The sequence below is a fragment of the Thalia democratica genome, chromosome 5 (assembly GCF_965202585.1).
Source record: "Thalia democratica chromosome 5, ktThaDemo2.hap1.1, whole genome shotgun sequence".
In the NCBI taxonomy this organism is placed as follows: Eukaryota; Metazoa; Chordata; class Thaliacea; order Salpida; family Salpidae; genus Thalia; species Thalia democratica.
The window spans coordinates 55313108-55453774 of record NC_139169.1 but is presented as its reverse complement, the minus strand read 5'-3'; the positions used below and the strand labels follow the sequence as shown (position 1 = coordinate 55453774).

Sequence of the window (140667 nt, the reverse complement as noted above, 5' to 3'; positions counted from 1 at the left end):
TGTTTAAATTGTACAAATCAAACTTATTTTATGTACTGAGTAATTTTATGTACAATATATTTAGTTATCTTAAATAAATTTTTGATTACTAGCTCACCTCTCTATGTCTTAAGACTTTGTAAAGTTATGTGTTTTATCGATGGATACGCATTTCATTGAGCCTTAGGGTTACATAAAGTTTTGTAGTTAACAAGAATTTTAATTAACATTCTAAAAGAAGCATATCCTTAACTTAGCAATAACAAAATTTGCAACACAAATACATGATCCATTACTATGTATGAATAATCATCTAAAGAAACAGTTGAAAATAATTTTTCTAGCAAATTTGGCAGTAATATTAAATAAAAACATACATACACAATACCGGGGTTAGCTCTTGGGGAGGAACGCTGGAGCTGTAACTCCACCTAAAAAATTGAAAAACTATGCTAAATTTTTATTTTATTTTAAAGTTTAAGTCTTTAAACACGCTGCTTTAAATAGGCCCTGCTTCAGCTTTACAACCCAAAACTACGTCAAAGTAATTTTATTTTAAAGCTGAGGAAATGAGCTTTAAAATGATATAAAAAAAATTATATTAGCCTAAAAAATAAAAAAGTTATGTTATCCTGAAGTTGTTCAAAAAATACAGCCAAATGTGTACATGAACGTTGTTAATTTCTCTGCTAAAATATTTTATTTTTATATTTGATGTTCAAAATGTTGGTAAAATTAGAGCTGCAAGCTCAATCTGTGTCAGCTGCATCTTAAATGTTTACAAGTTTTCAATACAAAAATGTTGAATAGTTTAATTCTGGAGCTGCATGAACTTTCAGCACCATGTGAATTATATCATGATCGTTGTTGAAAATTTACTACAACGCCAGAACAATAAGACAAGTTGAACTCGAGCAGGGAAATCTGAGCAGAGGCAACTCGAGCAGGGGCAACCTCATTTTTTTAAGTTACTTGCATGTTTTTTGTTACTAATTAGACAATTCATAAAATTAAGTTAGTAAATTTATAATTGTGCAAATACAGAAACTTACATGGACATAAATAAAAATAAAAGTAGCTATAGTTCTTAAGAAAGGATGATGATATACAAAGGTATGAGATATGTGCTTTGTTTTTATATTATTTTTTATAATTTATGTATTATTTAACTAAACAAATATGTTAAACTTTTGTTCGGAAAAATTTGCTATTTCATTCATATTATCTTAATGATTTTAATCTAAATGTTTTAAACTAGGGAATTTTTTAATTTGACAATGTTAGCTAAACATATCGTTAATTCTGATTTGACGTTTTTTTTGTTTTTATTGTTCTTTTCTAGGTCTTGCTAGCAAAAGTTGAAATTTTTGGCATATGGCCTACAACATCAAAAACTTCTAAAAGTGTAAACAAATTCTTAAATCAATATTTAAGTTTACACTTTTTTGTTTAATTACAGTTTGCACTTTTTTGTTTACACTTTTTTGTTTGATTTCAGTTTACACTTTTTTGTTTGATTTTTAGTTTGATTACAGTTTACATTTTTTTGTTTACACTTTTTTGTTTTTAGTGGAAAATTTTTAGAAAAAAAACAAGAAAGTCATTCTTTTTTGCGTTCTCTTGTTTTATTCTGTAAAAAGTATATTTTCAAGGCTACAGTGTTATTGTAAAACTCATGTCTAAATATGATTTGATATATAAAATTTGTAAAAAACTGTGGCCACCTTGCTTTTTAAATAAAAACTTAAGATACCACAAATATTTAAAACTTTTAAAGTGGATATTTACTAAGCATCAAGTTTTAAAAATGTTTTTAAATATATTATGAATATTTACTTTATCCAAAGTTAAATTAACCTAATATAATGTTGTTCTTAGCATTTCTTGGCTTCACTTTTGCAAGCTACTGAGCTGCTGCGCCTCGTCAAGGCCAGATATAAGTACAGGTTACTTTTTTAAGGAAAAAGGTTTCACTTATATAAAACATAAGTCTTAAAGTAATCAGTATATAATTATACAATAAAAATATGATTATTATCGTGTAAAGATTATGTACAATTACATAAAATTTAATCACAATTTAATATTACAAGGTATAACTTATTATTTAAAATATAAAACAACAAACTAAATACAAATTTCACAATTAAAATATTTCCTTTTTTTACTTTAGCACATGAAAGATGTACACATCTTCAACAAATACTACACTGTGTCTGAAACTAGTTTTATATAAAGTTTGGTACAACTAAATCAAATAAAGTCAATAAATAAAATACTAACCCATTTAATTTCTAAATTCTCTTCATCCACTTTGTCTTTGCTTCACCACATATGACGCAGTGTGAAGATTAGATGTTTTGGACCAGTAAGCAATTATTATTTTTAAATAGCTATTAAAAACACACAAAAGTACTCCCACAACCTCCTAGTTGTAATATCTTCTCTGCCATCTTTTTCTTAAATACATCTATTTAAAGCTGTGATTCTTCTACTCCAAATAAAGAATTAGTGTACTGAAATAAAATCATTTTATAATCTTTAAAATATAAATTCAACTAAAAACTTACTAGAACAATTTTTATCTTTTCTTGCATGGCTCTCAGGTTTTTATGTATTAATTTTACATTTTTAGATAGCTCATACATTTTTTTAAACTTATTAGCAATGACTTCACTGATTTCATAATATTCTTGTTTTCCATAGAACATTGCTAATGATTTCTGCTTGTTAAGGAATTGTAAACAAATGGCTGAATAAATTCTGATTCATATAAGTCTAACTTTTGTTACACTTATATGTAACACTAACCAGTACAACAACACTTCCTTTAAAGCTCCATAGGCATATAAATTTGTTCTCCTTACTTATAGTTTTATTGATTTCTTTTTGCCCTTATGGTGCAATTTTGGATTTCATAATGTTTGTGGCATCTAATATTTGAACATATAAATTTCATCATTATGTTTCTTTATAATTAAGAATACCATAGTGTCCTATTTAATTTCATAGAAATTTGACTGTAAGGTAGAACATTCAGTCTTAGGTGAAGATTTATTAACTGGCTTGATATTGTCATTCCCCTTTTTAACGTCTGGTACGCTTCATGTATAATATTATAGTGAAAGCTATTTCTTCTATCGATCAATCCAATAAGCACATTTGTCAGATTGATTCTCATTAAATGTTTGACTTATGAATAAAAATATGTGTGAATAACTGTTAAAATGTATATTATTTTTAATATCATTACCAACTTGTTCTTCTATAAATTTAGCATTATACATCCAAGTTATTTTGCTATTTTGTACTTGGTTGAAGTTGCAATTTACATTTTGAGCCTTCTGATAGTTGAATTTGTTGTCCCCTGGTTTTATCTTTCTAGCTGTAGTTGCCCACAAATGTCTTCTATTTTGGTCTCTTTTTTGCTTTTTCTCTTAGTGGCAATGTTAAACCGTGGTTTATCATGTAGTAGTCTTGGGTTCAAATATGTTAATAAATTTTTTATACTTCACTGTCTACCTGTAGATATCTTTTATCTTTTTAAAATAAATGTGGTACGACTATCTTGATTTTCCATCATAATCATATAAGTCTTCAGTGTCCTCTCTTCTGTTCTGTTTTTGTCCTTATTTCTGTGCTTAAATGTTCCAAACCAGCTCTCTATGCTCTTAATTTTTTTTTGAAAGCTTTAAAAAATTTTGGTTTATAATAAATCTAAACGCACTTGGTTAATAAAGACAACTTTATTTCCTATTAAGAACTTTAGGATGGTTGTCCACAGGGGCAGGATTGCAGCCCAACTTCAATCAAAATAGCCACAGAATCCTAGGCAAACTAATTTATTTTCTTTGTGCAATGGCTGATCTTGACCCATTTGATTCTTTCGCACCTCATCTGATATAATCTATGAAAAAAAACTTAACACCATATAGGAGGTAAAATACTTTTTGTACTGGTTTAAACATAGAAATCTTTGACAAACAGTGACCCTTTAAAATACTCTTACGCACCAGCTATATCTTTTGAAGAACACAGCTGTGCGTTGAAATCTATTTTCTTTATCAACATTAGTTTTAATCCCTCGAATTCAAACGCTTCTTCTTTCTACCTAAAATCTTCCTCAACAGCTTCATGATGAAGTTTTAGGCATGTTTGTGGATTCATTATTATTGTAAGCCGCTTCAAAGCTGTCTAAAATACTTTCAGAATATTTAGAAGTTGTTTTGTCATCCTTTGAATCAAACAAGGTACAATGTTCAATTCCTAACAATGTTTATGGCAAAAATATTTTGTAATTACCTAGGATGATGTTGCACCAGTATCAAGTTGAAATTATATTATGTTTGATGTCATTTTTAACAATAAGTTTAGGCTAAAAATTTATATTTTTTTAAATACATAAAAAAAATTAAACTTATTCATCATAAACTAATAAAACTTAAATATGTAATCACTTTTATTTTAAGATATAAAGCAATTATATTAATTCAATAACTTATATAAACTAATTGTTAAACTTTTATTGCGTTACGCCGTTTCCCTGCAGAGCAGTTCATCAGACGCTAAAAAAAGCTGAAAACAAAAGTATACAGGGCAATGAATTGGAAAATAAAAATACACACATAAATGAAAATAATATTTACATTTGAAATATGAGTTTTAAATAATATGTGGTTTACAAAAGTTAAATTTTAAAGTTAAGTTAAATTAAAATGAAATATAGTTAAGTTTAGTTTAAATAATTTATTAACTATAGATTTTATATATTTAGAAAATTTATTTATTTACTAAGCATTTAATATATTAGGATTTTGAAAAAATGTAAATACTAAGATTTGTAGGGGATTTTTAGAAAACAGAAATGGTCTTTTTACGGGAATGTTGTAACTTTAAAACAAAATCTTTACACAATACAAACATAAATACAATGTAACAATATAATTAAATAGAATGAAATAAACTAAATAAACTAAGTTAATGCGATAAAAAATAAACTAAAAGTATTCCTTAGGGTAATGAGGGCATTGCGTGACTAGTTCATTTCTTTTATTAAGGATTTTTCTCTGGTTAGCATTTGCTATAAACAGTCTTTCAAGGTTACATATCGAGCACATGAAGTTTGGTTTAAATCTGCTTTTTGTCTGTCGGAGAATTTTCCATTCAATAGTGGGTTTCTCGCCTTTTTCATATAATTTCCACATGTAGTTGGCGAGTTGTGTACAGTTGGCGGGTTTCTTCTTGTTGGGTTTTGGAAATGATACTCTATGTTCGTACAATCTGTTTTTGAATGCTCTTCGGGTGGATCCAATATATGACATTCTCTTATTTTTCTCAGATGAGACGGTTGCTTCGTATATTACATTTTCTAATTTACATTTATTCATTACTGGACATTGCTCTCTGTTTCTGCAGTTGCATAGCTTCGGTTCTATTTGTGGTTTTTCTAGCAGTTTCTTATTATGTCCACTTATTAGTGCTTTAATGTTTGGGGAACAGCAGTATGATATCTTGGTGGAACTTCTATTGAAGATTTTGTGTAATTCTGTTGATTGTGGGAAGTGCTTGTCAAGCAGTTTTAAAAAGAGGTTTCCGAATTTGGTTTTCACTGATTCACAGAAAGGTGGGTTGTAAAATATACATTTTCTTTTTCTGTTTTTTGCTTTGTTGTTATTAATTGTTGGGTTATATTCGAGCTTATGATGGAAGTTGCTTTTGCTTAAAGCGTTTTGGTAGATTTGTTTCGCGTTATCAAATGATTCTTTGCTTTGTTGGACATTTATGTGAAATTATACTTATTTCACTTCAATTGTCCATATGTCGATGCATGCATTAGAATAAATTTTAAAACTTTTTTAATTAAAAATTCCTTTCAAAAGATAAGTTTCAAATAAATAATAACAACAGTTCTCTAATTTATATTTTAAATTCTACTCGATATTTTTTGATTGACAAAGGCAAAATAAATACAATTTTGTATTCATTAATTGCCGTGTGCAAGACAGGTGAGTATGTAAGCTGGCTATTAAAACCGTGCTGAGACACCTGCAGATTCCAACATGCACATTCCAACATGCCGAAACACTTGCAGCTTCCAACATGCAACAAGACACCTGCAATTGTCAACATGTCAAGCCACCTGCAACTGTCAACAAGTCAAGACATCTGCAACTGTCAACATGTCAAGCCACCTGCAAAAGAGAGAGTAAAAATGTATATAAACGATGAAGCACATCTACAAAATAGGTTATTATACCTCAACTACCCTACGGAGCGGACCTAGGCCGCTTCAACGGGGCGACTCTTCCTTCGTGGAAGTAGTTGCAGCTTTTCACGTGAGACTTCGAGGCCGGAGACGTGAATGGCAGTACGATACAAAATAGTTGGCTTGGGACTGCGCGGCCGCAGAGGTTAACTATAGAACGATATAAAACAGCTTACGTGAGACTTCGAGGCCGAAGACGTAAGCTGTGGTACGATATGAAACAATCTTGATAGGATTTCTACGTTCATAAATATTGTATTTTCAACTTTTATCGACATTGAAGTTCGTATAAGATTAATGTGTAGAAAACTTAAGCGTCGCGCACCATTTTGAATCGTTCGTTTGTGAAAGTAATAAATTGTACATAGTTTTTGTTGTTTATTTTATAACTAAAATAAGTTGCTATACCTATTTATACCCGATAAAGATAGAGATATTTTAATATCCCTTTATTTTACATATAAATAAATATGGTATACAATAATGGCGTCCTCGGTCGTGCTCTTAAAACTAACCTTTCGAAGACAAGACAAACATAAGTAAAGATTTAATTAAAACCGATCAGAAAATAATTTATTTTACTAAGTTATTTTTTAAAAATTCATTCATTTATTAGACTTACAACTCGGAATAATTTCTACAATGCTTTTCTACGTGTAAAACTGAACTTAATTATAGTTTGCGATGATCGCTTATTTGATTTTAGTAAGGATGGTAGTGTAAATCACCGGTCTTTGTGACAGTGAGTGTAAAATTAAAGGTAAAAGCGTGTGGTAAAAGTCTACTATGTTTTATTAAAATGATAGTGTTTATTTCTCGAGTGGTTTAATTGCGAGCAAAAAAAAATTTTTGCAAAGAATTGCTTAATTTCCTTATGTATGTGCAGTTTTTTTGTCATCTATATTTTTATTTTGTGCTAAATGTGTACAACATTTTAACGCAAAGCTTTTATTATTAAAAAGTCGCTAATCGCATATAAGCCGTCAATGAGCGCATGTAAGCCGCAAAGAAAGCACTTTTAACTCCCATTGCACTTGTTTTTGTCGTAAAAAATTAAATCGCTTTTTATCAGCCGCACAGACATAAAGGCATTTAATTTGCAGCAATGAAAATCACTCTTGATTTAAGTGCTCCAGTACTAGAAATAAAACAGTTAAAAAGAGTGCTTATGTATGCGTACTTATTCCACCCGGAAGGTAAAAACTCGATTTAGCAACAAAACAATATATGTATGTGAAGAAAAGCGATTGTTGTTCAAACACTTCATTAAATAATCTATGACAGCTATATATCTTGAAGAGAAGTAAAAGCACTTATAAAATGAAGTCGACCAAGTCATTTATTAATAGTCTGCAAATCAACCAAAGTCAAGCATTAACATCTACAGTAAGACAAAGCAAAGTTTAAAATTTGTAAATAACTTTTAAAACTATATATCTTTATATGTGTATATTTGTGTAAATATTGTTTAACATAAAAAACTAAAAAAAAAACCGTTTGTTGTATAAAGTTAAAATTTGCATATGATACAAAGTTCTCTCAACTATAGAAATATCCTTGTAAAAATATTTATTCTTTATTTTGCTTTAGACATTTTATATGACTTAAGTATATTTATTGAATTTACAAATTAAGTTGTTAGTTTTTAATTTTTACTGCATGAGTTAAGTATTTTAAGAGTAAATGTTTCAAAATAAAAACTTATTTAACAATTTCAAGTTCATAAGCCTATTGTATCAACACTTAAATAACAAGTTGTTTACAATAAGATAAAAATTACTATGTGGTTTGTTTAAACAAAATGTACGTTATTTTTTGCGTCAATGCCTCAGCGTTTTTAGTCCTAAATAATTGTATCGATGATTCTCGTTTTTGGTTTTTTTAGTGATTGCTTGTAAATATTGCAGACAAAAATAATATTTTGGAGTTTAAAATTATTTTGGTGTTTTCATTATTTAATTGTCAATGGCAACAAAACTCTATTACAACGTGTAAATTTTTTTTTTTTTTTTTTGCAAAATAAAAAAAAAAACAATTTTTTTTTAGAATAGTGTCGATGTTGGACATTTATGTGAAATTATACTTATTTCACTTCAATTGTCCATATGTCGATGCATGCATTAGAATAAATTTTAAAACTTTTTTAATTAAAAATTCCTTTCAAAAGATAAGTTTCAAATAAATAATAACAACAGTTCTCTAATTTATATTTTAAATTCTACTCGATATTTTTTGATTGACAAAGGCAAAATAAATACAATTTTGTATTCATTAATTGCCGTGTGCAAGACAGGTGAGTATGTAAGCTGGCTATTAAAACCGTGCTGAGACACCTGCAGATTCCAACATGCACATTCCAACATGCCGAAACACTTGCAGCTTCCAACATGCAACAAGACACCTGCAATTGTCAACATGTCAAGCCACCTGCAACTGTCAACAAGTCAAGACATCTGCAACTGTCAACATGTCAAGCCACCTGCAAAAGAGAGAGTAAAAATGTATATAAACGATGAAGCACATCTACAAAATAGGTTATTATACCTCAACTACCCTACGGAGCGGACCTAGGCCGCTTCAACGGGGCGACTCTTCCTTCGTGGAAGTAGTTGCAGCTTTTCACGTGAGACTTCGAGGCCGGAGACGTGAATGGCAGTACGATACAAAATAGTTGGCTTGGGACTGCGCGGCCGCAGAGGTTAACTATAGAACGATATAAAACAGCTTACGTGAGACTTCGAGGCCGAAGACGTAAGCTGTGGTACGATATGAAACAATCTTGATAGGATTTCTACGTTCATAAATATTGTATTTTCAACTTTTATCGACATTGAAGTTCGTATAAGATTAATGTGTAGAAAACTTAAGCGTCGCGCACCATTTTGAATCGTTCGTTTGTGAAAGTAATAAATTGTACATAGTTTTTGTTGTTTATTTTATAACTAAAATAAGTTGCTATACCTATTTATACCCGATAAAGATAGAGATATTTTAATATCCCTTTATTTTACATATAAATAAATATGGTATACAATAGCTTTTTGTTAGTTTTGAAATTCTATTTTCGATCATTTTTGGTATATTTTTCTTAATTGTTCTAGGATGGTTAGAATCTTTGTCAATATAGATGGTCTTTGCGTTTGGCTTTCAATAACTTTAACGTTTGGCTTTCAATAAAAAATTCAATAACTTATATCAACTAAAATATTGTAAAGTAATTTGTTTAAATATTTTAGTTTAAAACTATAAAACTAAATTCTTACTATTTATATAGCTTGTTTGAAACAAAGTGTATTTTTAGATTAAACATATTAGGCTTAAAACATATATTGTTAAAAGAGACATCAAACATTATATAATTTCAGTTCGATATTGGTGCAATATCATGCTAGGTAATTACCAAAATTTTATTTAAACCTAATGAATCCCTTAATCTTTCTCAAATACCATGCAAGACAATTTTAATCTTGTTTGGGCAAGGAACAAGTTAAAAAATATACTTTGTATACACATAACCAATTTTTATTAAAAAACTTTTCTTATATAATACTTCATCATTGTCTTAAGGAATAAAGCCATTATATCACCAAAATGCTTACATCTGTACAACTTGAATGAAAACTAGTTAAGTAAACAACTGGTTAAAAGTAGGAAATTCCTCAAAATGTTTAAAATCAAATGCACTATCTGAAAACAGCCAATATAGAAGTTATATTTGTTACCTTTATTTTTATTGTTTTATTTTTATTTATATTTGTTACCTTATTAACAGCGCACTTTTGATGAGGACGTAATGTACGTAGATTCGCGAAAAGTTACTATACATTTACAAAATATTTGATAGAGTTTCTTCAAAAATTATAATAATTTAAATAATTGACTTAAATACTGTTAAAATATGAACTTAAAGTTTCTTAGTGAGTTTTTGTTTAATTTCAAAGAGACTATTTTAGTAAACATTCTTAGTGTATTTCTTTTGTGTTTGTGTACGTGGTTTAATTTATTTCTATTAGATCTTCAAGTATATAGATAAATACTTACATATCACATTAGAAATAGTGATTTACCGGACTCACTATCCGGGTCCAGATCCGGCCGGATATCGCCATTTTTGTCTGATATCCTTATCCGGCCGGATCTTGATATGAAAAAAAAGTCCGGATCCGGTTCCGGCCGAATTCTAATTTGAAAAAAAGTCCGGATCCGCTTCCGGCCGGATCCTAATTTGAAAAAAAAGTCCGGTTCTGGCCGGATTCTAACAGAGATCCGGCCGATTCGGATCTAGTTAGTAAAAAAGAGCATACAAAAAAGTATTTTTTCAAAAACAAACCCTTTGTAAATTAAACACCTACCGTGATTGGCTCATTTTGAACACGTGACTAATTTACATTTGTTTGCATCAAATTATGAAATAAACATTTCAGAAATGCAACTCTTTATCTATGTTGTAAAATTAAAAGCTTTAATACCAAATTGTTAGGCTAGTTTTAAGATTTTTTGAAAAACTCAGGCTAGTTTTCTTTTAGATTTTGAACAAGTTTAAGCTGATCCAGTTTTCAATATTTTGTGATTTTCTAGTTAATTTTGTTCAAGAACTTGATTTTAATTGAATTTAGATTGGTAAGGCTGTAGGGGGGGTCCTCCTTGATTTTTACAAGTTGATCTTATTTAATAGATTTTAATCTTAGCTACCAGATATTGTTTCTGTGATGTACTTTATCTTTCTATCAATTTTTCTTATACTAAATTAAAAGTTATTCATAGTTTTTTTTAGCTTTTATAGAAATGAAATTTTGAAACTACAAATGTAAGCTCTACTTTTTATGTGAAAACTAGTGATGTACCGGACTCACTATCCGGGTCCGGATCCGGCTGGATATTGCTATTTTTGTCTGATATCCGGATCAAGCCGGATCTTTAATTTGAAAAAAAAGTCCGGTACATCACTAATTAAAAACAACTTGGCAATGTGATGTTCTTTATTTAACTTATACATGTTTCTCTGTAATAAAATTAGTACAGTTCCAAGAAGTTTTGTAAACAAAATAATAATTAAAAAAATAATAGGAGATAAAAAAGATGAATATTTGTAATTATTTCTCAAAATATTCACATAGAAGCATATGTCACTGAAATAAAGAAAAGTACTGAGCAAAATTGTGTTGTTGCTGTATAATCCAACGAACTTGTTATAAATCTTAACTATTTAAATAATTTGTAACAAGTCAACAAAGCAAAATTCATTGTTCAAAAATGAAATTTATTCTACCACATAAATACCATTTATCTCTTTATTTTAAGTTAATTTGTCTTAAACGTCATATTGTTTTTTTTTTCAATATGAGTTTTCATAAGTAACTTATAAGTTTTTAGCATTAAATAATATGCCTTTTATGTTTTACAGTACAAAATAGATGTAGCTAATTTACCGAAAGGTTTTTCTACACACCAGGTCCTTTGACCAAAACTTTTAAGTATAGATTTCTTTATCGTGTTTAATAAACAAAAAATATAACAAATATTTTACATAACTCAAAAAATTATAATTTAAAACTATACTATAGTTTTTTTTTTGGTTTGATATTACAGAAACTGAAGTATTTAATATTACTAACAGCTTTGATCCAAGAAAGCCAGTGGTGAGGATAGTATTTTTGTAAAAATCCTTAAGAAAATTAACAATTTTATATACCAAGTACTAAATGAATTAATTAACGAAGAACTTTATGAAGGTGAATATCCATTCCATGTAGCCTAAAACTTGGAAAAGTAATACTAATTTTTAATTCAGGTTTGAAAACATTACCAAAAAATTATATACCCATTTCACTTTTATCTAACTTAAATGAAATAATTAAAAAATAGAAAAATTAATTCATCTAACAAAATAAAAAATAATCTTCAATTGCCTGTATAGTTTTTTTTTTAACAATGTTTCAAACAACCCTTAGCTTAGTTTTAGAGAGGGTCATTCCACCATTTTGAGTATTTAGACATATCAGAATTTGTTGAAGGAGTGCTGTCTAATTTTGATAAGGAAAACGCACTTTGTGCAGTCTTCTTGGATTTAAATAGATACTTGATAGTATAGATAGAAATATCTCGCTAAGGAAATTGGAACTTTATGGTGTAAGAGGCAATATGCATCTACTAATTAGTTCAAACCTAAATAGAAGGAAACAGTTTGTTTGCTTTGGAGAATATGAGTCAACCTATGAAAAAAGTGAAGTTGGGTTACACAAGGGTCGGTGTTAGGACCGCTGTTATTCCTAGTACATATAAATGACTTCCAGAACAATACTAGTCTTAGCGTCTTCAATTATGCAAATGATACAATGCTATACGAAACATTCACAAAAAACACATACTAAAATGAAAGTAAAAGTTTAATACAGAACTACAAAAGGTATCAGGTTGGCTTATGGTAAATAAACTCAAACTAAATCTTGATAAAACCAGATGTATGCTTCTACATCATCTACAATCGAAAAATAATTTTGGAAAAACAGAGATCTTAATTTAAAAACAGGTAAATCAGTTTAAAAAAAATAGTTATAAATATTTGCGAATAATTATAGACAGAATTTTAGTGATCTACCGAATCCTAGTTTTATTAAAAGATCCAGTTAGTTTGGAAAAACTTTGTTTTCCGCGATCAGCTTCTTTCTGTTTGATATAACTTAATTATTGTCTTTTGAATATTTTATATATATAATTAGTCAAGCAAAACAGACTGATTAATTAAAAGATTAATTAATCTAACCATTTGTAGTAAAAATAAAGGTAAATACGTCCATTAGAGTAAAAACTTTTTTTTAATAAAAGTATAATGTAAAGCTTATCAAAAAAGAAAGTTCCTTATTTTCCATTGTAACATTTAATTTCTTTTTCTTTTACGTCATACAAGGTTCAAAATTCAAGTTTAGTTGTATATGAAGCTAGAAATTTAACATTTAAACTGAGATTTCGTCTAGGTAGATTTTTTTTTACAACTTTCTTTTTCCTAGTGTTCAAATAAAATATTTACACAATAACATTGTGGTTTTTTTAAACAAAATATTTGTAATAGACAACTTTTAATTATTAATGATATTATAATAATTAAGTTTTATAAGTTTGTTTTCTATTGAAACTACATAGAACTTAAAACATTTAGAATCCTAAATAGTGGATCCGGTAGATCACTACAGAAACTTTAAATGGTCAGAACACATAAAAACTATAAAACAAAACTAGAAAAAATATTGTGTTTTTATTAATAAAACAAGACATTTCTTAAATTAAAAATCATTATATTTTATCTTTAATTATCTGTTTATGATCAATGTTAGACATGGATTGTTGTGGTGGGGATGAGCAAATAAAAAAGGTATCGATGATATCCATGTTCTAATAAACATACCACTTATATGCATATATTATAATAAGTATGTGACAGTTTAAGAAAACTAAAAACTAGATATAAACATGTTGAAAGTATGAATAAGGTAGGTCCTTTAACGTTAAAATTTAACAAAAACTTGTTGCTAGCTAACTTTAATGATTACTATAAAAGTGTAAAAAATGTCCATAGTTTTCATAGGAGGTGTTCAAAAATTTTTTTTCTTTACCTAGATTCAACAACAACAGTGAACACAAATCGCTAGCTTACGTAGGCTTACGAATGTAGTAAATTATGGACTTTGCTACCGTTGTGTTTAAAAAATCTAAGTCTTTTTGGAAATTTCCAGCATAAACCTAAAGTTTTTTATTAAACAGTGATAATCAAGGTCATAAGTTATCAATGCTACTTGTTTATTTAATTATGTTTAAGGAGTTTATAATAATTGTTAATTTATACCTAAAATTTTTGGTTAAAAAGTTGGTTTGTTTGGTTACAATAAGGTCGTTCAGTCTGGGAAGCTTAAGTTTCGCAGATATTCAAAATCAGATATTCGCATTTTTGAACACTTATTCGCTATTAATTAATGGAGCTTACAATTCTTATTTAATTTAGACAAAACACATCTTAAACGATTTGTCTTGCTTTTTAGATATTACATTATTGGTTAAGATTGAATAAAATTATCAAAAAATATATTTTTTTGACCTCAAATTTCAACTAATATTTTTCATTTTTATTCTATATAAAACAACTAAATTTAGTAAAATATTAATGGAGCTTACAATTTTTATTCAATATAGACAAAAAATATCTTAAACGATTCGTCTTGCTTTGCAGTTATTACACTTTTGGTTTAGCTTGAAGAATTATTAAAAAAAAAAAATCTTTGACCTCAAAGTTCAACTAATATTTTTCTTGTTCTTTCTATATAAAACAACTAAGTTTTCGTAAAAAATTAATGGAGCTTACAATTTTTGTTCAACATAGACAAAAAACATCTTAAACGATTTATCTTGCTTTGTAGTTATTATAATTTTGGTTTAGATTGAATAAATTCATAAAAAAAGTTTTTTTTTGACCTCAAAGTTCAACTAATGTATTTTTTTGTTTTTTCTATATAAAACAACCAAGTTTGGTAAAAAATTAATGGAGCTTATAATTCTTATTCAATTTAGACAAAAAGCATCTTGAATGATTTATCTTGCTTTGTAGTTATTACGCTTTTAGTTTAGATTGAATAAAATCATTAAAAAAGATTTTTTTTTTGACCTCAAAGTTCAACTAATTTTTTGCTTGTTTATTCTATATAAAACAACTAAGTTTCGTAAAAATTTAATGGAGCTTACAATTTTTATTCAATATAGACAAAAAACATCTTAAACGGTTCGTATTGCTTTTTAGATATTGAATTTTTGGTTTACATTGAATAAAATCATAAAAAAATATTTTCTTTGACCTCAAAGTTCAACTTATATTTTTCTTGTTCTTTCTATATAAAACAACTAAGTTTTCGTAAAAAATTAATGGAGCTTACAATTTTTATTCAATATAGACAAAAACATCTTAAACGATTTATCTTGCTTTGTAGTTATTATAATTTTGGTTTAGATTGAATAAATTCATAAAAAAAGTTTTTTTTTTAACTCAAAGTTCAACTATTTTTTTTTTTTTTTTTCTATATAAAACAACTAAGTTTGGTAAAAAATTAATGGAGCTTATAATTCTTATTCAATTTAGACAAAAAGCATCTTGAATGATTTATCTTGCTTTGTAGTTATTACACTTTTGGTTTAGATTGAATAAAATCATAAAAAATATTTTTAGACCTCAAAGTTCAACTAATTTTTTGATTGTTTATTCTATGTAAAACAACTAAGTTTCGTAAAAAATTAATGGAGCTTATAATTTTTATTCAATTTAGACAAAAAGCATCTTGAATGATTTATCTTGCTTTGTAGTTATTACACTTTTGGTTTAGATTGAATAAAATCATAAAAAAATATTTTTAGACCTCAAAGTTCAACTAATTTTTTGCTTGTTTATTCTATATAAAACAACTAAGTTTCGTAAAAAAATAATGGAGCTTATAATTCTTATTAAACTTAGATAAAAAACATCTTAAACGGTTCGTCTTGCTTTGTAGATATTACATTTTTGGTTTAGATTGAAAAAATTTATTAAAAAATTTTTTTTTTTTGACCTCAAAATTCAACTAATATTTTTCTAGTTTATTCTATGTAAATCAATTAAAAAGAAAATTAATTTTTATGAATTTATTCAATTTAAATAAAAAATGTAACAACTGCAAAGCAAGACGAATCGTTTAAGATGTTTTTTGTCTATATTGAATAAAAATTGTAAGCTCCATTATTTTTTTACGAAAACTTAGTTGTTTTATATAGAATAAACAAGAAAAATATTAGTTGAACTTTGAGGTCAAAGAAAATATTTTTTTTTTTGATAATTTTATTGAATGTAAACCAAAAGTGTAATAACTAAAAAGCAAGACGAATTGTTTAAGATGTTTTTTGTCTAATTTTAACAAGAATTGTAACCTCCATTAATTTTTTATGAAAACTTGTTTATAGCGAATAAGTGTTCAAAAATGCGAGTATCTGATTTTGAATATCTGCGAAACTTCAGCTTACTGTTCAGTATAAGTTGCAGGATTTTCATCTGGCTTTTATTTTAGATTATTTATCAAGATTACTATTTTGAATTAACTTCGGATTGTTAAAAAAAAATTTTTTCTAGTATGCCCGCGTAAAAATTCAGTTAGAGGTGTATTTATTTCAAAAGAGAGTTAAGTGTATAAATGGTAAGCTGAGATTACTATTTTAAGTAAACTTAGAATAAATTAATCATTTTTGTTGATGAAACCTAAAATGTTTATTTAATTTCATTTTGCAAATGTTGTTTGCTTTTTTGTAGCTACGTTCTTAGGCTCATAAAAGTATTCAATATATAAAAAAGATTATCTTAAAATAGAAATCAAGTTTGTTCTTGTTATTGTTATAATTAGTAGTGCTTATTGTGTAAATTCTCCAGTACTGAACTTTATAATTTTATATATATAAATTAAGTTGACTTTATGGTTGAATTAACTTCTTTAAAAAGTAATAAAAAACTATATAATTATATAACTTTTTGTCTGTTCAAATAAAAATTTCTTAAATTGTTTTCATGAAACTGTTAAATAAAAGATAAATAGTTAAACTTTTATCATAAAATACTTATAAAATTTATCTAAAAGTAGTTAAGTTTATCACATTTTTACTTTTTTTAAAGAATTTGTAACATATCTTTCAAGTATTTTCATGTTTGTTGTATCTTTTAAGTATTTTCATGTATTTTTAAGTATTGTTTATTTTGGTTTATAAACTAAGTTAAAATTATTTTTTTGGTTCAAAATGTTCTCTACTTTTTTTAAGCTTTAGGCCTAGACTGTGTTTTCTATTTTATGTTATTACACAAGTTTTTGTGTATATTAAGAATTTTTTTTTTAAATAAACATATAACTTAGTTAGTTTTCGTATCGTTTTCTTTTCAACTCGATAACCGAAAGGTTTTTCCAGACACCAGGTACTTAGACTAGACTTTTCGGGCGTCTTTTTATCGTTCAATAAACAATATATATGTAGTCAAGTGGTTTATGTTAATAAAATAAAAACGATAATAGTTTTATAATGATGATATTTTTAATTAGATTTTTTTTAATTATCATCTAATCTTCTTGTACTAACAAATGAATATAGGTATTAAATTTTCAACCACTATTAGCGACATATAAAAAATATTAATAACTGTATACTTTAAACTTTAGTTAAACTTTTTTACTAATAGACAAATGTATGTTGTATCTTTTAAACAATTTTGTTTACATATCCAATAGTATTCTATTTTTAATTACTATTTGTCCGTCAATTGTTCTTCAAACATTTTTTTTCAAAAAGTGTTGATTTTTAATGTTTTAAAACCTCTTAGTACTACAAAAAAACAAAATTAGTAAGTTTAATTAGCCACTGCATAAAATAATTATTTTAAAAAGTATTATGTGTTTCTATTACTTCTTATGCAATGATACAACATTGTTAATTAGTTCTGAAATACATTTTTAAATACTTATTAACATTTAATTTATCTACATGCAAACTAGTTAAATTTCAATGGTTAACTAAGTAAGTTTCGGAGCACTCCGTCTATATTAAAAAAAAAGAAAAAAGTTAACTTTAACTACATATAAATTAAACGGAATTACTCAACTGTAAAAAAGAAAGTTAAATGTTAAGCTACTAAGCCATTAATGTTTTAACTTAATTTGATATTAGCTTCCTGAACAAGACCTTAAAAGGTATCCAAATGGTGTGCGACTCGATAACCGAAAAGTTATTTGTGCACCAGGTCCTAGGACCAAACATTTTGAGTGTTTATTTTTGTCGTTCAATAAACTAGTAATTTAATTTAGATTACAAATATAAAACAAACAATAAACATAAAATAGCAATCGATAAATACCTAAAGCACAAAAATTTATATAGTACAACAATTTGATAAATAAATAAATAGACAACGGGAAATCTATAAATTGATAAAAAAGAAAATAATTGTGACTACCAATAGTAATCAAATTATTAATAGTTCACGGAAAACTATAAAAAAATAGTGCTAACACAATAGATCATTATTTCAAGTATTTCAAAGTTCTTGTTAGTTAAACTGCAATAAAGCTAAATAATGATAAAAAACTAAACTTATTAATATAGTATCAATTTAATTTTAACCGTTTCTTTAAAACAAGACGTTCGTTATATGCATTTTTTAGTATCCCAAAGTATTTGTAGCTTATTGGATACAAAAAACCTATAATTTTAAAACACTGTAAAGCGAATTTGAACGCTTGTATTATTGTTAATGAGTTTAATGTGGAAAATTTACGTTCTTTATGTATATTGAACTATGTTTGTTGAATTTATGAACAACGTCGTTAGGGCGTACAACTCGATTTGAGGTGTTAACGTGCCATAAAGCTTGTATTTTACAAGCATCGGGGCGCATAACTCGATTTGAATTTTTAGCGTGCCATATTCATAAGTCTACGCATACTGTAGCATTCAATCTGTTTTCTAGCAACAACTTCCAGTTTGGGTCAATTTGAACATTGAACTCCACGAATTCAGTGGCATAAACTTATTACTTTTATCTTTTAATTCTTTATTTAAACATAATAACTTTTTATCTCGCGCGCTCTACATCCGGTGTCAACGTTCTGAACCAGTAAACTCTACGAGCAACTATTTGTTACAGTACAACTAGAATCGTGAACTGCAAGAAGCCTTCTAAAGTAGTAAACGTTTTGTATCCATTCTTGTTGTCTTTTATTTAATTGTATAATAAAGCATATAGATCAGCGATTCTTAATCTGGGGTAAATTCTCTTATTTTACTTGGTAAATTTTGTTTACTACAAGTTATGTAAATTAATGTTTATTAGTTGTCTTTTTAATATACAAACTAGTATTTTAACTGTAATTTTTTAAAGTTAAATAAATCCTTAAATTTTACGATTTCTAATATTTAATAATTTGAAAGTTAAAAATATATAGTTTTTTTTCATATAAATTAAAAATTATTTTTTATATTTGGAGTAAACTTGGTAAACACCTTCTAAAAGGGGTAAATTTGGTTATAACATTCCAAAAAGGGGTAAAACATGAAAAAAAGGTTACGAACCGCTGGTATAGATACTTTTTAATCTATATTTCAAATTTTAAACTAGTATTATAAGATATATTGTCCTAGACATGACTTTAAACTGTATCCTGGTGTATGACTCGATAACCGAAAGGGTTTTCGTACACCAGATTCTTGGACCAAATTTTTAAGCAATTTTTTTCGTTTAATAAACAATATACAAGTAAAATGAACAGGGTATTAGCTCTTAAACCCTCTCGCACTCGGTCGCAGACCAAGTTATCAACTAAAAATCTAGATGCTTCGAAGCTACTGCTAATCTGGCTCCTGTCGAAACTGCCGAACCTGTTACAGAGGTGGTTTTACACAAAGCTAGAGACCCAAGTAACCCGGAGTACATCAATTAAATTTAAAGCAAGGCTATGTGTTGCTAAATGGGCAGAAATTGTTGTTAACTATAAACATTTTTTTTTTCATATTTTGACTTATATTTGTACTTTCTTTACTAGCTACGTTAAAAACAGTCACTCCAGCCGTTTATCCGCGCTTGGCTACATTTCCTACTTTTTGACAAATATCTGCACGTAAAACTAATGTTACATTGAAAAATTGATACTGGAAATAGTTTATCGATAACAAAACTATCCAGAGTTTTTTAAATTGTTGTTTTTAACTGAAAAGAAGCTCAAACTTTAGTAAAAATAAAGAAATAGACACTTAGCTCCATAATACAATTGACTGAGAGTGTAAACTTTGTCTAAAAATATAAAGCCAGCCATATTAATATATTATAATTCTTGAGAATGAAAAACTTGATAAATAAAATTAAAAAAAAACTAATTCAACGCTTTAATCCGTATCAAAAAAGTTAAGAAGAGCTTGCCATTTTTAGTTACATCCTGAAATATTCTTATTTTAACTTAGAATAACTTAGCAAAAGTTTTGCCAGTTTCTGACTAAATCTATTTCGCGATTAATGATACGTTTAAGAAAATTTAATTAAAGAGACACGTATAATGATTTAACAGTTTTTTTCAAATCATCACTGAAAGTATTTTTGGTCTTGAATTAAAGCTTTTTTATTGATAGTTATTATACTTTTTATCCTAAATACTTATTAGATAAATTTGGTTATCACTTTTTTGTTAAAAAAAAAAAAGACATCAGAAGTGCATAGTCATGTTATTTTATCTTGACTATAAAGTTTATATTTTTTACTACAAATACTTGAGTAAAAAATTTATGCTCTACCCAGGGTTGCAAAAGTTTTTTTTGTAAATTTCTTCCAGTTTTTAAAAAACAGGTTTTTTGGTCCATTTTTAGTAGAAATTGAAACTTAAGTGCAAAAAACTGTCTTGAACAGTAAAACAACATTAAAGAAATACTATAAAACTACATTAAATATACCTTTTATCAAAAGTTTTTGAATGATATTTTTTTTCTTTATGATAAATTTTATGTATCTAATCGAAATTTGGTTACGCAAATGTAAACATGGTTTAAAGTTCCAGTATTTTCCGAGTTTTTTTGTTCAAAATTTCTCAAATTCCAAGTTTTTTGGCAACCCTGTCTACAGGCAACCTGCCTAATAACAAACAATTTTTAGTTACTAGTACCGTATTATATTAGTCTTACCATATTTTTACTGGAAATTTCTTCTTTAAATTGCTAAAAGTATTTTTCATGATACCTTCCGTGTCTTTCTATCCTGTGCGTTATTAGTGTTATTAGCTTTTTTCAGCTTTACTCACAAACGGTCGCTTCAGTACTTAAGACCGCTTGTTAAGATCTCAACAGAGGTTTCTCGCGACTATACTCTTGTGATCTAACCAAGCGGGCTGAAGTGAATAAGCACTGAAACGACCGTTTTCGGTTAAATTGACGCAGCAAAGTCGGTCACAGCTCAACGATTTATCGCGACTATGTCTGCCTGAAGAGTCCTACTAAGGACGAAACCGATTGTAAGTTGTCTAGGATGCTGATGGTCGTGTGGTTAATTTCATTATTTATTAAAGGTGATACTTTTTTGAGTAACTGTCAAATGTGCACAAAATTGCATGAAGGGTCAACTTTTGCACGAGCAGACAATTTTGCACGGGTTGAGTTTTTATTTTTTAAATAATTTTATTAATATAGTTTTTTTTACTATCAATGTTACCTCTAACCCTTACCCTCGGTCGGTAGCGTTTTTGTTTTAAATAACTTTTTGTTTTATTGATTTATCTTATTATTATATTATTTTTTATAATAACTTTTATTAGTTATTTTTACTTTCACTGTTACCCCTAACCCTGGGTAAGCAACTTTTTTTCTTTATTTTTTTTATTAATTTATTTGTTTTTACTCTCGTACAAAATTGACTTCATGCAATTTTGACCCGTTCCCTTTTTTTTAAGCATCAGGTGGCGACTCTATACACTAGTATAAAGCTTTCAATGGATAACTTATAAATAATCGCTGAAACTCAATGAAAAAACCTTCAACTATTGTTTTCTTTAGCAACTAATTTATTGAGATTTTTTTATTCCTCAGAGATTTGTTGGACACATATTTTAGTACTAGGAAAAAGAAGAAATCATATAGGAAATTATCTTACCGATTTATAGGACTGTTGAATAATAACTAACTTTTATAATAAGTGTTCAAAACAAATATTTCATAAGTTGAACTTTTTTTTAATGATTTTAAAGATATCAAGGGCATAGGGGGTTATTTTTTATTACATAAGTTAATATCGGCTCTTATATGAAAGCTATAATATAAACTACAAGCCACTTTTCCTAGAACTTGAAAATTTTATTTAATTTTGAGATATTGTAATCTTTTTAAAAGTTTATGATACAAAAGTATAGACCAAAAACTTTTTTTTGACAATTTTCTCGGAAATTAATCTCTGTCTTCTCCTTAATTTTCTAAAAAAGAGACCTTAAATTTTCAGAAAACATTTTTTATATAGTTTAAAAGATTTTGAATGTAGAAACTTTCAAATTTTAAAATTAAAAAAAAAAACAAGTGTTTTAAATTTTATTTATCTTTAGAGATGAAAAATTTCCTGCATTGGAAAGATTTAAATATTAGAAATGGACCAATGTGAAAATTTGAAGAATATTGGTTGATACATGAAGAAGATAGATTTATGGTAAAATTGCCTTTTTATAGTTTGCACCTTCCATAAACATCTGTTAAACTCAATAACTTTAATCGCTTAAAACTTAAAATTTACTTAGAATTTTGTTAAGCGGTTAAAAATTTCTCATAGTTTAGGTAAAATTCTACAAAATAAGATCAACTTGTAAAAAACAAGGTGAACCCCTCTGTAAGTAAAACTAGAAAAACAATTGGTTTAAAAAATGTAAATTAAATAACTTTAAAAAACATATTTTATTTTTCTAACAGTTTCAAACTAGAAAATTAAAAACAAAGAACGAAATCTAACTGTTATTGTTTTTGTTAGTAGACACGGCCATTTAAAAAAAATATAATTTACTAAGCATGATTAAGAAACCTTTATAACTAGACTGGCCTGCTTATATAAACTATGTACAATTTTCGCCATACTACAATTTTTACGCTAATGAAAAAAAACCTGAGCAGAAAGATTCAGAGCCTTTCATTGGCAACACTCGAATTTGCAGACCATTTTGCAGCAAAATACAGTTTTACTGACTTTACGAAGTGACAACCATGTGAAAGTGGTTTAACATACCTATAAATACTTAAAAAAAATCATCTAGTTTAATAGAAATTGTTTTTCTATAATTTATATTGGTAGTTAGCCAAAAAAAAACATTAACTTACTAAATTAGTTCAAATATTTATTCCCGATAGCTTACTACAGAGCAAAAGAAGGTGATATTTGCTACTAAAATTTAAAACAAAATGATAATGGAAGCTATTTAAAAAATTAATCCTAATTCGAGTTAGCATAGTATTTGGCTTTATTGTGGGGGCGGGGGCGGGCCTCTCATTCTTGCAGGGCCCCTCATCGGTGGTCCGCCCATCGGAGGAGGGGGTCCTCTCATCCTCTGATTGAACATTTGGTTGGGAGGAGGGGGAGGTCCTCTCCAGTTTCCTTGCATCGGCGGAGGAGGTCTCATCGGCGGCGGCGGTCCGCGGTACATTTGGTTTTGCGGCGGTCCTCGCGGCGGGGGTGGTCCGTCTAAGAAGTGAAATTGAATTTTTTTAATGGTAGAAGTCTTAGATAGCATTAGAAAACATGCCAAAAAAATTATTATTTTATTACAAAATAATTATTAATAACCAAATTTAAGGTGATTTCAAATAAAAGAACTCAATTAAACAAAACTAACTGTTCATCATAGGAGGAGGTGGGGGTCCGCCTCTGTTCATCATGGGCGGTGGAGGAGGACCTCCCATGTTGGGCGGGGGCGGTCCCCTCCATTCTCCCATGGGCGGAGGAGGCATTTCTCCTCCGTTCTTTTGCTGCATGGGTGGAGGCACCGGGGGTCGGCTGGGCGGGAGCGGAGGCATGCCGCCCATGTGAGGTGGCGGCGGCCCTCCCATCATGTGCGGAGGAGGTCCCATAGGGGGCATTCCCGGCATCGGAAGCGGTGGCATGTCTGTGTTGACATAATTAGTTAATATTAATATTTCTATGTGATATAAGACAAATATTACATATGTAACAATATAACACATATAACATTAATTGGTAAAAATATATTAAGCTTTTTTTTTATGTCAACAATAAGTAAGAACCTAAAACTCTTTAATTTTTTTATACAGCATTTATTACCATTAGTATTATCTAAAAACTAATGATACTTAAATAATTACAAACAAATATTGTTTGATAAACAATGTTGGTTGCTAGTTTTATTTCAAAGTATTTCAAAAATAGTACTAACACACAACTTTTAGAAACTAGTAGTATCATTTAAAATAAAAATATTATACTTTTCTAAGTAACTACTTTCGAAATTACCTAGTATATTACGAATTAAAATTTCATAAATATTAATAAAAAACAATTAAGAACTAACTGATTAAAAATTTAAGTAATGCAAAATCAACAATGTAGATATTAACAACAAGACTTAAAAAAAAACCGACTGATACATTTGAAAATTTATAAAATACATATACTTACCGCTTGGTGGGCCATTGTTCATATGCATGGGTGGGCCGGGCATTCCGACGGGTGGGGGACCGGGCATGTTGCCAAGGTTATTGCCCATCATGGTAGGTGGCATCGGGGGAGGTATGACGTCACTAGGGGCGTCGGCAAACATGGTGTGGGGCCTGTCGGCTTGCGAGAGGGGATTTTGTTTTGCCAACACTCTTTCTGTGAATTATCTTTTCATTATTTTTAGTTGAGTTTAAAGTAGAAAGCATGAGGCTAAAAATACTTTGATGGGTTTTATTGGTTAAAATATTTTTTTAAATAAGTTAATAGATTTCTTACATATAGTGGACAGAAAAAAAAAACTTGAAATATTTATTTACGATACTTATTTGTTCACTTACTGATGTATAAACAACTTATTGATTATCATATATAATGGGTCATAAATTAGTTTTAAAATACTGATCGTGTTTTAAATAAAATTTATAATTATCCGTTAAATTTTTTTTAAGTTTAACTTCACATTATTTACAAACTAGACATTTTCTTAATTAAATGAAATAAAAGATGTGGATTTAAAAACAACTTTGTTGTAACTTAGAAAAAATACAAAGAACTATTATTAACAATATAATATTATACAACTATTAAAAAAAAAAGATAACAATTTGCCACGTTTAAAATAATTTGATTTTCTTAAACTGTTTAAACAGTACCTAAACTAACTTATAATATTTTGTTTAAATCGATTCAATTAAAACTAATATAATTTTATAACTTTAATTTAAAATATAGGTTTTTTAAACCTTTTTACTTTATAAATCATTAAAAACATTGAAACTTATTCCGCTTATATAATTTACTCCTATGATAAGTCATACTTAAAGTTTGAAAATAATCTTATTACTTCAACAAAAACAACTTCATTTTTCTTTAAAAGTATTTAACCATTTTAAGTTGAATTTACAATTCTTTAAATATAAAAGCTTGAGTATCTGATCTAAATTTAGATGTTTAGTTACTTGTATAAGTTTATAAGTGTATAATTAAACCTACGTCCTACATTTTACCATATTTTCATAACACAACATACTATTAATATGTATAAAAATGTAAGACACAGTTATCAAAAAAAGAAGTTATTGTTAAAACTATACAAATTATGTAGAAGTATATTTAAATACAAAGCTAGAGCAAATTAAACAAATACTAATTTGAAATAAAACAGTAAACTGTACTATCAAAGCGAAGAAAGCTAATAAACTTATTTTTAAACACAAAAATGAAGTAATATGTTGAAAAGTTGTTCTAAGCATTATAGAAATAACTAAAAACTTACAATTAAAAATATTTTAAATTCTTTAGTAAATAATTGTTTTTTAGAACAAAAAAAAAGAATATCTTAAGCGACTACAAACCTACCTCAATGAGTATATTTTTTTAAGTATAAATCATTTATATAAGTAGTGGTAACAACAAGGTTGAGAGTTGAACTAGTAATTAAGCTTTTATATAATGAAGTAAATACAAGCTAAACATTAGAAACAAATAAAAATAAGTTTAAAACACAATTGGAGCCATAAACCAGCTCAGTTTTGAAAAAAAGCTTGTTAAAAAATCTTAAAACTAGTCTAAGCGACATTTTTGCTACAGCAGGGTGGCCAAAGGTTATTTTGATTTTTTTCTAGGTTTTTTAAGTTTATTTCAGATTTTTGAAAGGACATCTTTTTGAACATATTTAGCACAAATATAATTTAAGTTAAACAACTGCCTTAAATAGTATAAACATATTGAAAAGGTACTGAAATGAATCTTTAAATGTGTTTTAAAATAAATAAAATTCTAAATGATACCAAAAAAAAATTACTGTATAAGATAGATTTTTGTACCCAATCAAGGTTTTATCGTTTAACATATAAGATTTATAAAAGTTGCAGGATTTTCCACGTTTTTAGAGATTTTTGACCGAACTCCGGGCTTTTTTGTTTTGCCTAAATTTTCAAATTCAAGGCTTTTCAAAGATTCCAAATTTTTGAAATCCTGCTAAAAACAAGATAAAACCACCACAAACCGGCCGCTCCGCCGTGCCTTTCTCCCTTAGCGTCTTTCTTGAAAGCGTAGGAAATGGTGATGGGTCGGTTGCACAGATGCTGGCCATTCATCGCCTCCATGGCCGCATCCGATGCGTCGAATGAGGCGAAATTAATAAAAGCGAACCCCTTGCTGTTGCCCGTGTCGGGATCTCGCATGATCTTTATAAAAAAAGCTAATTATATGATCTTTAAAGTTAATTACTGCTTGATACTTTAAAATGATATAGTAAAAGCTTATGAGCTAATGCGAATAGTTATCATTATGAGACTACAAGTTTATTTATTCACTAACTTATTTATAAAAAAAAAATCAGTCAATTAATAAGAATAATGAGATCCTCAGTTACAATAGATTTCTGAAAAAAAAAAAAAACATATACGGAAAGGTTAATGCTAATTTAAGTTTACAGACTACATTTAAACACGTAAAAAAACTAATAAAAACTACTAAATAGTATAATATTTTGTAATTTTATCCTTGAATTCAAGTTAAAACTTTGATTGTTTCCCTTGAAATAAATTACTTAAAATAAAATAAACTAAAAGTGTATAATTATGCTACAACTAAAAAAAACTATCATAATGCTGTTATATATTTATACGTATAAAACAAAGATTCTTCTGTGGGTAGGTGGCAGAAAAGCATGGTGTCTCTTTCGCACAGCGTCATTTTAGCACAGAGTTACACTTTAGCACGGAGTGAAATTTTGGCACATGGTCACTTTAGCACGGAGTGACATTTTAGGTCATTTAAAACGTTCATTTATTACTTAACAATTATCAATTTAACAAATAAATAAATGCAAAAATTAGTTTTATTGCTTTTGAAAGTATCGTCTTAAAAAAAAGTTCTTACTAGTAGTTCTTTTAAATTAAGTTGTTTTTGAAGTTTCAAAAACAATAAAATTAACAAAAAAACTTAACAGGAAGAAAAATTGTCGAATTAAGTTTATTTACTCTTGTAGTAAACTATGTTAATTTTTATAATATAAATAACACAAAATATGAAACTAAAGGTATCAAAATATTTTCGTTAAAAATTATGTAGTAAAATAAGTTAACAAAGTTTGTAAATGTATCTTTATTTTAGTTTAAATTAAAGCTTAAACTTGTAACACAATTAAAGCTTATTAACTTTTATTTGCATGTTGCATAGTTCTTTTAAGTTTTTTAAACATAACAGTACAAATGATATTTTAGCATAGAAATAAAATTGCAAATAAAATTCGCGCTAAAGTGTAACTCTGTGCCACAGTGACGCCGAGCTTTTCTTACCCGTTCCCGTTTTCTGTAAAGACATTACTAGTCAACATTTTAAAACAGAGTCTAGTACAGTGCTAATTCACTTATCCGGACTCTCACTTGTCCGGACAGTCTTAGCCGAGAAGAAAATTCAATATTAAACACAAACATTTTTGTGTGATACAAATTTTAAGTTTTCATGATGTAAAAAAAACCTTATAATATTTTTTAATTCTGCATTATATAACTATTTATTTCATTATCACATAATAGACTAAAAATTTGAAGTTAGGGCAAAAGAAATTACAAACGATCAATTTTACTTGCTTGACCCTCAAAATATGTATATCGTTGCAAAGGGTTAGAATAGAAGTCTGATGTTTTTCTACCTTAGGAAAAGTAACTAAATAAACTAACCTTAAATTTAGCTTTGTAATTTATAATTTTATTATCTTTTACATACTATCTGCTACTACATACATAATTACTATCTGTTTTCACTATAAAGATTTTATTATTTATTATGCATTGCATAGTATACAGCAGTTATATTATTTTATGAAAAAAAATTTTTGTACTTATCTGGAAAAATGCTTATCCGGACAAGTTTACAAAAAATCTTGCCCAACATGTCCGGATAAGTGAATAAGCACTGTACTGTATTTATAGTGAGACATAAAGTAGAACTTTTTGTATGTTTCTTGAAAGTAGCTAATGATTTAAATCAGTTTTAATCATAATTATATAATATTGTAACACAGATTTATAAAATATCAGTACAGTTTTAAATATTTATTGATTTTGAAAACTCTTCTGCAAACTTGATGAACATCAATATGTTCAAAAATTAGTTTAAATATTTTAAAATTGCTAGCTTACAATGTCACAAACACAAGACAATCAATTATACAGCTCTTATAGCAAATAAATACTTAATGACTTGGTAAAAAAAAGTAACTTAGTTTAGTAATCAAAAGTAAAAGTTATAAGAACCACCGTGGATGTTCAAATAACACTTAAACGTTTTTATGACCACATATATTGAATTAAGACCTTTGAGGGGTTATTTTTATAAAATAAAATTGACCCTTATTTAAGAGCTTCTAGTAAAAAAAAATACATAATATAGTTTTAATATTAAAATAAATAATTAATTAGTATTGAATTAGTTTCGTTAATAGATCTTGATACGAGCGTAACATAAGATAATTTTTATGGTCAATCTACTAGGAATAAAAAATAAATACCGAAAATCGATCTTCTTGAAGGGAATCTATCTTTGAAAAACCGTGATTTAAGCAATTAATAATAGATAACTAGAAACACAATTTGCAATATTTACTTTTTTTTGAATTAAATTTCTAGTCAAGACAGTTTATTAAATTTCTCAGATTAGAAAGTTTGAAAACTTTTGATAGAAAGTCTGAAATCTTTTGATAGAAAGTTTGAAAATTTTTGATTAAAAGTTTTAGAAGGAAACATACTTTTAGTAAAATAATACTTTTATTAATTTAGCTTAGTCTTTCATAAGGAACTAATCAAATTCTGAAAGTTTGATTTTTATACCTCAAAAACCACTATATTTTTGAAAAGTTAGTATAAAGCAACTGGTGAATTATTAAGGTAAAAACAACTCTACTTTTGCTTGGAGTGAGTTTTAAGGCCAAAGGTTGAAGTCTAATTATACTTAGTAATTTTATTAATACTCATTCAAAAGCTTAAATTAACTACTATAAAATATTTTTTATATAGCACAAACATTTTAACTAAATTTTAAGATTTAGTCAGTTTATTAAAAAGTTTCCGATAGAAACCTTTAGAAAATAAACTTTTAATTGCCGATTTTAGGAATTTTAATAAAAACATATTTTATCTTTTATTTTATGAGCAACCAACCTCAACCTCCCTGGACGTGATCATTGTATAAAAAAATGCATTGTAACAATTTAAAAAAAGTATTTTATGATCAGAAGTACAAAATAATAATAATAATTTTCATTTTTTATAAGAAAAATATATTTTTACTTGAATATATTTTTAATGCAACAACAGGATTGCTTACTATTAAGTTAACATTGACTTATAAGATAGCAAATAGCTGCTTTAAAACTTTAGAAGAAGATAAATGTATAACAAATTGTATTTTATCGCTTTTTTAATATGTTCATTCCATAAAAACAATTCGAGTTTGTACTTTTAAATCTTCAAGATTAATTTTACTTATAAAAAAGGTAAAAAGTAACTTCTAGCTTAGTTCTAGATCTCTAAAACAGGATCAAGTTGTAAAAAAATATTTACTCCCTATAACTTTAATCTAGTAAAAAATTAGCTTAGTAGTTAAACAAAACTAAATAGAAATCAAACTATTTAAAAAATATTCTAGTAACGATATTCTAAAAAGGAGCTAAGCATAAATAAAAAATAAACTTAAATAACTGTATCTTATTATGAACCTTTGGAGTTTGTAAGATAACGCCGAAAGCACTGAACGTGTCATAAAGTAGTTTTTCATCTATTTCAGGATCTAAGTTACCTATAAACAAATTGGCTCCAACGTCTAGGTTTTTTTGATGCGCTGAAGCCTGTTAAAAAATGTTAAAAGTTTATTATATATCTTCAAATACTTAACGTATTATAGTTGGGTTTAAATCAAGTAATACAAAACTTTTTTTTATTTATGTTCTTAAATTGTAGTTTTCAACTTTCTAGCTTTTTGATAGTTGTGAATGTTAACTCTTGTGTACACACAATGTAATTTAGTAAAATTTTTGTTAAAGAATAACTACTAGTAATAACTTTGTTGCAAATACATATAATTTGTAGTACACAACACATTTAGACTAAACAAGAAATATATAAACAACTGCTATAAAAAATGAAAACTCATACAGTAAATAACTTAATCATTAAATATTTTTGAACCAACTTATAAGAAATATTCAAAAATTTAAGTTTAATCGTTTGTTATTAAAGATTCTAGCGAAGCAAGTTCAATAGAACATATAGTAAAGACAACCTTTTTATAATTTATTTAATTATATTTTTTTAAATTAACAAAGAAAAAGTAATGAGAATACTTGTTCAAACTAATTATATGTACTTATAATACACTGTTCTAGTTTATAACAAAAATATTTAGAAACTAAGCTGCCATCTTTAAGTTTTTTTATATTTGGCTGTTTTAAAGCTAAAATTATTTTAAGCGGTTTTTCTAAAAAGCAAAAGAAAAAAGTTATACACTTCAAAAATAAATGAGTAATTTTTAAATGAAAAATTTCGGGAGCCGATCATTTCTAACTCGCTATCATTTCTAACCCGATCTATTCTAACCAGATCATTTCACACCCGATAACTTCTAACCCAATCACTTCTAACCCGATCACTTCTAACCCGATTATTTCTAACCCGATCACTTCTAACCCGATCACTTCTAACCCGATCACTACTAATTCGATCATTCTAACCCGATTTAACCCAATCATTTCTAACCCGTTCATATCTAACCCGATCACTTCTAACCCTATTATTTCTAGCCTGATTCATCTAACCCATTTTACTAGTTTATTTTATTTTAATCTTTTTATCTGGATTTTTTGCAAAAACAAATTTATCTTAACAAAGTTATTAAAATAATATATCAATTTTTAATTTTTAGTTACTATACAACATAAGGATTTTTATGTGTTACGTAAAAAATATTTTTAGTAAAAACTTTAATTTTAGTATCAACATAACATAATTTTAATTTGTTTTTATTACATCATTTTTTGATTTTTTATCCTACACATAATTTCAATTTAATTTAATTATTTCATAATTTTTGTTTTTTTAGACTACTTTAACAGACGTTTTTTGTTAATCAGATACAATTTACTTAATCGCTTACTTTACAATACTTTGAACTCTTCGTTGTAGAATTTTAAAGTAAGCAGTTATATATAAGTTAGATCTTATTGTAGTTCAGGTAATTACAACAACTTTAACATAAGCAGATTTTCAAAAACAAACCTCTACAACTATAATATTCAGATACAAAAACTTTTATATTACGGTCTAAAAACTACATTGTAAGTCTCACGTAAATGTTGTACTATTTATGACTAATGTTTTAATGTTTTATAGAAGGTTGGATTCAAGTTTTATCACAATAACTTATACAAATTGTTTTACAACTTGCATAGGCCTATTAAGATAATAAAATTCAAGCAAGATATTAAATACTTTTGTTTTATTAAGTCGAAAAACATGATTTTTAGATATATCCTAGGTATTAAAAGAGTTATATCGTATAACAAAACGCAAAAGTATGTTACGTCGATTGACCGTCTTGATTTTACACCGTTAATAAGTTCCTACTTAGTCCTAGAGCAAAAAGTAGTCACTTATAATTAAACAGACATGCTTATTTGTATAACAAGTCGGAGGGTAATTAAATCTCGCCTAGGTAATCTTCTTCAAAACTTTCAGTTTAACTTAAATATTCTACGAAATGTTTCAATTACGACTTAAACTAGTACTTTACTTGACAAATATTTCTTTAAAATTTACTTTATTATGAAGAGTTGAAATAACGTAAGTAAAAGCAAAATAAAAACTAAAAAAAAAACATTTTGAAACAAAATAACAAATTAATTAAATTAAGTAGAACAAGAAGCAAAAGCTTATAAAAACTCTTTTAAGTTCTTTGTTTCTTTTAATAAACTATTTTTTTTCAGACGATTGTTACAGGCAACATGTTTACTTTTTATTCATTACAGTAAAGCTAGCTTAAAGTCTAATGACTTTATTCTCGGTGTTTTTTGTTCAACTCTAAATTTCTATAAATGTCTTGAGTTTTTTCTTCATTAGAAATTTAAACCTATATAATAGGTTTCACAATGTAAACAATTTTTATTATTCTAATTTAAGTTTCAAGTTATATAAACTAATCTAATAACTTATAATTATAACTCATATTTAATGATCGCTAAATAATCTCAAGTTTTTGTGTTTTTGGAAACCTGTGAAATAATAACTTTTAAAATAATGCATGTAATCAAAATTATCTTTCAGTTTGAATGTAGAGTTAGCATTCAAACTAAACTAATCTTTGCAAAAAAAAATAAACAACATTGATTTAAGTATACTTGATTAACTTAAGAAACTATTAGTAATTTACCAATTTTCAAACTTATAAACCATTGATTTATTATTTAGGATTCTATAGTTCATTCTATAGTTTGATTATATTAGCAGCGCCTTTCTTCTTAAAATACTAAACCATTTTTAAATGTTTTCGATAGATATTTATTTGACCTGTACTCTTGATGGGCTTTGGACTTTAGGTTTTAAATTTAGTGGTTAGTCAATAAACTTAAATTTTTGATTTCTTTTTTACAACTGTCTGTACCTTAATTCCAAAAATGTTTATTTTAATTGTATCGATTATGCTTTGGCAAAGCTACAAAAACAATTGATAGAAAAACAATGAAGTACAAAACGGTTGCACAAATGTGCAGAACCTAACTCTAAAAGTCAGGATGTGTATATCCGGTTGATGTTTGTACAAGAAGAAAATTTATTCATGAATTTTTGTAGTTTGTTTGAATTCTGACTTTCTGGTATGTTCTAAATAAATTTATTAAAAGAAACCTTAAACTTTATTCAGACTATTTTGCTGACTGTTGCACTAAAGTTATTGAAATAATTTACTAAATTGTCTCAAAATGTGTTGCTGAATTTTGCAGAGAAGGTTTTTTGTTGAAAATAATTAAAAAGTTAATTCTATAATTAAAGATTGTGCAGCTATGTTTGGTTTTGTTGAAACTGACTGATTGTTGAAAGAGTTGACTTTAAAGTTGCTAATTATGAATTTAAAACCAAATTAAAAAAAAAACCTTTTACTTTAAATCATAAATAAGTTAATTATTACTACACTAAAGCGTTGAATTTTTTTTATGTTAATCTATAAAAATTAAATAAAACTGTAGTTTTTGAATTTAAAGTTTATAAATTTTTGTCTCTTTGTTATGTGTCATTCAGTTTAAGTGGCCCAGATTCTGATGCCTGGATCTAGAGAACAACAAACTTACAAAAGCAATAATTATCGAAAACTAAAATTTAATTAAAGCTATCTGAACATTAAGTTTTATTTTAAACAAAATAAACTAAATTTCAATAAAAAAACAACTTTCTTGAGATTAATTTGTTTTTAAAAAAATCATTAAAAAAAAGCATATTAATACAGATCGAGTTGTCGGGTTAGGTGGGATTAGAAACAATCGGGTTTGAAATGATCGGGTTAGAAGTTATCTGGTTAGAAATGATAGTATACCAAAAATTTCTAGTAGACAGGATACTTACAAGATTAATGTTTGAATACATATAATTTGAAAAGTTATTTCACAAAATATATATAAATTTAGTAATCTAGTTTGTTGTTTATACTTATAAAAAATGTTGAAACATTGAAAGCGCTGTATAACTAAAACTGCTTGTTTTAAAACAGGGGTCGGCAAACTGCGGCCCGCGGGCTGCATAAATTTTTTTTAATAGTTTAATTTATTAATATTCTCAAACAACAAAAATCAAGTTTTAGTGTTATCTTTAAAGAATAATCTATCGCCTAATTTTTTTTGTTCAAAAAAATTATCTTTAAATATGTTTTTTTAAAGCACATAAAAACGTTACTTTTTTGACCTGCCGACCCCTGTTTTAAAATCAGATAGACTATATATGTCAGACTTTTAGGCCATTCGAGGGTAGATCACTTTTTCTACAGCTAAATTTTGTTATGTTTTAACTAAGCGACAAGTTACTTATCACATATTTTTAATATTTAAAGTAATTTTTGAGATTGAGCTAGTTAGAGTGAGAGAGTACAAATGGTTTCTTAATTAAAGAAGAAAACTTAAACGGTGAGCAAATAAAAATCCTTAAAATAACTTCTTCTTCTCCTTCGTTTTTTAAATAAAATTATCATATTTTTTGGGATAAATACCTCATATTTAAGAAATGTTTCTTGCAAAATTTATATAAAAATATTTCGCAAGCAATTGAAGGGTTGCCACAGATCAAGCTGAGAAAAGTTTCCTGACTTTTTACTAAAATTTTCCTGAGTTTTCTAAATCCAACTCTTAACTTAAACTTATTCCAATTTTCTAATTTATTTAGGTGCATTACGAGTTCACTTCCATATATGGTCATTGTTGTCTTGCTCTACATATTCAGAGTTCAAAACAAATGAAACAACAAGTAAAATGCAGTATACTCATTACAAGTTAATAACATAATCTGCTTTTACTTATTTTTCAAATTTGAACATTTTTGAAAACATTGTCCTGGACATGACGTTTAAGGTATCCGTGGTGTGCCACTCGATAACCGAAAGGTTCTTTGTGCACCAGGTCCTAGGACCAAATATTTTGAGCGTTTTTTTATTTGTTGTTATTCAAGAAAATATAATTATAAAGAGGTAAAGTATACACCTAAACTGGTTATATAAAATACTAAACTTTGTGCTTAGTTATATAGAAACAAAAAACGTATTACTGAAACAAAAAACACTTTGATTCAAAATCTCTGGAAGTGTCCTTGCCACAGATCATCAATATTAAAAAGCATACAAATACTGCTTGTTCAATATGTAATAGGACAATTTTGCACTTTTATGATATTTTATTAAGTTTTTCCAGATGAAGGCATTAAAATTTAAATCATTTTGTAAATTTTAAGGAAAACTTTGTAATTTTAGTCTAACTTTAAAGGATTTTTAATTATGTTATTACCATTTGAAGGCTTTGGAAAACAATATATTCGTAAATTTGAATTGTCAATTTGACGTTTTTTCAAATTTTTTCAAATTGCTAGACTTTCCTGACTTTTGTCATTTTTTTAGTTTTTCCTGGCTTTTTCTGATTTTCCTGAACTATTTTCTAAAACAAACAAAAATTATAGATTTCCTAAAAATATGAAGTATTTGTCTTGTTTAATGTAAGAGGAGATACAATATCAAATATTTTCAACTAATCATCGTTTAGCTTTCTCCTCCAAAAAGGAACCTAATTTACTCTCCAACTTAACTGGCTATATCTAAAAAACTAGCCTAAATATTTAAAATTTAAAAATAAAATAAGGTGTAAAAAAATATTAACCCTAAACCCCTAATGTTCTTAATGTTTTCAGATAAGTTTTTAAACTCGTTCTCTTAACATTGTTTACTTTTATAATTTTTCTATTTTAAAATATGTATAATTTCATATAAAATATACATAATTATATCAACATTTATTAAAAAAAACTTATCTTGTGGCCTATTAGAAGGAAAAATTAAACTAAACTATTGTTACTTAATACATTAAAAATATCTATAAAAACTATCAAATTTGAATAAACATTGAAAATATTTTGCTTCTTAAATAAAAATCTAAAAAGCAAAATAATTATCATTTTAAAACATTCACTATATTTGTATATCACTTTATTTGTGTATAAAACTATTAATAAATTAAGTTGTTACCTTGTTAACCCGTATAGGTTTCCCAAACAGCTTGATCATGTTTAGAACTTTTATTGTGTAATCCGCATCTTCTTCGCTAAGAAATTCAACAAATCCATACCCTTGATGACTACCTGAAATTCTATCCTGTGAAAATATATTTAAACGTTTATAAGAAAATATTCAATACTTGGTATTGAAAAAATAAGATAACTTAAACAAACTGTTCACAAATTAAAAAAGCTAGTTCTGTTTTTTTTTAGTAACAAAAAACTTTAACAACAATGATTTGTTTTTAGAGATCCAAACATACTTTGAATTGAAATTATTACTACAACTACTTAAATTAATTAAAAAACAAACACAAAAAACATAAATAACTGTCAGCTATTGTGCGATTTAACAACAGTACCTTCAAAGTTAACTTTGATAATTTTTATTAAAATATTACTAATTACTATTATTAAAATATTTGACTAGTTACATAAAGGCTACTTTCGTACTAATTTTATTAAAAAACACAAAATTAAAACACACAACTAGTATTAAATACCTAGCAACAAAATGTTACAAGTTTTCAAGTATTTTAGTAACAAAATTAAAACACTAGTTGTTTTGTTGTCCAGCAGAAAAATTGTAACTGTTTAAATAGGGAGCGGGTCAGATTAGCACAGCGTCACTTTTGCAGGGTGGGTCACTTTTGCACGGAGTCAGTTTATCACCGATTGTCATTTTCTTCTCTTCTATTTTTGCTTGAAGCATCTTTTTATAATATATTTTGTTTGGGCTGAGCCTTATGTTGCACAAACCAAACCTTGAAACCTTCATTTGGAAATTTATCGATACTATATATTTAACTATAAAAATTTCGAGTTCTGTAATATATAAAACACGTGTTTAAAAACTAAATTGAATAATTTAAGTAAACACGCATTAGATTTGTAAAAAACTCAAACTTTATTTACTACTTTGTTTTGAAAGTATTTTGATATTTTTTTAAATGTAGTAATAAGTGTTATTGACCACGGTGTTAAAGTATATATAACAAAAGTTAATAATCAAATATAACTAAAAAGATTAAGATTACTTAATTTTTTTTTCGAATATGTAACTAGTTTTACTGGTATAAGTATTAAAATAATTTATTGTTAATTCTAGTTATTGTTCAGTTTTTTAAAGTAAATATGTTACAAACTTAAAACTAAGTTAAATTTATTTCTGTTATTAAATTTCTCATAATATTATTTCAAATTTTGATATTAATTATTAAAACAAAAAAAAACTTATTTCAATGTTTTAAAATTATAATTGCTTAACTCACTAGTTTTAAAAACTAAAATATTCAAGTTCATGGTTCAAGTTTTACACAACATTCATACAGAAAAAAAGAAATTTTAAGTTCCTTTTTTTTTTAACGTTTCATGGTTTTAAAAGCAAGACATTTATTTTTATTATGACTTCATAAACCTTATTGAATAGGTTTTTAATTTATAAAAAGTAAGAATAATTATTGTGCAAAATTTCTAAAAATCAAGAAATTTTTTTATAAAGTTACTTAAAAATATAAGTTTAAAGATTTATTTTCACTTTGAAAAACACAGACTACATCTAATCCTAAACAAGTTTATGTTGTATGAAATTAATTTAAATACTTTAAAAAAACATAGTTGTTCCAAAAAATATAAACAAAAATTTTATAGTTTTTTAATCAATTCAATTAAATTTATAAGGTCTACTTAACTAAATAGGGTTAATGCTTAAAGGCTTTTCTTAGTTTTACTAAACTTTCTAGCCTAAAAAATGAAAATCAAAACTTTAGAATTTTTAAAATATTGTATTACCATATAGTATAAAGAATTAAAAAACATTATACATCAGTTACAAATTCAGTAATTAAATATACACTAAAAGTCTCTAAATACAGACTTTAACTTGTTTTTAAACAACTTTGCTACTTTGTATTGCTAAGTTTTTTACAAACAAATATTTGAAAATTCTCAGTTTATTTTTATTTTTTTAAGTATATTATCGTATTAATTAGTTTTCATCTTTACTATCTTATCGTATTATTTATTAAGTTTAAAATGTATTCGATTATTAAGTAACAAATTTTAACACTTTAGGTTTGATATTTAGTAGCGTTAAAGAATTTACTACTACAACTACAAAGTACTGAAAAATAAAAAAATAAGTTTTTGTTGCAAAAATTAAAGACTAACAAAAAACAAAATACTTTAAGCATAAATTCCTACAAATTTAGAGGGTTAACATTTATTATTTATTAGTTGAATACAAATTTTCATAAATCCTGCTAAAGCTTATACTTGTGCAAAAACAATGTTCCATGCAAAATAACCCGCCGTGCTAAAATGACACTCTATTCTAAAGTGACACCGTGCAAAAGTGAACCACTGAGCTAATAATGTGTCGTGCAAAAGTGACCCATCCTGCTGAATTTACAACCTGTACTAAAACGTCCCCCCTAAGCTATTCTGACACCCACCAGTGTAAAAATGTTTATACAAAATATTTCTAAAATAGTGGTCTTCTTTTAACAGGTTTGTGCAGCATGATGCAATTAATTTACAGGACCTTTGAATTCTACATTATAGAATAGTAAAATATATAGCCAACTATTTTTCATACGCACATAGTATAAATTTAAACCTTTTTTGTAAGCTAAATGAAATTTTAAATACAAAGTAAAGTAAGTATAAGGTTAATTATAGTCTACAATAAATGTATAAAAGAATGATCTTTTCAAAGTTGTTTTATTTCTATAAAAAAAATTATTGAAGTTTAAAAAGAATTTAATTACATAATTTTTATTAAAGAGTTTTATTTTTGTAGTATTTGAAATGCAGTTTTTACCTTTTGTTTAGTTTAAACTTTAAGAGTAGAACAAAAATATGAAAACAAAATTACTTTATGTTATAATAACTTTTATACTGTAAATTTTTTTATTTCATTTATGTATTAGTTCAAAGTGATTTTTTTTTACTAATAAACAATTTGTTAATAATTTATTTAAAAATACAACATGTTTAAAATCTTACTTTTGGCATATGAGTACTGACTACAACTCCTGTTTGCAAAAAAAGCTCCCATAGTAGAGGTTCTGTTACTTTCTCATCTAGACCTCCAACATACACCGTAGCATCTTAAAAAATAATTATTACATTTAGAATTACAAATGCATTTTAGTAACACTTATTATTTGTATTATAAATATTAATAAAATTTGAAAGTATGAAATACTAAACTAGTTTGTTTAAGCTTTAAAATAAAATATTTTGCTTTTATTTTTGTTTTCACTTTTTAGTATTATAACACCTGATAAATTTGGCAAAACTTGCTTAACTGTTTAAATGCTTTTTTTATTACAAAAGAGTTTGTTAGGAAATGTAAGCTGACCTAAATCATCTTGAGAATTAAAATACTATCTTATTATTGAAAACAATATAAAATACTAGTATTTTTAGAAACAAACAAAGTTATCATTAAGCCCATTTATCATCATGAGACTGCCTTAAGTAAAATAAACTCTTATAAGAAAAAACATAATAATTTTTAACATTAATGTTAAGGGCATAGGGGGGGGTAAACACCCTTTTTTGGTTTTTGATCTTATTTTATATAGTTTTTACTAAGCTACAAGATGCTTTTTACAGATTTAAAAAATTCAAAATAATTTTTGAGATATAGCCGGTCAAAGTCGGAGGCAACAATAGGATCCTTATGGGAGGCGCAAACTAAAACAGCAAATAACTAGAAATCACTAAAAATCTATCTCCTCCTACGTTTTTTGAGATAACTACCTCAAATTTTCAGGAAATGTTCCTTGCAGTATTTAGAAAATTCTGTCGGAACAGAATTTTAAAAAATTAAAAAATAAAAATTTTATAACAAAAAAACAAAAAAAAAACTGTTTTTTTTGTTTATTTTTTATATAAAATTTTTATTTTTTAATTTTTTCAAAATTCCTTCCGACAGAATTTTCTAAATATATCTAGGAACATTTCCTGAAAGTTTGAGGTAGTTATCTCGAAAAACGTAGGAGAAGATAGATTTTTAGTAAAATAGTCTATTTTTGCCGTTTTAGTTTGCGCCTCCCATAAGGAACCTATTGTCGGCTCCGACTTTGACCGGCTATATCTCAAAAATTATTTTGAATTTTTAAAATCTGTAAAAAGCATCTTGTAGCTTAGTAAAAACTATATAAGATAAGATCAAAAACCGAAAAAAGGGTGTTTACCCCCCCCTATGCCCTTAAAATATTCTTTAGCATTTATATCTTTTAAACCACAGGGTGGTCAACCTTGATTTTTACAAGTTGATCTTATTTTGTATAGTATGATCTGAGCTATCAGATATTTTTAATTGCTTAAGTTTATTCAAAGTAACTTTTGAAGAAAACGTTTATAAAGTTGGTGATCTTAATAAGTTCCTTATAGAAGGAATAGACCAAAAACAAATAAAAACGCTTTTTTTACTAAAATTTTATCTTCTCCTTTATTTTTCAACCAGTTTTCTTGAAATAATCTTCAGAATAAAATTACATTAAAAAGATTGTGGTCCATGTGTTTGTATTTGAATCTTTTTACAAAAACATCTATATCTCAAAAACATATCTAATTTTTATACTCAATAAAAACTTGTGTTAAGTTTATATTTCAAGTTTTCATATTTAAGAACCTATATAAGGGCATAGGGGGGTTCATACTGATTTTTACAAACTGATACAGTAAATAACTTTATCATCAAATATTTTTGACCCAACCCAAGAAATATTCAAAAATTTAAGCTAATCCTTTGTTATTAAGGGCATAGGGAGTCCACCTTGATTTTTACAAGTTGATCTTATTTTATTGAGTTTTATCTGAACTATCAGACATTTCTAACCGCTTGAAAAAATTCAAAGTATGATTTGAGATACGAGCAATCAAAGTTGATGACCTCAATAGATTCCTAATGGAAGGCGCAAACTAAACTTGCAAAAATAGACTGTTTCACTAAAAATCTATCTACTCCTTCATTTTTTAATATTCTTCAAATTTTTATAAAAAAAAAACATTTATTTTTAGTTTTTATTTTTTTTTTTTAAATTCCAACATTTAAAATCTTTTTAACTATAAAAGGAGCGTTTTATGAAAGGATGAAAATTTAAGCTTAAGAAATGAAGGAGAAAATAAATTTGTAATCAATTTCCAAGAAAATTGAGCTTGAAAAATTTGCGGTCAAAAGTTAAATCAGACTTTTTTATTTTATAAAAACTGGCTTGTAGTTTGTACTTCAAGCTTTCATAAAAAATCTAATGTTTTTTTTAGTAAAAAAAAATATAGGACGTCCTATATCTCATGTGGCCTTAATAATTTTTTTTTTTTTCAAAAAGAGTTATTTAAAAAAAAAAAAGCTTTTTAAGTGATAAATTTATTTTTATTAACTTGAAAATTTAAACTTTTTTTTGAAGTTTTAAGGAATGATGCCTAAAATTTTAAAATCTCTAGCTCAAAAAAAAAAATTAGAAGCAAAATATAGACTAACTAAGTTAAAATTAAACTTTTTACCGTCTATAAAAGAAGTATCTTATACTGTATACTTTATTTTAAGTTTTTATAAAAGAACTAATGTAATATTTTTAAATGTCCTTGTATTAATAAACAGGGTTGCCACTCTTTGAGTCAAGAAACTGTCATGAGTGACCTTAAAAACTGAAAATATTTCAATTTTTTATAGTAATATATTTTTCAGTATCACTCAAAATTTAGATAAAAACTGGACTAAAATTTTAATAAATCTTAAAAATAGCCTTAGTTATTAGAAAAAAACTTAACTGGCCTGAGTCATCCTAAGACTTTAATTAGTTTCAAAATATCATTAGTTATCTTAAGCATTTTGAGTGTGAGGCAACCCTGAATAGATTTTGTCAGCTTTTATAATCTTAGTAGAAAAAAGATGTAAAATAATTAAGATTGAAATTAATTTAGTTTTACCGAAAAATCAATATGTTATAACAAACTTTGTTGTATTTTGCTAAACTAATAAAAAATACCAATTCAAACTAAAGTTACCTTGGTTTCTTTCAGCTATTGGACCAGCAGCCATTATCAAGTGTCTAAGTTATTACTTGATAATACTATTTGCCTGAAATTAATTTTCAATGAAAAAACATTTATATACATACATATATAAAAGTTCTAATCAACTGATTTGTTTTTATTTATACGTTGTACAGCCTCCGCTCATAACTAATTCAAGAAATATTTTTAGATTTTAATATTATAGCTGCTTGCATTATTGCTTTATACTAGTTTAGTATTACTAATACTTAAGTCAGGTTCAAAAACAGTTCCAGGAAATTACAGACCAATTTCAATTTTGTGAAATATTAATAAGATTATTGAAAAGGTTATATAAAGTTTTTTTTTGGTAAATTTAATATACCTAATAGCTCCTAGTTTGGATTTCAGGGAAGGACATTCTACTTCTAACCCCACTAACTTTATCAGAGTTATGGAGAGTACACTACCTTCTTTTGATAAAAGTAATGCTGTTTGTGCAGTTTTGTTAGATAAGTAAGGCATTTGACTAAAACAGACTTAAACTAAATTGAAAATAAAACAAGAAAGATACATGCACTTCCACTCTTGCAAAATAGATATTTGGAAAAACACAAATTTAAATAAAAATTGGTGATTCAACTATATCAAAGGTAGATAATTATAAATATTTGGGTGTCACAATTGACAGTATTCTTAATTGGTCTAACCATTTTGAAACATTAAAAACAAAATTATTAGAGGCAATAGGCATTTTAAACAAAAACATATAACTATTTAAGGGCATAGGGGGGGGGGGGGGGGGGTAAACACCCTTTTTTGGTTTTTGATCTTATTTTATATAGTTTTTACTAAGCTACAAGATGCTTTTTACAGATTTAAAAAAATCAAAATAATTTTTGAGATATAGCCTTATGAGAGGCGCAAACTAAAACGGCAAAAATAGACTATTTAACTAAAAATCTATCTCCTCCTACATTTTTTGAGATAACTACCTCAAATTTTCAGGAAATGTTCCTTGCAATATTTAAAAAATTCTCTTGCAAGGAATTTTAAAAAAATTAAAAAATTAAAAATTATATAAAAAATAAACAAAAAAAACAATTTTTTTTAGTTTTTTTATTATAAAATTTTTATTATCCAGTTTTTTTAAATTCTGTTCCAACAGAATTTTTTAAATATTGCAAGGAACATTTCCTGAAATTTGAGGAAGTTATCTCAAAAAACGTAGGAGGATATAGATTTTTAGTGATTTCTAGTTATTTGCTGTTTTAGTTTGCGCCTCCCATAAGGATCCTATTGTTGCCTCCGACTTTAACCGGTTATATCTCAAAAATTATTTTGAATCTTTTATTCTATAAAAAGCATCTTGTAGCTTAGCAAAACTTATATAAAATAAGATCAAAAACCAAAAAAGGGTGTTTACCCCCTATTCCCTTAAATTAAAACTCTTTGTTTTATTTTTAATTCACTTATGATGAGACATGTTATATATGGATTACTTTGTTGGGGTAGGGCACGTAGAACTAAAATTGCTGAGATTAATAAACTTATAAATAGAGCAATAAAGTGCATGCATTTTAAAAGTTGGAATGGAAATGTTAGCAGTATAAAACTTTCAAAATAAAGAGATGTTGAAAACATGTTTCAGTATGAGTTAGAAGTCTTTATGTACATATTCAAAAAAGGTATATTGCCAGTTAATTTCAAGCCTTACTTTACAAGTATATACAAAATTCACAATCATTTAACAAGATTTTCAGTGCCAAATTACTATTTTCTTAGAGTAAACAGTCTTTAGGGTTCTAAATTCTTATCTTATAAGGATGTAAATTAGTGAGAAAATTCAAAAAAGCTGAAACAAAGAAAAATATCTTATGGCATTTCAATCTGCTCTAAAATGTATTACTTAAAAAAGTATCAGACATATGTCAAATTTTATTTTTTGTTTTATATAATATCACATAAAAAGATTTTTTGGTTAATTATATTTTCAATCTCTATTATTTTAAGACTAATCAATGGCAGTTGTGTTAGCTTGGTGTGAGCAGAGATGGTTTGGTCTTAGTTACAGTTTTTGAACATGCAGTTTTTGTTTACTAACTTATTTATTTATTTTTTTATGCAAGTTTTATAATTAAGTATGATTATTAATTTTATACTTTCTAAATAATTGTTAAGTTTATTTTATAAGTAATAAAAGTTTTAAACAAGTATAGTTGGAATTTATTTTTACTTTTAACTGAGATTTATTTATTTAAGTAGTTGTATACTTTTGGTAATTAAGTAGGATGATGTTGCACCAATATCAAACTGAAATTATATTCATATTCATTCAATCAGACTTGCCACTTGGTTTTTTCAAAACTTTTAAAGGTTTTCTAAATTTCTTCCAGATTTTTAAAAGTACACATTTTTTGGTCTACTTTTAGTTTTAAGTTAATTTTAAGGTAATAAACTGTGTTAAGTAGTATAAAAAAATTGAAAAGATACTTTTAATCTACTTTAAATGTGCTTTTTTTTTAAAAAATTTTTGAAGATGACAAAAAAAATTTATCTATATGATAGATGTTTTGAGTCAAATTGATATTTTTACTACTGAACATGTAAAAATTATTAAAATTCCACATTTTTCCAATTTTTATTTTTAATTTTCAAATTCCAGATATTTTGCTTAAACTGTCAAATTTCAGGTATTTCCAGGTTTTTCAAGGTAAAGTGGCAACCCTGTTTAATTTAGGCTCTAACAAATTAACTTTATAATGTGCTTTTTAAAAAACAATTATATCAAAAATAACGCACTTTAAGAAGTAAGCATCCATGTAAAATACTTTTTTTTAATCAACAAAATTGGTGAAAGTCTGCAGAACAAGTCCGGACTTTCGTTTGCTAAATTTGTTAAATTTGAGCTTATCTCACGGCAAACAAAAGTCCGGACTTGTTCTGCAGACTTTCGCTGATTTTGTTGATTGTACTTAAACGAGCGTACCAGATGTCTTGCCTAGTGGACAATGTTTTAAATGTTGCTTGGCAAAGACAATGCTGACGTCACTTATCATTGCCAGCAAATGGTTGCTAAAGCATGATAAACCGTTTGTAGATTGACGACTACAAGTTTTTTGGTTGTGACTGACTGATGAGTCCTAATAAGGACCAAACCGGTCTCAGTCTACCGAAACTTGTGGTCTGATGATCGAATTGGCATGATCAACCCTTTTGTTAAATTTGAACTTTTTTTTTAATATCACATTCTTTTATATATAAATGCTCTCTTTAAGAAGTACACACCTACGTAAGGTATGGAATAATTTCATCTAAAACAAGGTTCAAAATAATGCAGGCACTTTCAACTTTTAAACTTAGTGGTGTTTTTAGGAATTTTTAAAAATACTAAATAATTTTAACTATTTACAGATCAAGATAAAGACAAGTTTTTTTGAGCAAAATTAGAAATTTGTAACTTCTGGTGACCTTTTGACTATGCTTGATATTTTATCTACGGGCAAAACTTTATCCTGAAATAAATAAAAAATTCTCACTATAAAAGTTTGAACAAATTTGTAACTTTGAAAACATAAACAACTTATATCTTATTATTTACATTAAATTTACTAAAACTTAAGCATATAAACTAAAACATACATATTTTCTTTAAAAAATGTTTTATTAATGAATAAAAAGATCACAAAATAATATCAATAACTTTTTATATTAAGATTAAGCTTTTTTAATATTTGTACAAAATTTAATAAAAACATGGACTAATGATTTTTAAATTTCTACCTATTTAATTCTAAAAAGAAATAATGTGAAAACAAGTAATTAAAATGAGAAAACTTGTTTAGTTTAGTTGTTTAAGTTTATTTTTAGTCTAAGATAATTAAATTTTATGTAAGTAATAAGATATATGTTGTTTCAGTTGTTAAAATTACAAATTTGTTCTTTATGATTTAAATTTAGTTTAAAATAAATACAAACTTTCATAGTGAGAACTTTTTATTTATGTCATGATATATTTTTTCATGTAGATAAAATGTCAAACGTAGTCAAAAGGTCACCAGAAGTTACAGTATACTATTTTCGCTCTAAAGAGCTTGTGTTTATCTTGATCTGTACATAGTTTTTATTTCTATTTAGAAGATAAGTGTGCCTGCATTATTTTGAAAATTTTGTTGTAAATAAAAAAATATTGCATGCACTTTACTCCGCGGTGTGTACTTCTTAAAGAGAACATGTAATTATGTTAGATATGTGTGTTATCAAAAATTAGTGCGCACCTTTTGCAGGTGTGTGGGTGATGCACACCTTACACAAGCACTTACTTCTTAAACTGCTGAATATATCAAAAATTCATTTTTTTAAAAGCACAACCTATTATGGTTTAGCTAGAGCCTGAAATAAGGGCATATGGGGATTAATACTTATTTCACAACTTGATCTTATTTTATATATTTTTTACAAAGCTACACGATGCTTTTTACAAATTTTATCATTCAAAATAACTTTAGAGATACAGCCGGTCAAATTCAGAGGCAACAATAAGTTTCCTATGGGAGGTGTAAACTAAAATGGTGGATAACTAGAAATCACTAAAAATCTATCTTCTTCTACGTTTTTTGAGATAACTACCTCATATTTTTAGGAAGTGTTTGTTGCAATATTTTAAAAATTCTGTTGTAACAAATTAAAAATAAATAAATAAATTAAAATTTCATAGCAAAATAACAAATAAAAAATGTTTTTTTGTTTTATTTTTATACAAAAGTTTATTTTTTATTTTTTAATTCTTCTTGACAGAATTTTTCAAATATTGCGTAGAAGAAGATAGATTTCTATTGAAATAGTCTATTTTAGCCGTTTTACTTTGAGCTTCCCATAAGAAACCTATTGTTGTCTTCAACTTTTACTGGATATATCTCTAAAATTATTTTGAAATTTCAAAATCTGTAAAATGCATCTTGTAGCTTAGTAAAAACCAAACAAAATAAGATCAAGTTGTAAATTAAAGAGTTTTAGCCCCCAATGTCTAAGTATGAGTTAGGGAGTTTTTATGCACAAGTTTAAAAGAGATACTTTGCCAATTAACTGTAAGCCTTAATTTACAAACGTTAATAAGATGCATAATCATCTAACAAGATTTTCAGAAACAAACTACTTTTTTCCTTGAGTAAATAGTATTTATGGCCTTGAGACATTATCCTACCTTGGTTGTAAACTATGGCAGGGTTCGCACACAAAATTTTTTTCATTTAGCCTGACTGAGACCAATTTAGCCTGCCATATTGGGGGGTCTTAATTAGTACTATTGTAGTGTTCAACCAGCTTTATCTCAAAATATTTTGAGCTTTAAAATTCTGCAAAAAGCAACTCATAGCTTAGTTACAACTCAATAAAATAAGACTAAATTGTAAAAAAGGTGATTGACCCTCCCATGCCCTTAACATAAAATATTTAGTGATAAGTTTTAAAATAAAAGTTATATCTAATCTATTACTATTGTAAAAATTTAATGTATATTAATAAACACAATTGTTTAATTTAAACACTAAGTTAAAACATTATAACCAGAAGATTTATAATAAAACAACATGCATTGTCGTGTTTTATTAAAATTTATATGAAAGCTTACACAAGTATTAAAATAAGTAAAAAAAATTATTTTAGTAATTTGACTAATACTTGAAATTGAACATAATTATAAATCCTAAACTCTAAATAAGTACAGTGATTGTTGATATCATATCAGATTAAAAAAGCTTACACTTAAATTAAAAAAACCTTTAATATTTTGTTCTTGTAAAGAAAAATGAACTGTACCTGAAATTTATACTCCCACATAATTTAGTAATAATATTTTAAAGCTTAGTTTTAGTTTTGTGAACATCTCTAATAACTTTAAACAAACAGTAAAATACATGGATAAACAGCTATGAATTTAATCTAAAAAGTATTTGGTATAAAGATTTTAAATTAGAAATTAAAACAGTTCAACCAACTAAGCTCTGAAAAACATAGCTGATGTCAACAAATTCAAACAAATAATTAAATTGTTGAACTAAACTGTAATGTTTAAACTGTTGTTTTTTTTATGAATTTTCATAATTATGACGTATATAATCTACTTAAAACAAAATGATAAAGATTCTTAAACTTTTTAAGAGATTCAACAAAAGGTTTTAAGTTATTAGAATTAATGTCTTTAATTCTGTCTTAAATAACTTTTGTCTTTAATAACTTCTAGAAATAAATTCACATCTCAATTTGATCTTAAAAAGATTTCTCAGCTTTTTTTTATCAATTATTTTCAACCATTTGAACTGAGAAATACTGAGATTCTCAAATTTTTAAATAAAAAAACTGATTTAGCCTGACTTAGCTGAGACGCACACTATCTCTGCTATGGGAAGAATTGCCTAGAAACTTAAAAGATCAGAACTATCTTGGAGCACTTCAATATGGAATAAAAGATTATTTACTTGAAAGACAATCAGAAAAATATAAAGCTCAATGCTTGCATACAATTAGTTAAACTTATATCTTTGTATTTGTGTTTGTACTTTTTTTGGGCTGATTGCTGATGGTCTCATAAACTGGGTGTAAGTAGAGCTGGATTGGTATAAGTTGGTTTTATTATCATTATTTTAATTTGTTTATTGTATATAAAACTTAATTGTGTTGTTTCACCCTCATTTACGGAGTGATTAAACAAGTGGGAGTTTTTTTTTTGTTTTTGATGTTTTTTGTTTACTAAATAATAAGTGTTTATCTGTTTTGTTAAGATTGAGATTCTTAATTTAGGTGTATAAACTTCAAACTTTTTATATATTCTGCTTATTTAATTTCATTTGTTAAATTTAGTTTTAGGGTGACAAACAGTTTATTTAATTCACTTACAATACTTTTAATATTACATTATTTTTTCAGAAATTTTTTGTGTTTTATTATTTTATTTTTTAAGTTTAGCTGTTCAGTATTAGGAGTGATTTTATTTTGAGTAATTTAGACAAATTCAATCAATTAATAAGGCTAGTTTTTATTGATTAAAACTAAATTGTTTACAAATCTATAAAACAGTTACACAAATTTTTGATAGCTCTAAATTTTTACCTGTGGAATCCATGGTAGACTATAGTTTCCATGGTCAATATTGGCAGTAATGGGTTATTAAAGGGTACAATATTTTTAAACAAAAATAAAAAGAAAAATGCAAATTTTTAATGTGTATATAATGACTTTTTAAGTTTTTTGTTTTTCAGTATTGTTTTAAAGTTAGCTCAAAGTATTAGTTATGAGTAAATGGTGGTTTAAAAAAATTTTAATAATTTTTGAAATATAGCTGGTCAAATTTGGAGGCAACGATAGGTTCCTTTTGGTAGGCACAAACTAAAACAGCAAATATCTAGAAATCATGAAAAAGAAGTTACTACGAAATTCGAAATTCAAAATTTCGAAATTTCAGTGCACTGGTCTTCTAACATTTTAACATACTAAACCTTTACTTAGTACATTAAAACTTTTTATTTGTGTACTACTAGGTCTTGTCCACAATAGGTGTCAATAAAATTGGTCATTTGACCATTTTCGTAGAAATGGTTAAGTACCCGAAAATTACTATAAAATTTAACGTCTAACCAAAACATAACACTGGTCTTCTAACATTTTAACATACTAAACCTTAACTTAGAACGTTAAAACTTTTTATTTGTGTACTACTAGGCCTTGTCCCCAATAGTTGTTAATAAAATTGGTCATTTGACCATTTTCGTACAAATGGCTAAGTACCCGAATATTACTATAAAATTTAACGTCTAACCAAAACATAACACCTTTTAACATACTAAACACTGGTCTTCTAATATTTTAACATACTAAACCTTTAAACCTTTAAAAAACTATCATAAAACTAAACAAACAAAAATTTAAAAATTTAATGTCAAAGAGTTATATATTAAATATGCTTTGGTTTAGGTAAAATAATAGTATATGTAATAGGTGTAATGATAGTATAGGTCAAAAGAACAGTATTACGTTTTGGTTAGAAGTTAAATTTTATAGTAATTTTCGGGTAGTTAGCCATTTGTACGAAAATGGTCTAATGACCAATTTTATTGATACCTACTGGGGACAAGACCTAATAGTACACAAATAAAAAGTTTCAACATTCTAAGTAAAGGTTTAGTATGTTAAAATATTAGAAGACCAGTGTTTAGTATGTTAAAAGGTGCTATGTTTTGGTTAGACGTTAAATTTTATAGTAATTTTCGGGTACTTAACCATTTGTACGAAAATGGTCAAATGACCAATTTTATTGACACCTATTTAGGACAAGACCTAATAGTACACAAATAAAAAGTTTCAACGTTCTAAATAAAGGTTTAGTATGTTAAAATATTAGAAGACCAGTGTTTAGTATGTTAAAAGGTGTTATGTTTTAATTAGACGTTAAATTTTATAGTAATTTTCGGGTACTTAGCCATTTGTACGAAAGTGGTCAAATGACCAATTTTATTGACACCTATGGGGACAAGACCTTGTAGTACACAAATAAAAAGTTTTAATGTTATAAGTAAAGGTTTAGTATGTTAAAATATTAGAAGACCAGTGCACTAAAATTTCGAAATTTTGAATTTCGAATTTCGTAGTAACTTCTTGTTTATCTAGAAATCACTCAAAATCTATCTCCTCCTACGCTTTTTGAGATAACTACCTCAATTTTTTAGGAAACGTTCCTTGCAATATATTAAAAATTCTGCCGTAACAAAAATTTTAATAAAATTAAAAAATAATAATTTTATAACAAAAAAATAAGAAAAAATGTTTTTTTGTTTATTTCTTATATAAAATTTCGGTTTTACACACGAATCGGGGCACACGCTTTTCAACATTATTTCCAGGAACTTTTTTCTATTTTATATGATATTTAATATATATTTACTAACAGGTGATTAAAAAAAGTAAAGACGTCGTAAGGTAAGAACTTTGAGAGGTACGCACCCGCGTAAAGTACGCACTATTAAAAAAAAATAACTATTTGTAATTAGTTTGAGATACTTATTTAAAACTAAATAACAAGAACTTTTTACAGGTATTATCAGAGACGAAGACAAGCTCTTTAAAGCAAAGATAGAAAACTGTAACTACTAATGACATTTCAACTACGTTTGGCATTTTTACTATATCAAAACTTTATCGTCGAACAAAAGAAAGTTTTAATTTTTATGAAACATGTATTTGTCTAAAACCAAATAAATTTAAATAAAAAGTTTAGTAGTATATTTAGTTAAACCAAAGTATAGTCAAACAAAGGTACGCACTGTTAAAAAAAAAACTATTTGTAATTGGTTTGGGATACTTATTTAAAACTAAATATTAAAAAACTTTTTACAGGTATTATCATAGACGAAGACAAGCTCTTATTAGCAAAGATAGACAACTGTAACTACTAGTGACATTTCAACTACGTTTGACATTTTAACTATATCAAAACTTATCGTCGAACAAATGAAAGTTTTAATTTTTATGAAACATGTATTTGACTAAAACCAAATAAATTAAAAAAACAAGTTAAGTAATATATTTAGTTAAACCAAAGTATAGTCAAACTTCTACTAGAACTGTTTTAAATAGAAAATTAATTATTGTTATCAGCAGATAAAAATAAGAATGCAACTATTTAAAAGAAAAGAAACTCTAAAATTCATCAAACTTTTTAGGTTTAAACTAACTAAGTTTAAATAGCTTTTTAAGTTTAAACTACAAATCATTTTTTAAATAATTATAAAAGCAACTTGAATTTAATTTTCAAAACTAATTAAGTATAACAAATATGATATAGTTTTATAGTAAAGATTCTACTCAAAGTTTTTGTTTAATATTGTTTCTTTTTTCGTCTGCTTTGTTTGCTAATATTTAAATAAAAAAATATTACTAGATCGTTTTTATACAATTAATTTTTTTATAAGTATCAAAATAGTTTCAAGTCTAATTAGTTCTAAAATATTTGAACATTTGTCAAATGCTAAACCTGGAAATTTCATAATTATTTTCTTATATATGTTTATTTACCTAAAGCTTAGCTATAAAAAGCCGTTTCATGGCAATTAAGAGGCGACTGCTATGCTCTTTTTATTTTTTTTATTATATAAGAAACAAAAGCAAAACATTGATGCTAACAATAATAGAAACGTGTACTAAAAATTTATTAACTTGTTTTATTTTCTCTAAAAGTTTATGCACGCGTAAAATTTCTTTTTTATTTAAACTAAAATTCATTAAATTGTTTTATTATATTAAAAAACTTTTGCACACACTACGTATGTGCTTGATAAAACAATAAAACTTTCAATAAATTTTTATTTTTTTAATAAGTATCTGCACAATATGTAATTTTTTCTTTATTCAACAATAAAAATTTGTTAAAAGTGTTTTATTTAAACTATAAATTGTTGCACGCATAACTATAACGATGCAAGCTTTAGTTAAAGTCATAAAAATATTAAATGAAAGCGTTGAAGATAACATTAAGTTATTAATCAGGTAAGCATTTTAAAAGAAAGCAAAGTTTGAAGTTATTTAATATAAAAATAAAAGTAAAACTTCGTTAGCTTCAGTGAAAAGCAGTTTAACCTAGGAATATTGGAAAAACAAAACAATAAAAAAAAAATAATATTAATAAAATAGATGTTACGTTATTTAATTAAATTATTTTTCTTCTTGTTTTTGTTAATTTATGATTTTTATATTTTAGAATTTAGTCTTAAATTTGATTAACATGACCAAAATAATGTTTTAAAATCATGCCAAATTCACGCGACTCGCGGCAAAGGGTTGAAAATAAAACAAAATATTTTTAGATACTTATTTTGAAAAAGAACAAAATAAACAACAAGTTTCATTATTTGTTACTTGAGTACGAAAAATCATTTCCGTACAAAGAAGAATAAGACTAATTTTTCAGATAACTAAAAGTTATATGTTTGTAGTACTTAAAAGGTTTTTGTTTATTATTCGTTTTTTAGTTACATTGCTAGTTGAGTAAGGGATGTCACTCCTGTACGAATAGAATGATGTTTTTAGTATTCAATTTAAATTAATTAGTTAAAAGTATAAGATGTAACGTTAAAAGGCGTTAAATCCTGGAGATCCTGATAAGCCAAGCTTATCGAAATATATACCACATATGTTTTTGTGTTAAAACTTTATTCCGACTAACGGCGTTTCACCTCTTTCAAATAAATTTAAGTACAGATCTACGGAGTCTATAAAATATTAACACACATTAGAAAAAAAAACATGTATAACTATGTATAGTCTTTATATGGAATAAAAACAGAAAATTATAAAATTGTCTACAAAAAATACAAATTTAATAAAAGCAAACACTTACCTCAAAAAGCTCTAAGAATAGGCAAGTTTTAAAAAATGAAAATTAAATTGAGTTGTGCAGAAGTGTTACGACATAATAAATTTAACAAATTGATCAATAATTTATGCAGCTTAAAAACATGAAGTATTAAATTTGCAAGTGTTTGTGATTATAAATGTGAATGTTGTGTAATAAATAAGTGCATAAGTAGACAGGTTTTAGTTTGGTTTTAGTCAAATACATGTTTCATAAAAATTAAAACTTTCTTTTGTTCGACGATAAAGTTTAGATATAGTTAAAATGTCAAACGTAGTTGAAATGTCACTAGTAGTTAAAGTTTTCTATCTTTGCTTTAAAGAGCTTGTCTTCGTCTCTGATAATACCTGTAAAAAGTTTTTTAATATTTAGTTTTAAATAAGTATCTCAAACCAATTACAAATAGTTTTTTTTTTTAAATAGTGCGTACCTTACGCGGGTGCGTACCTCTCAAAGTTCTTACCTTACGACGTCTTTACTTTTTAAAAAGCACCTGTTAGTAAATATATATTGAATATCATATAAAATAGAAAAAAGTTCCTGGAAATAATGTTGAAAAGCGTGTGCCCCGACCCGATTCGTGTGTAAAACCAAAAAAAGCTTTAGTGTTATCTTCATAGGGTAATCTATCACCTAACTTTTTTTGTTCAAAAATTTTTTTCTTTAATTATGTTTTTAAAGCACATAAAAAACATTCCTTTTTAGACCTGCCACCCCTAATTTAATGTTATGGTGGGTGCAAAGTTTTTTGGCTTAAATGAAAATTCAAGTAGATTCTAAGTTAATCAGAGTTTAAGATATTTGAAATCTAAGGGTGTCTTGCCAGACATGAACTTTTTTGCTTAAAATATGCATAATTTTTTATGTTTTACTAATTACAAAATAATAATACTTCAGAATTGTACACATGCTTTGCCAAATACGTACACTATTTCTGCAATTATGTGCAGTTTTAAGTGGTTTACTGGGGTAGGTTAAAATTTCCACTACTGTTTTTGAATCACTTGAAAATCGTGCAACTAATTTGCATATTTGCTGAGTCAGCAAATTTTTCTTTTTTAAATTAAATTTTTTTTTTTCAAATGTTTGGGTTAGGGCTAAGGGTAAAATATTAAAATAGGTTTTAAAAATATTTTGCTGACTCAGCAAATATGGAAATTAGTTGCATGATTTTCAACAGTAGTAGAATTTTGAAGCTACCCGGTTTATTGAGCATGAAAAAAGCAGTAAAATTGCTTACTTTCAAAGTTCAATTCAAACTAATTAAAGACGATATGTAAACTAACAAATAAATGGAGCAACAAAAAAAAAGTCAATATAATAAAAAATCGTTAAATTTCAAACTTACTAAGGTATATAAGCAAATAATTAAATAATCAACCAAGTTATAAAAGTAATGTATACAAATTATCTTATTTTGAGTATATTAACGTTATATTTAATTTAATTTTGTCGAAAATTTTAAAATAAAAAAATATATAAGTCTCTTTCGTTATACTTAATGCACTAAAATAACAAACTACTTTTTTATAAGTTACTTTATCTATGGAAGGAGGTACTGTAAATCATAAAATAAATTTGTTTATATTCAACCTTCTCACTTAAAACTTAGTAATATAATTAAACACTTTAGTTTTTGTCGTTAAAAACTAAAACTACTTATACATACTCATGTCAGGACTTAATTATAATATTATCATTTACTAGACAAGAATTACCTTTTTTTAATGCTTACTTAGATTACTGAAAATAAACCAAATAAAAGAATAAAGAAGAGAATAAAAAAAATGTTATTTAAATTTTCATAACAATTTTTTTCAAGTTTGATCAAATTCTTAAGTAAATCGTCGAAATAATACTCATAATAAAACAAAATAAACTTTTATTTACTTTAAAATACTTAAATAAAAAAAATATTAAATTATACACTTTATTTTAATAACTCAAATAAAGAAACTCATATACATGAATGTTTTAAATTAAAAGTAGTTTAAGTTTTTAAAAGGGCTAGATATAGATAATCGGACCACAGTTCATCTGTTTTACGTATTTACGTTAAACAAAACCGATTGTATAATAGAAAAACATAACTAAAAATTTTTATTAAATAATTTGAAAATTGTACAGTAAACTAGTTTAACACTTAAAAATTAAAAAAAAAATTTATATATTCTTTATCAAAAATTATAATTAAAAAAATACTAGTTTTTAATTTTTTTACAACTGTTTCAATGCTTTACGCATATCTTTCAGAAATTTTCCAAAAATTTAGTATTTGCTACTTTTGTTCTAAAGATATGAGTAAAACAAAACAGTTGTAAACAATTTCAAGACTAAATGTTTTTTACTAGAGTAGATATCTCTGCGCTTCAAATAAGAACTTTGACTTTTGTCATTAAAAATAAAAACAATTCGAAATACTTAATCTAATATATATAATAAGTATGTAAACAATCTAATAGTTAGTTAAAATTTTTAAATATAATTTATTCGATAATTGTCAATTCAAGCTTACGCCGTTTCACCTAGGAGGTTCTTCAGAGCTTTTTTAAACCGACAATGCTATTTTTTAATATATGTAGTTGTAACGAACCATTCATCAAATTTTATGATTCGTTTTGTTTATCATTTCAGAGTTAAAGTTAAAGAATTTCGGGTAGGACTTTTTATTGGTAGTTTTAAATATTGGGTACTTTTAATTGCAGCAATTTTGCAAAAAAAAGTGCCCAATATTTTGATGATGTCATTAAGTTTACTTTAGGTACTTATGAAGCTTAAACTTTCTTAAACAAACAAAACTGCTGTCTAAGCCTATGATAAATTTACTTTGTTTATTTTTCTAAATATGAAAATAACTATATCTGAAATAAAACAATAGAAAGTAACTAAACATTTCCCTATGTTAACAAAATTATAGAAATATAATTTTCAACCTTGATATTTTTTATGTAAGTTACAATTTTAAATTCAAACACAAATTAAGCTATTAACTTTTTAAATTTTCTTTTATAGTTTATTGATGACTTTAAGTAATCATATTTTATCAAAAATTCATTATTTTACATGTAGAAGTAGTTTAAAAATTAAAGATATTTAGGTGATTTTTGTTTTAAATACCAGATTTTTTCAATTTTTTTAATTTCATAAGTTCAAGGTTTTTCCAGTTTTTGTTTAAACTGTCAAGTTTCTGGATTCCAGGTGTGTTGGCAACCCTGCTCAAATTTTAAGGAATTATCCCTTTTAATATTTTTTAATAAAAAGAAAAAAAGTAAAAAAGATGACAATTAAAACCTACAGTACTCGCCTATTTTAATGTTACATATCAAAAGTTAGTTTTGGTATAAAAAAATCTATATAAAGCTATTTGTAGTTTAGATTAAAATTTATAAAGTGACATCAACTTGTAATAAAGGTGATCTACACTCTTCCTGTACCAAAGGTGACTCCTAAATTTTTTTGAAATTTTATTAAATTTTTCTAAATTTAAATTCAAATGCAAGTCTTAATTACTTTTCTAAAAAAACAAGTGATCAGAACTTCAAGTCATTCTAGGATTTTGTACAACATTCCAAGATTTCCATAAGCATCTAGGTTTGATGGCCCTGTTAGCTTTATTTCAAATTAAAAAAAGGTAGCTTTTATAGAAGTACATAACTTATGTACAACTAGTTCAAATTTTTCTATGACTGAAATTCATGAATAAACTATAAAAGAAAAATTTTAAAAATCAATAGCTTAATCTGTGTTTGAATTTAAAATTGTAACTTACACAAAAAATATCAAGGTTGAAATTTATATTTCTATAATTTTGTTAACATAGGGAAATGTTTAGTTACAATCTGTTGTTTTATTTCAGATATAATTATTTTCATATTTAGAAAAATAAACAAAGTGAATTTTTTATAGGCCTAGACAGCAGTTTTGTTTTTGAAGAAAGTTTAAGCTTCAAAAGTACCCAAAGTATAGTTTTATGACATCATTTTATTGCAAAATTGCTGCAATTAAAAGTACCGGGTAGGTCTTTTTATGGGTAGTATTTTATGGGCACTATTTTATGGGTAGAATTGCTGCAATCAATTATGCCCATAATTTGATGTGATGTCATGAAAAATATGGGTAGTATTTAGATGTTGCTGCAATTAAGTTGCTGCAATTAAATGAAAAATAAAATACTGTCTAGGCCTTATATAAATATTATGGATAGTTTTTTTTATTTATTTATTATTATTATATTGTTTATTGTGCAACGTTGGACTCAGGCATCAAAACCTGAGCCACTTAAACAGGACACACAAAAAGAGAAAAAGAAAATAAACTTATATTCAAAACTTTAAGACAAATCATATATACATATACAAACATAATTTAAATGAAAACACAAAGTTAAACACAATATGATAAACAAATGAACTAAATTGAAAATTCAGTTCAAAAAATTCAAATTTATATATTACTTAGTACACACAGTAAAGAAGTTTGTCTAAAATCATGGCTTATAAAACAAAATTCATAACTACAAAATATATAAGTAAACTAATAGTTTGTAGGGGGGAGGCGTAGGGAAACGAATATTTTTTCTTTTGTTACAGTGGAAAATTAGTGAATTTTACTGGTATTTATCGTATTTAAATCAAATCTTTTTAGCTTTAAACGAAATTGTTCTACCCTCTCACAAGATACTATATCCTGAGGTAGTCTGTTCCACATAGCTTTTGCTCTGTGAAAAAATGCGCCTTGCCACTGACTGTTTTGAAAATCATGTTTACATTTTATTTTCAAATTATTTCCTCTTAGTTGATATTTATTTTGGGAAAAATTAAAAAACTGGTTAAAAAAACTTTTATATTTGCCATTGATAATTTTGTAAAGAATTAATAAATCAAATTCCCATCTTCTATATTCCAGTGATTTCAAGCCAAATTTAATCATTCTATCATTATATGACGTGTAAGATATGTTGCAACGACTACAAATATGACGGGTAAAACTTCTTTGCACAGATTCAATTTTGTTAATATCCTTTTTTAAATGGGGTGACCAAATTTGGGTACTAAACTCAAGTTTAGGGCGAACGTATGTTTTAAATAGTTTTGTCAGAATTGAAGCAGAATTAGTTTTAAAACTTTTCAATATTTGATAACATGTAGTTTTTGCAATCTTATATAAATAGTTGATATGTTCATTCCATTTCAAATCTTTGGAAATATAAATTCCTAAATCTTTAAAAACTTTAATTTCTGGTAACGTGATGTTATTGATTAAGAGGTCAGTTGGAGAAGATTCTTTTTTGTTAATGGTTAGAATTTTACATTTGCTAGGATTTAAGTTTAGTTTTCTTGCTTTTAACCATATGTAAATATTATCTAAAGATAGTTGTAATGAAGTATTTGACTGACTAAAGATTTTGGCATCATCTGCAAATAAGCTTAACTCATTTTTAATATCAATGTTTGAACAAATATCATTAATATAAATTAAAAAGAGAAGGGGACCAACTACACCACCTTGTGGTACTCCACTGTAGATTGTTAAAGAGTCAGAAAGCGTATTATTGATGAGTACTCTTTGTGATCTATTATTTAAAATTCATAAACAAACAAATAAAAAATAACTTGAATACACATAAACCAATAGTTTAATTTATTTGTATATTTATTTAAATTATGTTTTGTAAACTAACAGAAGTAGTGGCTAGACTTATTGAAAGGTTATGGATATTTTTTTACGTAATATTTAATAAAGAAAAAAAAACTTGTATACACTTAAACCAATTGTTTGATTCAAAAGTATATTTATGTAATTTATATTTTTTATACTAACAGAAATAATGGCTAGGCATATTATAAATATTTTGTAATACAAAAAAAAAAAATTAAAATTGAACACACATAAACCAATTGTTTGATTTACAGTTGTATATATGTAATTTATATTTAGTAAACTTATAGAAGTAGTGGCTTGACTTTATGTGTACTATTTTGTGGGCACTATTTTATGTGTAGAATTGCTTCAATCAATTATGCCCATAATTTGGTGTGATTTCATTTAAATTATGGGTAGTATTTAGATGTTGCTGCAATTAAGTTGCTGCAATTAAATGAAAATCAAAATACTGTCGAGGCCTTATTTAAATATTATGGATAGTTTTTTTTTTATAAACAAAGAAATAAAAAATAACTTGTTAACATAGACCAATGGTTTTATTTATTTGTAAATTTATTTAAATTATATTTCGTAAACTAACAGAAGTATTGGCTAGAACAAATTATGGGCATAATTGATTGAAGCAATTCTACACATAAAATAGTGTCCATTAAATAGTACACATAAGACCAAATCACTACTTCTATAAGTTTACTAAATATAAATTACATATATACAACTATATATCAAACAATTGGTTTCTGTGTGTTCAATTTTAATTTTTTTATTTTATTTAAAAAATCTTAAATATAAAAAATATCCAAAATATTTATAATATGCCAAGCCATTACTTGTTAGTATAAAAAATATAAATTACATAAATATACTTTTAAACCAAACAATTGGTTTAAGTGTATTAAATTTTTTTTTTTAATATTACAAAAAAAGAATATCCATAACCTTTCAATAAGTCTAGCCACTACTTTTGTTAGTTTACAAAATATATTTTAAATAATTTTACAAGTAAATTAATCTATTAGTTTATGTGTATTCAAGTTATTTTTTATTTCTTTGTTTATAAATTTAAAACTATCCATAATATTTATACAAAGTCTAGACAGTAATTTATATTTCATTGAATTGCAGCAACTTAATTGCAGCAACATCTAAACACTACCCATAATTTTCATGACATCACAACAAATTATGGGCATAATTGATTGCAACAGTTCTTCACAAAAATAGTGCCCATAAAATACTACCTATAAAAAATCCTACCGAAAAGTACCCAATATTTAAAACTACCTATAAAAAGTCCTACCGAAGAATTTCAATGTTTTAGGTGACGTCACGATTCGTATTAAGAATAGAAAATGAGAAAAAGAAGCGTGAAGTGAATTTGAGAGAACGAGTTTAAAACTTGGCTTGCAGACGCGAGTCGGCGGATTACTGCCGGGGGAGAGAACGCACACAACGACGTGTTGACGATAGGATTGCGAATCGTATGATGATCAATTAAGAAGGGTTTTGTTGATGGAATGTGGATAAAAAACTTGATCGTTCAGTATATTTTCTGTCAATTTCAACAAAATGTTTAGTAGTTAGTATATGTGCCTACTGGGCTCTTGCCAGAAGTCATTTGTTATAATTTCTTTTATTTCATTTATTTCTCAATGTGTTTATTAATGTTCTATATAAAATCACGTGCACTAATAACTAGTTTTTTAGCATCATTTTTATAGTGAGTAGTGAGTACTAGTATATTAAATCAAGCCGGCGTTCCATCTGAACGTCTGCAATACTTTAAATAACCGTTTTAGTAATCTCACTTAAGAGCAGCTTTATTAGTAACAAAACCCAATCTAACAATATTGTAATTGAGGACGGTTACATAGTTAATTAAAACAAACTTTACTTATTTTTTAAATATTATAACACATATTTTATAAAAAAAAAAAATCAGTTAAGCTTAAAGATATCAGGATTTCCTTGCCACTCTAAGTCAAAAAACTGTCCTGAGTCATCATGAGCATTTTAAATTCCTGAGCTCTTTAACAAAATTGGTTATAAAACAACATAAAATGCAATTTAATTAACTAGCTCTCATTCATAATCTATAAAAAGAAGTTCTGAAACCTTTAAAAACATTAAAACTATCCTGTTTTTTTTTTATAAAAAAACAAAGCTATCCTAAGTCAGCCTGAGTATTCTGAGAAAAATATTAAATTATTAAAAATATTCTAAATTATCCTGGCTCTACTGAGTCATACTAAGATTTTCAAAAACTTCATAAAATCCTGAGTGTGTGGAAAAAGTTTACTGAAAGTTCTTGATACAAAACAAAATGATACATTTTTAAAGATAAATTTTTTCTAAGTTTTTAAAAAGTTACAAAAAATATAACTTTTTCTTTTTCTTAAAACCAGTTTATCTAAGATCTTTAGAAGAAAGAATTTGTTAAATGTTACAAACAATTTGAAGAAAAGCAGATTTAAAAAAATACCATTTTTAAATGTAATTTAAGATTAAATAAATTTTTAATTAATCAATTTTGTCTTTTAGATTGAAAATTATTATGGACTAGATTAATTAGTTCATTAACTTTAAACTTTTTGTACATTAGTAAAGATGCTAAGATAAAATTAAAAAAAAATTATTCCTTCAAGACTTTATTTGCAAACTAAGTTTCGGTTAAATACCTCATCAGTGCTTAATAAAAAATCTAAAAAGATTTTTGATAGTCATGGAAAATAATATTTAAACAAATAAATAAAAACAAACTATTACTTCAAAACAAATTAAATTTCAATATTTATAAGTATGCAAAATAAAGTCTTGATATATTAAATTTAATTATTTTTTTTTAAATTAAAACTTTAAGTAAATTTTTTAGTAAGAAAAGTAAAAAAAGTATCTAAGAGTTAAGTATTCAGTAAATTGATTTAGTTATTAGTTTATTAATCGATTATTTTTAAAACTAGTTTAATAATTAAAAATAAATAAATTTATTACATAAAAAATAAAGTTACTTTATTTGCTGTTAGTGAATTTGTTCCGGTTTTTATTTTATTAAACCTTTATTTAAAGTCTAATAAAACTGTTTAAATCTTTACTTCCTAATTCTATAGTTTATTCCCTGTTTTTACCATTAAAAACTATCGTTTTATTTGGTGAGCTTTGATGTATAATAACTATACAAACCATTGGTTAGAATCCTTTCCTAACCGAGTGGTGTAAGTCGTCACACTTTTTATTTATCAATCGAGATATTTAAGATCGAAACCATCCATGAGCACTTTTTTATTTGTAATAATAATTGAACTATTTATTTTAGTTTTTTATTAAATAAGGTATTTATATTCATAAAATTAGAAATTAAATATCAACAAAATCATTGTAAAAAATACAATAATTTTGTTGTTTCTAAATTATTATTGTTTACTGTCTGAACAAATGAGTTCTCACTGTCTTAAACACTGGAAATAAAAAACGATTTAAAATTTATCAATTTATATACCACTAATTTATGTTAATTTTAATTTTCCATATTAGAATAAAAGAAAATTTGTTTAGTATTATCCAAAATAGTGTTTTAACTTTACATTATTAGGTCATAATCACTTCTAACTTTGAAATAAATATTTATAAACTTATGTCGTATATAATGTTTGTATTTCTTTTACAACAGTCGGGGCAGTTAAATTTAGAATTTGTACTTTGAAGAGAATTTTATACAAGTCATAAAAAACTGGCTTCAACTCGAACTTAGTTTAAAGTATTTTAATAAGCTCCTATAACATTGAACTAATCGTTATAAATTGTACTATATCAATTAAATTAACTTTATTATTATATTATATTTAATATGAAATCCCTCATAAAAGACATATGAGGGGTTTTATGTTCAATAAATGAAAATTTTAGTAAAACGTACATAGAGTCATGTCTTAAATAAAAACAGTTTAGATAAAAAAACGTGGACCATTTAAAATAGTCATAATTAAGCGTATTAAAATATATTTAAAAAAATTGCTACAGTGACCGTTAGAATATTGAAGGTTTTTGAAATTTACAACCGGGCATATTTGTATATATTAATAAAACAATAAAAACTAGGAAAGAAAAAACAACGACTCTTGAGAATTTTTTTTTTCTGAGGGGGCCCCAATCAAAAGTTCAAACCCCAATCCAATGGATTTTAAAAAAATTAAAGGCAAAAAAACTTTCTCAATACTAAAAAAATCTTAGTTAGCTTTAAGCTAAGGAAATATGGAAATAATTGCATCTTAAGTTTGGACGTTTTTTAAAAATTGCAAAAAATGCTAATCAAGCTAAGTTAACGCTTGTTAAATGCTTAAACATTAAAAAAAAAAATAACAGGTAGCTGAGTAAAAACAAAAAAGAATAATATTAACTTGTAAAAAACAGCCCCATTTAACCTTAAAGCATGTGTGTTAATACTTTAATGTATTTTATTAAATTTTTTTAAACTGTTACGTCAAAGATCTTCAACTTAGCTAACAGTTAATTTTTTTTTTGTTTACAGGGTTGCCACACATTCAGGATATTTTTATAACTTTTGAAACCTTAGGAAGATTTATGACAGCTAAGCTATTTTTATTTTTTTAATCAGGGACGAGGCTGAAGTTATTCAAACAAATTTATATTAAAGAAATCCGACACTTTCTCATTTTTTTACTAATTGACGTTGATTATTGTTTAAGCATTTGAAATCGCCTTAGTTAAATTAAAGCAATTTAACTTTGACAAGTCGTTTGTTATGCATTTAACTACTGACAATAAAAGATTCAACGGTCAACCTAAAAATCAAAATAGTTACAGTGCTTATAAAATAATATATATATATGAATATATATATAATTTATTCAAATGGCGATTTTAAAAATTCTGGAACATATGTTTCACAAAGCTTTAATTTTTCATAAAGCTTTGATCATCAGCCAGTTAAATTCAAAATAAAAAGCACTGTACTAAACAAAGATACAAAAGTTATGCAAAAAAACAAAAAACAGTATGACGTAATATTGTACATTACAAATATTCAGTACAAAAATCGATCTACCTTCTAACTTTTGTATCTTTGTTTAGTACAGTGCTTTTTATTTTGAATTTAACTGGCTGATGATCAAAGCTTTATGAAAAATTAAAGCTTTGTGAAACATATGTTCCAGAATTTTTAAAATCGCCATTTGAATAAATTATTTAAAAGCCCTTCAAGTGGGCTCAGTTGAAAGTGTTTAAGTTTAAACATTAACCTTATTTTACAAATATATATATATATATATATATAAGCAGAATGTCTAGTTTTTGGAGGTATCAACTACATTCATTACTGTTTAAGCGTTTGAAATCCCCCGTATCATATTAAAACTATAAAACTTTGACAATGTGTTTTTTATGCGTAGAAGTACTGATTCTGAAAGTTCAATGTATAACTTAAAAATAAATAAAATGTTTTGCTTTACTTTTTATTGATACGAAGTTTCAAATGTTTCTATGCACAATAAAATTTTATGCATTGTGATAAAACATCTATTATAATACTTAGTTATAAACTACACATTTATAAAAACCTAAATTATGAAAATATGATATTTTAATTAAATATTGTGCATCTCTTTTGGACACAATGGAAAACATTTATATCTTGTTAATTTTTTTAGTTTTACAAAATAAGCTTACTGAACTCAAGTACTACCGTAAATTTTTGTTTTGGTTCATTTGTTGCTATTGTAAAAAGGAGGTCATTTTCTAAAAGAAGAAAAAACACTGCTAGAAAGCCAATCTGTCTTTTATAGTTTTAAGTCTAAATAGTAAATTTTTTAAAATATACCCAGGGACTTAAAAAAAAATTAATTAATTTAAAGCAATTTTACCAAAAAATAACAACTTAATTTGAATTGATTGGCGGGACAAATTTACATGCTCGCGGGCCGCAGGTTTTTCTTTCGCGGTCCACATTCCATTCAGAAAACAAACATGCTCGCGGGCCGCAGATTTGTCCTTTGCAGGCTGCAGTTGGCACGCAGTTTGCCGACCCCTGTTGTGGTCGTTTATTAACTGGACAAAATAAAACTGAACAGATGAATTTTTATTTTTAAGTAAAAGTCAACCGGTCATAAAATTTAAAATATAATAAATAGAACAATAAAAATAATATTTAAACTAGACTGTATATTTAACAACATGTGTGCGAAATTTGAACAGTTTTTTGTAATGAATTTTTTGTGTGTAATGGTAATGGCTTGTACTGAAAAAGTATAGCTTTGTAAACTATAGCATCAAATATGTTTTTTAAAGTTAAATAAGCTTCTAAAGTGTTCTTTAAAGAACTAATTTAAATTTATAGCAACCGGTAAATAAATTTGAATTAGTACTTCCTTAATTTCATGTAAGTAGCTTATATTATGATTTATTATTTTATTGCGTATTTTAGTTTACTTTACTTAAATTAGACTTAATAATTAAAATAAATAAAAACAAATTATACAGTAATCTTCCTTTATTCTACCAACATATGTTTCTGTGTGTCAACGAATCACACAACGATTCGTTGACACACAGAAACATATGTTGGTAGAATAAAGGAAGATTACTGTATAATTTGTTTTTATTTATACTCAAGTGAAGTTACTTCACTAGGATCTTTTGTTAGCAAAAAATTAAGCCTATATTTTGAACAGTTAGACTTAATAATTACAAATATTATATAGTTTTATAACAGTCGGATTTAACATTAAGTATTTCACATATAATTATTCATTAACCTCTAAAAATCTGTAGAAAATATTTTTATTCTAATGAACACATGTGTACACCTACGTTAGCTTCTATTCTTTTTCTTTATAGTATTTATTTTTTTTACAGAACCCAGTTGAAGTATGTTAATCCGTTAACACACAGAAACATATGTCGGTACAATAAAAGAAGGATACTGTATAATTTGTTTTCATTATATATTCCAGTGAACTTGTTTCACTAGGATCTTTAATTAACCAACACTTAATTTTATATTTTAAATAACAACAATAATTAACAATGGTATAAATTTTTATCTTAATAATAATGATAATAATAATAATGATAAGAATGATAATAATAATAAGAATAATAATAATGATAATAATAATAAGAATAATAGCAATAAAAATAAAGAAATTGAGCCTGGTTTTAAAACCAAGTACAATGAAAGTAAAAATTTATTTGTCGTAAGTCGGATAAAGTAAATTGTCCGTTACAAGGTAAATGCTTAATTAAAAATGTCATGTGTAAGCTGTGTGTTAAATGTAATTTTAGTGATGATAACAATGAAAACAATAATGATAAAAATAAACTTTACGTTTTTCGCCAGGCGGTCATTTTAAATATGTGTACACCAGACATAAGTATACTTTTAAGCATGTAATTAATAAGAACAGTAAAAACTTTTGTAAAAGGGGGAGCCACTTGCAATAGATATTCTAGAGTTGATAATAAAGAAAAAAAAAAACAGAAAAAAAAGTTTTAGATGTTTTTTGAGAAATCTTGTTGGATGGTGGAAAAAGTTTGGAAAACCTTGCATTAGATATAAGAAAAAGTTTGAAAATTTACAAAATATTTGCACATTCGGGTGCACATAATTTTAACTTTGTATTTAAGGGTGCACATATTTTGATTACCTTGAAGACCACTGGTGTACACAACCGACGGTTCTTCTTCAAATTATATATTTGCGCTTTCTTACCTTTCACTTTTCTTTCACCTGAACACACACACTGATTTCATATATATTAATATAATTGCCACAGATGTTTTTGTGTTAAAATTTTATTCCACTAACGACGTTTCACTGCTGTAAATTAATTTAAGAAAATATCTACGGAGACTATAAAACATTAACACACATTAGAAAAAAGCATGTATAATTATGTATATATTTATGTGAGATAAACGAACTTTAAAAGTTTGGAGTAAAAACATAAAAATATAAAATTGTCTACAAAAACTGCAAATTTAATAAAAGTTTATACTAACCTCAAAAAAGCTCTAAGAACAGGCAAGTTTAAAAAAATTAAATTAAGTTGTGCAGAAATGTTACGTCATAATAAATTTAACAAATTAATCAATTTTTACTGCTAAAAAACATGTAGTATTTAACTTGTAAGTGTTTGTGATTGTATATGGAAATGTTGTGAAATAAATAAGTGCATAAGTAGACAGAGTTATTTAAAGTAGAATCGTCGGTTGTGGGGACAAATTTTCGATAAATCTTGCCGCTTCTTCTAAAGTAGGTTGCAGAAGTAGGTCAGCAGAAGATAAAGACCTACTTCTGAACAAGCGGCAAGATTTATCGATTTTTTTGTTTTTGTTTAATAAAAATTAGTTCCTGAAAAATATTTGATATTTTTAAAATTCTTTAATTAATTGTTGAAAAGATATACTGTGTTTAGAGCTAATAATTCGGTCTTTATCTAAGTGTTCGAAGTGTTAATAATCTTGTATTTTTTGAAAATATTCAAAAACTTTTAAAAACTGTTTTACTAAAAAACAAAGCGGGTAGTTTTTGTAGTATATTTATAGGACGTTTTATACCTTCAATTAAGGTTTCTTCATGTTGTGAATCTTATGTTTGCGAACAAAGCCAATTCTATTTACAGAGAAATAAAATTAACGACGCTTTAAATTTCATTACACTATGGTATAACAAACAATAAATTTCACTTATCTTGTCTACAATAAACCTCACATTAACAAGCTTACCGTTTTTGATTTAAGATAATTCTCACATGCATTAAATTAAGTTATTAACGCAGGTCTCGCAGTTGTTATACTAAAATTAATCAGTAGCGAACGTAAGAATATTACTTCATAAATATTATTCAATTTGATTTAATTAAATTAAATCTAAGCTTTTACCTTAACATTGACGAAGTTTTATAAAAAAAACTGATTAAGTTTAACTCAGATTAAAGCTCATTCTATGAAAAAGTAATCGAAAACAAGTTAATTTTATACTTTGTTTATTCATATACAAAGAATACAGCAAGTAAAAGAAAAAACTATTTATAAATTCAATTGAAACGAAGTTTAAGTTGAAGCAGAATCAAAAATTGAGTTTAAATGTTTTAAAATAATAAGACAATAAAAAACAAAAATTAATATCTATAGTACGTAAAGAGTGTACAATCAAAAACTTTCTAAAGTACCTTATAATAATTTTTCAATATATAAACGGAAGAAGATAATATTCATCACACAGAATCAGGCATGCTTAGAATATCGCTTTCGTAATCCGAGCGTTTCGTATTTGTGTAAAACATGATATATAACTCACCGCTGTCATGAAAACAAGGCTCATCTTCTTCAATCCACTCATCATCGTCGAACTTGTACCAAATTCCATTTGACACGTTCTTGCACTTGGCAGTGAAATGATTTATCCCTATATCCAGTCGCATGAAGTTGCAGACACCGTACAAATCGTACTTGTCTACTTCATCATGTCCTTCGTAATAATCGTTCATATCGAGGCCGTTCACGGGGAACTTAATTTTTTCTTTGTCAAATTCGTTATTCCGATGAACAAAAAAAATTATAACTGGTGGCAGTCGTGAAATCGCCTTCTGGTTACTTTCTTGATCACCATATTTTAGTGCTAAGATATGTTCTAGGTCAAAAAATTTATCTGTTTTTCTCGTTTCATCAAGCTGAAGAAGCACACACATGTTTGAATTTTTAACATCACCAGGACAAGGTTTGTTTGTTACAAGTTGAAAAATTCTTTGGATTTCAGATGTAATATTTTCACCACGGCCATCAAATTCGGTATTTAGATGATTGTGAAAACCGTCATTTAAAAAATATTCACAGAATTCTTTAGCACATTGCGGATCACCGTTCATTAGGTTTCCTCCTACAGATAATTCTTTAAAGCAATTTCTGAAGTCTATTGGTTCTAGGTAGCTATATTGACCGCTCCAAAATCCTTTCAACAAAACGGCAAAGCAATGTGCAAGTCTACCATTTGTATTACTTTTTCGGTTCAAGTTTTTTTTGTAATCATTGGAAATAAAATACTTTGCCAGTTCAACCGTTTTAAACATGCATTGGAGTACACAGTTCATAAAGCATGAGTTGTGAAAGTTTATCAAGCCACAAACACCCTTTTCTAAATGTAGACCGATTCTGTTTTGATTTGTTACATTTTCTACGCTATCAGAAATATTTTTAGTACCAGTTTCCACTTCTTGTTTATCGTTTTCGCCGGTTTTAATCGTTTCATGACTTTTTTTTTCCGATTCTTTCGTGATCCCTCTTTTCAAATCTACAAAGTTGCTTTTCAACTCAACTGTACCATTTTTTATTCTCCTATCAAGTACTTGTTGTTTTTTGATGGTACCCAACGTATTTTCGTATAGAACAGCATCAGGTTGCATGACCAGCTCTTCCATCACGCTGATGACGTCATCGAACGGGCTTTCGTCGACGTACTTGCACAGTCTGTAAATCGATTTTTGTAAATTCAGAACGTTTTCATTTCTTTCTATTCTCACTAGCATTTCATGAGTTGTATTTACATTTAAAAATTCGTATCTACGTTTCAAACGTTTACCCACTTTAAGCAGTTCATTTAATGCAGAAGCGAGGCCACAATGTTTTTCATAAAACGTTTGAAACCTTATAATAACTTGTACTGGTGCATAGCCGAAATTCAAAATGTCGTTAGGTTTTCGGCTGATTTTGTTGCACAAGTTCAATAATTCAGCAATGTCGACATTACCGTTTCGTTGAGGATCTACACAATATTCATGAATTTCACTTGATTCAGCTATATCAAGATTTCTTACATAGTCTGTTGATGGTTTGTGATTACAAACTACGTCATAATCAATGATTGGATTGTGTTTTACCAAGTTTAAAAGACTCCTGTAAAAGTTAGCTTTTATTAATTTGTTTAGCTGTTAATTAAAAACTACAAGCTCTCATTTTCTAACGGCTAGTAATCTAACTAATAACTTATTTTAGTTCTTTCGTTTTATGTTCAAATTAACTTTAACAATTTGACTACAGAAATTATAAAATCTTGATAAAAATCTTACATAAGTTTGAATTTTTACAGAATTTAAACTGTATTTTTAAAATTATTTTGTTTTGCTAGCGTAAAAATCTAAAAAAAAAACGATAGTTTACAGTTTTGTTTTAACTGTTTTCTAACTCAATAGTAAGCAAGGCTATTAAAAAGTATCTTTATTTGCTTTTTCTGATTTTGATATTATATGGATTGAAATACATTGTACTAAAGCCCTTAAAAAGCTTTAAAAAACAAAAGAAAACAGTTTCCTGTAAGTTTTATCAAACCTACAACAAAACTAGTTTATTTAATTCAGGTCAATGCACTGTATATCATAATTTGATTTGGTTAGTATGCATAAACATTTTTTTTTAAATAAACTGATATTTCTAACCTATAACACCGTTCACCAGGAGGAATTACAAAATAACTTTTGAACCCTGTTTTTGAATCCGTTCTCAATCTGCAAAGACAACGGTATCCCCTAGGAAGTAGTCCAACTGCAAATTCTACATGACCCTTTAAAAAACAAGAATCTGTTAGTTCCAAGTCTACTTTTTCAAGTACAATAAAATAGTTATGTTATCTGTAGTAAAACTAATAACATTTTCTTAAGTATAAAAGTTTGAATATTTAGTATAATAAATATATTTCTCACCAATAAGTTTGGGTTGAATTTCCTAGTGACCTCAGTAATTACTTCAGTGTTCATTTCTTAAATACTTGGTTGAAACGATTGCTGAAAAAAAGAGTATCTTAGTATGAAAAAAAAACCAAAAAAAGTATACAATATATATGATTAGTAAAGTATGGCAACTTGAAGTTATAAAACCACTAACTACACTTACAATGTTTACTTAGAAAAGATTGTAGTTTGACGAATAAAAATAGAAAATAAAAATTAAATATTAATTTTATTTTTATCATTTATCTCTTTTATAAATTCAATTAAGGATCATTAAATACTCTAAACAACTTATTTGCTGAAACTACTTTTCAATATTTTTCATCAATATTATTCTATAGGATAATTAGTAAGCTTAGGTAGAAACTGAAAAAAACAAAAAGTACTTTTGAGAAAAATCACTAAAAACAGTTGATATGATAAAACGAAATTTCTTTTGTTGTTGTAAAATAAATAAAGTTTTATTTTAAATGTTTATTTTATATAAAATACTTTAAAGTTACTAAATTTAGTAAGTTTTTTAGTTTTACTTACAAAAATATACAACACACATTAAAAGTTAGAAATTATTTATGTCTGATAAAGTACATTAAATAGTTTTTTTTATTGAAGTTCGTTTTTAAATTGGGTGTTTGGTAAAAAAATTGATTTTAAACGTTATTAGCTAGTTTAGTAGTAAAGAACTTAATTAGCCATATAAGATCGTAATCTTCTATAAAAAGTTCGTATGAAAATATCAGTAAATTGAAGTTAAGTACGCTTTTTTAGGCAAAAAAACTGTTCTGCAAAATGCTCTTTTACAATTAGCCAACTACTTATTAGGTTATCATTACGCTTGCGTACGTGTATGTAGATTGAGCTTGGAATGCTTTTTTTTTTTTGAGAAAGGTTACAATGTAAGGAATTATAAAATCAAAAAACCATCTAGTGTTTTGTTTATGAAATCAGTTTTGTACATATGAAAACTACTCTGGTAGCAAGTAAGCTAAAGTACAATTTTTGAAACTTACGTTACTTAAAAATAGCTTTTTTCAGTTAAAAGGTTTACTAATTAAACTAATTTGAAAAAAACATAGAGTTTTTGACAAACAAGCTGAGAAAAATAAATGCATTTTAAAAATGTAAAACACGTAAGTAAAACTGTATTAAAAAGTATAAAAGTATTAAAAATATACTGTAATGCTACTTTAAATGTATTTTAAAATAAATAAAATTCTAAACAGTAACAAAAAAAAAAAGGATGGACACGTTGTATTTAATGTTTATTTAAATGTTTTTAGTAATTTTTATTCAAAATTCCAGGTTTTATGGCAACCCTGTTGTTAGTCACAAGATTTCAGTTTAGGACTCAATTTTATACATTGAGTTTATATAAAAGGCACATTAAAACGCTTCGTTCATCAGATAAAGATCGCAGTATCACATCCCAATCGGGAAAGTAGATTTAAAAGGTATAAATACTTTAAAATGTTCTAAATATTTCAACTCTTGACTTTGAGGATAAAAAAATAATTCAGCTACTTTTTTCACTAAATCTGTAAATTATAGTTTTTTTATTATTTTTTTTTGTTAGAAAAACGAAATTATAATAAAAATACATTTTATATTCTGTAAAAATTCAAACTTATGTAAGATTTTATCAACTTTTTATAATTTCTGTAGTCAAATTGTTCAAGTTAGTTCTAACATAAAACGGAAAAACTAAAATAAATTATTAACTACAGTACTAGTCTTTAGAAAATGAGAGCTTGTAGTTTTAATTAACAGCTAACTATTGACTTCGAGGATAAAAAAATAATTCAGCTTCTTTATTCAGAACTTTTAATAAGCATTTGAAGTAAAAACATAGGGTTATTAAAATAGAACAGTTCATTCAATTCTTTATATACTTTGGAACTGTCCTGCTTGCTTATTTCAGTTTTTAATCATTTTTTGTATATCATTCAAACAAAGATTTTATAACTGTTTGAATAACATTATGAAAAAAAAAAACTAATAGCGTAAATTAACAATAAGAAAATCAGTAAAATATTTTCATTATATTTAGTTTTTACTTTCTTTATAGAAGTTGAAACTCATTTATCATGTATTTTCATGTTTGCTTTAAGAATTGCTTGTTTTGTTATACAAGTAAAAGTTTCTTTAGGTCTAAAATTGTTTTATACGGTATATTAACAATTCCAACCCGCGCACGATTACCGCCCACACGATCTCCATGCGAGTGACTTCCCACCCGCTCAGTTCCCCCTAAATAATTTTCTATCCGAGTTAATTCTCATACGATCAATTCTTAATCCAGTGATTTATTCAATCGTAAAAAGCGTATAGCAGAGCATAACGTCACTTAATGTGATTGATGCGTATCTGTCGGTAGTCTGATTGCTAGCACGTAATTGGTCGAATGTCCCGTCGTTGAAAGACTTCTTTTCCATTCTGAAGTTTTGTACACAGGACAAGTGTGTTAATAGAAAAAATATAAATAGTTTAAATAAAAATATTCTCAAGTTTAATATTAAAAAGTAGAGCTATACAGTAAAAGTTTAAAAAGTGCTTTATGTTCTAGTAAAAATTATATTCTCATAAAGTTACTAGCTTATTTAAAAATTTATAATGCGTTTTATTATCAAAAGAATAATTTTTTTTTGTAATCTATACTATTGTTTTTTTAATCATATATTTTTGTTTTTTCACATAAAATATTGGTCGTTTGTTATTTAATGCTTTTTATTAGACTTGATAACATATATTAAAAATCACTTATAAAAATTGCAACCAAATTATATAAGAAATTTCCTTGAATTAGATTAAAAAAAAATATTTACCTGCAGAAATTTGACCGTGGCAAGGAAATAGATTATATTGCCTCCTGGCGACTTCAAGTTGGGATAGAAGCAATTCATTCTCTTTTTAGGTACTTTCACTACGATAATATTAATTTTAAAGGCTTTAAACTCGCTGTTGATGATGACCAAGCCTCTGATCGTCTTTCTCAGGATTACTCGGATTACTTGCACAAAACTGTCAATTTTTCTAATTAGTTATTAAGTAAACACTAATAAAAAGTTATCCAAACTAAAAGTTTTAAAGCAATAAACATTTCTTAAAGAATAATTACTATTTGTGGTTGTTTAACTTAAAAAATTTTTACAAACACTTCATATATAAAACAGAGGCGTGTTTAGACTGGTTTCCTATTTTCTGTGAACCCCCTAAAAACAAGAAAACAAAAAATAAAATAAAGCATTCTTAGAATATCACTAAAAACGTTGTTTATTGACTTTGTTTTGGTTATTTGATAAACTTTGTATAATGAATGTTGAACTTATAACACTGAAAGATTATAAGTTTCCTAAACAAAAAATGCTCGCTTTTGCCCAGCTGAATTAGATTTCAAATAAAATTTTAATTGTGACTTGATAATAGGTAAAAGTTTTAAAGTTGCTTTTTTTTTTCTGGTAAAATTTTTACTAAGATGCTCTTAGTTCACATTATAAATTGTTACCTAGTGTAAATGACTTTTAAATGAGTATAGTTTTTCAATTGGTAAGTAAAATTTTACTCAAAAATCCAATATAACAATAAAGTTTTATTTTACTTAGTTTATTGTATATGATAATGTTGTGTGAAGTTTTTAAACCTTGAAAAGTTCAATTCAGAGAGTTTTCAAAATCATCTTTAGAATCCCAGCACCATCAGGCAAACATTTATTTATAATTTAAAGATGTTTTAATTTAGTTGTATAAGTCTAAACATTTTTTATGTGAAATTGCAATTTTTATTTAAGTTGTTTTATTTTGTATATGTGTTGGTCAGAAAGTTGATTCTTAATTATTTGAAATTTTCAACTCATAGAGTTTCAAAACCATCATTAGAATCCCTACACCACCAGGCAAACATTTAAATATAATTTAAAGATATTTTAATTTATTTGTATAAGTCTAAAAATTTTTTTTAAGCGAAATTATAATTTTTCTAAAAGTTGTTGTATTTTTGTATACGTGTTGTCCACAAAGTTGATTCTTGATTTTTTCAAACTTTCGACTCAAAGAGATTTCAAAACCATCATTAGAATCCCTGCACCATTAGGCAAACATTTTATTATAATTTAAAGATTTTTAAATGTAATTGTATAAGTCTAAACCTTTTCTTAATGAAACTTCAATTTTTAAAGACTAAATTACTTGAAAAAAGTATTTTATTATAAATAGATATATAAATGTAAAAAGTTTAAAATTTAAAAGAAAAAATTGCAAAAACTCCATCTTTACTAACAATTAAATCAAAGTTTGTAAGTTCATAATTTTTTTCTGGTTCTTTTAGTTTTAATTTATCTAATTTTATTACAGTATAATAATTTTTTTTTCTATTACTACTTATATGTTTTTTTTATTTCTAAGCAGAAAAAAAGCATTTTAAACACAGAGTTTTTCGGTTAAATATTGCGTACTTAACTGGCAGTGCATACCTAAGAAATGCGTACTTAAGCGGCAAATTAAGAACAAAAAGTAATTTTGAACCCCTTTTGAAAAAAGTCTAGACACGACCCTGATATAAAACAACAAACGGGTAATAAATTATACACAATAACGATTTTATTACATAATTTCCCACTAATAATGATTTGCATGAAAAACAAAAAAACTTGTTGAGGCTTTGTATTTTTTACAGAAGCGGTGCTATAATCTACTAGCACTTAAGACTAGATATTTTTGCAGCAACTTCCAATTAAAAGTCCTTGGTAAATTTGCTGAGGATTTCATCAGTTTCGCCTGAACTTCCATTAGTCTGATAAACAATTTAGAAATAAAAACATACCAAAAATTTTGTATTTTGTACTTGCAGTGGATCCTTGCGCAAGTAGTATGAAGTTATTTTTTTCTTGAAGTTCTTCGATATGTTCACGTTTTTGTGCATTTCGAATATATTTGGTTGCTAGAAATTTCAGCAGATATTTTTATTTCTAAAGACCGCATGAAATAAACAAAAAAACACAAAAGGCATATAATAAAAAAAATTAATAAATATAAAATAAACTAGATAAGACACTACTTCTGTTGAAATATTTTAGCTTTTAGCTACTGTTCGGATATAAGGACGAAATTTGTCTCAAGTTTGTAAAATATACATTTCACGCAAAGCAAGCATTTTTCATTATGATTAATATGCGTACCATATGGATATTTATACAGAACAAAGTTAGTTACTACCTTAAAAATCCAAAAAATAAATTACAATAACTAGATCTAGTTACGTATAAGTTTACATAGCATGAAAAAAATGAAGGGTCTCATAATAATACAGAAAAAGCATCTTCAATAATAAAATTTATACTTATAAACTGTAAGAGTCGTTGAAAAAATATCACCTATAAAATTTCTTTAATTTTAGTAGTAAATTAGAGTTGTCAAATTTATAATTTAAAGTCAGTATTTTAGGTTAGTTATGCTAATAAATATTAATAAAAAGTTTAAAAACTATAGTTTAGTGAACGACAAAAAAAAAAGACGCTCAAAATGTTTTGTCCTAGTACCTGGTGCACAAAGAACCTGTCGGTTATCGAGTCGCACACCACGGATACATTTTAATGTCTCGTCCAGGACTTGATGGTTTATGCGATTTATTTTTTGAAATTTTTTGCATTTTGAATAAAAAAAACTTAAAAGATTTTGTGTATTTAAATATTAATTTATTTTGTTGTTTTTTAAGTATAGACTAGGTAAATAATACTTAAAGATTTTTATTGCATTTATACCTTAAAGTAAATAAAAGGTATTAAAAATCTAAATAAGACATATTAATACTGAGTCAAACTTTTTGTGACAGAATTTAATTATTTCAATAAACTTTTATCATATGTTAGAGTTATCTTTTTACTAAAATCTTAAGCACTAGCCACTAAAATAAAACGTATTGGACATGCTTTTATTTAAACAGCTATAAAAGTTAAAATTTCAACTAATATAATTGATGCTAAACAAATTAAATTAAAACAGTAATGCCACTATGAATTAAGTTTTTTTGTCAAAAATCCCTTTTATCAATTCTAGTGATTTAAAATGTTATTCTTTAACTTAAAACAATTATTGAAAAAAAAATGATGCGAGTTAAGAAAAACTTAAAAAGAATGTAGTATTTCAGATAATAAAATTTCTTCAGAACTTGTAACCATTGAAAACTATTGAAATAGTTTGAAGACTTTTTAAACTGTGATCTTTAATTGTAAATAAAAGGATATACTACAATTATTTAGTTTTTTTATCGCATAACATAACTTTAGTTTATGGTTATAAAAATAAATATCTGTTCGATTTTTGACAAAGGTTAATCAGTATACATCTTTTACAGATTATACTCTATCTATAGGTCATTTATTTAACGTTCAATTCAGGTTACTCAAGGTATTGGATTGTAAAGAAACATGTAAGATCAATAATTAATACTTAAGAAAGTGTTTTTATTGGTAATAACTACCAAAAACGGTATAAGGTTGTTGTAAATAAAAATATTTTGAAAATTTTTGATGAAAATTATTTAGAAAAAATACAACCTGTAACACTTTATGATATACAAATTCTAATACAGTATTTAAATATAAAAATATGATTTATTATTTGCCTGATTACTTACAGTTAAAGAAGAAAAGTAAAAGTTTAAGAAAAAATTAAATTTTGAATTGTTGTATGTCCTTATTTAGAATATTTCTAAAAGTTTTTTATTTTTAATACAAAAAGCTCCAAAATAAATACAGTGTTAAGCTGAAACTTAAGTAAATAAAAAATGACCGGCCAATTTTTGTTGTTTTATTTATTTTAATCAGCAAAAGTTTTATTGATTAAATTGGTAACTGCTTGATCTGATATTCTTCTTTGAAATACAATACTATTCATTAACAGTAGATTTTTCAAAAAATTAAAATTTAGCCGCCTCTAAGTTTTTATTAAAAAAACCGGTTAATTTTTAGTTAAAAGGAAATTCATTTGAACTCTGAGTAAAGTTTTAAATGTATGTTTAATGGTTTTTACTATCATTTACACTCAATATATGGTTTAGTCTTAAGAAAATAATGTATAATAAGAAAACAAAATATTTTAAATAGTAAAATTACTTAAAAAAATTATCACTTGCAAGAGTTCATTGTTTAGAGTTTTGTATAGAATTTTATGTACAACTTTAATCCTATATGATTTTTAGTTTATCTATATTAATTATATACTTATTTTCGTACAAATTAATTCGAAATTGAAAAGATAAAAATGTTTCAAAAATTTTTATTTTTTTCTAAATATTATAATTTAACAGTGTTGTACTTTTGTATTATGTTTCTCAAACTAATCACAGTTTTATTTATGTGTGTATAAACAAAACTTATAGTGTATTAAGTTCAAAGTCAAGTAGGTATTAAAAAAAAAGACGTTAAAAAGTAAAAAAAAAAGATTCAAAAGTTTGATAAAGTTCAAACAGCTATTGTATTTTAAGAGAAACTTCTTAAAAGATTTACATATAAAATAATTAATTACCCTGTCTTCGAGTTTTTTTTTTGTTTAACAAAACGCAAAAGCAAAAGAGACGTAGAAAATTTTCGCTATCGATTTGTAGGAAGAAGGCATTGGTGAAGTCGCTTCATCATTTCGCACGTTGTCATTTCTTGGAAAACGCTGAAGTTGCGCAAATCAGCAGGTTGAAAAAAAAAGCGAATAAAATTTAAATTTATTAGCTTGAGTGTTAGTTATGATCTTGCTTAAGTTTTTCTGTAGTTCAGTATGACTTATTTTTTTGCTGATAAATAGTAGTTTTACAGCATATAAACAAATTAGATTTTTTATCAAAAAGATCAAAGTTATAAAACCAATTAAAAAAAAAAAAAAAAAAAAAAAAATTCTCTTTAAATAAAGTAAAAACAACAATAACTTTTACAATAACAAAGATTAGTGTTTGTTTAGTAACTTTATTAAAAAGTAAAAATTATTAAACCTTTATTTTTTGAGCAAATTTTCTAAAAAGTTTTATTTTTGTAATACTTCTAAGTTTATTTCTTTGAAAATGTATAACTTGAAAAGTTTTATCGAGTTTTGCGAAAACTACATACAATGATTAAACAAAAAATTGTAAAATTAAGCTTTCAAGAAAATAGCTTTGAGAAATTGCATGAACTAAATATTTATAACTCAACTAATTACAACTTATAACAGACTATTAATGATAAAACGACAGATTATCAATTTTGAACGAAAAATCAAAAAGTTCAAACATGATAGCAATTATAAGTTGCAAAACGATTTTGCTTATTTTAGGAATTTTTCAAAATACCTTACCACAAGTCCTTTGCGAGCCTACCAGCTTCAAGTGAGTTTCATAAAATGTTTAGAAATTTTTTTATCTTTATTTAACTATCAAAACAGCATGAAATCGTGTAAAATTTACACCGAAAAGTGCTATATGTTTTTATGAAAACAAGGGACGATATGAATTAATCATGAACGCGGTCGCTTCTTTGTGCATACTAACACTGAAATTTTTTGAAACGTATTGTACGTGAATTCTATTGAATTAATTTAATCTATTTCTATTTTGTTTAAGTTTTCTGTATAATAAATGCATTTGAATTTGTTTTAAAAGTTTCGTTTATTGGATCTTATAACTTAAACGTATTAAATGTTTTTTCTTAAAATTTAAAGTAAGTCAAACTTTAAATTAGTTTAAGTTTATTTCTATGAAGTTTATAACATAATAAAACACGATAACTTTTGTTTTATATTGAATTAAGACTAAGTAATGGAATTCACGTTAATTTCAAGTTCTTTTTTAATAGCCTAAGGTCATTTATAAATTTAAACAATAATATTTGAAGTATTATATGATTTGTTTATTACTTTTACAAACAAAACAAAAGTTTTAAAATTAATTGTGTAAAAGATTATAAAGTGTGAATTCCTTTAAGAAAAATATTGAATAAAATTTGCTTAATATTTAATCACACTTAGCTTAAAAATTATAAACTGACCCAGCATAATGCTTAAACTAATCATTAAATTGGATAATAAAAGAATTTTTAAGAAATAAACGGTTTTAATACTTTTGAGAATTATAAACTTTAAAAACCTTATGATATATTATCGAAGTTTTTTTCAAAGCGAAAAGACGTAATTTATTAAAAAAATTTTAAGCTTTAAAGATAAGAAGTTTAAAAGTTTGGTCATCATCCAAACATAAATTAAACATATAACTAAAATTAGATAGTTTTGAAATAAAGTTTAAACATAAAAAATGCTTTTTCTTAAACAATATCTATAAAAGAATATAAAAGGTGGTAAAAACAGGTATTTTAGCTTAGTAAATAGCACTATACGAAAAATAGACTCCTAATATAACCGAAATAAAATTCACTTCTTAAAAAAATTAGGAACTAACATAGGTTTACACTTAAAATGTGCTTATAGATAACTTTTTTTCCGTTAAAAAGTAAGCTTACTGTTACTGATTAGTTATTGCTTGATTTTAAGCAACCATTAAATAATCAAATAAACAAGAGTTAAACACTTAAATGACAAACTGGTTTTAGTTTTGTTCATAAAAGTTAAAAGTATATAAATAATACTACTATAAACAGTTACATTAGGTTTTGACTATATATTTTTTAATTTAATTTTAAAATTTATACGAATTTTATTTTTAAGGTTATCGTTTACATCAGTTTATAAACACTATTACATGTTTAATGTTTTTCTATTCTAAAATGTTTTTAAGACTTCAATTTTTTATTGGCAAGTCTACAGTATTTTTACTTTTAATAAAACTTTAATTTGAACTTTGTTAACAAAAAAAAAGTTAAACTTTTTATTTGTTAAACTAAATTATCTTTATTCATTTCAACTTTGCTTGAATGTTACAAAAGGTAATACTTATACAAACTATCCTTTTTAATTTGTTCGCTATTTTTTTTGTTAAAAGAGTTTTTAACAGGTTTAAGGGTATACAAAGTCTTGACTTTGAATCAGAAGGTGATATATTCAGATTTGGTCATCTAATGCATAATGATAAATATGTTAGTTAAAAAAAAATTGATGATGATATTTGTTTTTTGTTTTTTATTGACGACATAAAATAATTATTTTAACTTTTAGGTGTCATAAACTTAAAATTATATTCTTACAGAATGACAGCAACATGACTTTTCTTAATTAAAAACGTTTTAAAATATTTTATTACACAGTAACTTTATCACTAATTGATTTATTAATATTTCAAAAATTTAAACGTCAATATTTCCTTGTAAAAAGAATAAAAGTAGAACTTTAATTTGTCAATTTAATAGAAACGATTCTTAAGATTCTACAACTACTTAAGAACTAGTATACAAATTTTTTAACTATTTTTATCAAAATAATTTATAAAGACAAAAAAACAGTGACTATAATGTTAAAAACTAATTTAATATACAAAACTAAAGTAGTGAAAAATTTCAATAAATACTAAGGTTGTTATTGTTAATTGTTTATTGAACGATAAAAAAAGTGCTCAAAACGTTTAGTATAAGGACCTGGTTGTAACTACAAAAAGAGTTATATACGTTTATTATTATTAATAATAGAAAAAATAAACTTTTATTGTAGTTGTTTGCAGTTTTAAGACAAAATTATTTATTTTAAACATTTTTAGAAATAATAGAAATATCTACTTCAAAACTACTTTAGCTTTATTAAAAAAAAAATTATTTCATTTAGAAATTGTACCAAGTTAAGTTTAAGTTTGTTTTATCAAAAATTTTACTGATTTATTAAAACAAGTGATAGTAATTTCTAATGATTTCAGTTTAGTTATTTTATACTAACAGAAAAATTAAGAATTCTTTTAACATAAATTTATAGAGAAGAAAGTCTAAAAACAATTTGTTTTCTCAAATACTGTACTTGTTTTTTTTAACACAAAGTTGTAAACTAGGATTTAAGCCTCGTTATTCTCAACAATAGTTAATAACGACCAAAACTTAATTTTGATAATCAAATGTATTTACTTATTGTTTTGTGATACAACACTTACTGTTTTACAGATAAGTTTCAATAATGGTAAATTTTTAAACAAATTTCTAAAACTTCCTTAAACGATAAAAAAATAAACTTAAACAGAAGTCAAAGGATATTGATATTGTGAAAGTAGAAGGTTCATACATCTTAAACAGTATTGTTTCAAGTCTATCTGAATTACTTGTATCAAGACGAAAAGTTGTCAGCGTAAGTAGTATCAGAATATAATTTGATAAAGTAATACTGAAATAAAGTAACAAATATATAGACAAAATATGTTAATTACATGGAATATTAATATGTTTAATAAGTGAAACTATGTTTTATTAGAACTTACCTAATCAATTAAACAATAAAAAATGTAATGTTCAGAAAATATATAGCATGAATATGTCAAAATATAGAAACTTAGAAGTAAAAAACCAGCTTTCGTATTACGAAGCATTCGTATTACGAAGTGTTACATCTAAATATTTTTATTTTCAACAGTTTATTTACAACATATTTAGCAAAACTTTTCGATTTATCATATATTCAAAACTTGGAAGTTTAGTTAATAACTAAACTTTTTTAAACATAAGAATGTTACACTTAAAAAAATAGTAAAATAAAAAGTAGCTGTATCTTTACTATACTTTTATTACTGCTTACAAAACTAAAAAAATAATTATTGATAAATTTTGCTTCAAAATTTACACACATTATGTTAAACAAAAATCTTTTAGAACCAAGATTTTTGACTTAGTATGTAATTATGTTAAACTTATATCTTTTGTACATAATATTCTTTAACTCTATACATTTTAAGAAATATATTATAAAACTTTTAAAGTTTTAACTTTTAAACATAAAAATACCTTGTATGAAATTCTTTTGTAAAAAACAATTAATTACTTTTTAAATTAAACAAAAAAAAAATTATGTAAATAACTATAGAGAGGTAAAATAAACTTTATCAGTACTTTTTAAAAAGTTTAATTTATATTAAAGTTTTGTTGTAATGATTTAACACAATTCTTAGCATTTTTTAGCAGTACACTAGTTTTTAGGCAAATGTCGTATAGTAAAAAAAAGTTTTTCTTTTACTTAAAAACCAAAAAACTTTCATGTAGAAATTTGGATTGTTTTTAATTTAGAGATTATAGTTTAAGTCACTTACATAATTAAAAAAAAAGTTATCCAAAACTTTATAGATACTTATTTCATATTCATTTTAAAGTAATAAATATAGTTTTAATTAAGTATTATGTATATAAATCAATACATTCAAAAATTTAGTTCTATTAACTGTTTATTTTTACTTTAAATGATTTAAAACACAATGCTTATATATAAAGTAATAGTAAAATACAATAAAAAAAGGTTTTACCAATAAATGAAAAAGTTATTCGATTTTTACTATATTAATGACTAGATTATTTCAGTAAGGTTTCCTGTAATAAAAACTGTGAAGTTACATCATATATCTTAAGCATCAAGAGATTGAATTTTTTATGATATATAAAAGTTTCGTTTTAGAAAATGTTTTTCGTCTGAAACGTGAAACGAAATCAATTTGTAAAAAAGCATTAGATGTTTAAAGTTCTTTTATTCTATTTATGTGTCACAAATTAGTTTAGTTTTGCAACCGAATTCGATTGAATTGGCTGCTTTTGACTGGTTTAATTGATTTCAGAGACATTTTGATAAAATTAGAATGATCTTTTGGGAACATCGTTATAACTATTCAAAAATTTAAAATAAAAGTAATGGCGAAAAACCTTAAAACACAGTTTTTATTTATTTGAATAGCTATAGTGTACATCTAAACATTCATATTTTATCTTTTTCTAGTTAAGTTCCTTATATAAACTATAATAAAGTAATACAAAAATTTTAATAAGACTTTTTGATACAAAAAGATTCTTTTAAATGCCTTTTATTCTTTAATTGTCACGAACCTTAAAAATTAATGATAAAGTTAAAGTTTACAATGATCATATTGTTTATTAAATTAACTAAACTATTAGATTCGCTAAGCTTCAAACCTTAAACACTTTTTATTTCTTTTGAAGTAAAAATTTTAAAAGCTGCAGATACCACAACAATTTTTTTTTTAATTTATTGCATGTTTGACATGATGAGATAAATGCTCGATGCACAAAGCCTTATGTAAAGCAAATTTATTAAAGCAACAAGCTTGAAATATTGTTTTATATCAGATAAATTATCTAAAAACCTTAGGAAATATAAAATTCAATACATCTAGTAACAAGCTTGGCATTTATTTATTTTGTTAAATCTTAATAAAAATTGTTGTATAAAGTTGGTGAAGAAAATGATGTGTTAGTTTCAGATTTAGTTGAAATTTTTATTTTCAAAGTTATTTGTTATAATACAAAACAATTTCATTATCGACTAATTTCAAATAATTAATAAAAACTGAAAACGTCTGATTTTATAAAACTAAAGATTTTTTGTAATAAAACTTGTCGAGCTACCTTAGAAACATTATGTTAGTTCTTTTGTAATTTACAAACTTTTGGACTAGTGGTCATTGTATAAATTTTGAATATATAAATTTAAATAAAATGTTTGTTTTCGAATTCCTACTTGATTTTTCCTAGCTTGTTTTCAATTCTACCTTTTTCTTCATCCTTCTTACTTTATTAAAAATGCTTAATTTTTGTTATGAAATTATGCAAACTTAAACTTGTAGTTAGAAAAAAATTATAACAAGCAAAAAGAAATGTTAATTAGTTTAACCTTTTTAATTTTAAATTTTTTATTACTAAAATCAAGAACTAATTCTAAACACATAAGAAAATATTTTATGATGATAAAACAAACAAAATAATATTTTTCAGAATTTAGCCAAAACTGCAAAAAACTTTTCTCAAAAAGGCTCTACTGAAAGTTTGTTATGATTGGTGTATATATACTTTAATTAGACGTAATTAAAATTATACATATTTTTTTGTTTAACCATACAAGGTATATATTTAATCTCTTATTATTTTTTTTGACTGTTGTAGCTACTTACCTACAGAAAATTAACTAAGTGTTTAAAAAAGATAAAACATAACTAAAAAAAAACTTTACTTTCCTAAAAGGAGAACAAAAATACTTTTTTTAAAAAATTAAACTATGTGGCAAACTAAGTTTTGCTCAAGGAGCTCGTCAATGCAAAAAATAAGTATAAACTTTCTCAAAAAAAAATGTTTAAAAATTACGGAAGCATGTATTTGAAAGTTTTGAAAAGTGATTAATTGTTTAATACATTCAACTCAGACATTTGTTTTTTTATTTTATTATTGTTTCTTATTTAAATGTATGATTAATTATTTAGACTTTTAATTTACCTATACAATACCAAAAAATAAGAAAAAAAGCTTTTTGCATTAGTTATGTATACTTAACTAAGTGATAATTTTAAGACGGTAAAAATATTATTTCCGTTCGAACTTGATTTTAAAAACGAAAAGCTAAAACAACTATTGAAAGATAAGAAAGTTTTGCCTGTGAGTAAGTTTGAAGTACGGAGAATCTTCATTAATAATTTACTGAAAATTTCGTTTCGATTTAAACGTTTCTTTCAATTTGATGGTCTTCAGTTAGAAATTTTCTATGGAAAAAAGCTACTTTTAAGTTTAACAACGAATAAGAACTTTTATCAACAGTTACAAAAACTGCTTTTTTTTAAACTAAAACATATTTGTTTTAATTAAGTACTAGTAGTAAAAAGTATTAAAATTAATTGTTTTTTTATTTACTTTTTTGTATAGTTAACAAATATGAAAATTGTATCTTATTTTATTCTTAACTACAGCAGAATATAAACAAGTTTTACTTCTTTTAAAAAACAATTAACTTATTATAAAATAATAATAAAAATCTAGTTTGAATAACATAAGTTAGTTTATTTCGATTTTTACATATTTAAAATCTAACTTCCTTAAAAATTTTGAACATAAATATATTTTTAAATTTGTGTCTAAATAAAATTCTAAAAATATCAATTAATGAAGAAAATAAATTAAATAAACCTTTTCCCTAATCTCCCATTTACAGACGTCTGTTTAAAATAATAAACATTCACAAAATAATGTTATATATTGTTGGTATTGCCGATAAAAAACCTAATATTATATTTTTACACCTATTTTACTTTAAGGGTTTGTATGGCAAATCGATAAAAGAAAAAAATATGATTTAAACCAGAGTTTTTTAGTAAATCTTTTTAAAAAATTCTTTTACAACTTTAGGCAAAACAAAAAAAGTTTTTGTAAAAAAAAATTATAACTGTTAAAGACATATTTTTACAATCGTTTTACACATGATTTTAGTGTTGGTAAAAAAAGTTGAAAAAAAAAACGTTTTATAACTTACATACAACTAATAAAACGTTAAAAACTGTTCAGGAAAGTACGCATAACAAATAGTTTTACTAGTTCTATTTTAAGCAGCCAAAATTTTATTAATCCAACTGATTTATTATATACGTACAATAAAAAAAATAAAACTAAAAAATTTTCAAAAAAGTTTACATTTTTTTGTAATTAATTTTATGCTGGTCTATTTTTACTTTTAAGAAGTTAAAATTAGTTGAGTAATTTTTAGTTTGTTCCTTTAAATAAAAAAGTATAAAAATCCTTAAAGTTATATGTGTTTAATAAAAAAAATCCAACTACACAGTTTGCTTGTATGCAAAATGTTTAGCAATAAAATAAGCACAAGACTTGATTTGCACAAAATTAAAGTACTATTTATAAAAAATAACAAACTAGTTTATGGCAGTTTAGTTATAGTATTTGTACTTAAATATACAATTTTATATAAAAATGATTTATTTTGTAGTTGAACTAAAGTCAATATATTTTTGAAGAGTATGTTAACATATTGTGTTACAAAATTTAAAATTAAAAACGAAGTTTTTAATTTTTATTTATACAAACAAAATCATGGTTGTGGGGTTGTTAATAATTGTAGAACAAAAAATATAAAAAAAACTTTTTTTAATTAAAGTACACTATCAAAATCACTTTAATCAAATTGTGTATGTTTTTACAGAAGTATTTAAAATTGGAAACTAAAATTAGAAAGAAATTAATTAAAAAACATTCAGTATAAGTTTTTAAGTAAGTAATAAAGTGCTTTGACTGTACAATGCTCATTACTTAAACGCCTTATGTATTTTTTTACAATATTTTTTTTTATGTGCGAAAAATCAAAATGTTCAATATAATATCATTAAATAGCAGTTCTTATAATTTTTTCAAGATAAGGAAGAATATAGAATGATTATTTAGAAATAAAAATAATGAAACCAGCGACTAAATACTTGCTGTTTAATATTATAATGATCTGACTTTCTATCATAATAAAACAAAACATGCTTCATTACTTACATTAAGACGGTAATTTATGTCTTGTGGAATGAAGATAAATTTATCTGAACTTTACTCATAATGACACAACTTTTTTTTAAAGTAAGAGTTTATGCTTAGTTTCTTTGTAAAAACAAACAAACACCATAAACGATGTTTTAAAACACAAATATTTTTACTTATCAGATAAAACCAATTTCGTAATTAATTTTTCTTATAATCATATATTACTTGTGTATATCGATAAAGGTTTCTGTTTATTCTGTAAGAATTATTACTTTGATTTTAAGATTAACATTTTTACAACAGTTACTATTTACATATAAGAAATAAAAAAAAAATTCAAAAATATACTTCACTAAAACCAAAAATTTTTATCGTAAGATTAAGTTAAAACCTATTTGTTTGTATATTTATTTTTACATTTATTTATATTTTGTACTACTTGAAATAGTAATTAACTACTATGTTTTGAATTATTTTTAAAACTTTTAAGTTATATATTTCAGACTTAAAATTGTAACACTAGTAGAATTAATTAATATATTCTTAAATTCTACTTAATTTAGTATTAAGGTTTTTTCTTTATAACAATTAAGTTTTCTTGATTTTAATTATTTCAACTCATATTTTTAGTTTTATTTTGAATCAATAACCTTTATTTTTTAAATTTTAAAATAACTTTACAAATTAACACATTTGCAAGTTTTAGAAAACATTTTCGAGTCATTAGATAACAAGCTAAAGATAAATTGCAGTTTGAATCTTCTGGGAGTTTTTTGTCTGGTGATTTTGGTTTTGCATTAAAAAACTTTTTATTGAGTTCTTCTTTAAAAGTAAAGGGCTGAAGCTTTGGTTCTAATTTCTTTATAACTCTTTAATATAGATCGTTTTTTTTTAAATTTTCTCTTATTAATTATTTTTTTTTACTTAATATTTGTCAGTAGTGTGCGTTCATAGAAGTTAGTTTACCGTTAGTTCAACCTGTTGTGTATAGGAAGTATATATAAATCTTTAAACTAGTAGGTTTATAAAATAAATAAGTACTAAGTTGTTAAGTGTGCATCTAAATACACTCTGCATATCTTTTGAAAAGTTTCAGTACCACTGTTTTTAAAGACTCCGGAAGACATTACAATTTTTTTTTAAACTAAACTTTCAAAATTTAAAGTTCTTAAACATCAGTTAATATTTCTAATAAATTTACAGTTCTATATTTCAAATATTAAGTTTTTTAAAAAGACAAGGATTTAAAAAAAAGGTGTAATATGTTGTCATCATTTTATTATAAATAATTTATCTAATTTTGTCACTCAACTTTTAAACTTGCCAAAGTTGTAAAACTAATGTAATGTATAATTAGATTTTATACTAAAACTTTCTAGTTTAAATTAAATTCTTAATAACTAATAACAAAATATAGTAATTCTTATTCATAGCTAATATTCGTAGTATAGAACATCAACAATTGTACATTTTTTGTTTTCAACTATAACTCTTAAGGCATGAGTTAAGGGATTTTTTTTACTATTTAAATACAAGTTAGTATTTAAAGCCAACTATGTATAAAATTCTAGTAATAATTGTGATCAAGTATTTTTTCAACAAAGCAATACAACATATACTAACTAATCTCGTAACAACTAATAACACAGAACAACCATAAGAAAACATAAACACCTTTACAAATAAATGTGGTAAGTAAATCAAAATCAAAAATAACAAAGGAAATTTTGTTACACAACTAGCAACTTTATAATTGATTGTTATAGATGCAAATATTTTATAGCTAACGTTACAAGTTGCACCTAAATGTTTATAACAACTGATTTAGATGATGCAAATAAGAGTCCTGAATCGGTTGCTTACTCATACAACTTCAAAAAAGAAGTAAATTTCAACACTTCTTATGTACAAGTTCCTTACAGTGTGCTGCCTCAAAGTTAGTTAAATAGCTAAGGCATTAAACGTTATGTTGTAAATAGTTTTATGAGAATTTAATTTTTTGAAATTCAAAATATAGTCATATATATATTAAAACTAGTTTCACATGCATATAAAGTTTACTTTAAAGTATATATTTAAGTGTTTTCCTATCAAAAAGCACACACAAGTAATGTTCGGATAACACTTAAGGGTAAATAGTAGGCTTTAAAGTGAAAAATATTTACTAAAAAATTAAAATATTCTAAAATGATTACTTAAATTAACAAAAACATTAACGTTAATAACACAGTTACTAGTACTCTAAACACTTCGGAAAACTCTAACAGTTTTGTACTTCTGTAACAGATTTAAAAAACCTTTCTTGGTCAAAAAACTTCGAAAAAGAATTTAAAAAGAACTATGAGAGGGATAAATCGTTGAAGTGGCAGTACTTCGGGTCTACTGAGGGATACACGAGAATTTATCCGAGTTTTCAGTGGACAAAGGAGTGGGCTGATGACGATTTTGCTCCTAACATGTACGACTGCAGAAAAGAAATTTGGTTTGACATTTACTTTTTTTTTTTTGTAATAGTCTAAAAAAATGACGATAGAATTACACAAGTTTAGATTTTTCATCGTTATCATTTATGCACTCTTAAACATATATACTTAATATTAAAAGAAAGTTATTAATTTTTTTAAATATTTTTTACATCCAGTTTTCCATGGGTTTTAGTATTAGAAGCGAATTTTCAGTTGTAAAAATAAATAATTAATTTGTGTTCAATAAAATTCTATACTAATTGATTAAATTTTAACTTAAACAAAAAACTTTTAATTTTTTACTTAATAAAACTTTAAATATTTTTCAAGAAATTAATTTTAACTTTAAAGAAGAATTTTACCTATTGTAAAACATATTTCACTATTGAAAAGTACTTACACCGGGATGTTTCAGATATTACTAAAGTTTAAAGTTTTAATGTATTTTTTTTCAATTTAAAATATAATGGATAAAAAGTTCAATCATTTAAATTGAAATGTGGTCAGTACGCTAAATTTTTCGATAACTAATGTATCATCGAAAAAGTGAAGTTTAAAAGTATACTGCTAAAATTGTACAGAAATAATACTTTTTTATATATTTAATTAAGAATAAACTAATCAACTATTTAAAAAAAAAAGACTTTACTGACACAGAACTATCACAGTCACTCAAACTTAAATATACTTTAAAGCAAGATTGTTGTGAAAATAAACTTTTGTTTTAAAATCATCACAAAAAAAGTTTACATAGTTTTTGTAACAAAAATTTTAACCACTAGTATTCAATAATAAGTTGTTTTCTATCAAGTTTAAAAAGTAAATGTCTTTAATTTTTAGATATTTTTAAAATAACACAAACTAAAAGTTTTTAACTTCAGTCATAAATAATCAGTGAATAATAAAAACTTAAGTTTCTACTAAATAATAGTATTAAAAGCATAGAGAAACTTTAATATAAGTTGTAAAGTTTAGTTTCGATTTATCGTATTGCAATCATAATAATTTATTATGTGTTACTTAGACTAAAAGCTATAAATTAGTTTTATCTACTACTAGAAAACTTACTTTTAGTAATCTGATTTTTAATAGTTTTGTTAACTTTACTTTAAAATTCAGTTTTATCCGATTAAAAAATGTTGTTATAACATTGGTATTTGTAATTCTTAACTTATAACCTTTTCTTTATGTTCTAATGAATAATACAAACTAAGATTTACCATCAATATACTTCTAAAACTACAAATAAAGTTGTTATCAAAGCGAAAAAAAAAAAAAAGTGCTGCTTGTATTAATACAAGTTATAAAAGGCTTAAATATCCAAATTTATACTGTGTCAGCTTTAATTTAGCAAAATTATAGTATTCTAAGTTTATTCTATCTAAAATCGTATCTAAAAGATAAACTGTTTACAGTAACCAGAGAAAGAAAATTTTGAATTTAAGATTAAATTTTTTGATAAGAGTTTTTACTTTAATCAGTTTTTAATTTACACGAAAGTCGGGTAGTTTTATTTTCAAAAGTTTGATAATTTTTTGACCGAAGTTTAAAAAAGTCTAGTTCTGCTGAAGCATTAAACTCTTTTATATAAGCTAAAATAATAACTAAATTGTTAAACTCAATTATAACCAAATCCTTAGTCTGTTTGACCTTCTATTTATATTACAAAAACTGTATAAGTTATTTTTATTTTAGAAAAAAGTAAAAACTTAAAATTTAAAAACACTATAAAAATAAATAAATTAAGTAGTATTTACATATGTAGCAAATGAACATTTAAAGATGCTAATGCGTTTATTATTTACTTATTTTAGATTCAGAAAACGTCAACGGTGACAAAAAAAGTTTACTAGCATAAAATATTGCCATCAATTTTTTATAACAGTATAATAGCCTTTTAAATAGTGTTATCTTTAACTTCTGATGTTGATAAGTTATTACGTAACATAAATTCACACATTCTAAAGAATTAGCTGAAATGTTTTACATATTTTTTTATTGTTTATTTATCAACAGTAATTTAACTAAAAAAAAAAATGATTTCATAACCATAGGTTCGTGAATTATTTATATTATATTGTCAAGCTACTTTTTAAAACTTTTTAAAAACAAAATCAGTAGAACTAAATTTTCTTTGTTTTAAGTTTTTCTTCTAAAATTTTAAAAAATAATGAATTTAAAAAAGTTATTTAAATACTGTCGAGAATAAATTAATTTTGTCAATAGACTATAATAATTATTTTAGCAATTTTAAACTAAATAAAAGTGATTAGAGAAAGTATCTAAAAGTAAACAGTAATATTAACTTACACTAAGTTTAAATTATGAATATTAAAGTTAGTTATCATTAGAAATCTTCAAACAGTCATAATAAGAAAATATTGTTTCAAACATAAAATAAGATAAGACTTCAAAAGATGTTTAAGTAAAAAAATCCTTTCAATCTAATACTAAACTAAAAATTTTTATTTACACTAGCATAACAATTTATGAAATTATCAGGTATACAAGAGCGGTTTCATGCCCGCATAGAAATGTTATACTACTGGACAACAGTGGAAGCATGAAAGGAATGAACAAGGCACTAGCAATTTCCGTTGTCTCCTCTATACTGCAAGTTTTGACTGAAAGCGATTTTTTCACCATACTTGCCGTGAGTATTATAATTTTTTTTGTTTTAAAAGTTGTTAAAGTTGTAAAAACAATTTGTTTTTGTGTTCATAACTTTTAAAAGCTTAAGTTTAATTGCTCTTTAGTCAAGTTGTGCATACATTGTTCTAAAAATTGGCTGATATTGCTAAAAAAGTCAAGTGCTAATGAGAGTTACTGTTAAAAAATTTTAAAACTGTTTAAAAATGTAGAAGTTTACTAATTTAAAAAGTTAATCAACAACTTGGATAGACTTAAGAAAATTATATGCATATTTTAATTTACATGATAGTTTGTTATTGTTGTCTTATTGCAAATGTAGCACTAAAAAAATTCAGTATAGGATATCTTATGATACATATTTTAAATAAGATGAACACGGAAACTCAAAATATATAGATGTTATACACTAATAAATAAAATATTAGTAACTAAAGTTATTTTCTAAGAAATGATATACAAACTAATAAACATTCTAAATACCATAGACTGTATGCCCTGGAGTATACATTTCAAACCTTTAAGTCAATCTAAAGACCTTTTCTAGATAAAAGTTTTTTATTTACAAGTAGCATTAGTAAATCTGGTGATGTCAAATATTTTTGTACTTTTGTTACAAGTAACTAAAAACATTTTCTAAACTTACTACTAAAAAAAAACGTTTACAATGTTAGGCCTATGATTCTATCTTTAAGTAAATGTATTCAATTTTATAACATTTTACATTTTTTATTTAATTTTTCCTGTACCTTCTTCTACTAGAATTTCTCCTCTTTTGTTTAGAAAACTTTACACTTCTAAGTAGGACTTTTAGACGATCTATTTCTTTTGGCTTCATTGGAATATCAAGAAAAGCTTCATTTGTTAAATTTGATGGCAGACTCGGGTTATCTCTGAAGGCTACAGATCTCAAATTTTTATTATTGTCAAACAAATCCAAAGGTAGGGACTTCAAGTTGTTACCGTTGAGCACGACGTTTCGCAGCTGCAGCAACTCGTGGAAAACAAACTTTGGCAGCGACGTCAAGCGGTTGTTATTTAGCTGCAAAAACTTCAGTTTTTTACACCCTACAAACTGGTCGCCGTGTAATGACGTTATTCTGTTGTTGTCAAGGCGCAAGTCGATTAGGTTGTGGTTTGTCCGAAATACGTTCATTGGCAGATAGTTGATGTTGTTGTGGGACAGAAATAAAGTTTTTAAGTTTTCACATTTTATGAATGACTTATCCGTTAGCTTTTTCAAAGAGTTGTATCTAAAGTCGAGAAGTTCTAGTTTGTAAAGTTTTCGGAAAGTTCTTTCTCCAATTACCTAAAGTAATGTTTAAGGTAATCAACTAGAAATTATTTTTTTTATAATTCTTTAGAAGCAACTTATTTTTTATAGCCAGTCATACTTACATCATGTTTTTTGTTTATTTAAACTATTTCAAATAAACAAATCAACGCATTAAAAAAATCCATTTTACAATACTTTAGTTTAAGTAAACAAACTTACTTGTAAGTTGTTATATGTTAGATAAAGTTTTATAAGTTTTCTTGTTTTGAAGAAAGAATTATCATGCAAGTAGTACAATTCATTATGCTTAAGGGACAAGATTTTAAGGTTTTTGTTGTGCTTAAAAGTCGTCTGAGTTACTACCTGTAACAAAAAATATACCGACTACTACATATTAGTGTATTTTATATTAGATAACAGTATCAAAAATTAATAGTTTATACTTTCGGTATATGTGTTTTAGGCACTGCAAACTTCAAGGTTTAATTAGAGTTATTGTTTGAACACCTGTAGAATTTTGACTATATTTTTTCACAAAATAAAAACACATTCATAAACTAAAAACTTTTGAGTTATTTGTTAGTTTTACAAACTAAATTTATTCAAGATAAGTAAAATATTTTCTTAGATAAATAATCTACTTAACAATTTTTAATACAATTTTTTTTTAAATAATCAAAACTATTTCAATGATAACATCATTGTTTACTTTTTAAAAAAGTAAACTTTTTAAACTTGTTAAAAAATACAGAAAAAAAACAAAAATGTACCTAAAAGAAAAACTTAGTTGAAAATTAAATTAAAAAACATTATACTCGATTACGATTACTAAAAAAACAGTCTATTACAAAAATAATACCAGTTGTTAAAAAAGATGTTTTAAAACACTTACCAAGTAATATACTTCGCTACTTAAAACTATTTAAAATTACTAGAATTCAATTTTAAATTATAGTATCGACTTTATCTAACTAAAACAATAACAACAATGATAATTTAATATTTCAATAGTAGAGAAATTCTAATATGTTTACAAAATCAATCAATAAAACAAAATCAGGGAAAATAGACTTTAATCAAATTAGTTTGAAAAAGTTTAATTGAAAAATACTTAAATAACTAATTTGTACTTAAAGATTGAAGTTTAAGCAGTTATTTTTTAGTATTAAACATTTTTAATTAGAAATTGGTTGAACAAAAAACTTACTAAGTACTAAAACAAAAATAGTAATGAAATATTATTTTGAGTACGATAAATTTAGTATTATATAAGTTAGAAATGATTAAGTTAAAAGTATAAGATACTATGATTTAACAAGTCTTTAAGTTTTTTTAGTTTATTTAATCTATCTGAAATTTGAGTAACAAAGTTTTATATATCTAATAAAAAAAGGTCTTAAGTGCGTTTTTGTTATAAACAAATCGTGCAAAAAGTTTTTACGATAAATCAAAATGTAACAATTAGCTTATGCAGTGCGTTTTCAACAAGAGATCTCATATTGCAGTAGGCAAACTTGACAAATGTATATTTCAAACCCTATGACACAAGGTAAACACTAAGCAGCTGAACTTCTAAACAAGTTAATAAGTTGAACTCAAGCCAAATCACGTTGTGTATACATAACACGCATGATCACTCATGCAATACGTCGATTGCTTATGTTAAATGTTTTCTTTAAACTTATTAAGAGCAAAACTAACATTTTATTGCTTTTTGACAAACTGTTTGTAAATAAAGCTTTGTTGTTAAATAAATGAATCGTAGAGCTGAAAAAGACAGATTGATCGTATTGAAATGAGAAACTGACTGATAAGAACAGTCTGAAAAATTGCTTTAAAGTTTTATAGAATATGTCAAAAAGGAAAACAACTCAGACACAATCGCTCGATTCAACTTAAGATAATTTTACAATCAATCGATAATGATGTGTAGTTTGTTATAAAAAAATTAGTATGCTGAAGCTATTTATAAATTTAATCTTTAGAATTTATTAATTAGAAAAAACTCATCAATAAAAACGTAAAGGTTATAATTGAAAAAAGCGCCTTAATGTCGAAGAAAAAAATCTTAACAAAATTATTTAAAAACCAAAATAAGTTAAATAAGCGGTTTGATAAAAAACATTTAGGTTAATTTTACTAAATTAATTCAACGGTATATCAATAATACTTACTTTTAAATTGTTTTTTGATAAAGATAAGTCTTGAACCAACTCAAGGTGTCTTGTTATTTCAGATAACTCTCTTGTATTTAAAACACTTATGTTTTCCAAAGATAGATGTTTAATGTTTCCTAGAAAAATAAATATTTTTTTCTGAAAAATCAGAATATAGATGTTTTTTTTAAGGATCTTAAAGTGTTGACAAAAATTTAAGTATATGAAATTAAAAAACACTACCCACTTTGTTTATTTTAGCATTTACGGAAATAAATCAACAGAACTTTTGCAAGATTTAAAGTTAACTTTGTTAAAATCAATAAGTAAAAAAATGTTTGTTATTATAAAACTATAGACTTATCATTAAACTAAAATTAATCATAGTTATTTTCTATGTACTTATTCTATTCAAACTATTTTTCCTCATAAAAAACACGAGGAATAATTCTCGGTGATTTTAGTATACTTGAACCTTTTTTTTTAATTAACTAATCTGAAAATACTTTTTGTAAATTTTTTACAACTAGGAATTTTTTTTCACATCTTAAAACTTAATTGTACGAAATCAAATGATAAACCTGGAATAACAACATTATCAATTAGTCTATTATTATCTTCAGGTTTTGAACTATTTCCAAAGCAATGAATCATATTTAAAGTTTTATTTATGTGACAAGCATCCAAGTTTTTATGTCTGGAGTATTCACAAGACACCCTAAAATATTAAAACAAACTTTATAAAACAAGTAAAAAAAGGCTTTTTTAGATAAATAAAAACAAAGTCAAACTTTTCACTTGTCCAGCCTATCGAGCAAAGACATATAGACTCGTCAAAGTTTGCTGTCGGGTAAGGTGGAAAACAATCGAATCTAGAAAGCACTTTTGAGGATGTTTTTGAAATTTTATCGGTTTTCCAATCTAAACTAACCCAAGCGTTTATATAATCGTAGAACTTTACATCAAACCTCACCGATGAAAAAGTAAGCTTTGAATTTAGGTTTTTATTTACAATACCAACCAGAACACTTCTTTGAGTACTTTTATCTTCAAAAATGACAGGTAGACCCTCTAAATTTTTGATACTTTCTTTAAAGGTTACACACATCTTTTTTTTCCAAATACCCGACAATAACACTTCCAAAAACTGTGTTGCGTTCTTCTGTACGACTGGTACCGTGCCCAATGTGCTTTCTTCTAGTTTAACATCAGTTTTGCTTTTTAACTCTATTGTTTTTAGTATACCCATTTGGGCTACTTCAGGTATTGTAAGTCTAATTACAGCAACATTATGTTGACATCCACCACATTCTATGAACTGGCGAGGTATCAGAACATTTTTGTTGTTAAGGGGCACCCTCAGAACAATCCCTGTAAAAGTAGATGAATTTATAGACTTGTTTTTTATTTTGACTCTAAAATTCTATTCTGCAACTAAAGCACTCGGTTTTATTTTAGTTTAGGAATAAACTATATATAGGTTTTATCAAAAATAAATAAAAAATGTTACTAATTTTATTTCTAATTTAGTTATATGTCTATAAATTGTGAGAACATGTACACGTTTGACCTAGTAATTTTTGAACAACTTTCTAAACTAGCTTGTTTTTTGAAATACATAATCAGTTTTAGTTTTGTTTAGTGTATGGTAATTGTAAAAATTTTATTGCTTTGACAATATTAGTAGCTTCTAACTAATTTATATTATAGTGTTATTATAACACTTTATACAACTTTATATATAATAGACATTGATTTCACTAAATTTTTAGAAGCAGTTTAAACAATTACATATATATACTTAAGTAAAATAATACATTCCTTAACGAGTTACTTTATGTATTTAAGTTACCTCGTTTAAACATTTTTAGGCTTAAAATGCTTTAAAAGGTATTTTAGTTAAAAAGAAGACTAAAGTTTGAAATAAAACTAAAATTTATAAAATTAAACTAATCGTTTAGTTTATTGTAAAGGAACAAAGTTTAGATGTTTTATTGGAAATTAAAAAATAAATTAATAGTTAAAATATTTTAAAACTTTTAGCTAGATATTGTTTAAAAAGTTTTAAAACTAGTATACTAAAAAAAAACATTCAAATGATAATTTACAATAATACTAAAAATGTCTGAGCTACTTAGGATTAAAAAAATAAAACTGTCAAAGTCTTAAAAAATGTATTATTAGGTCTTGAATTTTAATAAAAAGTATTTTAGCTTAAAAAATTATTCAACTTGTTTTGATTTGAAATTTGAAATGCTTAGAGATAAATCTGATTTTTTTTACAACAAGTTTTGACGAAAAATTTGTCTTTTAACACTTTATATATAGCTTATAGTGATTAGCGCTAATTAATTACTTAATTGGGTTCTCTTAATCGAAGGAGTGGTTATCAGTTTAACTTTTAATTTTAATTGCTTAAAAACACTAACAAATGTTTAATGAAAGTTCAAAGCTTAAGAATGACAGCCGAATTAATTTAATATATAAAGTAGTATTTAAAATATTTATTATATAATTTTACTTCAGATAAATTTACAGCAATGAAAACAAGCTAAACGTCGTTAAATTGTCTACGGAACCATAAAAAGTAACAAAAACAAAAAAAATAAAAATACTTTTCTTCATTCTATGATCGAAAGTCTGAAGTTTATTATGGTTTTATAAATTTCAATCAAAACAAACGCCTTTGAAAACTTAAGTAATAGACACCTACTAATCTCATTACGTTTCACGATTCTAATTACTCAGTACTAGTAATATATAACAGCTGCCTGCGTAAAATTAATCAGCTGAAGTACAAACCCTTTAATGTTATTTTTTTCTATGTGTAACAAGCAAGTAAAACTAAGTTCAAGTTATAAATAGATTAAACCTTACTAACTTGATACATATGAGAATATTTTTTTAGCTCATTGGATGGAATTGATTTACAACTTGTACTTTTTTATTTTTAGAAACACAGGTGAAACTGTAATTTAATAACAGTAAAAATTGTACCTAATAACAAAGTATTTATCACTGTCAAAATTTGATAAAGTAAACAACTAACAAACTTTTAAACTTAATTGTAGTTGTGTACGATCTAAATCCTTTGTAAACTTTCTTTATTTTCAAATGTGGCAGTTGAAAACACGACTTTGAATCATTTTTGTTGCGGTTACACATCATTTCAAAGTTGACCAGACAAGTCGCAGTTGTGAGAACAAAAAATTCTTTTTTATACGGATCTGTGTTCGTTTGATTTGAGTTAGTTTCCACAACAAAACCATTGCACTGGTATCCGGCTGTGTTAATCGTGACAACGTTAATGTCATCTCGCTCAACCGTCAGATCAACTGGAGGTCGAGGAAAAATTTTTCTGGTTTTTATGCAGGGCGGGGGCAGGCAGGAGGAGCAGGTGAGAGCCGTGTCGTAGCAAAAGTAGCGGTAACATTTTCCCAAGTCCCGGCAGGCGTGCTCGTCGTAATTGTAGTTGTAGTGCGACGTCTTCAAGCACTCCTGATCTCTGATGTTCGAAAATTTCGGTATCAAAAAGTTCGAGTTGGCTCGGTTTAAGAACATCATACAACAAACAAGAAGTGATAGCTGAGTTGTTTTCATTTTTTTAGATATTCTTAGAATACTTTTTCTGGAAACACAAACTCAAAAATAGTTACAATACTTAGATTACAGTATACAAAATACTAGTTTATCAATATTTAAAGACTTTAGTAGTTTTAGTTCAGAGATATTTTCTATGCTGACATTGTTGTAAAAATTTTTAAGCTTTAAAAGGTTTCTACTTTACAAGTTTTGTATGTGAAACTATTATAAGGTTCAATATAGTTTGTCAAAATTGTTCTTCTATAGAAAAAAATCTTTACAACTCTTAATAATGTATATCTTATCTTTGTTTTTGAAAATTAAATCTTGTTCATTACTTTTTTTTTCTCGAAAGTTTTTACTACATACTTGAGCTGCTTTTTCGTTAGCAAAGCTGCACAATTTTCTTCCTGTTATTCACAAAAGACTAGTCAATATTAACTATTTTTTATTTCTTTTAAAAGCTTAAAAGCTTCTTAATCTATATTAAGACAAACAAAAAACTAAACTAGACATTAGTTATTTGTACATACAAACTTAATGTACGATTTTCAAAAACAGTATTTGTCTGGTGTTGTTTACTTATTTTAGTATATTTATATAAACAAATCTTTTACACATTACTTAAAAAAAAAGACTATACTTTTTTTTTAAAGTGTAATATTAAGCTTCGTTCTTTTCGGCCTTTAAATGAAAATATGAAAAGAGGGGGCATACTTATTAAAGAAAGTTAATTTGCTGAGGGATCAAATACTTTCTTTTATTATAAGAGCTTTGTTTCTTGACAAGCTATTGAAATCGTTTTCTTTTAGTGACTCATTTCATACGATTTTGCATCAGAAAGCTGTCATACTTGTAACGTGTGCTTCAAACTGCATGCTTCGTTTGATGTAAAAAGGAAAAGTCTGAGCAAACACTTTACTTGTTTAATATACAGCTTTTTTTAGAAGCTTGTCTACTATTGAGAATTCAAATTTTTATCATCGGTTTGAAAGTCAATATTAAAAACTGTTTTATAAACACAAAAGTTTGTTATTTTTGTGACACTTTTATTTCATCTTTTGACTTATAAAAAAAACTGTTCTAAATTTAAGTAAAGTATGGTGTTTAGTTTTGCTATAGTTTTGAAAAGCACAATCAAAAGAGCTAATATAGATCTACTTGAAATTTTTTTTTGAAATATTTACACATATGAACAATTTCAAAAAAATCTAAAACGAACCTGTGTTTAACAACTCAGTAAACCTGTCTAAATAGCATAAATGATTGCAACGAAAAACTGAATAAAAGAAGAGAAAAGAAGAAGAAGTTTTTTTAACTCCTAGTTTTAACAAACTCCTACCTGCGCCGTTTTAGTATGTCAAGTATTTTATATTGTGTTGATCAAATAAGACATACAAATTTGTTGAACTAAATAGTTTAACTGATCCCTAAAGTTAGAAAATATTAAATTTATTTCCCTTAAAATACCAAAGTATGATAAATAAGAATACAAGAGTATATTAGTATAATTCACTATGTTAAACTTTTACACCATATCCTAATTTTGTTAAGCATTATGTACTGGATGTGATAAAACTAAAAACAAAGTAACATTATGAATTTTTATATAATAAACTAGTAAAAACTTTATTTCTTTATTAAAGTGTTAAATATAAAGCCAAAGAAAAAAATAATTTTTTAATTTTTTTATTAATAATGCTTCTAGTGTAAAAAGTTTAACATGATTTCACTTTATATAAAAATATGCTTCAAGCCTTATTTTACGTATTACGTATATTTTATTAATAAGTTATGCATTCAATTAGAAAAGTTTAAAAGTTTTAGACACACAAAATTCCTAATTTGGTGGCTGTAAATGCTATTACTGCTTAAGAACAAAATAGTATACTCTATTTTTACTTTAAAAGTGATCTTTTGAATTGAACACATAGTCGCAAATTCTGTTAACACCAGTAGTTTAGGTTTGAAAATGATCTGTTTTTATACTTTTTAAAACTTAAGTTCTTTTTAACACAACATTTTACATTAAGATTTATACTTAAGATTTATTACTTTCTAGATACAGCACTTTGTTAGTTACAAACATTTAAGTTATAAATTCAGTAAACTAGATTAAAATAATTAAGAAACATTATTCAAAAAAATCTAAAATAAATTACAAGTTTGGTATTGTTTAAGTAGATTTTTTTTTTAAATTAAGCATCAAGAAAAAAAGAAGCTTTTTAACATATCTAAAAAAGTTGATAATAAAAGTTAAAACTATAAACAGAAACAAAAAATTTTTTTGTTGTGCAGTGTACATAATGCACTTTTTTAACATAAAATTTAAAACTGTTCACAAAGGTGTTGGTTTATAATGCATTTGCTTGGGGCAATATGCAATTACCTACAAAATTATGCAAACTTATTAAGTTTTTACACCCCATTAAACTACTATTAAGTCATTAAAGGCTTTTGATCTAAATTTGCAACACATTTCAAATCAATAAAGCTAATTAAATAAAAATGAACACTTGTATTATATTTCAAAATTCTTAACACTATACTTTAAGCCAAACAAGTTTATAAATTTTGTTCTTCAAAAGGTTTTCTCTTATGAAGCTGCTGTTGATTTTTAACATTATAATTTTTTTCACTTAATTTATTTATAAATAGTTGCTAAAGTATAACAAAATAAGTTTAAAATTTTACTTCGTTGAATAAAAACCTTAAATAATTAAACGAAAAAATGTTTGTCTGTAAAAATAGATAAAAGCTTTAATCTAATTAGTGAAATGTAACAATTTAGTTTTCTAAACGATTTTCAAACTTGTTAAAAAATCGGTTATCATTCACTTACCACTACAAAATGAACATTTGCGAATTCAAAAGTAATCATGCAAAGTTACGTCATATTGCTATCAGCTTTATCAGATATACTTAGCTTAGATGTACAAATAATTTATTTCAAGAAAATTCCATTATGAATAAATATTTTACTCTACCATTAATATTCAGTTATAATAAAATTCTTAAGAATATTCTACTTGAATAAAAATTTATTTATACATAAAAATCTTAAATAGAGTGAAACTATTTTATATAGCGAAGTTCTTTGAAATAAAGGAAATGTTTTATTTCCTTGAATCCGAGATGAGAACTGTAACTGTTACATTTATATACCAAAAGTGTACAATACTTAGATGTACAAACTATCATAATTTTTCTTAAATAACTTTCACCATTACTGAATCAGTAAAACACACAAAAATGTCATAAAATATGTACATTTTTTCTTAAACGCAGTAATTTGTTTTGTTTAATTTCGATTTAAAATTTTACTCCATAACATCATCAGAATAGCTTTTTTAAATTAAAGTTGCTTTTAATTATATCAGATAGTTACTTATTAACTTAAAGTAGTTAGCTAATGGTTTTCTTTATAAATAAATCTTTTTAAATGAGCATTGTGCTAAGTATATGTGTTTATTAAATCAACATCTTTTTTTTTATTTGGCATACTAAATATCGTTTTTTTTATGTGTTTGATTTTTTACAACCGTTTTGTAAATAATACATGATAAACGATGCATTTTGTTTGTGCTTTCGCAGTTTTGGTCATCTTGTTACAATTATACTAATGAAGTATTTTAAACTTGAAGAAAAGGATTTTCGACCAGACTAGAAATCAAACAATTTTGTAATGTCAAAACAACATGTGTAAAAATTTTAAGCTTTTTGTAAGTACTTGCAATTGTTCTCAAAGTTGAACTGTGAAAAAACAGTAGTTATTATTTAATGATAACTTGATTAAGAATTTTTTATTTTTAAGTAAATCTTTTAAAAACTGTGGCGGCCTTAAAAGAAGTAGATCTGACCCTATACTGATAAAAAGCTCCCGGACCTTTTAATAGACTGTGAAGGTAGATATATAAATATTTTTCGTTTTCTTCTTATAGCTTTATACAGTAACACTTTTCTTCAGGAAACTTCGTTTACTGTTCTGACAGTCTTTTATCTTTAAATTCTTATTGAAAACAAGTCTAAGCATTTAGAAAATTATTATCCTTAGATAATGCTTTTAATATTTTTGACTAACTTTGACACTTGGTTGACAATCAGACGAAATTTAAGTTTACTAAGATCTAGGTATTTGAAAGTAAATTTTCTTAAAATCAAGTAATTTTTGTTTAGGTTAAAGTAATCGTAAACTCTTCAAGATTTTTTGAAAAAGGCTGACTCACTTTTTACAACAGCCTAGCCATCGAGTCTTACAGCCTAAACTTTTGGCGGTTATAGCTAAACTATCCACAGCTTCTGAAGGTATTTTTCCGTGAAAAAAAACACTTGGTTTATGTCGTATAGTAGATTTTAAGTAACCTTTTAAGCCTTTAATTTTTATTAATTACAAGAACTGAATAATTATTGAAAATACAAAAGCAAAAAATATTTTGGTGAAGAGTCTATTTTTGAAATTTAGTTGTTCAAGCAGTAGTTTAATTATAGACTATTTTTCCACAATGATAAATATATTTAGGTTAAAAAGTAATGAACCTCTATTTTTATATTATAAACTTAAGTAAACAGTAACTTTATACAGTTTAAAACTTTTATTTCTTACTAAAACACTAGTTATAAAACAACAAGTTTTTATATAGATAAAATAATATAATATTAAACTTGGCGAATAGATGTTTAAGCATTTGATTTGATTTTTAATATTCTTTTAGTAAACAATTTAGTTTAAATAAAAAATTTGTGAAAAAGTTAATGTAAAGTATTATTACTATCATTTAGAAACTATAAAAATATTTGAGTTTTAAGCTTTATTTCTAAACAAAAATATTAAACTTTTTTATTATAAAGTTATTTCGTTTATTTAATTTCAAAAGGTTGTTCAAACTCTTAACTTTATTGTTGTAAAAAAGTTTTTATATTATAGTTATGTATAACTTTTTTTATAGAAAAATTATTAGCTTTTTGATAAATACTGCTTGATTTGGAAACTGGCTAAAAATTTCCTGAGTGTTTAATTAATCTATCCATTTTTTTAAATTAACTAACTTATAATCAATTGTGCATTTAAAAATGTAAGGATTTATATTTTAGTGACTATTAAAGATAATTTACTTAATTGTTAGGCTTATTTTTTATATAATAGTTAAAAGAAACATTGAGTACAAAAAACAAAGTGTATGAAAATTAAAATGCTATAGTTTCGTAAATAGACTACTTATGCTAAAACAAATGTAGTGAAGTTATAATAACAAGTAAAAGTTAAAAACAAAGTAGGTGTTTATATACCTTTATTAGTTTTCTCTATTTTATACTATAGGTTTTATAACTATTTTAGTTTAGTACGGAGCCTGTAAATGTTGTGGATAATTTTAAAGGAAAGTTGGTGCGTGCAATAGAACCGTATAAACAGGTTTGAAACAAAACAACAAGTTTTTAAAAACTATTTTCAATTTTTATTAATAATTTAGTATTCTTTTATAGTAAACTTTTATAAAAAAGTCCATAAAGTTTTACTTGTTAGTAGTTTTTAACTTTTAGATGGTGTTAGAAAAGTTGGATGGTATCGACACTAGAAATATATCTGACTTTCAAAAAGCTTTAGACGAAGCGTATGGTTTACTAAGCAACGTAAGTTTATTTTACTAAGGATTATAAATTTATAAAGATTAAAAAGATTTATAAAGATTATAAACACTAAAAATACTAATACATAAGGTTCGGTTAAAATATGTAAAACTTTTTTATAACTTAAATAGTTTAAGTTATAAAAAAGTTTTTATAACTTTAACTATTTTTTGATTTTATTTGTAAAGTGTAAAAACAAAAACAAGTATAAAATTTATTCCATAGTTCTCTTCTAATAACACAAACACAAGTTGTAATTCGGCAATAACAATTATAACTGATGGACTTTCAACAGATCTTAAACCTCATGTCAAAAAACTTTTCGATAAATATAAGCTTGAGGTTTGTTGTAATCAAATTTTGAACTAACACTTGAAAGCTGGTATACTTTAGTATAACAAGATTTATTTTATTCATACCTGTGATTAGTTAATAAAATAAAACTTTTTTTTTTTTAATACTAAAAATTTTCAAACAAACATAAAATTCTAATTTTAGTTTATTTAATTTTAGTTTAAACGATGAGGTCGTATTAACTTGTTAATCGTTTACAATACGTTGTATCTTAAATAATACTTAGAACATAGTAATATATCCTTATAAAATGTAACTTTCTAGCCTAAGTAGATAATCAAATAATGTTGTTTCAAAAAATTAAATTAAAAAAAAAACTTTTATTATGTAAACCGCAGTATTTTCTCTATAGTACGATGGAAAATTATTTGACTTTAAAACAATTTTTTTTTGATAGACTTATAGAAAATATTAAAATATTTTTATTTTGTTAAAATTATACTTGTTTATACAAGGTTTTATCTCGAAGGAAAAATTAAAACTTGTAATTTTAAAAAATTGTATGTATTTCTAATTAATAAAACGTAATATTTGTTACTTTTCCATTAAATTAACTACCATTTATTTTTCGAATTTATGTTTAAGAAAAATTTGAGCATTAAAAATAAAGAAGAATTTGAGCAAGAGAGATAAAATCAACGGTGAAAGTCATCAGGGCCAAAGCTAAAATTTCCAGTTTCTTTGAGAAAAATTCAAAAATTTCAACATCTTTTGTTTTGATCATACCATTTCAATAATCAGATCACAAACTCTCAGTCGACTGAAAGCTAGGTCTCAGTCTACAAAGAGCTTAAAGTCTGATGACCTAATTTGTATGATCAAAAAAAAAAAATTAACTTTAGAGAAATCATGATAATATTGGACTTAGTAAAGATTTGTGTAGTATTTTATTTTGATATTTACTTTATCAGTTTTTATTATAATTTTGGGTAAACAAATAAAAAGTACAATGCATGAAAATTCTTTAGGTCAGAGTTTTTACTTATCTTATTGGAAGGCAAAAAACTGACGATAAGCTTTTAAGAGAATTAGCTTGTGAGTATAATGGATATTATAAACAGATAGAAAGCAAAAACAATGTACAAAACAATGTTATGGTTAGTTTAATATTTCATTTAGTCCTTTTATGTTTATAAACTCTTTTATTTAAACTGTGTAAGTTAATTTTTTAGACAACAAACATTTGTAAAACTTTAAGCTAGTTTAAAAAAAACTTGAGTTTGTTTAACCTATTTATTGAAAATAAAAAAAATTAAAACCTTTTAGAAAGCTCTTTTGTAAAACAAAGATATTGTTAGTATATTTGTTTCAACTTCTTTTTTATTTCTTTTTTTGTAACAAGGTAGTAATAAAAGCCTATGCTCCTTTTTTTGTATACAAATTTTTGCTTATTAAAAACTAAAAGTTAAATTTGTTTTAAATAATAATTTACTATTGCCTATCTGATAAACTATGTTTTTTAAGCAATTTACACAAGTGTTTAACCGTCCCTTATCAAAGTCTAAAGATTTCACTGAAAGATTTGTTTGGACAAAAGCATACTACCAAACTTCATTCGATAACAAAGTAAATACTCTTTAGTATTTTTAGTACTTCATTTACTTGTTATTAATGTGAAAATTAACAAAAACACTTTTAACTTTTTTATAGTGCAACTTTCCTAACCTAAAATATTTCTATCGCTAGATTTACATTATTTTAAACATGAAATATGCACTAAAATTAACTTGAATAATTTAGCTATAATTCAATTGATAATAATTATTTTTAACGTACTTTAAATAGAATGTACATTTTGTAAATTTAGTTTTGCACTGAAAAGCATAAAGCAGCCTTTAATAAGTTAATGGTAGTAAAATAGTAATAACAAATTATTTTTTTATGATATATACTACAAGATGTAAATATTGAATTGTTAAATATTAGAACTAGGAACTTTCGTTTTTATAGAATTAAGTTTTAACATAAAATAACAATTTGTCTATGTGTTTTTAAAATTCTAAGTAAAGAAACAAAAAATTATATTATTTGACACATAATCAAATAGCAAAATATACAAAAACAAGAGTTTAGGTTAAGACTTTAAATGACTGAAATTACCAAAATGTAGTGACTATTAAAATATTTACAATATCTAAGAAGCAAAATTGAAAAAATAAAAAGTTGTAAATACCTCAAAAATAAAATGTTTGAGTTATTTTTACCTAACATTCTGTGTATTAGTGATTTCCTAAACTACATCCAACAAAAGTAGAATCACGACTTCTTTTTACTTCAAATAATTTGCAATAATTACTTAGATGTTACTGTTTCATTGTTTTTAAAACATTTTTTTTTAAAATATATTAACAAATAACTTAAATTTTAGTACTAAAATTAGGTTTTATAGGTGTTTTGTTTATAGTCAAAATTATTTATATAGTTTAGATTAGAATTTCTAGAATTTGACGATATCGTCCTTTTAAGGGCGGTTCGGGTTACCAGGGTTAATAATTAGTAATGTTATGAAAAACTAGATGAGTTATTAACTACTAAAACTCAATATCTAATAAATATGAAGCAACTACTTTTAATTTACAAATGGGAGTAACGGAAATAAGATCTTGAGATGAAAGTCCTGATTTATATTTATAATTTTTTAGGTATAATTTGAGTTTTTATGGATTTAATTCTTAATTTTAAAAGTAATAAATACTTAAAAATGTTTAGTCTTTTGTTTAGAAGTTTTTCAAACCACGATTTATTAGATGTTTATCAACCACTACGATATTTGTTAATGTTTAGTAAAAAAGTTAATTCAAAATCTAAAAAAAAAACTATTAACTTAAACTAATATAATTCAGTGCTATAAATACAGTAGTCAGTACTTAAAAGTTCCTATGATTACAAAATCTTTACAATTTTTTAATGCACAGTACATACACCAAAGGTTTTTTCAACAAAAAAAGTAGTGCATAAGTAAGATTTAAATAGCTAGTCGTTATATAAACGAAATATACTGTTATCTAATTTAGTAAAAATACATTTTACAACACATCTAAGCTCTAAACTAAAGGATGTAAAGTACTTTTTTTTATTTTTTGATTGTTTAGGCTGTATAAATCATTTAAATAAAATTATCTATGTTTGTAATTTAAGTTTTTTTGCTATAATTTATGAACAACTTTATAATCTATTTAAACATACTTATAAAATGAAAAAGGTTTGAAGTATAGATATTAGCAATAATTAGCTAAGGTGGAACTTTCAATATCCGTAAACTTAAATTTAGAAGTCTTAGAATTGTTGGTGATTTAACTATTAAATACTTCTTAAAATTGTTGTAACCAACGTTTAAAATTAATTTTGCTTTTCATAAAACAGCTCAAAATACTTAAAGCAAAGCATAGTATCAGGTTATATAAGTCAGTAGTAACATAATAAAGGTAGATTTAAATCTAATTTCTATTTGTTTGAAAACAACGTTTAAAGAGCTATTACAAAAAAAAAGCTCTTAGTTTAGGTATCAACACAATACATTTGATAACTCGCAGGAAATGGGAATGGTAGCTACTGTATCACAGCCAGTGTATGTCGAAGATGGAGATGGATTAAAACTTATGGGAGTTGTTGGATGTGACGTTACAATGGAAGAAATCATCCAAGCTATGAAACTCAACAGGTTTAAAAAAATACTCAGTCTGAAAAATTAATCGGAATTGTAATAACTTAATTTTTATTTTAAATAAATCATTAAAACCTCGATTAAAAAACAATTTATAATTCCAAATTTTAATGGACTATTTGAAATAAAAATTTAAATTTAGCATGCAAGCCGACGTTTTCTGATTCCTGTTGTTGAGTTAACTCAGAAGTAGAAAAACTTTTATTATAAAAAAAAAACTTACAGGTTAAGTGTTAATTCTTACGTTTTTATGGTAACTGATGAAGGCATTCTGTTGACTCATCCAAAATTAAATAAAGATACATTCAACACTTTCGGTTTTTCGAGTGAAACTGACAAGTCTGACTATAAAAGGTTGTTTTGATATTTTAAATTAAACCATGTTAGATTGAAATTCATTTTGTTACTAACGAAAAATTATAAAACAAATTAAAAGCTGATGAACTTTAAATGATAAATTGTTATTTTTAGCATTAATTCTAATAAACTACTATGAAAGATATTGGAAATTTTGTAAAGCTTAAATTAAAGTTATATATTCTGTTAGTAAAAAAATTGCAACTAAAAACAAGTTCTTATAAGTTCATATCGTTTTTATCATTCATATTTAATCTAAATGTACAAATAAAAAATTAGATACATCTAAATTATAAATGTGTTTACGAGTCTTTTATTTGGTCATTAAAAGATGAAAAAAAGTTTTTTTACTGTTTTAATCGATTCATAGTGTTTTTAGAGTTTTGTATTAAATTTTTTTTGTTTAACTTATAGTTTATCGAACGACGAGAAAAAAACGATCAAAATATTTGGTCCTAGAACCTGGTGCACGAAGTATCTTTCGGTTATTAAGTCGCACACCACGGATACCTTTTAACATCTTGTAAAGCAAAAGGCTTTTAATTAGTTCAAAACTTTACAAAAATTTTTAACGTCTTCTTCAGAACTTAACAAAATTTTAAGTTAGAGTTACATATATGTAAATAACTAACTTTTTAGTTATAAAAAATGCAATTTTTGAGTTTTCAACACAATATTTACTTATATTAATGAAATATCATAAAAGCACCTTATGCAAAATTTGAGGTAATTTGAAGAAATTTTTAGGTGTATTAGGCTCAATTTTATGAAAACAACTCTTATGTAAACTGTATGAGGTAAAAAAATGCTACCCTCAACTTTTTAATTTAACTTGTTTTACATGAGAAACAACTACCAGAAAACCATTGTGAGGAAATTTAGACAATTTAAAGAAAGTTTTACGGTCACGTTTTTTATTTTCTGTATTTTTCTATTTTTTGGCTTCAAATTAAAAAAAAACAATAAGTGCTCTTAAAATCGTCTGAAGTTCTGCACAACGTGTCTTTCTGATAGTTACCACATTCAAAATAAGTTTTGAATCGAACCAACCCTCTTTAAAAGTTTCTTTGAATAAACTCAAACTTTACACAAGGTGTTTTTATTATATTTCATGAGTTTAAAAGTTGTAGAGCTAAAAACTCAAAAACCTCATGTTTTATAAGCTTCCTAATTAACACTTTAATAAATTTATATTTACTTTTATTGCTACAAAAATCATTTAAAACTAAAAGCTTTTGTTTTGCTGTATAAAATCTATTTGTTAAGAATTTCTATATCAGAAAATAGTTGCAAAGCATTCAAAAACTTAATTGCTTCACCGATTTGAACTTTTCAGCTTTGAAGAACGAAACCACACGCCATTCATCTAATTACCTTGAAACTTCACTTAATTTGCCGATAAACATCTTTATCATAGTTTCGACTTCAAACAAAGTAGAAGGTGCATTACTGATAGCATTAAACACTGAGGAAATACTGCTACACTTATTTTCCAAATACTCGAAACCAACCAACAGTTCGAATTTTTGAAAGTCAATCTCTGCGTCCTTATCCAAGATCACTTTGAACAAATGGCTGTTAGACAAGTCTGCTGCAAAGTCAACTACAAACTTTATGACGTCACCATTGGACTGAAACTCATTCATTAGACCATAAAACATTAATTTACAGTGAACATTCCAACTTGACAATAAATGAATGTCAGCAACATCGGTGTCACGAAGCTTTTGAAAAGCATTATAAAATCTTAGACGGAAACTCTTCAAATAATCCGATAATTTCACAAGCTCATCCCGGACACATTATTGTTCGCAAGTAAACTTTGGCGGTCTGTTTGCTTTTCTGTAAAAATATAAGTCAAGAAAATATAGATCAAAGCAAATCCGAGCCATTCCAGTTCTACATTAGTTTTGAAGAAAGTCATTAGTACAGAGGGAAATTACACAATGCTTATTCATAAAGAATCTTTCTTTAAATAAAAAAACACAGAAAATTAAAACTTTTCTTGACATCTTTTTTCTCGACTTTACCAGAAAAGACAAACTTTTACAGTGGTATGTTTGCTTTTCTCAGATAAGGGATACTACTTAGAGATTTGCAAACAGGAGGGGTAAATCTTCTTAGAAACTTACGATTTTGAACACTTAAGCGACCTGATTTATTAACCTTGGCAACACATTGATGGCAGTCCTTCACTTCCACCACCACTTCACTTTTCCCCCACTTGCTAGGAAATTTACCTGTTTGATTAAGTATCACGACATGATCACCGCAATTCAGTGGTGGCAACGATTTTGTGTTCTCACTTATATTTCCAGAGACTTAACAAAACGAGTACTAAGAGATTCTTCCTTTTTATTCCATACGTCACGCCACATTTTTAAGATCTGCGGGTTATAGTAAGTCATAACACTCTTTCTGACGTAAGGTAATGACTTCTTATCATGTGGAGGTAGGTGAGGATTGCTTTGGGATCTTTGCGGTTTTTGTCGCCATCCTGTGTGTAGAAATACATTTTTCTGTCCCTGTACCTCCTTTTTCTTCTTTACGTTTTTACGCTCGAACATATTTTTCCTACGACCTCAAATGCAAAAGCTATCAGAATTTTGTGTAGACAATCCACCAACCAGAAGTGCATTTGATTCATCGGCTTTATTTTGGTGACTTTGATAAACTTTTTTATGGGACTTTATCCAGTATTGTTTACAGGCAGAAGACTCACTATAGTTCATATTTTTACTGCTTTAAACAAATTTATCAGTTAATTTATTACATATGCTACAAGTTATTTTACCACTTGGTTTTTGTGTGGTTTTCTTTAAGGATTTGTATACATTTGGTGTATACAATCCACTAACTAGAAGTGCATTTGACTCATCAGCATAATTTTGGTGGCTTTGATAATCTTTTTTACAGGACTTTATCCAGCATTGTTTACAGGCAGAACACTCAATATACCTCATATTTTTACTGCTTCAAACAAATTTATCAGTTGATTTACTACAAATGCCACAAGTTATTTTACAACTTGGTTTTTGTGTGGTTTTCTTTGAGGATTTGTATGAGAAAACTGAGGCTGTAACAGCGGGTTTTGACATTGCATTACGTGCCATCTCTTTTCCTTCGATAAAACCGATTGTCTCATTGACATTTTTCTCATCTAGATTTTCCCATCCTAGCACCTCTTTACGGATATCCTCATCGGCTAAACCTGTTACCATGACATCTTTTAGGATTATGTCTGTAAAATCTATCATTTGATTACAGCCATCCTTTGGACATTTACATGTGTACGAGCATGTACTGGCTTTTCCCTTTAAACGTGCAGCAAATGATCTAGTGTTTTCAGTCAAATCCTGTCTTGCACTAAGAAAGTCTGATCGTCGTACAACAACTGAAACAGGAATAAATGCAAGCAGCTTGATCATCCTTAAAAGCTCTTGCTCACTTAAATTTACTACATCTTTATGTCCCTTAAGAATAGCATCGCCTAGATCTTCCTCACAACACTGGTACAGTTGACGGCCTTTTTCTACTTCTGTCATCTCCATGCTATCTTTAAAAATAGTCCACTTTTGTACAAATATATTCCAACCCTCTTCGTTGCAGTCTGTCCCTATTCGAGGACGGTCCATCTTTGGAGGCTTTGGTTTTGAAGAATTTGCACTAATGTGAACATTATTGTGAATGATAAGCAAAGCGGCAACTACAGAAGCATCGACGTCTGGTGTTTCATATGTGCAACTCACAAGAGGGCATTAATCACAGGCATTGTTTATTCAATTTAGCTAAACTTTATCATAAATAAATATATCTTTCTTGGTTGAATTTATTCACAAACTAATTAAAGAATGATAAAGTCTGTAATACAAAACATAATTAAAACTAGGTAAATACTTATACAGTTGTGTTTTACTTAAATAATTTTATATTTTTCACAACTAAACTAGTATTCAGTTTTTGGGCATTTTAAAATCCAAAAGCATTTTTTATGCTCATTTGAAACAGTTAATTTTTTTAATATTGAATTTATCCAAAAGTTATTGGGTCGTTGTTAAGATTTAGTAGCAAAGGTTTTGACAATGCAGTTATTAGTGATTAGTCTGTTAAATGAGCTTATCTTGCAACAAAGTTATCTCTTCAAATTTTTTTTTTCATTTACCCAAAGCTTACCATATGCAATATACAATCTTTTTTGAATAAGTTTCGTGGACATTGTTGAGAAAACTGGTAAAATATGCAATAAGCGTCTTTGTGTAGTGGCACTTAAAAACACTGCAGAGAAATAATTATAAAAATTTGTTGCTATCCGTAATTAACTTACCTCACATTATCTTTATTTTTGACTTTTAAGAATACGTAATGCAAAAGTATTAAAGCTAATAATCTGTCGACTACCTTTAGTTTTTGACATTGATTTAAATTCTATAAACTTTTTTAAGGTTAACAAAGTTTCTATTAAAAATATAACAGCTAAAACTTTGCATTTTTTGTTTTTCTTTCAATACTGCCTTCATGATAGTTTTTCAAAAAATAATTACAAGTTAAACTTTATTAAAACAAAAAGCATAACTACTTAAACTTTATCCACTTAAATATAATATTGTTTTTTAACTAAATTTTTTTTTAACAAAAAGCATTGATATGAGTCTTTTGGAAACTAATCCGGACATTAGAAAAGCAATAATGCACAGAGAAACTGGATCAAAACAACTTAAGAACTTTTCTTTACCAGTTGTAGATCGGGTTTAAAACATTGTTTGTTTTTTATAAATTTACTTTAAAAGTTTATAAAGTAATTTCTATAAAAAAATTCATTAAGGAAGTAAAAATAGAATAAATTGTTTTACAATTTCAAGTTAAATACAGAACATTATCACATTGCAGACAGATAATTTACTTTTTTAATTGAAAATTAAAATGTACTCAACTTTGTTAAACGTATTTCATTATACTATATAATAGCGTAATATGTATAAATCTAATACTATAACAACAATAACAAATTTATTCAATTAGTTTTCTTGTAACAAAAACAAAGTTAAGAGTATATAATTCTTTTTTACTATTATTTTAGCAACTTTTTTAAACATTATATATACGTTTAATACATAGTAGCCAAGTAAGATGTTAGCTCAAAAAAGTATCATCAGTAAAATAAAAACTAAACTTTAGTTTTATACCTATATAGTCTTACTTTATAATCTTATATTTCAAATACAACAATTTTAGCATTGTATTTTAGATACAAATGTTTAAAACAGTTTTTGTTTAAAATCATTTCTACTAACAACAACTTTATAATTTATATTTAAAAATAAGTATAGAAGTGTTTTTAGGACATTATTTTTTTAATAAAATGTTACATCTGAAATTTTAGAAAAGAACCATACTATCTGATGGAAAAATGTTTTACCAACCTGTTCCAGATACAAGTTTTTCGTTAGGAATTTTCATACCTGACACCTACGGAACTTTAAAAATAAAACACAAAAAGGAGTTTGTAGATAAACAATACTCTCCAGAATATAACGAAGAAAACTGCAAATCGGTTGATAGCTATAATGATAATGATTAGTCTAGATAAGTATAAACGTATAAAGTACTTCGATAGCTTTTAATAACTACCAGCTAAAAAACCTAACAAAAAGTCTCTGAAAATAAACCCAAGTTTTCATAAAAGCTTTATAGTTAAATTAAATTATGTTGAAAATTTATTAAGTATAGAATTAGACAAAGTTCAAATTTTAATTTTTTTAACATCAATTTTTTTATTTAAAATTTTTTTTTATTAACGCAGTATAGTCAGGCATTAAAGTTATAAAGAAATAAGTTACTAGTTGAATTTTTTATCAGAACATTCAGTTGAAAATAAGAAAAGATTATTGTGTTTTAATATATTATATCTAAAATATTATAAACAAATAACTTAGATTATAAAAATAGCTTTATGTCTAAGAGCTTAAAAATACTTGTTTATTTAATCAAATAGTTATGAATTTGACTAGAAATCTTTGATTTGACTGGAAACGAAGCAAAAGTAATTTATTAATTCAATTTTTTATGTTTATCTGTTACAAAAAAAAATTAAAGGTGAATATGGAAAACTTTTAATAAGTTTATTATTTAAGCTACCAAAAAGTCAAATTTTTTGACACGAAAAATTGAATATAAATTGAAAAATTAAACATAATTGATGGTATTCTTTTTGTTTAAAATCGAACAAAACAATAATTTATAAGGCTGGCTAAAAATGTTAAAACTTACTTTAAAAACTCAAATAAATGTTTTAAAAATTTTTTTTTTTTAAAGTTCAAATTTTGTAAATTAAAGTTTTTCTAAAAGTAGTTTTACTTATCATAACTATAAACATCAAAAAACTGCGCAATGAAACAAGTTTATAAACTAACTTACAAGTAAACTGACTTTATTATATTTATCTTAGTACAAGCATTTAAAAAATATCATAAATATCAAAATACGTTGTTATAGTTTAGTTTACAAAATATGGTAACATTTGATTTTTAAGTGGAATGTCTAAAAATTGGGACTGTAAAGATGTTTTCCTGTGTTGGTAAGAATTATGCCCGAAATTATAGCCAAAGATAAATTCAAAGCTACTTAAAATTCTATAATACTGATGTTAATACGCTTTTAAAAATTAATTATGATACAACAGACAAATAATTTTAGGTTAAAACTTCAAAAGCTTCTAATCTTCGACATAAAGCAATTTGCTTGATGATTCAAAATGATACAAGTAACGGAAACTTTTTAGCACAAAGCTGGAACTACTGTAAAATGAATTCAAGCAAGACTCGCTTTATACAAGAAAACGATACTTTTACGAACGAGGATTTATTAAAGAACAAATTTAGGTCTAGCAATCCGAATGACTACATTTGTTAGTTTTTTTAAGAAGTGTTAAAAAACTATTACTTTTATAAATCTTTTAATTTAAAATAATTGATTAAGTTTTGTAAAAAGGTTGAAGTTTTAAAAGTTTTTTTTTTAGAAAATTTGTAACACAGATAATGTGTGTTATATTAAGAAAAAAAAAAAGTTAAGTTTTAAGTACTTAAAATAAGTTTGTTGTTTCAGGTGATAATCAACTAATCAACACAGTTCTATTTGATTTTCAAGAAACAAGTGTTTATGAAAAGCAATGGAAAGATTTTGAAAACGAAAAACTATTTGAGTTAGTTTAACTCTAATGTAAATCGATCGTACAGCATAGTAACCACTAAATCATATTAATAAACTAATTATGGATAAGGTAACCTCCAAGAATTAAGTTAAGGGTCTTTAACTTTTATTCTTTTTAAGTTCTTTTTTAAATATTAACAACATAGACTAAGATTGATATGCCTTATTCTGAATAGTAAATGAATGTACTATCGATGTAATTAAGTATACAAAAGTTTTTACTGTTGAAAAATAAAACTAAATTTTGTATATATTTTAAAAGATTATGTAAACATAAACATATATCTACTTGTACCCATTGCATGAAGTAGCAGTATGATCTACAATGGAAAGTACGTTAGAATAAAGTTATAAATTGTTATAAACATTTGTTTCAAACTTACTTTATAAACATTAGCAATATGCAATTATACTACGTGCAAATAAAGAAAACAAAATTTTTGGAAATAAAAATATGAAACAACTTTATTGTTTATTTAACGATAAAAAAAAACGCTCAAAAAGTTTGGTTTAAGGACCTGGTGTACAAAAAAAAACCTTTCAGTTATCGAGTCATACACAACACATAAACCAACTATTTGTTTATTAAAATGTAAATAACCAAAACTTTTATCAAGTTTTAAATTATTTTGTGAGTTTAATTCTTAAAATTATATCAAAAAGAATAAACCTTAACTTTAAAACTTTTTAGAAAAGGAGTTGAAATGGGTTTTATAGTTACCAGTTCAGGAGTGTTTAGAAGGTATTGGAGCAAGCAGGCCACTGATGAATATACTGATGAAGAATGTGTGCGATACAAAGAAAATCTTTTAAAGTAATTTTTATGTGTTCATGTATGATTTTTAATTTATTTTGGTTTAAAACTCAAAAAAAAGATAATATTGTAGAGGTTTTCAAGCTTATATAATTCAATGAAAGATAATTAGTCTAAAACACTCAAAAACTAGTTTCTTTCGTTTTGACAAATATATAAAATAAACTGACTAAAAGTTTGTTATGTTTACAGAACAGTGAAACAGTTGTTTCAGAGAAAAGCTTAGTGTTTTAACAATTTAAATAAAAAATTAATATATATAACATTTAAAAAGAATGATTAAAGACTGAGAATTTCACAGATAATTTAAACAACTAAATATTTTCAGGATTAAGAATAATCAATATCCGGATTACTACAGAAGATTAGCATCAATAGGAGGTGATAAAACAAGAATTTACTCTATTATTAGAAAAGGAAGTTGCAAAGAAGATTCAATTTTGTCTGCCAAACTTAGCCTAGTTGATGGGTACATCGCTGCTGGTTTGTTAGCAATACAAACATTTTAGTTATTTAATTATGAAACCTAACAACTATTATTTTTTTAAATGCTACTTTTTAACTGTTCTTAAAACTTTTGCGATATAAGTGTTGTTATGCAGTTGTAAAATCAAAAAAGTTCTAAAACGAAGTTTATTAGATAAAGTAGAGTTTGTATGAGGCAAAACAATAAAACGATTAAAAGAAAGTATTAATTTTTTGTTAAATAAGGAAACGGTAAAAATATTTTTTTTTTTAATTACTGTGGTGTATCTATATTAAAAAAAATAAATTATAAACTCCTAAAAAAAAACTTTAAAAAGTTGATATTTGTAGAAAGTTTTACTAACCTAATTTTAGTAAATAAAACAAGTTTAACATTAACCCTCTAACTAACTATACTAACTGTAAAATTTTTCTACAAGTACTGTATTCTGAAGTAAACAAAAACATAATTAAACTGAAATTTTACTTAGAGTTTTTACATGAGTAAATATTATTGGTTTTTGGTTAAACAAGTATTTTTTTGATTTAAATTGTGACGTTCCTTACAGCTTAATTTATTAAAAATAACATAGAGTTTTTAAAAGAATTGTTATTGTTAGTCAAATTGACAAAAACTACAAAAATATATATACTAATTTGAAAACTAACCTTATACTTAAGATGTTCAAAAACTTACTGTGTTTCATAAAACAAAAGTTATAAAATATGTTTTCAGGTTTCTAGTTAGAAATTAATTTTTACTGTATGAGAAAATGCGTTTACGTTTAATACAAACTAAACTGTACTTTAAAGAAAGTCTGTAAAAATATTTTTTAATATGTAACTATTTAGAGCCGTGTGATATGAATATTTTAATGCAAAAAAATACTAAAAACGTTACAAAAGCTTTGATACATTTTGACCATGTTTTATAAAGTCTAAGTTTCATGTCTCTATTAATAAAAGCGAATAGCTCGCTTAGAAAACAAAACAAAAAACTTTTTATAAGAATAAAAAAGCATACAATAACACAAATCTAAATACACTATTAACAAATCAAATTATAGTTACAGGTTATCTTAGAAACTTTTCAAGTTTTAGAAATGAAATTAAAACAGTCATTGATAATGAACAAAATAATTCATTCTTCAAGTATTGCTCAGAAGTTAGTTGTACTTCAAATTAATTTGTATGCACTTTTGTTATTGTGGTTACTAACTTTTAAGTATTTGTTTTTACTTTTTTAAGAGCAAAACTATAATTTTCAACCATCACTTAGATTTAAAAATAATGTTCCAATAGAATCGCAAAAAGCAACACTAAATTTTTTTAAAACTTTAAAAAATTGTTGACTTAAAAGGTTTAATATCAAGTGTAAGGGGGTAAGGAGTAAACAAAATATTTGAACTAAACCTGGATAAAAGGCTCTGTAAGCTTAACAAACTTATCAGTAAAATTTAATCAAATGCAGTTTTTTAATGTTCACCTACTTTCCAAAAAAAATGTGCACGGTTTCTTTACTACTAGTAACAGTTTTACTTAATCAAAATATACAAAAAAAAAAGTTTAAGAAATTTACGTAGCTGATTAGTACTTCATCACCTTATATTTAGAAAGTATTTTTTTGATCAAGAAGTTGTGCACTTATTAGTTCTGAAAAAACTTCCTCCTATAATTTATTTTAAGCTTTATTTACTAAAAGCTCTTAAATAAAAATTTTATTTTTATCTTTTAGTCGTTATCATTTTATTAAAAATAACACAGAGTTGTAGTTTAAATTACAAATTGACAGTGTTGTTTTTTATTTTCATTTTATTTTCCTTCTGCAAATCAATCTCTATATGGGAAAACTACAAGTAAAACGGTAAGAACAATTTTACCGACTTCCAAAACGAGCTTAACAAAGGTTTCTCTAAGGTCTTTAACTTTAGGGTCGATTTTGGCTATCAAGTGGTATTAATGAGGCAGAATAAAAGAAAATAGGTTATTAACTACTAAATGTAAAATATCTAATAAATGAGGGCAATTGTTTTTAAATTCCTGTAAATGGGATTATAATGAAACTCTGAGCTAGACTAACGAACAAAAATATTATCTTAAATTGTTTATCATGAACTGGTTTTAAGTTTTATAGTAAACTATAAATATATTTAAAATGTAATATTTGTTTTTCACATAGATTTTTGTAGTAATCTAATTAAAGTCACGTCTGAAAATTATCTTTTTAGCTCAAAATTGTTTTAAAATACACTCTTAATTTTATATCTATTACTGTGGATATAACTAAAATATAAAATTCTGAACTAATTCACCACATAATTTTATTAGTTGAAACATTTTTTTTTAATAATATTAACAAAAAATCAATGTATATAGTTTTAATATAATGAAATTTAATTCAACTAAACGATGCTTAAAACTATATAAATAAATGTATATATATGTATAAAACTAAAAGCTAGTTTTATTTTAAAATAATTAGTTCATAAAAAAATATACAGTTTTTCTCAACATTCAATATTAACATTTTGAGTTACGGCAACTCTTTATATATCAAGTTTAAAACTTATTTAAAAATTTAAACATAAGACATTTCTTTTAATTTTTTATCTTATTCGATCGTATTTAAACTAATCAGTTAACTTTTTTTAACAGGATGTAGAGTGCTTTGTTGTAGACGAAAATGGATTTATAATTTATTCAAATCGAGAAAACGTATGTAAATGTTTCATAAAAACTAAATTTACGTTGTACTATTAACTACTTTTAGTTTAATAATACTAATATTTTGCATTATTTGTATAGTGCAATAACAAAGCTAACATATATAAAACTTTCTAATGTACTTTTCCCATAAAGTAGTTTTATTTTTATTGGTGGTAAGTTCTATTTCATATTTGATAAATTAAAGTTTAGGTTATTAAACATGCTATGAAATTAAACAAGTTTTGTTTCAAACATAAAAACGCTAATCATTGCATAACCTACAGTACTATAAGAAGTTTGTAGTAGCTAGCAGACTACTATTACTCTAAAAACTGCTATTAGTAATGCCATATTTTTCACATATGTTTTTAATTTTATACATCATAACAATTATAGACGTTTAATCAATTAGATTAAAGTTAAAAATTGTTGTCTACTAATAGGTAACAAGGCAAAACAACCTAAAAAAGCTTTCGTTTTTTTAAAAAGTATCTTAAAAAATTTCATTTTTTGCTTTACTTAAAGCCATTAAATCGCTTTGATAAAGTTTGTGAGGAAACAAAAGCTTGTTTTTTTGTCTTTTTATATATAGTATAATAGTTTTAAGCTTTTAGAAATCACTATATTAAAAAAGACACATTATTACTGTCGAGTGCAACTTTTTTTATTTATTTGGTTTTTGAAAGCGATTTTTAAACGGCTTACAACTATTTATAAGTATATACATTTTAGTTTTATTACATTATTATTTATTAGTTATTCAAAAATCTACGACTATATTAACCAATACTTTTTGTAGGAACCGAAAAATATTGCAGATGCACATTATGAAGTCGTTAAAGCGTTAGAAGAAAACAAGTTTTTCATTAAAACTGAAATAGTTAATGAAAATGACCTATGTGAAAAAGTAAACGAAACTGCTAACTCAAGTGCATCTCGTGTAAGGAACAAAAAAAATGACCAAAAGCTGTTTGTAAGTTGCATTATTTTTTCATAAGATGTGCTAAAATGTTTTTAAAGAGACTTAGGTCATTTTATGTTAGTTTCTTGTAACTACTTTAACTTTTAGTACTTTAGAAATCATAAGATCTCTGTTATCAGTTAATCAAGGCGGTTAGATCTTGTAGAGCTAATTAAAAAAAGTCATACTTTTAATTTGTAAGTATTTGTCTGCGCTCAATAAATTGTACTAACAACTTTAGTGTACTTGTTTAATGTTTTTAGTTTCCTTTCGTTATAATGAAAATTAACTAAACATAATTAAAAACCATGAAGAATTACTATAGGTTTGATTTTTAAAGAACAGTTAATGATATTTACTTCATAGAAAAAGAACAAATTTATTTTTATTTGCTCAAAAAATTATTCAGCAAACTAAGATTTGTTCAAAGAGCAAATTAGTGCATAAAAAAATTCTTATTTAGATAACATCTTTTATTTTTTATAATTTTCTATCACTAAGAACTATTAATTTGTGAAAAATACTCACATTTAAGTGCTATACACAAAGCTAAAATAAGGTTGGCCAAAAGGGGTATTTTTAACTACTTGGGAGAAATAACTATTAGTAGGGCAATATAGAAACTTCGGCAGTGATAGATTTTCATTTTTTAGTTAACAAATTTACTAATTTTAGCTTGACATTCGATATTTAACTCTGAGGTAAAATTTGAACAAAAAAAGTTCGTTTTAATCAAGTAAAATATTTTTTTATATAAGTGCTGAAGACAGGGTTTTCCAAAGTAGGCGATGTCGCCTTCTTAAGGGAAATAATTAGTAATGCAGCAAAAATTTAAATGGTTAATTAACTAGTCAAGAAGCGTTATCTAATAAACGGAAACGGTTATTTTAGAAATTTCTTTCGAGCGAGAGATTATAAAAATGATTCTTAGAAGCCTTGATTTAAAGGAATAAACAAAAATGCTTTGGCTACTTTCACAATAACAAACTTTATTACCTTTAATACTGCTTGTTTATTGTACGTTTGAACTGTATTTCTAATCACTCCACTAAAAAAGTACCTCAGTTGCTGACTCTGCTATTTTTATTTTTTAGTGGTTAAATTATAATTTACAATATTATTTTTAGTACTAATATACAATTCTATATTTTCCTTCTTTTAATAACGTACTTTTTGTTAAAAACTATATTTAATTTTGTTTTATGATCGTGCATATACTTTAATTTATATAGTCCTACACTAAACAAAGTCAAAACTGTTTATTTATTTTCAGTTGTTTTTACAAAACTTAAGTTTATTACTAACCATTACTTATGTTTTTTAGTAAATATGAAAAACGATTTAGAACATTTTAACTAGTTCACTCTAAAAGTCAAAACTTTTGCAACAATTAACTAATAAAGTAGAATAACTATATAAACCTATATATATATATTTTAAGTTTTAGTACCAAAAAGTAAACTGTTAACAAATTAACCAAGTTATATTTTTTAAAGCTTACATTTTTTAGACTTTGGTACTAACAGCATCAAGCGTTTTCTTTTACTCAAAGAAGGGAACATGGTTAGTTAAACTTTTTTGAAAATTTAGTAATTATCATAAAAAACTTACAAAATTCACATACTTTTTGAAATAACTATTTCTAAGGAATTAAGTATCACAACTTAAAAGTAAAATCAAATTAATCCGTACCCGCGGTCAAAAACAGAATCCAGTTATATTTTAATCCAGCCAGTTCTAAATAATTATATTAATTCAAAATTACTACTAGAGCTTACAACAAATCTGCTCAAAAAACATTTGGACTTTGAATTGATAACTTTAAAGTTTTATATTTTCAAGAACAACTATAAAAACAGGAATTCATTGAATTTAGTTATCTGTGCTGCGTGGATAGTATGTTCTAACGCTGTCACAACTTACTTATTGGATGAAACTGAGTTAGTACTTTAAATTTTCTAAAATTGTTAATAAATAACAAAAATCTTTTAAGTTTAGTACATTTTATAAACAAAATTTTATCTCACGTATCTAATTTATTTTTGCATTATAAAGCTGTTGCTTGACTAAGTTACATGAGCGCATAAAAAAATGCAATTTCGAGGCGTTTTTTTAAATTTGTATCAACATAAATAAAACAATTAAAGACTGAACAACAAATTTACTTTTATATTAGACCATGTGCAAAGAGTTATGACGTTTTCACAGCCAACAAGTCAGTCAACTTTTCCTGTGGAAAAGTGAGAAGTTTCGAATCAAACGATGAGTATAAGTAAGCCAATTTTAAGCTGTATGTTATAAATATAAAAAAGTATGTTATTATTATGTTTAGATCCATTTTTTCAAGAAAATGACTTTGTAAAAGGGTATCTTAAGTTATTTTAAATAAAAAAACTAAAATTTTAATCAACTGTCTATGATGTTTTTGCAAGTTTTTATGGCAAGTAAAAACCTTTTGTAAACTTTTGTTATAGTTCAAAGAAATTAAAGAACTAAATGATAAACCTTCTATTCTTTAATTAAATATATGTTTTATTTTTAATCTATTTTATTTTAAAATATAAAAAAATGGTAATCTACAAGTATATAAGTATTTGCAGGTTTTAAAACTAGCATCTTAAAATGAGAAAAAAACATATATAAGGTTTATATTCAATAAAGATTTAAAAAACCTCCTCAAGATTATGATATAAAAACTATTTTGAATCAAACTTTATCTTTATATATAAACCTTGTATTTTTGATATTCTTAAAACAAAGCTACTATTGCATTATTTTAACTTATTACATACACGCTTTAAAAACATTTACCCTATTTTTAAAGAATTTCTTATTCATTGGCAAGGTTTTCAATAATTTTTCTAATAATAGTTAATCAGCTTTTAAAAGTTTCCTTTTTTATTTCTATTTTTTACAACTCAATAAACAAAACTGTTAGAGCATTAATAATTATAAGTTCTAAATCCGAGCTGAATACATTTACAAACGTTTTTAAGTCAACTAACTGAGTTTTATTTAAAAAACGTTGAACTTGATTAACATTTTAGATATTTCTACTCGTCGTCAATAAGCGGAACAAATTTGAATTTTATATTTGTAAGCATTAAGAACTACTTTGAAGACAATGATGATTGTAAAGAAATTAAGTTTAACCAAAATTACACTTTTGAAAATCCAAGGAGAATAAGTATAACTAAACCAGGTAGTTTGGTATAAAATAATGTTTTTTTTTCATATCATAGAACTTAAAATCATTGAAAACATTTTAAAACCAAGTACAGGACCAGATTAGGTAAAAAGCACTGCGTTAGTGTTAAAATATCCCCGGTAGTAGCGCTTAAATTATTTTAACTAATTTGAATCCTACTTCCGGGTTAATTTTAACACTAAACACAGTGATTTTTACCAAGTCTGTACAAGTAAACTTAAAGCTTACACAAATTTTTATGCAGAATTGCCATAACTTTAGTTTTTGTAAATTTAGCTGCTGTAAATTATTTGTGATTTTACATTTAGATCGACATATGTCTAATTTTCAAAATTTAAGTGCAAATAAATTTAGAAGTGCTAGACTTGAGGAAGCTTCGATTGTAACAACTTAAAATAAAATTATGTTGCATCTATACTGCTTGTATAAAATTAGCTGTTTGTCGTTTAAATTAGATTTTATTAATATTTAACATCCTTAAAAAGGTAACCTTAGAAATTTTTTGAACTTATTAAACAAGTAAACAAATAAATAAGTAACTGAATTAAATGTTAAATAGTTACTAATTTGATCTATTGTGTTGGTCATTAAATTTTTATATTTTCTAAAAAATTCTTGCTTTTTATATATATATAACTGTTTTTGCAGAAGACATTTGTGAACTATTTGGTTCTTGTGGAGAAACGAGAAGAGAAAGGGAGAGTTCAGATTGCTTCTCGTTGTCTTTCGTTAGTAAATTAGATTGTACAAATTCGTTTAATGAAAAGTTATGTTTGAAAAATAGTAAAACATTATCAGCGGCTATTTTATTGTTAAAAAGAATATGAAATTAGTTTATGACTGAAATTAGAGTCAATGTCGAATTAAGTAAAACTCTTGAAAAAATAAACAGTAAAATATTTTCAAACACCATACAAATTTTGAAGATTATTACTTTATAAAAACATCTCTTAATAATTTTTAAGATATATGTATATTGTTTTATCTATTTTAACCGATTGTAAATTTACTATTAAATTAGTAAATCTCATGATTGTAACTACAAAATTTCCTTAATCTATATCAGTATTTATTTCGGCCATCATCAACAAAATTGAAATGCTCGCGTCATCAACAATAAATATTTAATTTTGTCACCCGATCAATAACAAAGCATCTGAGACAATCTACGACCGGTTTCGACCTAGTTAGGACTCTAGAATTTATATCAACTTTACCCACAAACGATAGCTTCCGTGTTTTGCATTTAAGTCCGCTTGGTTTGATCTCAACAGCGGGTTTTCGCCACTAATACTACCTAATAAGTCCCAATTAGGACGAAACTGGTCGTAGGTTGTCTCGGATGCTGTTGTTGTTGATCAAGCGTTTAAGTTCTATATTTAATCTATATCGTCATGCGTTCAATTCTAAAAAAATAAGATAAAATCTTATGTTTTACGATCCATTGAATTAGAGAAGCATCAATTATAACGACCCTAGTTCAAAAGTATTTTTTAGATGCAAATTTTCAGAAAAAAAGAAAGTGTTCTGTTTATCTTTTTAATGTTACGTATAAGGAAACGCTGTAAGTTTGAATAAACTGAGTATCAAAAATATAGATTAATTAGAACTCTTAATTCGGTAGCTTTGTGATATAAGTTAAAAATAAAGCAAAATTTTGTACACAGCTTTTTTTCTTTAATTATAAGCTTCTTAACATATATATAAAATTTTAACTTATATAATTCAAGACTTTATTTAACCTTAAGAAAATAAATTTGCAAACAAAAAAAGTGCAAAAATACTTTATTAAATATATTTTAAAATACAATCAGTAACAAAATATCAAAACATAGTTCAAATTTGTTATTTATAAAGTTTTATTTAATAGTTTTAAATGTTGCAGTTTTGTTCTACAAAAATGAATATTTTTAGTTTATGCTAAGAATTAAAAAAAATTACTTAAAACATTTGGTTTTGATAAACTGTATTATGTTGTAGTAACATTCTAACATATATTATACAGAAAGGAAAAGAAGACAATTACTATTGTGATGACAACTTTAACACAAGAAACTGTGCAACTGACTTCAACACTTGTTTAATGCAATATTACATGCTACTATTGTTTTTCTTTTTTTATATCGTTGTTTAGTTTAACAAAACTTTGAAAGTTAGGCTAATTTCTGTTTTGAGCTCTTTAAAGTTATTTATTTAATTTTTTGCCTTAAGTTTTGAATTATAAAAAAAAAAATTGTTGAATAAAGTATATTCCAAATTCTTGATAAAATTAACTCTTTACTAACCTTATTATTTATGCCTTTTTAACTTAATAACATGCCGTTTATTAGCAATTCAAATAATCTTGTTTTTGAATTTCAAATCTGTTTACATTAAACCTTTTTTTATATTGTTTGTTGATTAAATGTGCATTAAAAATGTAAGTTTAGTTTTATTTTGAATGAATTTATATTGGAAAACTGTGATTTATAAAACTGGACACTTTATTAAAAACATTTTACTTTTATTTTTATTTTTAGGGCACATTTTTAAATTTTTTTTTTCTAACTAGCTTACTTTGTAAAAAAAAAGCTAAATGTATTTTTAATGACTATTTTAGTATGTGGTTTATTTTTCCTTGTATTTTGAATTCTAAATAAAGTGTACGAAAGTGTTTTATGATACAATAATTAAACAGTGATTTTAGTTGTATCCTAAGGTTAAAGACAAATATTAAGTTAGAAGATTTAGTTAATTAGACAAATATCTTATGACATCTTGCTTTAAATTTAATTCAAAACTACCTATTAATAGATCATTTTACTAGATAACTTCATGAAAATCTATATCATTTTATTAAGCGATAACTAAGCTTAGTAAATGTAATTTGTTTTTTTTTTAGACCTAGACTTAAAACTAAAAAAAAAAGTATTAAAAAAATCAAGATCATTGTGTAAAATTTAGTAAACCGCTAAGTGGCGTTGGTGTGATTATTACAAGGAAACTACATGCTATTCGTCAGTTTCCGCTAAAAAAACTTCCAAAGTTTCATTACACCTGTGAACTAAAAAGAATTTTTTTCTTATATTTTTAATACAAAATTTTTGTACTTTCGTTATAGAAATTAAAGATTTTTTAGAACTTATTAACGTATTATGGTCAAAATAGAGTAGGAGTAGCTCTTTATATGAATAGTTTGCGTATATGAAAAAACAGTATGAAATTTATTTTACTTAATTAAGAAAAAAATTAGTATTTAATAATTTTATAACTATGCAGGTTAATACAGTTTATTTATACAAGTTTATTTCATTTTTTATGGCACTCATTTTGTAATACAAAACAAATAAGAATGCTAAAATTTATTACCTTACGTTTTTTAATCTCACAATTAATGTTTTTGCGTTAAAAGCTAGAGTTTGAAGAGTAATTAAAAAGTAATTCATTTAAATCATAGACGAAAAAAAATTTAAAGTAAAAAGTACCTTTAATTTCCAATACATCCAAACTTGTTTTTTAATTGCTGCTTAAAACATTTTTTCCGATTTTTATTAAAATAATAAGTTAAATCAAAAAAACTTAATAGCTCATTCGTTTTTAAATTTTGTTTAACATTGTTTTTCGTTAGTATAAAATATTTAAGATATAATGTTTTAGGTTGATTTAAAAATAAATCATGCTGTTTAGTGTTGATTATTAATTTATCCAGTTAGTTATATTGTGTTCTACATTATAACTAAACTGTTTTGTGTTTTGATTTTATACAGATTTTCTTGTAATATTATTATTATTTCATGTGTTTATTCATTTTTGTTATGTTATCAGTTTTTTAAATAATTTTAACTATTTTTAACATTATCAAGTTTTATCAAAAAGTTTATAATAAACTACTCAATATTGTATCGATGATTACTAAATATATTTCTAAAACATTTTAGAAGTAATATGTTTTTGTTTAAAAGGTTTATGCATGCTTGGTAAGTTTGTTATAATTGATCTTTAACATTAACGTGTTTTATTTATCCAAAAGAATTTAAACAAACTGTTAAAAGCTTAAAAAGTATTTAAAATTCTAATAACTTAGCTTAAAGTTAAATTACTGGTTATTTACAAACATAATAGTTACGTAGCGTTAAAAAGTACTAAATTGGTGTGCGACTCTATAATCCAAAGGTTTTTTCTTGCACCATTTCCTAAGACCAAATATTTTAAGCGCTTAAATTTTTGTCATTCAATAAACAGTTGCAGCAACTCTATATTAAAGTTTGCATATCGATTCTGGTATATAAATAAAAAGCTGTAAAGTAATGTCATACAGTATAAAGTTTCAGTTTAATATTCTTTAACTTCAAATAAAAAGCTAATTATTGATTTAATAATAGCTAGTTTTAAGCTGTTTGTAGAAGCTAAGTTTAATTTTCTCAAAAGTACCATTTAGATATTTAGTTTAAATGTCTTCATGAGATGACAATAGCTCGCTTTACTCTGACTATATATGTACTACAGTTTGTACTTTAGTGTTAATTATATTTTTATTTTTTTCAATGATTTTGCTGAAATTAATTTTTGAATATATCACTAATGTTAAGAAATATTATAAAAGTACTACAAAATGTGTTACCAACTCCGAAAGACTTTAAACCAGTTTTTCTCTAGAAGTTTAGTACACAATAAACATCATTTTGAAATCAGTACATTTCTTTAGAAGATAGTTCTTAAAATTAATCGGTTTAATTTTTGTCGAGTTATCGTTTTTAAGTATTCTTTACATAAAACTATCATTAAGTTTATATACTTAAATTATACGTTTTTTGTTTGTTCATGTTATAAATTTCTACACTAAAAACTTAGTCTGTTGACTATTTTATATCTTATTTTTTATAGCTGTTTGATTATTTTTAAGCATGTGCTTTAAGTATTAGTTCTAAGTTTAGTTTAAAATTGACTATTAAACATATGTAAGTTTTATTTTTTTTAAATAAAATAAGCTCTCTAGACTTAGTATTGTTTATTGAATGAAAAAAAAATACGCTCCAAAGGTTTGGTCCAAGGACCTGGTGTACAAAAACCTTTCGGTCATCGAGGCGTTGTAGGGATAAATTTGAAACAGTTTATGTTACTATGATGTCATCTCTGGCGTTCAACTTGTATTTCACAAATAAACACTTTTTACATATTAATTTTTTATCTTTTACAGCGATCATGTATAGTTTTAACTACAAGTTTTAAATTGTTTTTAGTTCATATTTTCAAAAAAGTTTTAATATAGTTCTAAACTTAATCTTCATTAAAAAAATAGTTTCATTAAAAATATTTTTTTGTTTTTTGTTTACCTAACATTCATGAATTATTTTGTTATAAAACAAAAATTTTTAGATTTTAATTGTACTTTAGCATAAAGGTTTTAAGACCATAGGGGGGATAAGCCATGTTATTTACAAGTTGATTTTATTTTATAGAATTTTTTCTAAGCTTTAAGATACTTTCTATGGTTTTAAAAAATTCGAATAATTTTATGAGATATGATTAGTCAAAGTCGGGCCACATAATAGGTTCCCTATGGGAAGCGAAAACTATAATTGCGAAAAAAGACTATTTTGTTTAAAATCTATCTCCTCCTACATTTTTCAAGAAATCTTCTTTAAACTTTCACAGTCTAATCTTTATACAATAACAAAAAAAAAACGTTAGTTGTGAATTTAAAAATCTTAAGTAAAAATATATTTTTATTAAAAAAAAAGACTTTATAAAAATTCCTAAATAAAGTTTTTTCCTTATAATGTAAGGAACATTTCCTAAAAATTTGAAGAAGATTGCTTGAAAAATGAAGAAGGAGATAGACTTTTAGTGATTCTTAAAATTTCCGAGAAAATTGACCCCAATAAATTTGCGGTCAATACGTATCGGAAACTTTTTACAAAAAATAAAATATCTCAAAAGTTAAATGATATTTTTGAATTCTATAAAAACCTGCTTATAGTTTGTAATTAAAGCTTTAATATAAAAACCGAAATTAATTTTTGTAAAAAAAAGTGTTTTACCCTCCCTCCTACTATGTCCTTAATTCAATAAGTTTCCAAGCTTACAATAGCGGTCGTTTTATAACTATTAATTAGAGTTTTTTGTTTTAAAGGTTTTGTTCTTAAAATTAATATTTTAAGTTATTATGCATTAGGGAAAAAGACCTGTTAAAAAAAACTAACACCAATTTATACAATTAAGCTGTGTTTGGTCAGGATAGTTCTAGATTTATTAAATAGGATAAGAAGCAAAGTTCTTGACATAAATGTTAAAGTTTTCTTTTAGTCAAAACTTGTATAAAAAAAAACTAAGCTACGTCCCTGATTTACGTACTTTAAAGATTTCGTTTGATAACTAACTCAATTTTTTTCCAATTTTTTTAAACTGATTTTTTTTTTAACTATACCTAAACGAAACAATTTACAAAATAATTCTTTTCTTGTTATACAATGAGTAAAAAATTTGAATTTTTTTTGAACTTAAATCTAGCAACAGACGCAGAACACGATTTAAGTTATCTAGAGTCATACTGAGAAGCTAAAGCAACATTTAAGGCAGTATTCGTTTGTAGAACTTTTTTTGTATAAAAAAAAAAATCAGAAAAAATAAAATTTTAGAAAGTTTAAAAAATAGTAAGCAATTTTTTAAGCTTTTATTAACGAGACTTTGGACACTATTGTTTTGTTAAATAATGATTTAGTTTAACTATAAAAAAGGCAATAAGAGTTCTTTACTTATTTTTTTTTAATATTAATATAACCCCTTTATACCAATTTTTCTGTAGAAACAAAGTAGGAAACAGAGCTTGTTTATAGTCTTTGTTTAAAATTAAAAAGTTTCCATCAAAAATAAAATGATGACCAACTATGTTTCTTTACCTAAAACATATTAAACAATTTACTATGAGCGTAAATTTTTTTTATTTTGTGTTTTTGTTAAAATAGTTAACTTGCTCAATAATCTCTATAAGTGGTTAATAAAATATCAATTTTAAGAAATTCATAGACTACGTTTGTTAGAAAAAGCTAAGTTATGATATAGCTTGCCAACTAGACTACATAGAAGTTGAAAAACATTTATGTTTTACTTTTTAAAGTTTTATATTAAGCTAGTATTTTTTAATGAATACAAATTTTATTATGAGTTTTTGTTTTCGGACAAAAGTAGTTTGTTTTTATAACAATTATTCTTGTTAAATAGCATTGTGTTTTGTGTAATTGTTATTATTTGTTTACTTAAATGAGACTGCAAAGAAAAACGCACACCAGTGTATTTAATATTTGTAGCGTTATCATGGTGTAACCATAAGCTTATTTCATTCTTTTTAGTTATTTTTTCTAAAGCGATATTTAAGTTTTTTATTTCATTGTTACTACCTTAAGTTATATATTCATTGTTAAATAAATTTTGAAGTTTCAGATTTATACATTTTTAAAATATTTTTTACAAACATCATAGATTTAATCATATTGAAAAGAGATTTAAACTATTTCGTTGAAACATGTATTACGTTCAGTTGTTATACTTCCTTTAATTGACAATATTAGTTTTATTAGTATGCTACTAATTGTAACATGATAATGTTTTATAATACAATAGACATTTAAAGATTTATTATATAACATTGTATAATACTAAATCTTGAATAAAAAAATATTCTAACAAGTTTTATAAATTGTTTTTATTATTTACTTTAATCAATAAAGTGGTTATTTTCCTACGTTTTACGGTCAATTTTTGAAAATTACATAAATAAGTTATGTTGAAGTCTAAAAGGCATTAAATAGTTATTAATGTTAGATAAATACTCGCTGCTATACATTTATTTTAGTTATGTTTGTACAGATTCTGAAAAAAGATATTTTTAAATTAAAGTTTGGTAACTTAAATGAAGAAACAAGTTGAGTTTTGTAAAAAAGAAGTATAAAAGCAATTGTTTGTTTACGTAGTTTAACAAAAGTTTGAGTTCAATAACAATAATTATTGACCGTGAACTTTTTTAATGTTTGTTTTTTATTTTTAGTTGTCTTTTTTCTTTTCTTTGTTTTGGTTTAAACTATAACTACTTGTTACAATATACTTTATTACCAGTGTATAACTTTACTTATTATAATTCTGTTTAGTAGCTTTAGAAAAACTTAAAATAATAAACAGCTATAAACTACATGAAATAAAAAAATTCATAAAGTTTAGCTACTATGTATTTGGCTAAAGTCTTAATTTTAAAACTGATAAAAAAGTTAAAAAACTAACTGTAAAAATTCACATAAGAAATAGGAAAGAAATATTAAGAATCTTGTTTGATTATTTTCATTAATAGTATTAAGAGTTTTTTTGCTAAAAGTATTAGTCTTACCAAAAAGACGAAAGGTAAATTTTTGATATACACATTGCACAAATTTTATTGTTATATATTAAGCAATAAAATTATGGTCAAAGCATAAACGATATTAGTTTTAAAAAATAAAATGCATAATATAAATTTTACTATTCAACAAACAGTATAAGCGAATAAAAAATATTTTTTCTTTTATAAATTAACCATTTTTTCAAAGATACTTCTTACTTTAAATAAAGTTTTAGTAAGTATAAAAATGTTTGCTATGACTTAGACTGGTTTAGATTCAGTGTGTCTAAAATTAATACAAATTCAGAGAATAAATCGTAAAATTTCATATATTCTATAAAATACTTTGAAATATGAATAGTCAGTTTATGTTGGTTGTTAGTTTTTTACAATAGTTCAAACCTCCAAGAAAATTAATACACTAAGTTTAATGTAGCTTAACATACACTAAGATTATTTAAGTAAATTTCACTTAACAAAATAACATTAATTAAGATATTTTAACAAATATTAAATGAATATTTGTAAAGCACTAAAATAAATTTAAGCCTTAAAAAAGAACAATTTTTATTTCTAACTAAAACCTCATAAACTTCGCATAAAAACATTAGTAGTAGTGTTTTAAAAGAGAATAAATTCTATATTATGTTACAGAAATCCTTCAAACAATTTTTTAATGAGTTTTGTTTTTAATTTAATAAGTTTTTAGTTTAACTCAACTAATCTGTATTGTTTGAAATGGCTAGTTTTGTTTTCAGGTACAATTTGAATTGTTTAAACCAAACCAAATAAAAAATGTATTGGACTATACCAATAACTTCCTTTTAAGGTTTTTAAGCTATTTTATTAGCAAGAACTTATTAAAACTAAATTCACATGATTGTTCAATACGAGAGTTATTTTCTATATACATTTTATTGGTTATTTTTACTTTAGATGATGTAAAACTTTTTTTAATTTCCAAAATTGAAACAATTTTTTTTTTATTTACTAACTTATACTTAGTGGTGTTTTTCAAACTGAAAAATAATATTAGTTATAAAACATTATAAATTGTTATTTTTTCTTACGTCTAAATTTTTTTTAACTTAAAATGTTGCTAATAAACAAAGGATTTTATAGTTTATTTACTTTTAAATGCACAACAAGTTTTGTTTACACTACTAACAAAAAAAAATATGTGCAAAAAATGCACATTTTATGTAATAGCATTAACGTTATAAATTGTAAATAAAAGAATAACATTTGTAATAAAAATGAATTGTACCAAGAAAACATCTATTTTTTATTTATTACAAAGGTAACAAGTTTATAAATTTTGAAGTATCTTAATAATAAATTTTATTTGAAATTACGTTTTTACAAAATTTGATATTCTTTTGATTTATAACTTATTTTAAAATATTATATCACTATATCTTATTTCAATTTTAAATAATAGTGAATAAAACTTGAAACTTGCAACTACATAACTTTGATATAAATCTCGCAAACATTCCTTATGTTATTAGAAATTTTAGAAATCTATTAAAAGCAGAAAGTATCAAAACAGCTATTTTTTTTTATTAGGTTGTTTATATATAATACAGATATAATAATTTTAGTTTATGAACTTAAATGACGTTAAGAAACAAAACCAGAGATGGTAATGATGATTTCATCAATTCAGAAAATCAATCAAGCTTTGGAATATAACTTGAATTGTGTTCATTCCAAAAAAGTTAGTAAAATAATTTGTTGCTATTTATTTTGCGTATTAAGGTTTATAATCTATTATGTTTTTATAACAAAATATAGACAACTACAACGAACTTTTTTTTTGTACACATTTGTGTAATTTAGTAACTAATAACATTTAAATTTGTTTTGGTTTTCAAATCATATTTTACAGTTTTAAAAAACAATTTTTTTAAATTACATCTTAAGTTTTTATGAGACTCCAGGTATTAAAAAAAAAGATATTTTCCTTTTTGACTAAACTAACCTTAATTCAATAAACAAACTCCTTCTTCATAAATGTTAGATTTTTATACCTTAGTAAAATACAAGAGGAGATATATGAGTTTTTAAATATCATTTTAAAGAGATACACAATTGCAAACTTATAGTTTATTAGACGCTGTTTCGACTTCTCATCAGGCATTTTCAATAAAAAACAGTGCAAAATAACTAAAAATTAATGTTAATCAATTAAATATACAAGAAAAATTGAGTAATAACATAAAAATAAACAGTTATTAACTAAAACTATAAATTACAGTAAGATTACCGGTTACGTAAAAGTTTATATATTGTTTAAAAAATATATATATAAAAAGTCAAAAAATTTTAGTGTGTGGGTTTTTTTGTTAATTGTTTCTTTTAAAATAGATTATAACATTTAATTAAAACAGCTTTGCTGATCAGGGTCTCAAGTTTATTTCTACATTCTTTTAAAATACCAAGGTTGTTAACGGTTATTCTTTCATTTTTACAAATATTACAATTACTAATGTGGTCAGATACAGCAGTTTTACCTTTTAAATGTTATTTGACTCTTTCTATTAATGGTATCGAAGTAAATCCAATATATTTGATGCTCTTATCCTTAGAGCACTTATATTCGTAGACTACGTTAGATTTCAAGTTGTAAGATGTCTTGTCTTTGTTGCTGAAGTAATTACTTGTTTTGCTTGTGGTAAAAATAACTTTAAAGTCTTCAATATAGTTGTTTAACAGTTTTTCTAGTTTCTTTTTATACTCACTACTTGGTTTTCCAATGTAAGGTACTTTTAGGATATTTTTGTTATTTGAATTGTTTAGTTTTCCATTAGAGCACTCTTTATTGTTGTTATTAGATCTTTCAATTACGTCATCAACAAATTTCTTTGGATAACCATTTTTTAAGAAATTTTCTTTTAAGCTTATGATTTCTTGCTTGTAAGTACTAGTTGTACTAGTAAAAACAATAGTTTTTGCTTTGTCCATAAACCATAGCACTAAAGCCCTTTTCCATTTAATTGGTGTTATTGCATCAAAATTTGAAATAACATCTGTAACAATTTTTTTTTACATTAAAATCAAACTAAGGACAGAAGAAGTAATAACAAAGGTTTACAAAAAGAAATTGATACAGATGTTTAAATTTTAGTGCAATAACACCAATTAAATGGAAAAGGGCTTCAATACTATGATTTTTGATTAGAGCAAAAGTTATAGTTTCTACTGATACAATTTACAAACGAGAAATCACAAACTTATAAGAAAATTTCATAAAAAGTGGTTATCCAAAGAAATTTGTTGATGACGTAATTGAAAGATCTAATAACAACAATAAAGAGTGCACTAATGAAAAACTAAACAATTCAAACAACAAAAATATCCTAAAAGTACCTTACATTGGAAAACCAAGTATAGAAAATAAAAAGAAACTAGAAAAACTGTTAAACAATCATATTGAAAACTTTAAAGTTATTTTTACCACAAGCAAAATAAGTAATTACTTCAGCAACAAAGACAAGACATCTCACAACTTGAAATCTAACGTAGTCTACGAATATAAGTGCTCTATGGATAAGAGCATCAAATATATTGGATTTACTTCGAGACCACTAATAGAAAGAGTCAAAGAACATTTAAAAGGTAAAACTGCTGTATCTGACAACATTAGTAATTTTAATATTTGTAAAAATGAAAGAATAACCGTTAACAACCTTGGTATTTTAAAAGAATGTAGAAATAAACTTGAGACCCTGATCAGCGAAGCTATCTTAATTAAACGTTATAATCCAATTTTAAAGAAACAATTAACTAAACCGGGTATTATCAACACACTAAAATTTTTTGACTAGTTAGTTATATATATTTTTTAAACAATATATAAACTTTTATGTAACCTGTAATCTTACTGTAAATTATAGTTTTAATAAATAACTGTTTATTTTTATGATATTACTTAATTTTTCTTGTATATTTAGTTGTTTAACATTAATTTTTAGTTATTTTGCACTGTTTTTTATTGAAAATGACTGATGAAAAGTCGAAACGGCGTCTAATAAACTATAAGTTTGCAATGAATATCTCTTTAAAATGGTATTTAATAGCTTAGGAGTAAAACAATAATGCTTTTTGATTTATTTTATTAAAAGTTCTGAGGAGATTGTTTTATATTTTAATTTCAAACGAATCTTTATTTGTGTAAATATAAAAATCATTTAGTTTTAAAACTAATTGCAACTGAATAATTTAAAATATCTAAATAAAAACGCTGTTCTTTGTTATAATAAAAAACAATGAAAAGGCTAGGTGGCTTAGAGGTATTAATGATGGTATTTAAAATTTTAAGAAAAAATATTGTAAGGTCGAAACCGCTAATTAAAACGTATACTAAATTTATTTTTTATTCTTGCTTTTAATATTGGTAAAAATGTTCAAAAAATAAACTTTTAATTCACAGTCAACTATTTAACAAAACTTATAGTTATTAAATGACTAAATATAGATTCTGTACAAAGTTGAAAGTACAGTTGATACAAGTTTTTTTTCTATAAACTTTATTCTTTAATTTTCTTTATTCTAGATATCTTACAAAACTTAGAAATAATAAACCAAATTTAGTTTAATAATTTAGTTTAAGTTGATAGCTAGCAAGTAAAACAACTACAATTAAATAAAAATGCTTTTTTCATAATTAAGAAAAATATATTTTAAATGGTTTACCAAACAAAAATGTTGTTAATATAAAAGTTATAGAAAACAAAGTACTTAATTGGTGTATAAACGAATGTGTTTTTAAAGCTTCTTATAAAAGATTTACATGTTGTAAAAAAGGTTATAGTTGACATAAAAAAAAATTAAAAAAAAAGTAATAAAGATATGTATTGTAATAAAACTAACGACTAGCTCATAAAAAGTAATACTGTTAATAGTTTCGTTGAATTTAAATACTACTACTCTGAATATATTGTCACTTGAGTCGCTATAGTGCTTTATTTAGAGTTAGTATACGTCATTTTTAAAATTTTTCAAAAACTTAGAGTTTACAGTTGTTTAGATGCAACATTGTTTTGCTTAATAAAGTTTTTTTGTTTAATTACGTTTGAAAAGTAAACAAAAAGTTATAATTTTAGTATTAAATTCTTAGTAGAAAAATATGAATTAACTTTATTGAGTAGAAATATCAATTATAAATGTTGTAAAGCCTAAACTAAATATTAATCTTTTAAGCCGATGTATTGAAATTTTTTAAATGCTAGTTTAAATGAAATGATTCTAGAAAATCTTATTAGTTGTCGTTTTTAATTATTTAATAGCTAATTATTTTTTTTTCATAACAGAATTTTCAAAGCAGTAATTAAATTGAAGAGTATTTTTTATAATTTTTTAAACTTTAATTACCACATTTAAAAAAATTGAATACTTCGAGCATGAAGTATTTAAATATAGTTACTCTTTAGATTAAAAAAGTAATGACCACTTTGTTACAAAATATTATAATTTTTATCAAGAATAAACGTTTGTTATTCTTTATTAGCGCATTTGAAAACTTTTCAATAGATATTATTGTTTTAAAAATCGTATTATGTTCTCAAACTTAATCATAATATAAAGTTTAGTTATTAGGATATAAAGAAAATAAATAAAAAAGGTTTAGATTGCTTAAGTATAAAAACACTGGTGTACTACAAAAATGTTAATATAAAGTAGAATGCAGAAAAGAATGTAAGAAAATTAAGAATTACTTTTAGAGGAAAACAGTAAGAATTTATTGACTTAAATAGAAAAAAAGTTAAGTTGTTGAAACATTTTAAATTTCACATCATACATAACAATACAAATTGGTTTATTGAGAAGGATTTAAATTTTTAAGATGTTTGTTTTAACTATTTAGTGATCAGTTTTAAGAGTGTTAAAACCAATGTAACGTATAGTTGTTACAAAATTCTAATCACTTTATCCTAACTCTTTGTTTATTTATATATAATAAGAGATAATGAACTTCACCACACGACCATCAACAATAGTATCTGAGACAACCTACGACCGGTTTTTCCTATAGGTCGTAGGTTGTTATGGATACTGTTGTTGATGGTCGTGTGATGAAGTTCATTATCTATTATTGATGGCGCGAAAATCTCAATTTTGTTAATGATGGCCGTAATAAATATTGTCTAAAAATTTAGATAAAAGACTTTTACTGTTTCTGTTATTAATTTCTTTAAGAATATTTTATATTATAAACAAACGCTAAAGTTTATATTTTTGAATAGTTAAACAATTTTTTTAAACATCTGTTTGAATTATTTTTAGTTTTTAATTTTAAGATTTTTTTACTAAATTTGAACAATGATAACAAATAGTAAAATGGAAATAAATATGCGTAAGTCTTCAGTATCAGACTTACAAAAATGTTCGAGAAGAAAAAGCTTTGTATCTCCAAACTTCTGTTCACCAAAATCAGCTTTAGAAAGACCAAAGTCTTGTGTAGAAAGTATTGGTGAAAGAAGTTGGACTTATTCCTGCGGGCAAAATCAAAATAGATTTTGCAGCATAAATCGTGAAAAGTACATGAAAATAAAATGGACAAGATATTTACGAAAAGCAGCAAATAAAAACATTAGTGAAAAGTATAATTTATCACTTAGCAAAGTGGATGAGTATATTTCACTAAATATTTTAAATAAGGTTTTTTTTGCTGAAAAATTAAATTTTAAATTGATTAAATATACTTATTTTGATAAAAAAAATTGAACAGCTTTGTGCAAATTTAGTTGTTTGAGGCAGAAAGTAAATAATAAAATATATGTTAAACCTCATTTTTACCGTTTGTAATTAAATTCATAAGTCAGTAAAAATAAAAAAAAACTTTATTTGAAATCTTTAAAATCGAAAATTTGTAGTTTATTTTTCAAACTAAGCTAGACTTATAGTTTTAAACAGTATCATAAATGATGAACGTTTATTTAAATTACCCTAATGAAAATAGGGTTCTAAATTTACTTTTTCTTTTTTAAGAATAAGTTTTTTTTTCTTACATAGGTACATTAAACTTATTAATTTTACAGACTTTATTTATAACTTTTCTTTAATATTTATAAAAAGTGTAAGTTTTAGAACTACCTTTTTAAAGGCAGTGATTTTTTAGTAAAAAAATAGGATTATCAACTTAGTGTCTGCGTTCTTCAAGATATGTTTTTATCTTAAAACAATTTAAAACTTTTTTCTGGAGAATAATAATTTTAAACACTCATTAAAATCCATCATTGATAGTAAAAACTTACAAAGTAAAACTTACAAAGTAAAACTTTTTTTAAGTTCAGAAAAAAAACTGTTTACAGTTTTAACATACTCTTTCTGGACAGCTTATAAGTTCTAAATTATAAATGA

At 25.1% G+C, this 140667-nt stretch overlaps 3 protein-coding genes across 4 annotated transcripts in view; 2 read left to right on the top strand and 1 right to left on the bottom strand.

Annotated features, from left to right (window-relative positions):
- Positions 1-23116: 23116 nt before the first annotated feature.
- Positions 23117-42361, bottom strand: LOC145835455 (splicing factor 3B subunit 4-like). Its single transcript, XM_082943050.1, has 8 exons — positions 42287-42361; positions 39272-39375; positions 36237-36362; positions 30193-30321; positions 26476-26656; positions 24429-24623; positions 23629-23898; positions 23117-23477 (listed from the first exon to the last, which is right to left on the bottom strand). The coding sequence occupies exons 1-8, from the start codon at positions 42318-42320 to the stop codon at positions 23257-23259; spliced, it is 1260 nt and encodes a 419-aa protein (XP_082799176.1). The 5' UTR covers positions 42321-42361; the 3' UTR covers positions 23117-23256.
- A 36954-nt stretch (positions 42362-79315) lies between these two features.
- On the top strand, positions 79316-127263 carry LOC145835834 (voltage-dependent calcium channel subunit alpha-2/delta-3-like). 2 transcript variants are annotated; one of them, XM_082943567.1, is made up of 29 exons: positions 79316-79417; positions 81035-81116; positions 82198-82302; positions 84942-84990; positions 89296-89403; positions 89754-89949; positions 92435-92585; positions 104931-105005; positions 105134-105223; positions 105446-105562; positions 106543-106671; positions 107039-107140; positions 109108-109235; positions 109464-109592; positions 114233-114341; positions 114976-115146; positions 116289-116499; positions 116697-116793; positions 117493-117615; positions 117944-118098; positions 119148-119245; positions 120736-120795; positions 121586-121759; positions 123258-123310; positions 123607-123687; positions 123924-124019; positions 124795-124949; positions 125604-125683; positions 126961-127263. In XM_082943567.1, exons 1-29 carry the CDS (start codon positions 79323-79325, stop codon positions 127087-127089), a joined length of 3348 nt encoding a protein of 1115 aa, XP_082799693.1. In that variant the 5' UTR covers positions 79316-79322; the 3' UTR covers positions 127090-127263. The 2 variants fall into 2 exon arrangements, with proteins under 2 accessions (XP_082799693.1, XP_082799694.1); XM_082943568.1 differs by lacking the exon at positions 107039-107140.
- A 7632-nt stretch (positions 127264-134895) lies between these two features.
- LOC145836010 (ral guanine nucleotide dissociation stimulator-like 1) overlaps positions 134896-140667 on the top strand; it is an 18672-nt gene continuing 12900 nt past the window's right edge. Inside the window, exon 1 of the mRNA XM_082943793.1 lies at positions 134896-135022. Within this exon, the coding sequence (XP_082799919.1) occupies positions 134945-135022 (78 nt within the window). The 5' untranslated portion in view covers positions 134896-134944. The remainder of the gene's footprint in view (positions 135023-140667) is intronic.

What these genes read in the sequence shown, in the direction of transcription:
- LOC145835455 (XM_082943050.1), bottom strand. Translation starts at nt 42,320, where the DNA reads ATGGCTGCTGGTCCAATAGCTGAAAGAAACCAAG. An exon ending in TCAGTACTCATATGCCAAAA is followed by an intron (nt 36,363 to 39,271) that starts GTAAGATTTTAA and finishes ATATTTTCACAG; the next exon opens with GATAGAATTTCAGGTAGTCA. An exon ending in AAGGCACGGCGGAGCGGCCG is followed by an intron (nt 24,624 to 26,475) that starts GTTTGTGGTGGT and finishes GATAATTCACAG; the next exon opens with AAAGAGTGTTGGCAAAACAA.
- LOC145835834 (XM_082943567.1), top strand. Translation starts at nt 79,323, where the DNA reads ATGATAGCAATTATAAGTTGCAAAACGATTTTGCTTATTTTAGGAATT. An exon ending in TAATGCATAATGATAAATAT is followed by an intron (nt 81,117 to 82,197) that starts GTTAGTTAAAAA and finishes AAACTTAAACAG; the next exon opens with AAGTCAAAGGATATTGATAT. An exon ending in AAAATGACCAAAAGCTGTTT is followed by an intron (nt 121,760 to 123,257) that starts GTAAGTTGCATT and finishes TACATTTTTTAG; the next exon opens with ACTTTGGTACTAACAGCATC.